This window comes from Mytilus galloprovincialis, chromosome 5, assembly GCF_965363235.1.
Source record: "Mytilus galloprovincialis chromosome 5, xbMytGall1.hap1.1, whole genome shotgun sequence".
Lineage (NCBI taxonomy): Eukaryota > Metazoa > Mollusca > Bivalvia > Mytilida > Mytilidae > Mytilus > Mytilus galloprovincialis.
The window spans coordinates 48,890,844-49,035,022 of NC_134842.1; the positions used below are offsets into that span (position 1 = coordinate 48,890,844).

The following is a 144,179-nucleotide window of genomic DNA, read 5'->3' on the forward strand; positions in this document are numbered from 1 at the left end:
AAAATACTTTTGCCAGAGGAATCTAATGGATTATTCAGTGCACATTCTGAATGAGAATGAGTGTCAAAAAAATAGTATGTATGATTATAATAATAAACTGCTGAACATATGGCTCCAATCATAATAAGAAATTTGTTCGACTGCTTTATACAATTTTGAATTGCTTCTTGTAATGTGAGAAATCCAGTCAACTCTTGGTACTGTAAAGCTATTCCAAACAGAATATTTTGTTTGTTAATTATAAAAATCCCTTCAGGAATTTCTATTTTGACAGGAATTTCATCAAAATTTAAGAGCATATTTTTAAATAATCCCTGTGTTGTTAATTCTTGAACATGCTTCCTGTAAATTTCATCACCTTTATTCAAAATGTAATCTAGGTTCAGTGTGTTTGAATCAAAATTTAGAGAAGAAAGTGATAAGAAAACTAAACAATTACAAGTACATTGGTTTCCCCTGCTTTGATCAGCAAATTTTGTGGCATACTGGTCAAAAGTTCCAAATTTAATAAAGTTTGCATTAAAAGAATTGTAATATTTTGATACTCCTTGTTCTGAATCAGTTTTAAATTGTTCATTTTGGTCTTGCAACAGATTAGTTTGGATAATATAATGAGAATCTTTTTTGGCATAACTATTGTTTGATTCATTTGACAGAATATCTGTTTGTATGTGACAAGTTTCTTTTAGACAGTTATTGTCACTGTTTTGATTTGCACAGTTGTTGTTACTGTTTTGATTTGCACAGTTATTGTTACTGTTTTGATATGCACAGTTATTGTTACTGTTTTGATTTGCACAGTTATTGTTACTGTTTTGATTCAATTCAGATTGTTCGTGTTTATTCAATTCAGATTTTTCAAGTTTATTTAATTCAGATATTTCAAGTATATTCAGTTCAGATATTTCAAGTTTATTCAATTCAGATTTTTCAAGTAGTTTCAAGTTACTATTGTTTGCATTTGAGTGGAGGTTAGTATCCCCCGTGTTATTTGAGTTACTGTTGTTTATATATGTGTGGAGGTCAGTATCCCCCATGTTATTTGAGTTACTGTTGTTTATATTTGTGTGGAGGTCAGTATCCCCCATGTTATTTGAGTTACTGTTGTTTATATTTGTGTGGAGGTCAGTATCCCCCATGTTATTTGAGTTACTGTTGTTGAAGGTGTCAGTATCACCTATGTCAAGGTCAAATTTTGTACTGTTAATGGGTCCAGTATCCCAAGTCAAGTCCGTCAGTCTCTGTTTCTTTGGGTTTTTCACACCACGTTTAGCCTCAGCTGCCCTCCAATTTTTTCTTCTTGGCATCTTCAAAAATCTATAAATACATATGCAAATAATGTACAATAATGAGGACAAAATGTTATAAATTGCATAATGTGAAAAAAGAAAGACTAGATTAATAATTACATAATGAGAGCTAATATGATTGGGGTAGACATAGTACCTTTATATATATCATGATCATCATATGTGTTTTCTGTCATAGAGTTGTCACTTGTTTTTTTTTTTATAGATATACCTATATATATATCTAGAATACTGATATGCTTCATTTACAGTGTAGTGGGATAAAATAATATATCAAAGTGCAATTATAGCTAATTGCTAAACATGTTGCCTTTGGTTAAATAAGGGAAAGTTAAGTTATGCACTTTTTTTTTAATCATGATCAATATTAATATGTTGTGTTTTTATTTGCATATACAAAAAACGTTTGAGAAATTGATACTACTGGTGCATTCCTGTATATTTAATATAGCAGTATTGTTGAAAATTCCATCTGCATGTTATTTATTATAACTATCTTTCTAAATTAAGTAAACAAAGTTTCAATTAAATAAGATAACCTAATGCACTTACGCTCATTCATATGTATGTGTACATAAGTTTGAAGTTGACATCTTAAATAAGAAATACAAATTGGTGTTCAAAACAGTTTTGTTCTTGTAAATTTGTTTAATCTAATTAAGTTACACAGAAAATTTTACTAATTCAAAGTCACTTGTCAATATTGTGTCAAAATAGTCAGCAAACTGACATGTATCCATAAATCCATAAGTCTTGCGAAATCACTTCAAAATTGTCATAATAGCATTGTGTAATGATAGATTTGCAACCTCATACAAAATATCATTGAATTTGATCTATCACATGTAGTTCTTATCAAACTAACTTAATATAAATTGCTACTTCATTCAAAGTCACTGGACCATGACCAAGGGACAGGGCCTAAAAATAGTCACCAAACTTGTATTAACTGATAGCAGATGTGTCAAAGCAACATGAATGGCCTCGTCCCAAAAAGTTGAAAAATCTGCAATTTCAATATAAACACACATGTGGACACAAACATGATGGTAGCCTCGCATACCAAAATTCAGCTCAAAATCTGGAGGGTAATAGAGAAAAAATCTGTATAACTGTGATTTTCAATAATCTATCAAAGTCAAAAGCCCGTAATTTCAGCAAAAATCAGCAGAGCGGAACAAAACTTAAGCTTGACCTATAACTCATCATGGTTAACTCAGATACCAAAAATCAGCCCCATATCTGAAGGAGTTTAGAAAAAAAGTCTGTATAACTGTGATTTTCAACAATTTCTCAAAGCCCAAAGCCCGTAATTTGGCAAAATTTAGTGGAGCGGACCGAAACTTATACTTGATCTGTTACTTATCATAGTTAACTAACATACCAAACAGCAGCCCCATATCTGAAGGTGTTTAGAAAAAAGTCTGTATAACAGTGATTTTCAACAATTTCTCAAAGTCCAAAGCCCGTAGTTTCGGCAAATATTAGTGGAGCGGAACAAAACGTAAACTTGATCTGTAACTCATTATGGTTAACTCACATACCAAAAATCAGCCCCATATCTGAAGGCGTTTAGAAAAAAATGTCCGTATAACTGTGATTTTCAACAATTTCTCAAAGTCCAAAGCCTGTAATTTCGGCAAAAAAAAGTGGAGCGGAGCGAAACTTAAACTTGATCTGTAGCCCATCATAGTTAACTAACATACCAAAAATTAGCCCCATATCTGAAGGCGTTTAGAAAAACAGTCGGTATAACTGTGATTTTCAACAATTTCTCAAAGTCCAAAGCCTGTAATTTCGGCAAAAATTAGTGGAGCGGAACAAAACGTATAATGGTATGTTGCGGAATGACGGAATTACAGAAAGACAAAATTACAGACTTCGTTGCGGGGCCATAAAAATGGTGGGTAAAAACCACAATTGTTGAATTTGCCATTCATTTGTCATGCTTACAAAAAATGTCAATCCTGTGTCATGCTTACACCAGAGTGAGACCCACTTTTAATGGTTTGAGAAATTGGCAATGCCATCGGCACAATTTTTTTATTTCCCCATTTGCATTCTGATGACATGAATGCTATTATGACAAATTTGAAGTGACAAACTACAATGAGATACACTTGCATCATTTATTACATAAGTTGAATGACATTTTATTGATATTTTTAGAAATAATTCAGATAATAGAGAGAACATATTTTACACGCCTGTTTCTGTTTCTTGTCATGATTTATTAACTGTGAAAGGACATAGAATCTGCTATAATTAGGTAGTTTCGAGTCCTGTCAATACAAATGTTCCTGATTTAATCAATAACAAATGTTTCAATTTTTATTCTATAGAACTACAAATAAAGTATATCAGTACTCATTCCAACAAACAAAACACATATGGTTTAAATATTTTTAATGAATTTAATATTTCCATTGAAAACTTGTTTTTAGCTTCATCCTTCTCTTTTACAAGAATGTTTTTTGACATCATCATTGATCATTGTTGAGAACATGCATGCAAAACATTGAGAGTAAAAGTGTTTGCAAATTAGATAAATTTAGTTGTATGATAACACAGTTAAATAAATATTAACAGCAAAATAATGTTTTCTTCCCTTTCATGGTCATTTTTATTTTGGGCTTATTTACATTCTAAATTTAGAATGCTAGCTGGCTAATCAGATTTTTCTTTAAACTATATTGATCCTATTCATCTATATTTTATCTGAAAATAAAAAGCAGTTTGTGTGTCCCAATTATAGTTTTAAACTTGAGCAAACTCTTCCATTTAATACTGTACCTTCAAGATTCCCACCAAAAAAGGAAGTATTCTGACTTTTCATTGAAGACTTCCTGTTTGCTATATCTTATTACCACAAAAAACTTTTCAACAACAAAGTCCAACAAATATGATGACTGAAACTCATGACACTGAAAACATGGTCTTTATTCTTGTATCAAGTAATATTTTTACTTTTAGTATAATAAATTTCTTAAATATTAATTCAAAACCAATACTTTAAAGTAGGTTTATTCTAGTAAATGAGAACAAGGGACACGATCAAATTAAAAAAAAATCCTAAACTTCTAATATATATATTAAATGAAGAACTATATTTTTTTAATGAGAAAAACATCTTTTAATAGTTAATTTATATTTTGAACACTCTTATATTTAATGCGTTTCCCTCGGTTTTAGTTTGTTACCCCGATTTCGTTTTTTGTCCATGGATTTATGAGTTTTGAACAGCGGTATACTACTGTTGCCTTTATTTATCAATCAATTCTAAGATCTGGTGTTGTTGATTAATTTAGCTCTCAAAGTGTCTGTTATTCTATTAAAGTTTTAAAACAATAATATGAGGCACACATTACCTGTAAAAGGGGATGAAGTCTGTATAAATTATTAGAATTCAAACTTGACATTCAAACTTTGGAATCTGTTGAAAAGAAACCAAAATACTGAAACATTTTTGATGTTAGGGATTATAGTTGTCACATCATTTTCAATGTAAACAAAGGAACGCTATCATTAGGAATAAATGTTTGTTTTTCTTCAATTATATGTTCATTAGTGAGGGGGCAGGACCTTTTTTGGGACTACTGCAGTTTCAGAGGAGAAGCATTTGGTAAAAGTTTACAAACAAATACAAATCAATTGTTAAAATTGACTATGAAGGGCAGTAACTCCCTTAAAGGGTCAATTGAAAATTTTGGCTATATCCACTTATTTGTAGCTTGTACTTTGCTAAACATTATTGCTGTTTACACTTTATCTCTATCTATAACAATATTCAAGATAATAACCAAAACTCTAAAATTTTCTGAAAATTACCAATTCCGGGGCAGCAACCAAGCAACGGGTTGCCTGATTGGTCTGAAAATTTCAGGGCAGATAGACTTTGACCTATCAAACAAATTTATCCTGTCAGATTTGCTTTATATGCTTTGGTTTCTGAGATTTTAGCCAAAAACTGCATTTTACCCTATGTACTATTATTAGTCATGTCGGCCATCTTGGTTGGCAGACAGGGTCATCGAACACTTTTTTAAAACTAGATACCCTAATGATAATTGTGGACAAGTTTGGTTAAATTTGTCTCAGTAGTTTCAGAGGAGAAGATTTTTGTACAAGATAACAAAACTTCAAGAAAAATTGACAAAAAATGACTATAAAGGGCAATAACTCCTTAAGGGATCAACTGACCATTTTGGTCATGTTGACTTTTTTGTAGATCTTACTTTGCTGAACATTATTGCTATTTACAGTTTATCTCTATCTATAATTATATTCAAGATAATAACCAAAAACGGTGAAATTTCCTTAAAATGACCAATTTTGGGGCAGCAACCCAACAACAGGTTGTCCGATTCATCTGAAAATTTCAGGGCAGATAGATTCTGACCTGATAAACAATTTTATCCCTGTCAGATTTGCTCTAAATGCTTTGGTTTCAGAGATATGAGCCAAAATCTACATTTTACCCCTATGTTCTATTTTTAGCCGTGTTGGCCATCTTGGTTGGTTGGCCGGGTCACGCCACACATTTTTTAAACTAGATACCCCAATGATGATTTTGGTCAAGTTTGGTTAAATTTGGCCCAGTAGTTTCAGAGGAGAAGATTTTTGTAAAAGTTAACGACGACGGACGACGGACGACGGACGACGACGACGACGGACGCCGGACGCAAAGTGATGGGAAAAGCTCACTTGGCCCTTCGGGCCAGGTGAGCTAAAAAGGATAAAGTCTGTGTCAACATTGACCGAGTAGTATTTAACACTGAATATGAAAAGTTATGTTTTTCAAAAAATTTAAATAATCTATTACGTATGCATCTTTTTCAGATGGTCGAAAATAATTGGTTTTTCTTTGAATACACCAAATAACAAATTTTCTCCAAGAATATTGGTATTGCTTGATTGTAGAAGATCTCCAAGATGCAATGATGACATCTGCAGATGATTCCGAAAAATCCTCTATCAAGTAGCGATTTCCGGATACAATGCACACGGTTAAATTTAGTCTCTTCCTTAATGGATGGCATTCTCCTGTATGCGGCATCATAACTAAATCTTTGTGTTGAGGCAACTGGCAAAGAAATTAACATTAGTATTAGCAAAGAAAACCAACTTTGTGCAGGCCAAAATGGAATAATCAAAATAGCTTTCTCAATTTTGTCACTAATAATTTTCATTAAAATTTTCCCCAACAAAGTAAAAGGTAGGAAAAAATATGGTCTAAAATTAGACCATGAAATAGTAAAAGCATCAACGTAAGTAGCTTGTGGGTCAAATGACCACGATGCAAATCTAGGGATCTGAAAATTCAAACGTGAAGCAAACAAATCAACGTTTGGAACAAAGAAATGTTTACAAATTCTATCAAATATTTCTACTTTCAATTGCCACTCTGTGGAGTCTGTAAAATTTCTAGACATATGATCAGCATAAAAATTTTCTATTCCAGGAATATACTGAGCTGTGATAAAAATATCCCTTTCTGAACACCAAGCCCAAATCTCTGCAGCAAGCCTGTCAAGTGATAATGAGGTCATGCCTCCCATTTCATTAAATAAGCTACTGCAGTAGTATTGTCTGATCGTATACCAATATGGCAGGACTTTTTGTGACTAAAAAAGGCTCTTAAAGAGAAAAAATTAGCCAATAATTCTAAGAAGTTTTTATGAAAAGAGCGTTCTGACAAGCTCCATCTACCACCAGCAAATTGTCCTTTAAATTTAGCTCCCCAACCTTCTAATGAGGCATCTGTTTCAATCCAAAAGTTTATTTGTATGGGTCTTATCAGTTTTCCATTTTCAGATTTTAAATTGTTAACCCACCAAAAAATTTCAGTTCTTTACTCTTGTGTGATAAAAATTTCAGAGTCAAAATCACCATTACAACTATTTAGTGCTTCCACTTTATTTCTCTCCATGTTTCTGTAATGAAGTGGTCCCACAGATACTGCATTAAAAGCATGTACCACAAGACCAATAAATGATGCAAAGCATCTTACAGTAACACACTTCTGTTGAAGAATAATTTTCCCAAGGGAGATAATTTTATCTATTTTCTCATCTGTTAGAAAAATCTGAAATAACTCAGTATCAATAATGAGACCAAAGAAAACAATGCGTTTTGAAGGAATAAGGACCGACTTCTTATAATTAATTCTGAAACCAAGTTCATCAAGCTTCTGCACCATATTTTCTGTATTGACAATACAACTTTCTAAATTCTGATCCATAACAAGAGAATCATCAATGTAATAAATACATCTAATGCCATTTTTTCGAAAAAATACATAAACAGGTTTCAAAACCTTAGTAAAAACTCTTGGTGCAGAAGCCAATCCAAAACAAAGAACCTGAAATTCATATAAACGTCCTTTCCACATGAAACGCAAATATCTCTTAAAATCATTATTAATACTTATACTAAAATAAGCATCTGTGAGATCTATGGATGTTAGATAATCATGCCTTTGAATTACATCTAAAACAAAAGATAAATGTTCTTGCTTAAAATGATGATAAGCCACAAAATTGTTTAAATTTTTTAAATTGATAGCCGGCCTTGAAGACCCATCTTTCTTAGGAACTAAGAAAATATTGGAAATAAACTGGTTCTCCAATGATTCAACTTCTTTAATAGCTCCCTTAGCCAATAATTGTTGGACTTCTTCTGAAATTATTTCAATCTTAGGAACAGGGAAATGTATTTCATTCATAAAAGATGAACCTTGTGGCACAACATCAAATTCAATTTTATAACCATTTCTAACTGTATCTAATATCCATAGATCGCTTGTAATATTTTCCCATTCGGGATAATTAAGTTCCCTCACCTTAACTATTGTCGGTAATGGTTGTTCTGGTAGAACCCTCTCTGAGAGTTGTGACCTCTTTGAGACTCTCTGTTCCCTGTCGGGAAACCTCTGCCTCGTAGGGAGGGGAATTGCCGTCCGCCCTGTCGACCGACAGGGCCTCTGGAGTTTAAAGACTGATAATGGTCTCTACTGTAGTTGCTTGGAGTGCTATTAGTGTTAGACCTGTATCCTATACCAAGGAATCTAGGATTAGCTATTGGAATCTTAGTGTAATCACCAAGTTCCTTCATCTGCTTCGTGCAATCAGCACCAAAAAGTGATGAATCCACCGGAACATCAGAATTGCAAATAGGCTTGAACTTATCATTAAAATAAGGTCTAAGAGCTGAGCGTCTCCTCTGTGTCAGAGAAAGAAAACCATGGCCTAACAAACAAATAGAATCTGACAAAAGCTTTCTAGTATTGTCAACATCTAATGGCTCATTCTTACAGCACTGATTTGCCAACTAAACAATAGGGGTCAACCCCTTAACAAAATATCTTTGAGTTTCCTGCATTTTAGAATCCACAGTGTGGGCCTGTCTAGGCAATGCAGTCCAAATCTCCTTATTCACTCTAGGAACACAAAGGTTCTCACAATTTTCTGGTCGTAAGTATCTCTCCTCAATCAACTTAATACTATCATGATTTGATTTAACAGACATTGCAGCATTAACAGCCTTAAAAAGACCAGAAGATATTTTAGGCCCAGTCTTCTCTTCTGTATTTAATTGTGGTATTTCCCAAGCAAAATCATAATCATATTGTTCAACCTGTTCAACAACAGGTTGAGATTGTGGTACATTAACCTCACTAAGAGGAGCCCTAAAGGCATTAGAAAACCCTAATGCTGGGTCAAAAGATGTGTCAAAATAAACTGGGGCTGAACTATCACCAGCCCTAGCAGAGACTTCAGAAGGAGCTATATATACAGGATCCTCTAAGTAATCCAGATCAAAATCCTGAACAGATTCTTCATTTAAATTAGCCTCTAGAGGCAAAATCTGAGTGTTAGAGGATACAGCAGCAGGGTTCACAACCTCTGCTTGAATAGAAGCCTGAGAAACTGTCTCACACCTAGGGGTCCTTACAGGCTCTTTCCCACTTTTATTTATAAATCCTCTAAAAAGATGAGTCAAAGTGTCAATAGACTTGCCCATTGTAGATATACCCATCTTATCCCTTAACACTGATAACTCCTCTGGAGATAAATCCTCAACTCTAGATTTAGTACCTTTACTTGCAGCACTTGTAGCCTTAGCCTTCCTTTTAACTGATTTAGGTGCTTTGTCACTAGTAATGGCAGTGCCTTTTATAATTCTATTAGCTTTGTTCAAACTACCTCTAGTTTTCCTATTTAAATCATCATTATTAATTTCAGTAGCAACATACAGATGCTGAAAATCATAGCCATCGGCTTCATTATTTTCTATACCATTTTCTTCATCTTGCAAAAGCAAAACATCTTCATTATCTGACTCAGCTATTTTAATAAAATAAAGTGTACCTGTGCAGGTAAAACATGTGCTAATTGAGTAATTCTGAAGAGTACAAACGACAAAATACTTAAACATGCTTCAACAGTTAGGAAAATATTTAAAGTCAATGAACCATTACTGAGATACATATATAGCTAAATAACCTCCATGAAAATGAGATGTGCCAATGCTCATACAACTGCCTACCAAATTCGATTGACCTACCACTTGTCATTGCTTGTGGTTCACCATAAGCTAGACCTAATCACAAATTAATACATTGTTGATGACGACGCCGGAAACAGCATACCTATGTATCGCTTTTTGACTCCGTCAAGAGACAACAAATCATTGAAGGGCATTCAGACAATGTGAGATGTGAAAAGGGCAAAAATGGTAAACTATAATACTAATAATAGACAATAGGTGTACATGAATAATGTTTGGTCTTGCACTTTGTGAATAAAAAAAAAACATGGTCATCTGTGTCTATAAAAAACAATTACAAAAATACTGAAGGTGGAGAAAAATTCAAAAATGGAAAGTCCCTAATCAAATAATAAAACACATCAAACGAATGGACAACAACTGTCATATTCCTGACTTGGTACAGGCACTTTCAATATCAATAATGTATGTTCATAAATATTTTATTATAAGTAACATATGAAATAGCAAACAATAAACTTAATACATAAAAAAGTAAGGGTATTAATTGCAGGATGTACATTTAAATTATATACTGGATTTCATTATATCTATAACGTGTGTGTATAATGACAAATAAATATAGTGTCACTTTAATATTCTTGTAAAATTCTATAGGATAAGTATAGCATTAATAAGAACTCTCTTACAACAATCCTATAAAGAAATCCACATGCACGTTACTTAATAGTATGTAACTATCTATAATATTGTTCAAATATTTTCAGGAAATGATAATTTTGATTGTCATGTATATATCAAATCATCTGCAATATACCATATATACTGCAAACTAACGTAATTTGTGTGGATACTTTATTAATACATTGTACCCATCTTTCTAATTTCTATGATTTTTAGTTTCACATGTTTCACATTTTTTATCATGTCTTAAAATACCGTTTTCTAATTTCTATGATTTTTAGTTTCACATGTTTCACATTTTTTATCATGTCTTAAAATACTGTGGATTCAATTATTTTCGTGGGTATCAAATTTTCTTGAATTAAGGAAAACATTTCAGGGATATTTGATTTCGTGGGTATCAAATTTTCTTGAATTAAGGAAAACATTTCAGGGATATTTGATTTCCTGGTTTTGCCAATTTCTGTGTACAGAACCTATGGAAAATGTGAAATTCGTTGATCATTTGAACTTGTGGTTCACCGGTACGCACGAAATCCAACAAATAATAATGAATCCACAGTATTTAGAGTTACAAGTTTAACATGTATAGGTCTACTTGTGAAAGTTGTTCGATGAATAGTTCACAAACAAAATCTAGTTTGTTAAAAGCGTGTAAGCTTGCCATTCCTATCTACTTATTATATGATAACATATTATATCTAATAATATATTTAATGTTCATAAATTAAAATCATACACCAATTCTATAGGGAAAAACACTTTTGTAATGATAACAAGTTCTTTCACAAATTAAAAAAAAAAACTATACAGGAAAAATTTCATGTTTGTCTAATTTAGCAATTTTCCAGGTGGACATTTAACTGCGAAATTAACCATACACACACATTTTGCTAATAATTTAAATAAATTTTAAAAGGCCATTAAAGGCAAGTTAAAAACAAAGCTAAGATTTAACTGTCTAATCAAAGGCCCTATCTAAAAACAAAACATGACACTAAAATAACCAGTTATAAGGTATAACCCTGACTTATCACTATAAGACTAATTAACAGCGAAATTGGTAATTCTAGGAAGTGTCTTGTCCACTCAATCTCTTGAGGGTAACCTGTTTATGTACTAGTGAATATCATATTACATACATATAAAAGAGAATTCTTCATTTCTGTTAACAGTTTACAATTTAATGAACAAACAAACAAACAAACAAACAAACAAACAAATAAATAAAAGAATGAATGAACAAATAAACAAATGAATGAATGAATGAGTAAATGAAATACACACAACCACCATACATCTCTAAACTCCCACCATCAATCAGATAGCTTGTTACAGAAGTATTTAACCATTCATTGGTAGAATTTTCTTTCATTAAAATGGAAGTTTATATGACAAGAAAAATATGTATCATAAATAATGGACAAATAAATCCTGATAAAAATCGATTATCAACTGTGAAACCAAAAAAAAGCTGCTTTAGATATAAATATTGTTTCCATTGCACATTTTGTGTAATTTAGTATCTGAATGTAATACATGACAAAAATGTATATCACAGCATGCCTTTATACTTAATTCCGGCTTCTCTGGTTTCTGATACATAGAACTATGGGTTTGGGAATGTTTTACAAGACTCCTTTTTTCAAAGTAATGGACAATAGGATTAACTGTAAATTCATAAACGATCATGACTATGGCACACATTTATAACTGGGATTTTTGAAGAATTGACTAATATCATGTAATATGCAAAATTAGTTATTGCGATTTCAATAAAATCTTCATACAGACATATGCATCAAGTTCAGAATGTAAGTTTTTATATTATTGTGATACTCTATACAGGGGAAGATCCAGGCATTTTCAAAAGTGAGGGTTCCCAATCAAAGATAAAGAGAAAAGGTGGGGTCCAACCATATGTCCCTATTCAAATGCAATGACCTGCAAAAAAAGGGCGGTTCAAACTCCCTGGAACACTCCTCTGCTCTCAATCACATTATATGCATAAATAAAAACTCCCAATAAATTCAGAATTTACAGGAGGTGTTTGACTGATTAAAAATAGGCACATATATATTAAATAATTGATGAAGTACTGACCTAAAATTAAGTCATTCTAATCAACAGTATTTGAGAAAGGTGTGACAATTTTTTTTAAAGTTTAATTAATTTCAAAGTATTGGCAAACAAGGGATAGACAGATTAAAAAGTGCCTTATGTAACAGTGACTGTTAAACTGCAACAAATTATTTTAAGAAGTTTCTGGAAAAAAGTGCAAGCATCATAAATATTTGTTTTATGAAAGGACAGACAAACTTGTCAAACAGTCAAGGTAATTACAATATAGCCCTCAGGTAAATGATACTATATAATATATGTACAATTTTGTTCAAAACAGTTTCGCAGTATGAGAAATACACAATGAACTTTCATGTCGCAACTTTATATAAAAAGAAGCATTAATCCAAATAAACTGCTGAACTTTGTACAATGAAGTGAATACCCTAAACAAACATGAAACATCATACAAATGATCTGTATGTGCATTAAATCTCTGTTTTAAAGGTTATAATAATACTTATGTCAACAAATGGTGATAAGCATACCCTGTTTTTTAATATATTCAAGTTTCAGATTTATCAACTAATTCAAAATTGTAAAATAACAAAAAATAAAAAAGTTAATATAAAATAAACAAAAATTGATATAAATAACCATAGCTTCAATGTATTTAGCTTTATTCCTCTGGCAAAAAATGCCGTTGCTGCTGAATGTTTCGGTAATAAACTGTTAACACAGAGATATGTCTCACCTTTTTTTTAATAGAAAACAGGAAATGTGGAAAATTAAAATATCAATACATGTTCTTTAACATTCAATTTCAAGTTATGCAAAATATTTAAAATCAATGAACCATAACTGAAGGTAAAGGGCCAATCAATCTCCATTGAAATGAGATGTGTCAATGCTAATACAACTGCATACCAAATATCATTGACCTAAATTTATTACAAACTAATACATTGTTAATGCTTCTGCCTGATAAAGTATACCTGTGTCTCACATTTTGAATCTGTATAGGCGATACAAAAACTGCAAAATCATCAAATATATGCATAGTGTAAAAAGTAAAACATACAATTAACTACTTCACACATGAACCTTTTTACAACTTGTCAGATCTGAGCGTATTTTTATAGTATATTGGACACATCTATTGTTTTATTGTTCCAGAAAATACTTCATACCCTGAAAAGGCAAGTTTTTGTTATTTTATGTGATAGGTGGTTGTATAAATTTGTAATACAAAAATCCAAAGGGAGTGTTGTTCTAAATTATTTTTATTTCTTTGGTTGGTGGTGATAAAAAAGTGCTGGCTCTGGGGGACGGTTGGGTAGGGGGATAGTATTTTCTGGAACAGTCCTTATTAAAAAATTATACACTCATATTACAAATACTACAAAGCAGATTAAAGATTTCCCATAGATTACAGAGGTAGTGACTATATTCATATCTAATTAATTACCATGGTGATACATGTTTTTCAGAAACATTATTTGAGTAACTATATATAAATTCAGACATTACTGCATGCATTTATTATTGCGATTTTGTCATCTAAGACTAAAATACAATTTTAAGTTTTGCGATATTGAGAAAAATCCTGTTTAATTTATTTAAAAAAAAATCAAAATGCATGTTTAAATTATTGAGATTATAACCCTGACGCATTTTTCGCAATATAAAAACAATGCAATAATTTCTGAATTTACAGTTCATGAACATCATGAATGAGTGAGATTTCATACATGTATCAGTCTGATTATACCAGAAATAACCGTCTAGTAAATACTGCACTGTTCGTTCCAACTAAATATTATAGATATTCCGTATATTTTGGTTTATCAAGTTTGCCAATCTTTTGATTCCATTCGTTGAGAATAAACTACACAGACTTTGACTGGTATCAGCTAAACACAGATATGTTGTGGAATGAATAACCATTTCTACCCGTAGCTGCCATATATATGTACGCCACATGGTACACTGAAATACACAAAAAACAACATTATATACTATGGGTTCCTTATTATTACATGGATACCAATTTTTGTGGATTTAATGGGTATAGGTGAACCAAGAAATTAAATGTTCAACAAATGAAAATTTTTCTATAGACTTGTATGGAGACTTCAGAAAAACAACAAATATAGTTATCCATGTAAGCTTTCTTTAATCCACAAAAAATGGTACCCACTTGAAACTAAAATAGCCAAGACAACATTGTAAATAGTCAACCTTTAGTTGTTAACTTCCATGGTCTCTTGTTGAGTGTTTGTCTCATTGGAAATTATACTACAACTTCTTATTTTTTATATCAATAGATATACTTCAGATATCAACCTGTAATATTCCAATACCAAATCCCCTATGCATATGCTAAATAGTCTATTTTTCAGTTTGAGAAACATCTGACATATCTCCAAGTTTTGTTGTATTACTACCAAAGAAAGGTTGTCATATTTTTTAAAATCCAACCATTTTACAGTTTTTAAATGCATGATATAGTTAATACAGCAACAATCATTGAAAGATTTCTGCAGTTAACCCTTCTACTGATGCAACAGAATTTGATCTCTACAGCTCATACAAATGTGTTTATTCTAGAAAAGAATGTGACAGGAAAGGTTATAAAAAACTTGCATTTAAAGTTTGAATGCACTTTTTCTGTGCTGATTTATTGAAATCTCAATAATTAATCTGACAATTTTATTCATTGTTTAAAAATTCCAATAATAAATGCACAAATGAGGGGGTCTCATTGGGGGTTCCGATCCCGCTTACTGTTTTGTTAGATTCCTGTATCCCGCTTACAATATGTACGTAAGCAATTCTCATATTTTTGTCATTTTCGGGTCCCACAAGACCTCATTTCCCGTTTTCCCGCCACAATAATTTGATTTTCACGTGTCAAGCTTACAAAAAATCAGAAATCCCGCGTCACGCTTAGACCCCAATGAGACCCACAAATGAATTTTTGACTTAACAGTACATTTACTTACAGCCTGGTATGAGAAACAGTGATCCTCCAATAAAGAACACTAAACTATGCCATCCTGAAGTAATAATCCCATATATAAAAAATATTTAAGGTTGTACATAACACTACAGGGAGATAACTCACTAAAAATCAGCTCAACAATTTTATCCATTTTTTATACATTGTATATTCATCAAAGGTGTCCGTGGCTATTCTGTAGTTTACATGTTGTAATCAATAATGTACTATTGTAATTTTTATTCATGTATTTCTCTGTCCTGAGTTTTCATTTATTTGTACTGTATTCCTGTCACATAATGTTTCATTTAGTGTTTTTTTTTAACATTGCCATATAAGGAGGTTTGGCTAGCCATAAAACCAGGTTTAACCCATCTTTTTTTCTATATATGTCCCGTACAAAGTCAGACATATGGCAGTTGTTATCAAATAGTAGGTTTCTATCTATATTTGTGTTTTTTTATACAGTTCAGTGTTTCTGTTGTTCCGTTGTTTTACTCTTAGACTATAGTTGTTGTGTTTCCCTTGATAACTTTGGGACCCACATTTATTTTTATTTAATCGATGTATGACTTTTGAACAGCAGTATACTAACTACTGTTGCTTTTATTTATAGAACAATTATAACTACTAAATATTAATATCTTACCTCTAAATGGTGAGATCATTATTGCAACACCGGTAATTACTAATACTGAAAAAAAAATCATTTTAAACTTTAATCATATTACTAAAATAACCCTGTCTTATTTTTTGCAAAAATAAAAATATCTCAATAATTTCTGAATTTTAAAAAGTAACTCAATCCATGAGAAAATCAATGCACTGATAGCATCATATTACTACGATGCTAAAATTAAAGGGGGTGGGGAGAACACTGAATGATTCTTAGATCATCAGAAATACCAATCTTATAATACTTACACATGTTACAGTAAGCGTGGTAAGACAATATTAAATGTACTGTAAATTCAGAAATTATTGCGTGCATTTATTCTTGTGATTTTGTTTTTTTAGACTTAAATGCGATTTACACATTTTTGTAATATTGAGAAAAATTGTGTTTAATTAATTCATATAATAAATTTCAAAATGCAAGTGCAAATTATTGCGATTATGATCCTGTCGAATTTATTGCAATAATAAAAACATCACAATAATTTCTGAATTAATAGTAGTCCTTATGCAATGTTTTATGTAAGTGTTCCATATATCAATGTCAGTATATTTGGACTTGTATGCAATTACGAATAATTTCAAATAAAATTCCAACTGAATCATCTTGCTTAGTCCTGCAATTAAAATATTAACAACATTACCAACACACAATCTTTTTAGGTCTAACATTTAACACCAATTGGTATAAAACTAACTTTAAGCCTCATAAAAAAATGGCTTTGGGTGTATTTTGGTTCTTGTTCAATAATATATGTTAACAGAATACACAAATCTTGAGTTGTTCTTTAGGAATGGGTTAATTCGTTACACAGGTCATAAACAATGTCCGCTAACCATCAGTTCTTTTTAATTTTTAGCCATGGCGTTGTCAGTTTATTTTCGATTTATGAGTTTGACTGTCTCTCTGGTATCTTTTGTCCCTCTTTAACTGTGATGTAATATCATAAGCATTGTGACATAGGAAATTTACAGTAAAGTGCATAAATTCAAAAGTATGACTATGAGGATTAATTATTATTGGATGGATACTAATTTTCCTAGTTTTCGTGAGTAAAGGTAAACATAAATTTAAATGTTCAACGCAATACAAATTTCTATCAGGTTGTGTTACTGTAACAGACTTTGGCAGAACCATGAAATTGTATATTCATGCATGAAAAGGAAGTGTTTCTGCAATCAACTTAAAAATTGGTACCCACAAAAAATAAATGAAGCAATAATAGTCTTTACTTACATAAGCCTATCAAAGTTAAAACAAAAGCCCCGATCACAACTCGACAGTTTTCACGAACCTTTGGATGCTGCCACCACCTAAAATACAATAAAATCAAAAAATTAAAAAAAAGAAGTTCATAACAGATATGTACTTACAGTTCTTCTATTAAAGCATGCAAAACAAACAGTTGAATTACTTGCTTGCTTTATTTGTTTGGATGTTTGTAAACAACAGGTATGTAGTCTATTTCAATCTGTTTACTATTTACAGGAATATGATTGGACAATAAACATTAATTCATTTCATGTCAATTCTTATTGTCCAATCAAATCCCAGTATATATAAAAACAGACTGAAACTCTGCCTACCTATTGTTTGCAAACAACCAGGTAAACATAGCAAGCAAGTTGATCAATGTTTTGTTTTGCATGCTTTTATAGAAGACCTGTAAAAACAAAATCTATTTCAATACATTTCAGTTATATATAGCTATTTGATCTTCACTAACATGATTAAAATATCACTGATTTGGATTGTTTTCTTTTCAAGATAGTTTTGACATTTCTAATTTTAAAAGCATTGTTATCCACCAACAATAATCATACAATAATTCTCATCATAGATATTGAATAATTAATTACTTTTCTGTTATATTTGGAAAGAATTTAATGTGATTCGTCAAAAAAAGTTTAAGAAAAAAATATCTGAGTAATGAAAATGTACACTTTATTGTCATGCACCAAAAATGACTGTTAAAGTCAGAGTCGGCAAAATTGTTTATTCTTAATAGTCAGAAAATACCCAAATTACTACCCTATGATACTGATCAACCAGACATTCACAGAATAATTTAACATATAAATGAGAATCTGGAGGGGGGTCCTTCTTTTCCTTCATTCTTTGAATCATTTTCCTCTATTTTTTCTTTGATCATTTCTATCCTTTATATTCTAAATCTTTCTATCAGAACCACATATCCTTCTTCTCATTTTAATTTTTTTAATTTAATTTTTTTTTGTGTTTTTTTTTTATCCTTCATACATGTTTGTCATATGCATTTATTCTGCATATTTTGCCGATTAATTTATATTCTGTAAAAAGTATCCAGACCCTCATAATTTATATATATACATGTCGTAGTATAAAAAATTTCATATTTGCAACTGTCACCAAATCAATTTAAATGACTAAACTGAATATAGAATTTAAAACATGAACAAATTTAAATGTGTTAATGATTCAGAAATAATACAAAAAAATCAATTTTATCATGTTTATGTTAAAAATCTATTTTGTGTTAGTTTTTTTTTTCTTTCTATTTCACATTTTTCATAAGATGTCTAGTTTTAAAGTTAAAGAAACAGCAAAATTTGCCCAGCAAACCAATCTCTTCCCCAAAATTGGTGTTAAAAAGATTGAAGAATCAAGGAATTCATTGAGGTTCTGTCCTTCTACACTTTAATGATATTTAACACTGCTTCTTATTATTACTTTGAATCTGGCATATGATTGCATTGTGACTTTAGGTTAAGGATAAATTGATAAAATTTTAATCAAAAGATAATTTTAAATCAAATTCTGTGGTAAAAAAATGAGACGATCTGTAGCATCAATATTCATCAAAATGAATAAGTAATAATTACAAAAGAGGGATAACTCATAATATAAAAGATATAAAGAGTTAAATTTTCGTTTTACGAAATGAATTTTTGAAAAACAGTAATAGTAACATGTACTTATCATGCTAATAACAACTAACCAAATAATAAAATATAAACTGCTGTAAAGGAAGAAGCTGAATTCTAATAAATTCTGTGGTAAAACTACTGGAAATTTCATATGAGAAAATATTGAGTGTATTTATAATTCCTGCAAATATTGGTCAAAATTATAAATTTGAGATTATAAACTAAATTTACTAGATTACAAAATAAAATGTCTTCAAAAATAATTCATTACCATTTAAATAACTGAAATTAAGTTTTTTTTTTAATCTTCAAACTGAAATTAGCATACAATCAATACACTCTAATTATCATTTACAAAATGTACCTGAATATAAACCAGTAATTTTACACTACATGCAGTATGTAAGAACAAAGCAAAAGTAATATATGGGCTTGATATAATGTACAAAGCTGGGAACGACCTTACCTATAGTTCCATGACCTTGAGGATATGACACTAACATTCTCGTCAGTTCTGCTTACAGACAGGTTAGAAACTGCAGATTTCCTACTGCAAAATCACCAGTGTTGAAACAAAATTAGGGAGAATAGAAGAAAGTTAAGGTGTGAAAAGGTGGAAGGCCAAAGCAAGATTGTCTGAAATGTGGTCACCAAATCTTTAAAAGCTTGCTTGAATACAGGTAAATATGCATGACTGACCAGAATGAGAAATGGAAAATAAGCTTTATGCTTAATTTTCAAATATCATTATTCTGTGCCAAAAATTCCATCAGACAATTCATTGATGACTAATTTGCCAAAGTAGAAATCAGAAGACTCTTGTTAACCAGATGTTAGCACATTTTAAAGAGCCAGACAAGCTTAAGCTTGACCCAAATTTAACTTGCCAATTAGCCCAGCCTTTTTTTCTCATTATATTAAGGGCATGTAAATTTCATTGTGAGCATGTAAAATTAAAAAGAAGCTTACAAGTCTGCTTGCCCTCTTTTAAAAACATTGGTCTTACAATTTCTACCTCACTCAAACTTTTCCTTTTCTAACATATCTGACAGTCATACAAATTTGGAAGGGCTGCATGGTAAGGGTTGCAGATTAGGGCTGCTTAGAATTATAAAACTTCAGTTGTATAAATAAACCCGTCAGAAAATTAACAAATTTCTTACCAAATACTTTTTACAACTTTCCTTCAAAAATAATTAAAAAGGGTAATCATGTCATTAAAACGCGAAATAAAATAATTGCAAAACAAGAATGTGTCCTAAGTACACAGATGTCCCACTCGCAGTATCATTTTCTTTGTTCAATGGACCGTGAAATTTGGGTGAAAACTCTATTTTGGCATTAAAATTAGAAAGATCATATCATAGGGAACATATGTACTAAGTTTCAAGTTGATTAGACTTCAACTTCATCAAAAACTACCTTGACCAAAAACTTAAACTTGAAGCGGGACAAACGAACGAACAGACAGACGAAACGAACGGACCTAGGTGAGGTTAGGTAAAAATTCATAAATTAAGAAATTAAAATTGAAACTATAAGCTGGTAGAGCATCAATTAAGGATAAAGATAAGCTAAAAATATTGATAGGTCATGGACCTCCTTTTCGAGATATTCGAGATTTAAAATATGGCGGGAAAAGGCTGACTCGGACTTTTACCTTACATGTATATTTGCATTGGTATTATTTGGGTCTCAAAACAGAAGAAAGAAAATCAAGAATCCTATAAAATTTTGGTAAATGACCTTTCATGAGCTATTAAGTCTTATATCAAAAAATAAATGAGTGTTATGGGGCAAAATATTTTACATTGTATTGAATGGAAAAACACCAAGGAGTCCGAACATTTGACACAAATTCCAAAATCTCACCTAAGTACATCCTTAAGTCATAGTTATAGACATGATAGAGGTGCACTTGAAAAAGTACAATAAAAGAGTGATTTTTGATAGAAAAAAGAAACCTTTTATCTTTTATAAGTATCAAGAAAATAATAATATTGAAATATAAAAGGTATACATTTAAACTTTCTACACAACCATGACTACTTACTACAAATGTACATGATTTGACAAACAATCTTTACTATAAGCTTGATTTATGACATTGTAAGGAATGTAAGGTATTAATACATTGTAGAATATATGTAAATTATATTGAAAAGCAACGTGTGTCAAGAAATTTTTGTAAAAAGTAGCCATAGAGTTAATTTTGAAAAATACTAACTTAAAATAAGAAAAGTTTCAGCTCAATGATAGTTACATGTATATATACCACTTACAGTTAGAGTTACCAAAACAAATGGTATGTTAATTTTGTCTTGTAGCTTACATTTTGTACTTTTCCATACATCATGTACATTAATGTGAACATGGTGAATGAAAAATGTTTTTTTATAGAGATGAAAATATATATCTTTACACATGTATAATTTGGCTTTAATACCTTGATTTAGATCCAGAACTTGATATGAGAGATTGTGTTTGTGCATCATCATCATACTGAAAAAGAAAGTGTAATTGTCATTACAACACAAACATGACAAAAAGCCCATTAACAATGAAAATCAATACCTGGTATTAAAACAATTGAATCGATTAAAATACGGAATCTCACTGTGTCCACCTTACTTAGGATCTGATAATGCTAATTATATAAGTTTCTATTTTTTGTTTTAAAATCGTTTTAGGATTCTCTAGATCTTGTGTCATATAAATGATAGACACCTTAAAAAATATGTACATTTAGGCAGGAATTTCATTTACTAAATCCTGTAATCATTACCAGTTGTACATTTATGTATTATTGTCATTTTTTCATTTTCTTTTGTTTCATATTTTGATGTCGGACTCAGATTTCTCTTTAACTGAGTTTTACTGTGCGTTTTGTTGTGCATTTGTTTTTTCCAACATTGGCTAGAGATATAGGGGGAGGGTTGAGATCTCAAAAAACATGTTTAACCAGCCGCAATTTTGCACCTTTACCAAGTCAGGAGCTTCTGGCCTTTGGTAGTCTTGTATGATTTTTAATTTTTAGTTTCTTGTATATAAATAGGAGAATAGCATGACGTCCATTATCACTGAACTAGAATACATATTTGTTTAGGGGCCAGCTGAAGGATGCCTCTGGGTGCGGGAGTTCCTCCTGCATTGAAGACCCATTAGTGGCCTTCCGCTGTTGTCTGCTCTATGGTCGGGTTGTTCTCTTTAGACACATTCCCCATTTCCATTCTCAATTTTATGCAGTATAATTTTATGTTTTGAGTTAGATATTATATCAGAGTTGTCATAGTTGTTCTATTGTATTTTTTTAACATATTATTTTGTGGTTAAACCAAAGTCTGAACAATTGATGTCTTGAAGGGTTATTCTATTTTAGTTGACATGCTTGACGTCCTAGTATAAGTATGCCTAGAAAAATTAACAGAAAAAAATTGATAAACGTTTCATGTCATAACTATTTCATTTTGTATTTGGACTATGCATACATGTATATATACTCATAAAATCATGCTCCTGCTGCACCTAAGGATGATTAGTCAGCCAGGACAGGGATGGAAAAAATAGATATTTTTTTGCTATTAGGATGGTCAGCAAATTGTAAAAAGAAAAAAAAGACATCATGATGCATGACTGCATCTAAATTCATGATTGCAAAAGAGACATTGAAAGTTGCCATAATATAACAGGTCACGAAGATCACTGCAATTCACAAATTTTAACACTTTCTGGCAACAAATCAATGAATTAACTACATGTTCCATGAGGGTTACTAAGGAATGTCCTTAGCCATCAAACAGTCATTTTCAGCTATCATTTAAAGCGACAAATAGATAAAAATTTTACCATCATTCGTCAAAATATCCTTATAGTGATTTGTCAGGAGTCCAATAATAATGGTTAAAGTTGTTGGAAACAAGAATGTGTCCTCAGTACACGAATGCCCCACTCGCACTATCATTTTCTATGTTCATTGGACTGTGAAATTGGAGTAATATCTCTAATTTGGCATTAAAATTAGAAAGTTCATATCATAGGGAACATGTGTACCAAATTTGAAGTCAATTGGACTTCAACTTCATCAAAAACTACCTTGACCAAAAACTTTAACCTGAAGCGGGACAGACGGACAAACGGACGGACGGACAGACGGATGGACATACAGACCAGATAACATAATGCCCCTCTACTATCGTAGGTAGGGCATAAAAATGAACTTGAATTCGAAGTAAAAGTAAGAGCAACAAAAGTTACTGTAAATCTGTTAATGTCATTTCACTTTTGGCGAGAACTTTTACTGCTATTTGTCATGAAAGTACCCCCATTACGACACTTTTCATGTGAACATACTGACCAGGATGTCAGTGCTAGATTGAGAGTCTTCAACATTGACAACATTGCTGCCAGATTTCCTTTTGAATTTAAACGGATTCTCTGATGATGTAGAACCATATACTCTTATCTTATCGTCATCATCTGATAGATTTATATCGGTAACGTCTACTTCAGATGTTGTCATTCTTATTTCATTGGTCTCCTAGTTTAGCCCATTTTTTGAAACGCAATTTTCTACCAGTTCAAGAAGTTTACACCCAAAAATATTCCCGCTTACAACATTAGAAATTGTCAACAAACAGACACAGAAAAAAAATAATTACTGAAAACAATCACTCGGACATGAATTGAATATAATATAAATCAAATTTACAGAAAATAAAAATAAAGAAGGGAAAACCTACTTTGACTTTGTTTTTCTTTGAATTTGGGAATGTGCGTAAAAATTGTTAGCGATTTAAGCGGTATCTAGATCTTCACAAGCAAAAATTATGCCGACTTTTGCCATTTACACCAATCTTCCTAAAGACAAAATTCCTGGAAACTTTTTGCTAGATGCTTCAAGTTTTATTGCTAAGAGACTTGGAAAACCAGAAAGTGTATGAGTTGTCATTCCTTTAATAATGTATAATCAGCAAAATAAACAACAAATAAGGGGAGACAATTTACATTGCGAACACCCACCACTTTTATACTTATAGTATGAACCACAAAGTAGTATCCCCGAGGAACCAGTAATGACGCACCTAACGTTGTGTTTGTCTCTGCATTTAATCTACCATTTAAAAGAAAAAGAAACACGGAACAGAATGAAAGATTGATGACTTGTTAATGTATTTCAATCATTAAACAGTTGATTTTTGAAACAGTAAAAGCAATAAAAATCATGTTTGCTAACATTACAAACGGACTGTCAACTTATGATGGGTACCAGTAATGACGCACTATAAACAAACCAGTAAAAACCACTTGCAGTGTACCTGATGTTCGAAAAATTGCTTCAATCCGGATAATTTAAAGTTAACACTATTCAACAAATTTAATTTTAATAACAAATTTTGACATTTACAGTCACTTTTATGATCATGTTGATAGCAACACAATTTTTTTCTTTAATTTAAATGTAACCTATATTTTATTTCAAATTTTATATAAAATTGTTCAAAATTTATCAAAGTGACATATATATTCCATATACTTGAAAATAAGAAATAATTGCATTCATAAAACAACATTGACATTAAAACATTTATCAATGTATACTTCGTACAATGAATGAAAAAAATCGATAAACAATAGAAAATTATATAAGCGACGATCATTTGTTCTACAGTGATTCCCGCTTAAATGTAAAACCATGTCACATGACAGTCATATGATTTGAAAAACACAAACTGGGGCAGCATGTGCTTACATACTTTTGCCGGCCAAAGTGGATTTAGGACTGATAATCATTCTGGGAAGGGTAGACTGTTTTTGACCTTAATAAAATGGCGGAAATTGCATTATCTTTACTAATTCAAGCAATAATAACATTTCTGGACAGAGTTTGAGGCATCTATGTTGTAGTCATATGACCTTCACCATCATGTTATGAATAGTAATTATCGATGACGTCACAGCTTTTGTTTAGAAATATAAAACCCAAAACTAAATTGGTGCGTCATTTCTGGTCCGCGTCAAAACAGGTACCAAGACGATACAAACAACAATGTTCAACATGTTTAAACCAAATATTAAAACTAGACGATTATAGTTATCTCGTACCATTGCACACTTGTACTTATATAAACCTGTACCTCTAAAAACAAACTCTTATCATCATGATCGTTGCTACTGCTAGTCCAAATAATTATGACGTCTGGCAAGGCTATTTTAAATTTTTTTCTGGGACGCGTAGGAAGGCGTCCCAGAAAAAAAATTAAAAAAGCCTTGCCAGACGTCATAACTATTTGGACTAGATCATTGCAAACTCGTACCATTGCTAACTCTTACCATCTTACCACAGCATATGCATACCATTGTAAACTCGTAACCAACTTATTTAAATGCATTCAAATTGTGTTTAATGATGAATATCATGATATATAATGAAATATTAATTAATTGAATTAGAAAAGAGCCAATAACCTTGATGTCAAATACCACCATGACCACATCAAAAAATATTTTTTGGTGGAAGAAGACATCAAGTCTTCTGAAGACCTATGGGGCTGACATTGAACCTCTGTATGCCGCATTCGTTTCTGTGTATTACAATTTCAGAACAACTTCTGATTCCTGACACCAATTTTTACACATGATTAAGCATCTGAATCATTTAATTTGTAAACTAAGATTGAAAAACAATCACTATCGTACATGTATATGTACCCCTTTTATTTATGTAAATTATTAGATTTCATCTCATCCACATGACGTTATTTGTTTACTTGTAACCGGATGTTTTTACTGTAGATATTTGTAGTACGCATGCGTGAATTTGGTACGGGGACAACTTGCCCTGTTTAAATGTTCGCCCTTGAAGTTACAAATTTGCAATCTTGCAGACAAGAAGATTTTGTTTTTAATAATAAATAAAAAGGATCTATTTCTTATTAAATTGTTGTCTTTATTCATTGTTTTCCTTTGTCATGTGCACTAGGTGCTATTTTACTTCAAATGGTTTGAATCTATTTATAAAATTATTCAAGACTCAGTTGACAAGAGCAGTACGTTGCTGTTAGGAGAATTTTGATTAAACTCTAAATGCTTATAGAATAAGAAATATTATCTAAACTGAATGTACCTCCTTCTGAATAATTTATTGCAATACAAATATAAATCGCTATGACAAGAAAAATCTGACTTTAAAGTTTTGTCAGAAATATTTTTTTCACAGGTATAATCACGATCAATCACGTGTGGCGGCCATATTGGTTTGTTTACAAATTTTTGAACAAGCCTCTAGAACCATGACCTAAACATAAATAGTCTTCCTTAAACGTAAACTTTATGCAATACCATGAATACTATTTTATCAATCATGATTATTTTCATAAATTTAAATTTTATTATTTAAAGAAATAAAATTATAACAATTACGATTTTAGATTAGAGATTCTACACAGACATGACAGACATGCTTTGATCTATTTATAGCCAAATTAGTTTACCTGTGGGAAAATGTAAAATAATGGATATTAATTTGTTTACTAAACAAGTAAAGACAAACTTTGGATGGAAGATAATGATTCACATAAATATTTCAGGACATTTGATTTATTCTTATAAATATAGGATTTAAAAACTGCAAGTGCAAACAAATTTAATCAATACATAATCAGCTGATAATTTTTTACGCAAAAACATCGTTGTGATGTAACTGATAAAAATAACTCCATCAATCCTCCAGCCCTTTCACATATTAAGCAATAGATCTACTTATTATTGTAGAATATTCAATGAATATATATTCATTGTCTAATTGAATATATCAGGTAATCGGATATTTTTAGCTGACATTTTGGGTATCCGATTGGCCGGAGTCTACTGTACTACCATAAAGATAATAAGTATTATTCCATATTGGTATTATTTTAGTAGGTTTCTCTATATGAATTGGATTTTGAATAAAAAAGCATATTCACCTGAGAAAGTGTTATTCACCGTGCTTAACGTCACGCGCTTTTACATGCAACGTTACAGTAAAATGTTTCCTGTAAAATTTGCTTTGGTATAATATGTTTGTCATTAAATACATTTTCTTCTCTCGGAATATGGAATAAAACAATTACTGTCTTTTGTTTCGGTAAATATGGGGTTTAATTGACTTTTGAAAAACTGATATTCACTTCGGCCGTCGTCCTCAGTGAATATCAGTTTTTCAAAAGTCAATAAAACCGCATATTTACCTCACCAAAAGACAGTAATTGTATAGTATTTTAGTATTTTTTTTCCAATAATTTAATGACATAATACTTGTTGTGACATATTTTATTTTTGTATTCAATTAAATCATTTAAAGGACAATATACTGTTCTTTTTTCACAAAGACCAACAAACAGGTTGGGACCCCCCCCCCCCATTATGAGTGGTGTCCCTTAAATGGGGGACTGTCCTTAAAACAAGGGGTCATTTTACTGTTGAAAAAAAAAGAAAGAAAATTTTTAAGATTTTTATTTCAAAAGTGGGAAATTCATTATATTTGGAACAACTTTTCTAAATGAGGGGTCAAATTAATAAAGAAGAAATAAGTTTAGAAACATCACAAAATTCCTTTGACATGTTTTGACCATTTAATACTTAATAGATGCATAGTTCTTGGGGAAAAGTTTCATCAAATAATATGAATATAAAGGTTCTCATATTTTATCAAGAACGTAATGTTCTTCCTATGAGGGTGACCCCTCATTTGGAGTGTTGTTCCCAACCTGTTAAAGGTTCATCTTTGTGCATAATTCAAAATTGGAAATTTCAACACGCATCTAATATTCTTACACAAGAAAATAAACCCTGGTCTGCTAGCTACATGTTCATCTTTTCTACCGATTTGATAACTAGAATCATGCAAACAGACTTAAGAAAAAGGCATGTAAGTTCAGCATACAAATATGACACATTTCTAGACAATCCAGATCGTTCAAAATACTTCTCTAAAAATTGTAACCTTTAAAATTGTTGTTGCGCACTAAAAAAAAACCATGGGAACTTTCAAAAGTTTGCGGGTATGTAACAAGTCTTACTATTTTTATGCCCCATTTATGGGCATTATATTGTCTGGTCTGTCCGTCCGTCCTGCTTCAGGTTAAAGTTTATGGTCGAGGTAGTTTTTGATGAAGTTGAAATCCAATCAACTTGAAACTTAGTACACATGTGTTCCTTATATGATCTTCTTAATTTTACTGTTAAATTAAAGATTTTACTTAATTTTCAAAGTCCACTGAATATAGAAAATGATTGTATGAATGGGAAATCCATGTACTTATGACACATTCTTGTTTGAAGAAAAAAAAATACATCATAATGATAATGGAACAAAGCAGCCTGGGTTAGTGGGGCTGCTTTTATGGTAATTCAAGTTACCTTTATTCAACTTCTTCCACCTCAGAGCTATCAGCTCTTTGATTAAAAAAGTGGTAATAACCTGTGGTATTTGACAGCAATGTTATTTGCTCATTTTTTTTACATCAATATTGTTCAAAATCATTTTGTAATTTCAGTATGTTACAGTCAGGGTACACCCAGACCAAATGACGAGTCATGGGGGATCTACTGATCCCTGTGGTAGTGTGGAACTGTACAGTATTGGAGCATTAGGAGAAAAGAACAAGGAACATTCTAAAGAAATTGCAGATTTTATAGAGAAAAATTTAGGAATTGCACAAGATAGGTAAAATTCATAAATCTAAATTACATGATGGCGTACTTACTTTTGCTGTGGTTGACATTTTATTGTCCCCAGCGCGATGTGTTACTGGTCATGCTGGTGTCATAGAAATACTGGGCATCTGTCCTTCCTACTTTCTGTCTGTCCGGCCCTGTTAGTTCTCTCACATGTTCAAATCTTTTCAGATTATTATAGATTTTTGTCAGTAATGTCTTGGACAAGTAAGAAATCAGTGCAAATGAACTTTTTTTTTTAAAGAATTATGCCCTATGGAAAATTGCATTGTTTAGCACTTTCATTTGTATAATTCTTGCCAGATTTTTATAAAACTTGAACGGTAGGTTTATATAAGCAATGTCTTGGAAGAGTTTGAAAATCAGTGCGGATAATTTATTTTCCTTGACTAAAGCTCCTTGGAAACATTAATTATATATGGAAAAGTGTATCGTTAGCACTCTCATTGTACAAATCTTGCTAGATTTTCATGAAACTTATATTATAATTTCATATCAACAATGTCTCAGACAAGTTCCAAATTTCCAAGTGTATAAGATTTAGCATTTGTGCAACCTTGCTGTTTGAGTTTTTGATCTATTTCTGTGCTGATTAAAAGATAAGTGGTTGTTTTTATTAAAAAGGGAAACAATAAAAAAATATGTCTAAAAAATGATTTTTTGGCTTTATATATACATGTATTTCTTTTCTCAACTGAATCTTGTTAAGTATTAATGAATCAAACTTAGTTTAAATAAGAAAAGATAAATATATAAAAAGAGCCAGACATCTTTTCCTCAAATTTGAAGAAGATCAAGTTTGTTCACTTGTCAAACATGCATTATTTAAAACAAGGCAACACAAATATTAAAAAGATAAGGGTAGGCATGGTAGGTAGAAAAATAAACTTGATTTAAAAAAAAAAAATTAAATTATATTTTTATTTATAAATTACATAGGGGAATTTTGTTCACCTTTTGAAATATATTTATAAATTGTTTAGGACAGGGAGGGAAACCTTTAGCAGAAACATATTTATAAAAAAAACTTCATCAACCATAACAGGCTTATTTTTACCATAAATTGGGTTATTTTGGTAGTAGTTTTATTTTGGTTTAATTTAACACCCAAAATAAAGCTAACACTAAAAATTGAAACACTGAAATTGCGTATCTGTATGATAATATAGTTATGTTAATTATTGGGATATGTATTTCATACATTATATCGTCCGTATATTTCATACAATTCTATGCATAGTAAAATCTGCAAATAAATACTGGGTATAATTTGACAAAAACATTATATTTGTTCTACTTAATTGTCAATTTTCTAAAATTGTTAAGAAAACACAAAATGAGTTTTTATTCACACATGTATGTCATAAATGTGCCAAGCTATCGCTGAAAAGATGCTGTTATTGGTTATTAGAATATCAGTTCTTGTAATCTGATTAACATGTACTGCAATAGAGATATAATGATTAAAATTTGTTAAAAAAATAAATAATCTTTTTTAAAAGTGATTTTAATGTTTTATATTTTATTTTCATATTTTCTTTCAGCTTTGAACCCTGAGATACGGAATTATTTGCAATTGCATCCATATCCAATTCCCTCATTAAGATGACTTTGTTGTGTTTCTAGTTTGTGTAGGTCATTTATATTTTGTCAATAAACAGGTATATTAAGGCAAATATGAATGAGCTTGCTCACTGAAACTGTTCCAAAGTTTACCTGTTGGTGACCTTCTGCTGTTGTTTTTTTTCTATGGTCGGGTTGTTGTCTCTTTGGCACATTCCCCATTTCCATTCTCAATTTTATTTAACACATCAATTGGACAAATCATTAAAATTATACACACCAAAATAAAACACATGCCCTTCAAGAGAAAACTGCCGAAATATCCAAATGCCAAAATTTCCCAAATTTACGATATGCCTGACTTGTGTGTTGTCAGCATCAGACTAATGAGTGCCTAAGGGGCGTTAGCATAAGTACAGTTGAAAAGCAAAATCAAATACTAAGTTGAAGAATCCTTTGCAAAATACAGCTAAAGCAATAGTCCAGTCAAACTAAGTTTTAACCTCAAACTAATTGCAACAGATTTTATTTTAGTTTTATTTAAAGCATTAAGCTCCAAATTATTATAAAATAATTTGAGGAGAACTCAATATCAGCATTTTCAATTCCCTATTAAAGTTAATATAGAAGTTAACATAGGAAAGGGGAGATAACTATGTAAAAATTAGTCTTTTTTTCTGTCAGTTTTTGGTTACTTTTCTTAAAATTCATGTAAAGTATGATACTTAAATTGTGTTATAAGTTCTTATATGACTATATTATGTAATCTTCTGCTCATGAAATGTACAAAACCAAAGTGTTATGGGTATTTTTATATATTTTGGAGGCTTTTTTTTATTAAAAAAATTGCAAATTCTGACCATTTTGAAAAATTAACGTGAAAATTCAGTATTGTTTATATCTGTAAATTATATTTGTTCAGCACCTTCCTTGTTTAAAGAAACTTTAAACCTCAATAAGAAGAATATATGCTTGATTATTTTTATTAAATTTAGGATTCTTCACCATGACATTTTGAAAAATTTAATAAATGGTCAACTAATGAATTGCGAAATATAGGTTGTAGCTTAATAAAAGATATGTAAACACCTATAGAGTTGTTAATTATAAACTCTTAAGATGGTTAAATTATCAAAAAACTATACATTCTGCAGAATAAAAGAGGTGAAGTTATAATTTAGTATCAATTTTTATTTTCACATTTCTGACATTTGTGCAGAGTTATCTCCCATTATCAATGCAAATCTCCATAGGAATTTGAAATCGTAATTTTTTAATCTTTCTCCAGTTTGATTTTGTTGGACATTTTTATATGAATATATGTTTGGGGTATACTGCTAAAGATTAAAACTTTAAAATATTCTGTTGCAATTGCTTTAAGGTTAGGATCAAATTTATGCTAGATTGACTGGACATAGAATTTAAAAAAACATAGATTTTCAAATAACTCAACATTTTATAAACAGTTATACATGAAATGAACAAATTAATGGTATTTTATGTGAACACAAAATTGCATTATATAGTATGGAATTATTGGGGATTGATGAGAATAAACTGAATGACAACTTAAACAAATGTTGTATTTGTGATAATGGAGTTGTATGCATGTTGAAAAAAAGAAATGAAAATTTGTTAGAACATAAAAAGTTTTATTGCAATTTTTATGCCCCACCTACGATAGTAGAGGGGCATTATGTTTTCTGGTCTGTGCGTCCGTTCGTCCGTCCGTCCGTTCGTCCGTCCGTCCGTTCGTCCGTCTGTCCCGCTTCAGGTTAAAGTTTTTGGTCAAGGTAGTTTTTGATGAAGTTGAAGTGCAATCGACTTCAAACTTAGTACACATGTTCCCTATGATATGATCTTTCTAATTTTAATGCCAAATTAGAGTTTTTACCCCAATTGCACGGTCCACTGAACATGGAAAATGATAGTGCGAGTGGGGCATTCGTGTACTGAGGACACATTCTTGTTTTTCTATACTGATAGAATATTTTAGACCATATCATTATGTTTGCATGTAAAACATTATTAAATATTTTCTTTTCAGATTTTATGTGACATTTGTGGATTTGGAAAGAGGAAATGTAGGTCTCAATGGAAAGACTTTTGCCCAATGAATAATATGTGGACATATAATAATAATAGTTACAAAGATTATGTTAACTTTTTTGTGTCATTGTATGTTACTCCTGGCTTTGAAGATAGCTACAAACAGTTTGAATAAACCGTTGAAAGTTCATCATTTGATAAAGAAATGAAGAGCATGACATTTAACTACATTGATTTTTGTAATAATGGTCTATTTATACCTGATTTAGGTTACCATGGTTACCATGCATCACATTGTTGTTCCCAGCCTAACAATATTTTTATATAAGCATTTTTTAACAACATATATTTGAAATGAATATGTATTTTTGCACTTTAATGTAAAACACTTGTGGATTAAAGTATAAAATTCAAGGAGCTTATTTATTTTTATATCTTATGAATTGACTGAAAATATATAAGCAATTTAGCCGGCTTAAATGTAACCTATAAAAACTTCTACACTCAAACTTATGAATAGGTATGAACAAGACATTCTTAATTAAAATAAGGAGATTTGATATGATTGGCAATGCAATAAAACAACTATCCACAATCAAATGGAACAGATATAGCAGTTATGGCCTACAACAATTAGAAAATCCCATACCTTATCATGTTTATAATCGGTTATAAAAGGCCAATGCATGAAAAATATGAAATAATACAATTGGGAAAATCAACAGCCTAATTTATAACCAAAATAATTTTGAAAACTAATTTGTCAAACAAGACACTGAACAAGTGATCTACAGGTTCCTGACATGGGACAGGCATATAAAAAAATGTGGTGAGTTTAAAAATATTTGTGAGCCTTCAACCATCCCCATAACCTGGGACAGTGGTGTAACAGCACACCATAAGAAAAACTATAAAAATCAGTCGGAATAGCTTTAAACCATCAAACTTATACAAAGCAGAAAAACAAAAAGCTCCTGTTAATGATAGATTTAGCTAGTTCAAAGCCAATAACAACAAATTAAAACACAAATAAAAATATTTAACTGAACACTTAGATTTGTTGTTACCTTTACCCATTAAACCAAATAAATCCTACAGTTACCCCAAAAATAAATTGAATCTCTAAAGAGCATGATACTCACCTGTGCCTCCAACAATGGCATCTTTCTTGTGAAAAAATTACCAAGGAGAAAAAGCTTCAAAGGGCCAATTCAGCTTTTCTCATCACTTGGTGTCCGTTGTGGTTTAGTCTTACAAAAATCTTCTACTCTGAAACTACTTGGCCAAATTTAAACAAACTTGGCCACATTCATTATTGGAATATCTAGATTAAAAGATGCGACAGATGAACCGGCCAACCAACAAAGATGGCTAACATGGCTAGAAATAGACCATAGGGGTAAAATTTAAATTTTAGCTTATATCTCTGAAACCAAAGAATTCAGAGAAAATCTGACATGGGTTAAAATTGTTTATCCGGTAGAGATCTATCTGTTGAATTTTCAGACGAATCGGACAACCAGTTGTTGGGCTGCTGCCCCTGAATTGGTAATTTTAAGGAAATTTTGCAGTTTTTAGTTATCTTGAATATTATTATAGATAGAGATAAACTGTAAACAGCAATAATGTTCAGCAAAGTAAGATCTACAAATAAGTCAACATGACCAAAACGGTCAATTGAACCCTTAAGGAGTTATTGTCCTTTGTAGTAATTTTTTACAAATTTTTTGTAAATTTTTGTAATCTTACAAAAATCCTCTCTGAAACTACTAAGACACATTTAACCAAACTTGACAACAAATAAGCATTAGAGTATCTAGTTTAAAAAATGTGACTGATGAACCCACCTGGCAACCAACATGGCAGACTTAGCTAAAAATAGAACATAGGGGGGAATGCAGTTTTTATACTTGTATCTCTAAAACTAGAACAAAAGTATAACGGTTGCGTGAAAAGAAAGTGAAAGTTAATGAATATGTATTTTTGCACTTTAATGTAAAAAGATTGTGGATTAAAGTATAAAATTAAAGGAGCTTATTTATTTTTATATCTTATGAATATATAAGCAATGTAGCCAGCTTAAATGTAACCTATAAAAACTTCTACACTCAAACTTATGAATAGTTATAAACAACATTCTCAATTAAAATAAGGAGATTTGATATGATTGGCAATGCAATAAGACAACTATCCACAATCAAATGGAACAGATATAGCAGTTATGGCCTACAACAATTAGAAAATCCCATACCTTATCATGTTTATAATCGGTTATAAAAGGCCTATGCATGAAAAATATGAAATTCAATTGAAAAAATCAACAGCCTTATTTATAACCAAAATAATTATGAAAAACTAATATGTCAAACAATAAACAAGACACTGAACAAGTGATCTACAGGTTCCTGACAGGGGACAGGCATATAAAGAAAGTGGCGGGTTTAGAAATGTTTGTGAGCCTTCAACCATCAGCATAACCCGGGACTGTGGTGTAAAAGCACAACATAAGAAAATCTATAAAAATCAGTCGGAATAGCTTTAAACCATCAAACATAAGAAAAGCAGAAAAAACAAAAAACTCCTGTCAATGATAGCTAGTTCAAAGCCAATAACAACAAATTAAAACAGAAATAGAACACTTAGATTTGTTGTTACTTTTACCCATTAAACCAAATAAATCCTACAGTTACCCCAAAAATAAATTGAAGTTCTAAAGAGCATGATACTCACCTGTGCCTCCAACAATGGCATCTTTCTTGTAAAAAAATTACCAAGGAGAAAAAGCTTCAAAGGGCCAAGTCAGCTTTTCTCACTTGGCGTCCGCCGTCGTTTACTCTTACAAAAATCTTCTTCTCTGAAACTACTTGGCCATATTTAAACAAACTTGGCCACATTCATCATTGGGATATCTAGATTAAAAAATGTGATAGATGAACCGGCCAACCAACAAAGATGGCTAACATGGCTAAAAATAGACCATAGGGGTAAAATTTAAATTTTAGCTTATATCTCTGAAACCAAAGAATTCAGAGAAAATCTGACATGGGTTAAAATTGTATATCAGGTCGAGATCTATCTGTCTTGAATTTTCAGACGAATCAGACAACCAGTTGTTGGGCTGCTGCCCCTAAATTAGTAATTTTAAGGAAATTTTGCAGTTTTTGGTTATCTTGAATATTATTATAGATAGAGATAAACTGTAAACAGCAATAATGTTCAGCAAAGTAAGATCTACAAATAAGTCAACATGACCAAAACGGCCAATTGAACCCTTAAGGAGTTATTGTCCTTTGTAGTTATTTTTTACAATTTTTTTGTAAATTTTTGTAATCTTACAAAAATCCTATCTTAAACTACTAAGACACATTTAACAAAACTATCTAGTTTAAAAAATGTGTCCGATGAACCCACCTGGCAACCAACATGGCAGACATAGCTAAAAATAGAACGTAGGGGGAAATGCAGTTTTTAACTTGTATATCTAAAACTAGAACAAAAGTATAACGGTTGCATCATTTCACACATTAATTGTAAATAAAAATATAATTTGAGCGACTAAGGCTCCTTTGAGGCTCTAGTTTTAACTTTAGTCATGTTTTCATATTTGTGGATCTTGTCCTGGCCATTTTTGCTTTTAGTGTAAGTTTCTCAAGAATCGAAATTTTCTGTACATCATGTACATCATTTTTAAAAACCATTATAATGTTGATTTCTATGCTGAATTGCTCAACTTTGAAAATATACAACATTACAACCATTAGTCATAGTGGTAGTCATCTTTACATCCTAAGTAAGGTTGTAAGTCGGTTTGATTTAGATTCACTTGGAGAACATTTGTAAACATGGTTAAGTCAATAAATACAATTTTACAAAATACAAAAATATTGATGTTGTCAATGAGTACTCTCAGTCTAACCAAAATTCCTTTTTGATTCCCTCCAATTTAACTTTTACCTAATAAATATTATTACTGGGTTTGAACATGAACCACACGACAGGTGTCAAATGTGGAGCCTGATCTGCTTACTCTTTCTCTTTCGTACCACATAAGATCACCTCCAGTTTTTGCTGGGGTATGTGTAGCTCAGTCTTTAGTTGTCTATGTTGTGTACTTTATTTTGTCTTTTTCGTTTTTTCACCATGGCATAGTCAGTTTTGTTTCGAATTATGAGTTTAATGTCCCTTTGATATCTTATGTCTCTTTTTCAAGACATAACTAAAGTGATAAACCAGATCTAAAATGTCAGTCAAGTATACATATTAAACATTGTCAAGAATCAGTCCGGTCTGTAATGCGCATGCGTCACGGGAGAGAGGTTTTATCGATGAAATCGGTCTGTTGAATTAAACGTGGAAATTTTTTAAATTGACGATTTAAACCTTTTCTTTTCATAAGACCCTTTTGACTTTGTTATATTTGTGTTCATCAATATTTCAGCAACTAGATGATATTTTTATTATATTTTTCGGATTTGTCTTTCTTGATACCAATTCTAGTTTCGTAACAGTCATAAAGACTTCTTTGTTGTTAATTCTCATATGTGAAATGTAAATTATTACCAATAAGGTCACATCTTTAAAAAATAATTTAAAATACTTAATCAATAAACATTAAATTGACTTTGTTATCATATAAAAGAAGAAAGATTGCTCTATCTTTCGATATAAGTTTCAAAGTTTAAAAAAATGTTCTTCATGCTACCAACTTGAATAGAAATATGAACATTTTAACTAATTTAAAGAAGAACGTCACGATATGTGTAAACTGATACACACAAGAATTAAGATGTTATACGGCGCTGATTACATGATCACAGATTATAAGATAGCGAGAGCTGTCGTATTTATACTCTCCTATAACGTTTTTATTAATTATTTTATTTCAATACACACATTATAGTTGTTACATAATTTGAATTATATATTTCAATGTAAATATATTGACAAATACGACGTCACCTCAAAAGTATTGATAAACTGAAATGATTCAACAAGCATGGCATAAAATCTTGATTGTATGTCTTTAGCGAGGAAAAGACTCGTTGCAATACACAATTAATGCATATACCTGTTACATTCGAATAAAATAAAACGCAAGATAGGCAATATGTTTAAATTTAAACGAATATTTTCAAATGTTTTAAACTGTCGTTTTAATAAAAAAAAAAAATCATGCAATATTGTTTCCTCCATGATTAGATAACACACACACACACACACACACACGCATCAATAAAGTTTAGATTTGTTAATTAAAACATGTCAAAGAGAGTTTCAGGTACACGTAGACATAATAAACAAGAGAAGGTGGTCGACTTAGCCGAAAGAGTGTCAGAAATTATGTGTACAGAACAGGAAAAGGATAATAAAAATGACAATTATCTCAAATATCGGCAAAAGATTAATCGTATTATAAGTTATGTTACATTTTATAACTGAAAATCAACGATGACGCTTCATATGCAATTACGTACTAAAAAGGAAATCAATTGGAGAGAGTTGTGCTTTGGACAGAAAATATTTATAAAAGAAGAGAGAATTGTTCCACAAAGAGAAATCTTACCAAATGAATACAGAGTTGAACGACTTATTTCCAGACAATTAGAGAAAAGAAAGGTAGGCATTTAACCTTAGTTTGGATGAAGTTGAAGTGTGTCCTCTCTTTGAAATTCAAAACCACTTAAAATTATGTTAGTTAGTTTAAAACGAACTGACTATTCCCTTCCTTTACTGGTTATATAAAGACGTACAATTTCCATTTATTTATTAAACATTCAAACTTAAGCTCGGAACTTGTTTGAAATAGTGGACAAGCAGTTTTATCAATAAGAGATTCTCTGTTACCGTTTATACCATGTATATAGCATCTGCTTCAAATATGAAAGCTCTTCTAAAAGATATTTGCTTAAAAGGGTCTAGGGTAATATTTTAAGAATCCACATATTATAACAAAATAGTAGCCTTTTTTTTTAACCTGGACGCTTTGACACTTTTACATGTATGCCTTGATTTTTATTCTTCAAATTAAAAAAAAATCTGTGAAGTAAATATTTTTTTCTTACAAATTTGTTGATAGAAGAATAGTTTTTCAAATGGAGAGAATGAAATACATGTACATAATCTATCTCCACAAAAGAAGAAAAAATGGTGTCTCATCCTTATTTAAAATTTCACCCAGAACGAATACGCCTGTTTATTTCGTTGTGGCATTCATATGTTTATTGATAACTACATTTAACCCATATACGCTCTTTCGTATTTATAAACATGACTTGATTTTTGCATTTGATTTTCATCAATATTTCAATTAACAATCTTATAGGAACACTTTTTCGTAATGTTAAATTATTTGCAAACAATTTTGAGGTTCTTTTCAAAGTAACACATCTTTGATTTGTATATGTATTTATACATGATGCCGTGTTTGTTTGCATTGTCCACTTGTCGCGTTATCATAAAGTACGATCTTTGATAAACTCCCGCATAGTACATATATATAAGGAGATAACCACATATCATTGATTACATTTTGTAAGCACCCCATCTCTAATATTTGCGTCTATGAGAGTTTTGTTTTTAATAAAATGCATTATATCAGATGTCTCGTTTATTCCAATGATGACGGATTTTTTTTATGAAGACAAATTGTGAATTGTGAATTTTGTTTCCAGACAATTTTTTCATATTGGCGCTTAATGGCATAGACCCCCTTTTCTTTCCTTTGGTGTGAATATTTCGTTAATTAATTTTCTTTTAAATGTGCATATCTATATATTATCTTTTTTTGCAATGACGTTGTCAGTTTCTCTAGAGCTTGTGATGTCCGCCTCTTTTTTTTTTTTAAATAGAAAGAGCTAGCGGACTACTCATGACATTCAAATGTAAAACTATAAAGAATATAAAAGATTATATATAATTTTGAATTGATTAACTATAGATCTTGCCTTAGCTGTGAAGAATGTAGGACAGAAAGTCACAGGACAAAAAGTCACAATTCATTGTTTTTCATATTGTTGTCTTTGAATAAGAAAACGCTTATTTTGAAAAAAATATTTTGGTATTTTTATTGAACTATAATATATAAAACAACTTTGAACAAAATCATAAAAAAAAAAACCGAAGATGATCAAATAATTGTTAAGAATTTACAAAATGTCAAAGTGGCTTGGCAATTAAATGGCTTTATGGTACCAAGAAATTTATCCTTTGCATGATTAAATAAATTTTAAATGTTCAAGTATAATGTTACATTTCCTTAACTCTATAAATATATGTAACAAAAAATAAATATTTCAAGATATATCTCTTATATATTCAAACAATTGTCAACAAATGATTTGTGACTTTTTGTCCTGTGACTTTTTGTCTTATTAAATTTGTGACTTTATGTCTTGTGACTTTCTAACCGTTTACCGCTGTATTTGAAAATGCGAAAAAGTAATTTTGGTTCCTCCGAACAGTGGTTGTCGTTTGTTTATGTGTTACATATTTGTTTTTCGTTCATTTCTTACATAAATAAGGCCGTTCCTGGATAGGTTTTACTCAGTATTTTGAGTTCATTTCCAGTACTATACAGATACAGATACAGATACAGTTAGTTTTCTCGTTTGAATTGTTTTACATTGTCTTATCGGGGCCTTTTATAGCTGACCATGTATGCGGTATGGGCTTTGCTCATTGTTGAAGGCCGTACGGTGACCTATAGTTGTTAATGTGTGTCATTTTGGTCTTTTGAGGATAGTTGTCTCATTGGCAATCATACCACATCTTCTTTTTTATAAGTTCTTAATAAGATACATATGTCCCGACTTCTCTTGTTTTTCACAATTCTTCTAAGAAACATACATTATGTGTTATACTTTATTACTGTGTATGATACATGTGCCGATTCTTATATTCATATCAATTTTTATATTTGACACACATTCCTTTTTTTACAGGAGCTTATGTACATGGTGAAATGGGAAGGTTACTCTGTTTACGAATGCTCGTGGGAACCAGAGGCTCATCTTAACCAAGTTTTGTTAAATACCTTCTATACACCAGAAATCGACGATTCACGTCTGGAGTTATCAGCTCGTAACTTTGAATTGGCTATACAACAGAGGCTTAGAGGGAAGCACAATACTATGATAATTAGATTTGACCTTGATGTTTTCAGACATTGTTTTGGTATAGAAAACAGTTACATTTTACAAAGTGTGGATGATTTTGAAAAATTACCACTACAGAAAAACTGGCATTACAACCTGAACGCCAGTGGACGTGGATTGAAAATTGCATTTCCATTAACAGTCAAACCCAAATTACATATGAAAAAAGTTTATATTTCTGAAAAAGGTACTTTGGAGATGAAAACTGTGCCTGTCGAGACGTTGAGAACCAAGAGCTTATTCATGTACAATTTAAAAAATATGTAACACAGCAGCAAACGACTACCACTAATATACCGGATCCTGACATAGGACAGGCACATACATACACAATGTGGCGTTGTTTAACATGTTAACGGGCGCCAAACCCTTCCCTAACCTGGGACAGTGGTGAAACAGTACAACATAAGAAAAAACTATATAAATCATTTGGAAAACTAGCTCAGTCCATTTTATTACAATAGACTGCTTGATATAGCTAACCTTGTTTATTGCAATATAATAGTCTTGAAATAAATTGTCGTACTATAGTAATCACACTTATTTTCTTTTAAATGTTTAAAGTCACGAACATCGGCTGGTCAGTGTTTTCGTTATAACTTCAGTTTTTGGCAGAAATTTATGACAGATCTTTGCTTGCTTTAGTTAAATTTATTAGAAACTTTGATATTAGTAGATTAAGTGCCCGTTACATTATATAGACTATTGTTCCGGACTGCCACGGTATTTTTCCCTTTTTAAATGTCTACTTTTTATTTTTGTAGTTGGGTTGTGGACTTATTGACGTACACATCACCAATTATTCATAACAAAAACACATGCTGCTATAAAATGCTTATTTATTACATATTGTTCTGTTTAAGGGAGTAAACATTATTTATTTTATAAACATGTAACAGACAGCCAGAACAAAAAAAAAAGAATGTTTCCAAACTCTTAAGCAAATATTCAAGTTATGAAAAAGACAAAAGAAACAAAAACAGGCCTTCAAATATTACCATTAAAATAAGTGATATTAGAACAAACAAAAGCATATATACAAAAAAAAGCATAACACTATTCCTCCTATAGAAATATGAATAAATCGGGGTATTAGAGTAAAAAAAACACCATTAAAATCTAAAGTAGAATAAGATGACACGTAAATTGTTACATTTTACTAGTAAACTTGTCAAAACCGAAAAGCAAATTTATTTTGCATGTTTATAACATAAATTTGAGATAAGAGACAAAAACTACAAGGTGTTAATTGCCAGACCTCGTTATGTAACCATGCACGCTGGGATGTTGAGATAGCAATGTATACTCCGAGTTATCTGTCCTTGGAAGGAGTTTTATCAATAACATTGGATTACCTCCCTTAAACCGGACTAATTCTTGGCAATGATGTTTAGTTTAAAGACAGCATAAAAAGGCTTAAGAAAAGTGTTACAGTAACTGTACTATGTGTTGGTAGAAATAAAAACACTATTCAAATTTTAATGCAATGCTTATAATTGGTTACCTTTCAACTGACCAATAGTATAATATTAATCTTTCTTGATTTACGGAATTTATAATCAGGATCAACAATTAGGATTTGAAACTTTATTTGTGATAAGATTACAACATGTTAAACCAAAGGTCGGAACAATATATCTATGAAAAACGAATTACGTACAACGTAAAATCACCAAAATAATGAACTCCAAGGAAAATTCAAAAAGGAAAGTCCCTAAACAAATGGCAAAATCAAAAGCTTAAACACAACAAACGAATGGATATTCTTGACATGGTACAGGCATTTTCTTATGTAGAAAATGGTGGATTGAACCTCGTTTTATAGATACCTAAACCTCTCATTTGTATGACAGTCGCATCAAATTCCATTATATTGACAACGACATGGTCTTGGAAAATTATTTAGGAAATATTCTCACTGTAAGAAAGGCCAACAAAATATCACTGTTGGACAATAACATAGTGAACAAACATTAAATGTCCCGATCATAAACATTGTCTCCGTCTGTCATATCAGATTTACTATATATAAATTCCTACAGTTACCCTATAAATATTTAAAGCCTTTAAAGAGCCGGCATCGCTAATTTGCATTTTCAATTGTAACGGAGGGGGTCGGTGACGACACCTCCTGGGACGTGTAGTGGCCAGTACTTTGTCCCTATTCGACCTTCGGGATACCTGATATCAGATTATGGCTGAACAACAGACAATGAATCAAACGAAACTATATTTTATTCACAAATGTACAATAATTGCATTAAACAAAGTCGGATAAAACAGGAGTCAGAAAACTTTCTTAAATGGAGTTCAAATATAAAGTAATTTCAAATGTAAAATGAAAAATAGAGTGTTCCAAGAGTTAGTCTTTAAAGGGAAGTAAATTTGCTTCGCGTTGTGTTTTGAAGTAGTTAAATTGCACCAAAAAGGGGTGACTAAAACTCTGGCGAACTGCACCGAAGTGGTGGCTAACTCTAGATTCGAGTAGTACTAATTTTAGTTCCGGCGAGTATTTGGAGGTCTGTGCAAGGCCGACTCCGACTGAATAACAAATAAAATCCTAATCTTGTCATTAAACAGGGTAACTTTAACTGATAAGGTATCAAGGAAAACTTGAATAAATGAATATTCTTAAAACATTATAAAAACATCAAAAGTTAAATACTAAAACAGTTAAATTAACAATCCTTACTTTTATCTTACTATATTTAAATCAAATTTAACTTAAAATAAACATTTAAATACTAAATAATTAATCTGTCCAAATTAAGGGGAATTAACCTAGGCACACCAAGGCACATCTATTACACAATAATGGCCTCTTTTTGGCAAGTCATCATTAAAGGGCAATAATTCCACAAAGAATTTACTGACAATTTCAGTCATGTTTCGTATTTGTAGATCTTGTCCTACTCGCAATTTTTGCCTTTTAAAGTGTGTACTATCTCTTCTATATATAGCAAGTTTGTATGCAAAACTTGGTAAAACGGTTCATGTAAGGGCAATAACGCTGAGTTTTAAACCTTGTTAATTGACCTAATTCTAGATCTAGACAATCTGATAATTTATTTTGTTCAGTCTTCTCTCTATCTTTTATAGTACTATGTAAGATGAATGGTACAAATGCAAAAACAAAATCGTGAAAATCGTCATGTAAGAGCAATTACTGATTAATACCAAGAGTCGACAAATCATTTTATGGTGAGGTAATCTATAAATGAATCGATACTACTTAGTTTTAAAAATTACATCATTTACCAGCCACATTAGGATGACCTTTACTTCATACGCTAGAGGTTTAATCTTCATCTTCGCTAGCCAAGGGTTACTATCCACTCCCGCTCTCTTCACCCTTGGCTGATTGAGCTAACATTTGTGATATCAATGTTGCGCCATCTATCGGAAGATTAAAGTCACGCCCATTCCGAATACATTATTCTTGACCAATGGTAGCACTTGAACTCTTCAATTTGAAGGTAAAAACACTGTAGCGTCTAGATTCTACACACTTGGTAAAGCCGGAAACGAAAATATACGTCAACATTCATGCATTTGTGCATGAAACATACACAGGAACTTCTATTAGTTGATTAAAACATTTCAGTTGTCACTAAATATAGTCGTATGTTAAGTGATGTAAAGACTTGTTGCGCAATAAACACGTGGCAATTGTTTACAAACACTTTCTACATCTACACGTGATCATTTTTGATTGGATGAAGCGAGTTTCTACTGCAACCAATAAAAATCATTACCTTGTGTCTCCGAAATTTTATCTCAATCCGCCAAGGGTGAAGAGAGCGGGAGTGGATCGTAACCCTTGGCTAGCGAAGATGTTTAATCTTAAGCTCAATTGAAATTTGAGGTTAGATATAATTGCGAATGGAAATGGGGAATGTGGCAAAGATACAACAACCAGACCAAATAGCAAAAAAAAAAAACAGCAGAAGGCAACCGAAAGGTCTTGGATACAGTGAGAACATCCCGCAACCGGAGGCATGCTTCAGTTGGCACCTAAGCAAAAACAGATGACCCTACTGACCAACCAAGAAAACATGTAATACAAAAACTAACAACAGTATTGATTATCCCTTATCATGTTAAGTTTGCAAATATCACAGACAAGTAATAAACACCATATTACCTCGTATACATTTCTAGGAATATAATTGTTTAAAAACAAGCGCGTGGAGACCGTGTATATCCATATTAGGTTAGTAGGCAGGGCTAATTTCAATACAAGGTTAGCAGTGGTGTTATGTATTTTTATAAAAACAACACAGTGTTGAGGAAAAAACTGAAACATTTCAACAGACGACGAAATTGATGAAGAACGATTGAAACAAATCCATAAAACACATTCAACGTAACAGGTTGTTATTGTTGGCTTTTGTTTTTGTATAGACCAATGGAAGTAGGTTCTTTGTACCAACGATATTGACGTCTTGATCACTTTGATAGGCTACTAGTGTTATTATAAATCCAGACGGTAAGTCAAATCATTACATAGTGTGCTAATTAATGACCTAACACGATTAATATCGGGTCCGTATATATCGTATTAGATCACTATGCACTGTCATCCGCACACATCTTATCCATATGAAATAACATAACTTAAGCAATAACATTTTCCCTATCACACCGCGAAAGTGCTAAGAAAAGAATAGAATTCAATTCATTTAAATTAAATATTTTATTTTACTTTATGTATAACATTACACAATACATTTTTAAAACATTTGTGTATACATAAGCCAATCTGTACAGATTTTTATGAGAGACGATATATATATATAATCAACTAAAACAATATGTATGTAAATAATAAATATAAGATATGAACGGTAAAATTATACAACATTAATATTCAATTATTATTTACAATATAAAACTTCTCGGCGTCTTTTCAGAATTAAGTTACAGGTTTTGGCACATAATCTTATATTATCTTGATCCGAAAATAAAAATACCATTTTCTGACAAATTTATAAAACTTTAAAATGTTCACCAATTTCAATAGACTCAGTAAAAAGAACTTGTCTAAGATCATTATAAACAGGACAAAGTAAAATAACATGATATTCATCTTCAACAGTATTCAAACAATTCAAACAAACATTAAACAAATGCACAACGAGGACTTTTTAAGATCAAGTAAACTATGTTGGTTCTATGGTTTGCATTTATTCAACAGTTTCCTGAATATTATAATCCATTGAAACTCGTTTCATTTGGTTAGACAATGAACTAAAGACTATCATAAAAGAACATTATTCTAAGTAACTTGATCCATAAGTGTTATCTAACATGCCTGTAAAACTATTAAAATGTTGATCCATTTCAATAGACTCAGTAAAAAGAACTTGCCCAAGATCATTATTAACAGGACAATGAAAAATAACATTATATTCATCTTCAACAGTTTCAAACAATTCAATCAAACATTAAACAAATGCGGAGGAAAGATAGTAATGATAGTATTCATGATTTAAAAATGAAAAAGAAATACACCAAAACATACGAATTTAGCTAGGTCGAATTATTCAATTGCAAGTAATTAATTCATTGCCAATGTGTTGTTGCTGACAAAACTGAACCAAAATAGCTGCTGAAAGGAAATTTTTACTTCACATAAATTCTTTTTCGAACGAACGAACGAACGGACGGACGAACGAACGGACGAACGAATGAACGAACGAACGGATGCACAGACCATAAAACATAATGCTCATAAATGGGGCATAAAAATGCACAACGGGACTATTTAAGATCAAGTAAAATACGTTTGTTCTATGGTTTGCATTTGTTCAATATATTCCTTAATATTATAATCCATTGAAACTCGTTTCATTTGGTTTTAAAATGAACTAAAGACAATCTTAAAAGAAAATTATTTTAAGTAACTTTATCCATAAGTGTTATCTAACAGGTCTAAGGTCAATGCCATTATGCTTTAACCTATATAGTTCAAAGAGAATGAAATATTTCACCTGTGTCTTTTTTGTCAGCTTCTTGTATTGGACAACATGCAAAGCAGGTAATATATTTAAAGTTAATTTATAATCCTTTTTTGAAATGATTTGAATTTGTGTCATAAGCAATAAATATATAGCTATAAAAGTGGGTCGAAAGATACCAGAGGGACAGTCAAACTCATATAAGATATAGATCATTGTAGATATTACATGTCTATTTTTGCATGTTTTACTTCCGGAGCACCTGAGATCACCCCTAGTTTTTTTGTGGGGTTCGTGTTGTTTATTCTTTAGTTTTCTATGTTGTTTCGTGTGTGCTGTTGTTTGTTTGTCTTTTTCATTTTTAGCCATGGCGTTGTCAGTTGTTTTAGATTTATGAGTTTGACTGTCCCTTTGGTATCTTTCGTCCCTCTTTTACTAGTACACATTGACCTTTCCTATGGCACATGTTTCTTATAGCCTGCACATGATGAAATATGCATACAAAACACAACGTGGACTAATCCGAGCACATGAACCCCAATTGGCTGCTCCTGTCCTCCTTTCAGAATACCCCAGTCTAATTAAATGTTTCTACAAAAACAAGTTTCTTGCTCAATTTAAAACATTCAGTGATGCTTATAAATTATCGATGTTAGACGAGTATGTGTTTTGAACCACAATCTCATAGACGGGCGATACCTCTAACTGTGATCAGATGTAGCGTAGAAACATCATCAAGTTTAAAACACCGATTAACGCTGTCTTCCTAGACAACGTAAATGATGTTATACATTTACGTTAATATAAAAAAAAAATATTATTAGCTGTCTACTTTTTTCATTCTATGGGATTTGTTTCCAACATTCACTCCTACATGCAATGTAATATAAATCAAATTTCGGGTTTCTTCAATCTGTTTGACCGATGCCTTTTATAAATTACTTTACAATATTGTTCAATGCCGTTTTTCCCTACAGCTGTCCACATAATTAATTATACCACACCTTACTGTTTTCGTAAATAGCTAATGTGAAAATGGGAACTCTTTACATTGTACCCAAATATTATATAGCAATTATGAATATAATGTTTATTTACATTAGTAAAATGCTATTTTATAATAATATATCGTGCATGATAACGTTGTTATTTCTTTGTGTTGTGCAGCCAACATAAGATCTGCTGGTATTGGTTCGGCAGCATCTGGTACAAATTCAGTGGTAATATTTCCCGCCGTTAACCAATCTGCTACTACGACAAGACCTGCTACAGTAGGGACTCATCACAATCATAACGAAAACAAATTGAATATAGGATCAAGTGCTCTAGGGAAAAACCCTATAAACTTTATTGGTAAAAATATAATATTTAGGATTCCATTGAGCAATAATTCGAAACCTACAAAATCAAACTTCATACTGCAAAATTTTCTTTTCTATAGTTTTTAGTGTTTGATACTGGCCCCTATTCTTCTGACCCTTTTTGTAACATTTTAGCATATTACTGTAAACCAACTTATTTTCGCGGATACTTTATTTCGCAACTAGCCCTAACTAGTCTACTTCGCGGCGACTTAATTTCGCAATTATCTAATTGACTTGATCTAGTTAAATAAGAAAAGATCCGAGTTATACATATTCGCGACTATTTAAATTCGCGTTATTTTTCTACTCGAGAAAGGCGCGAAAATAAATCGCTTGCGAAAATAAGTTGGTTTACAGTTTATAAACTTTTTGTTATACATGAGAGTCTTACATTATTTTATATCAAGTTATGAGAGATCTGTACTGTTTTTCCATTTATCAAATTAATGGAAGGTCCAATACATTTCGGTTGATAAAAAATACGTAAAACACAAAATCCTCATATTCCCCCAAAAAATATGTCTTGTGAAAAGAGGCGGACGTAACAAATATATCAAAATTGAAAAGCTCGAACAGACTGTGACAAAACTATGACAAATGCGCGAAAAAAGGAAAATTGACAAAACCATGACAAGTGTTCAACAAACAAAAAGACGTTTAGGAAATGCACTATCTAACATTTAGATAAATACACATGTATGTACAACTTGACTCCTGTGTTATATTTTGACTTTATCAATCAGTAAAACCTTTGAGGAAAATCTTTATTGTGAAAGTAGACATATTATAGATTTTTCGAAGAAACAAAACGACTTTTGTCGTTATCATAATAATTCATTACGTGTATTCCAGATTTTGGTAATGGTAATAATAGACCTGACTCCAAAGGTATGTTTTAAATGTTTAGTTTGACTTATTTAGGAAATTGAAGACTTGATTGTATCCTCTATCATGTCTATATGTTTCAAGCAACTAATCATTTCTCATTTCACCAACAGACTGAACAACCAAAAAACATCATTCAATATTGTTTATTTTGAAATTGTAACACAGTGATGACTGCTGTACCCATGTTTTGACTATTTTATTAATTATGTCTGTTTTGTTCATGCATCGTTGTAAATATAACGGAATTTGATGCGACTGGCATGCAAGTGGGAGGTTTAACGCTATAAAACCAGGTTCAATCCACCATTTTCTACATTTGAAAATGCATGTACCAAGTCAGGAATACGACAGTTGTTGTCAATTCGTTTGATGTAATTTGACGTTTGATTTTGCCTTTTGACTAGGGACTTTCCGTTTGAATATTTCTCGCAGTTCAGTATTTCTGTGATTTTACTTTTTCCAAACACCTTCAAACATACTTATGCATCCAAAGACTCGTCCGATTTTCATATCTTTTGTTTCACAATAACGCAATAAAATCTATTACCAACAACAGTTGTTAATACACATGTACAGACACTCGACTATTCCAGAAAGCAGCTAACATAGTTATGTTGTATTCTCCACTCTCATTTTCATAGATTGATATCATGTACATAGTTTTAATCACTATGTCTGTTCTCTGCACTGTTTTGTTTTGTATATAACTTTATATTAACTTGTTTTACATAAATAGGCCACTTATGCACCAGTTAAAAATCATCTTTATTCAGATGGGAGACTGGACAAGTAAAAGAAGAAGAAAAATTAATTCTTTGGTTCAGGTCTAACTTTTCTTAGAAGCACAGGTGTAAAATCATCCCCAAGATGCATGAAAGTCCATTTTTGGACTAGCTGGCGGGGTTGTCGTTCCACAGCCCTAGTCAGTACTCATAAATCCTATCTTACGTCAAAACAATCCAAAATAAAACCATGCAAAACCACAATAACTGTAGACATTATATTTTACTGGTATAAAGGACAGAGTATGATGTCCAAAACGTCCATGACACAATGTAACATTCGTCAGAAACATAAATATTGGCCTTTTCAACATGTTTTATTCCAGCGTCATTGATGAGTCTTTAGAAGACGAAACGCGCAACTGGCGCAAATATAAAATTTTCAATCCTGGTACATTTGTATCTATGATATATATTATATACATAAGTTTGAATGTCTTTATGAATTGGCTAAGACTATGTACTACTCTTGAAATAAATAACAAAATGTTGGTATGGAATCAGATACTTCTGACGGTTTCTTATATTCCATTTATTATAAACTCCTCTATGACAAAAATTCCATCAAATAACACTTTTGAAATACAGACACATTGTTTATTCATATAAGATATTGAAATATTCTATTCAGTTGAATGATATATCTCGTATCGGAACTACATTTAAGGTAAAGATGATAAATACGTGTGTAGTGCTGAGCAAGTTAACTAAATCTCTGTGTTTTTCTATCATATACAGATGGTGATTGCAGAAACATAGATAATGAGAATATAACTGCAACAAATTTCGTCACATTTAATACAGCACTCGCAACATCAGTGCACTTTTATGAACAACGGAGAAACCTAATCGTCGATGCTTTACTAAAGTCTGAAGGAGATGTCTTGTGTTTAAATGAAGTATGTCGAATCGTTGTGCTAAAATCCAAATTATCTTCAGTCTCATTTAAAGGCATACATTGATGTATGTCTGAATATGTAGTAAAAATTAAAAACAAAAACAAACAGCTTTTCATTTAAAAAGTGTTAACTCTTTGGTTGCCATGTATATCACAAATCAAAGTAAGACTTAAAATTAAACATTATTTAAATTATAACACATTATCAGAGTAACAGCTCGTTGAGTGCTTATCTTCAATCTAAATCTTTGGAATAAAAGGGTATAAAAATTCGTCATCAGAGTGGTTTATAAACTATATTAACTGTTAGCTTTAAAATATTCTTCTGTTTAAGAATAAAAAAATCAATAAGACATTTTTAACTTCAGGTATGGTATGTTGATGATTTAGTTATGATACAACAAGCCTTACAGAGTAAGTTTCCGCACTCTTTCAGCGCAGTTCACAATGACACTTCCATCATAATGGAACAACAGACATTAACCAAACCTCCGTGTTTTTCTATTACTTTCCAAACAGTTTTTAAATGTTTTCTTACTCAATGTAATACATCTAGTAGTAGGGGAGACCAAGCTGGGTGTTTTTTGCAAAACTGCAATGGAGCTCGTTTACTTTCTGAGGAATGTTTAACATGTGTTCTGTTAAGCGGCACCAACACTACTGATGTTTTGGCAAAGTGTGTTAATCCACCTCCATCTAGAAAATTCAATGCAATGAATCTACCTGGACTTGCATTATTCAGCAAACTACCGTTGACTCAAAGGAAAACTCAGAACCTGTTACCTGGTGTTAAACGACTTGTTCCTAGATGGGTGCTTTCGGCTGAGGTAATATTTGTTATACGTATGATAGCGTATTGCGATGTATGGATTAAGTTTTTGTTTCAGAATTTCGTTAATATAAAAAATAGCCGTTATCCTTCAACTTTACTTTAAAAAAAAAATCAAACGATATTTAGTCTGCGTTAATAAAAAATGCGTCAATGAGACAGAAGCCAAACGACATAAACTACTTTGGACTCTCAATGGCCTTTCTTCTAAATATAATAGAAAACAAACCAAATAAACTCATAATGGATACCAGGATTGGTATTTTTTATTTGCGCCATACTCATCGGTGACGCTCGAATCAAAACAAATTACAAAGGCCAAATAAAGTAAAAAGTTGAAGAGCATTGAGGACCAAATAAAAGTGTTGCCAAAAAAAGCTAAGGAAATTTATTCCTGAGGACGAAAAGCCGTAGTATTTAAAAAAATCAAAGTTTTGTAAACAGTTAATTTTCAATTGTACGCCATTAAAAAGTATATCTTGTCTATGTTCATTACAAACAACAGGTATTAGTTTCTGGGTTGTTAAGTCGTAATTTCATCTATCTTGTCATAAAAACGAAATGTACTAAGCAGAGTGATACCAATCCTTAAATAAAAAAAACCAAAAAATTATATGTTTTAATTTTGTTGATATTGATCTTGCAAATATAAAATATGTACTTCCAGGTTGAAAAAATGGGCAAAATTGCGTGTACTCATCTTACAGCAGGGCTTTCGATTACCTACGTTGACCGTAAGTTTACATGAACGATGTATATGTGTTATCTAATTGAAAATTATTATTGAAAATAATAAGCTCGTCGAATAATCAGGAGCAACTAGTGTGTCACGAAAAGGTTAGGATCTTCATATCCAATACTGGCAAAAGTTGAGTTTCAATAAAATATATATAATGAGCGAATCGATCTCACGTCATCCTAATTGCACGTCAAGACTCATATTATAATCTAATATACCACTTTCGAGTTATGTCCTTCACCGGAAAGTTTGTCAATATACCACATACGAGTTTGTCCTTCAACGGAAAAAACCCTCGTCAATTATGCGCGCCTTTATGTCGTCATTTATCAGATAGAGGGGATCGCATGTATCCCTACGCCATTAACGTTCAACAAGTGTGTTAGTGATCGCCATTATGCAGGATAAACTAGAAACACTGTTTGTTCAGTAGGTACTTTATCACATTTATCTAATGGAAGTACACCACTAATTCATAGTCCCCTTGCTTTTATGTTAAATTCCTCCGTTTCAAGCAGGCACACCTCTTTTGTTTTAAGTTCAAATAAAGATGCAATCATTGCATTTCAAAGCAACACTTTATGGTGTTTTGTACTGAAAAAATCAAAATACCTTTAATGGCATATAAGAAAGAAATATCAAAATACCTTTAATGACATAAAAGAAAGAACTGGTTCCCGGAACTTCGGATGTACCAAAACAGGTACTTCAGATCTGACAAACAGACAAAATGTACCCTCTTTTTTTTCAATTTTGTGCAGTTTTTTTTAACATTCAAAATTAAAAGTCCAAAAGTGTTCTACAATGATCACCAGTCCTTCAGCTTTCATTTGGTACCAAAAATACCTTATACATGTATATTCAACATATATATTAAGAAAGTTACACTCATGCGTAGGAACTATTTTGTGTTAAATATGTACTACTTTCTGGTATGTGCTTTCTGGTCGCGCCCGAATTAGTGGTGTTACACCTAATGTCAGCAGTGCTGATTGTCAATTATGTCAATTAAAGTCGTCGAATAATTCGTGCAATATAGCATCATAGTTTTCCGTACACTCGCTCAAAGTTTTTGACAGAAATGCAACGAACTCGAAAGTATTCTATTTGAACAATTACACACATAGACATTGTAGACCTTAACAACAATGAAATGGTGCTTTATTTACAAAAACAAGTCGTCTAAAAGAGTTCAGTATCAATTTTGTTTACACCCGGCTTTTACGAATGATAACAAAATCCCAACTCTTCGTGTTTGTCAATTGCTCGCACTTACTATTTACCAAACACCAATCAAACGGAATGTTCAGCAAACTAGCTGTTGTATTATAATCTATCAATTATCAAATGAAAAGTGGTCTTTTCAAAGAGCCTTTATATACTAGTACTTCAAATATTTTTGATAATATGACATACAATAATGTTAAATCACCCAAAATGTCCTGTACCAAGTCAAGACAATGGCAGTTGTTATTTTATAGTTCGTTTCTGTGTATGTAACATTGTTGTTTGTTTTTTTGTTGCACTTCATTGTTTCTGTTGTTTCGTTGATTTCCCCTTATAGTTGATGTGTTTCCCATCAGTTACAGTTTGTAACCCGTATTTGTTTTCTCCCAATTGATTATGACTTTCGAACAGCGGTATACTACATGTACTGTTGTCTCTATTGAGTATATCTTTTTTATAAAATTTAAAATCAGTATCTTAATAAGAACAATACCACATCACATTCTAGGAGTTGGTGTATTATTGCATTTGCGTTTTACGTTCTCCAAGCAATTATTTATATGAATCTTTTCAGACTAGTGACCAAATTATTTTCATATTCGGTCATCTGCTTAGTGGTAATAGGTTGCAACGTGGTCTGTCAAACTCCCACATTCTGTTTGTCTATGCTTTGAACTGTTTAAATATAGAATACACTTATACTTATTCAGCAGCTTTGCAGTAATGTGTTGTAACAACTTGGTACTTTGTTAGATATCTCTTACACATCCACAATTTTTCTCTCGATTCTTTGAATAACGGGCAGGGTTATGTATATCACGACACTACGCGTATTCCTGTTTTGTGAAGCTTTGCGAAACAGTAGTCTTGGTTGAAAACTTATGTATAAAAAATACAAAATTATTATATAAATACTATCTCCTTTTTTTAATAGCTATTGTTCCACCTTTGTTTTCAAGCTTCGAAGAGGAAAATTTGAACAATACTTTTCAAATTTTGGAATATTTTAAAACGGAAAAGCAATTGATACTGATGGGCGATTTCAATCAGTCCCCACTTCGGGCACATATCGCATCTTCTCATGCAGGTAACATTATGAGTTATCAACAACATTATATTCAAAATATTACTAATTTGCGACAAATATGAAACAGCATTTTGACAAGTTTATGATCTCATTAAAACATGGAGTCGGCTACGAATTTTAGGTAAAAACACTAGCAATTTCATTTATATAAGTTAACAGCTTGTTTCCGGATCTAGTTAATTATTCAGTATTCAGATATATTCATATGTCACTTCGGTGTTGACATGAATATCAATTATGTGATAATTTTTATAAATTTCCTGATACAAAACTTTGAATTTTTCGAAAAAACTAAGGATTTTCTTGTCCCAGGAATAGATTACCTTAGCCGTATTTGTCACAACTTTTTGGAATTTTGGATCCTCTATGCTCTTCAACTTTGTATTGTTTGGCTTTATAACTATTTTGATATGAGCGTCACTGATAAGTCTTATGTAGACGAAACGCGCGTCTGGCGTACTAAATTATAATCCTGGTACTTTTGATAACTATTAATGCCAAATTATTAACATTATTTTACATGAATTTAATAACAAAAGTTTTCTTAAACATTTTTTTCACAAGTAACTGCATTTTTGAAGATGTCCATTCTGTTTGCTTAAAAACATCCTGTGATAGGAACAGCATCGAGATCAGGAATGCGTTTCAGCGTCCATTGATTAACATGAAAAGGTGAACGAAAATGAAATGAACGTTAAGCAGAAACCGTTTGCTAATAAAATAGTGACTCACTGAAGAATCAAAATATATAGTATTGTACGAACGTATGGAAGATTTGCCATTGTTAACAGAAGTCAGACCTGTTTTCTTTTCACCAAACACGAGAAACAAAAACAAAGCAAATACAGATTATTAAACAGAAACAATGATAAAAACAAAAAAGAAACTACAGATTCAAATCATGAAAGAAAACCAAAAACAAAGCAAAATAAGGTGATCAAAACTAAAAACAAAAGAAATACCAAATTTAGGAGTTATTTAAATTCGTAAAGACGTTCATTATGGTTTCAATCTTGCAACATATCTGTTTTAATTTATTTTAATCTTTTTAAATTTCTTTTTTGTAGACAATTATAAAGAATTCATGGCAAATGGATTTTCTGACCCTTACGTTGATCATATCGGCCTACCAACTTTGGTACCTGGTAATATTTTCGCCAATAATCTTAACAGAAATAGGATACTAGATCACATCTTCTCCAAAGGTTTTAATTTCCAGTCATCAGAGGTAATTAATATTGTTTTTGTTTTTTTGTTTATTAAAATTGATAGATTTGGCATCATATAGAAAATGAGATATAGTATTACTGACAAAGAGACAACTATCCAGCAGAGACCAAAAAGACAAGCGCGTATAGACTCATCAGCATCAGGCTTACTTATGGAAAGACAGACGCGCGTTTCGTCCATATAAAACTCATAAATGACGCTAGAATCAAACTAATGTATTGTTATATAAAGACCAGTAAGGGGAAATTACAAGATCTTAAATGATGTGTATTATACTTATTCATAAAAAAATTAAAAAAACCGACCTAAATAGCAGGATTTTTGTTATCCGGTCTCATTATAAAACAAGGCTTAGATTTTTGTTAATATACCAGTTTGTCTAGTTTAATTTTTTGTGCAATTCATTCTCAATCATATTTATCAACTTTGAAAAAAATGCGAGTTTCATTCTTTATTTGTCACCATGATGTGTATTGATTTATGAGATTTGAACATATGTAAACTACTGTTACCTTCTGATTAACATATATACTGTGGATTCATTTATTTTCGTGGGTACCAATTTTCGTGGATTAAGGAAAATTTGCATTTTCGTGGATAAATGATTTCGTGGTTTTGCCAAAGTCTGCATACAAAACTATAGGAAATTTGTAATTCGTTGAAAATTTAATTTCGTGGATCTCCAGCAATAAAGAATTCCACAAAAATTGGTATCCCACGAATTTAAAAGAATCCACAGTACGTAGGCACATTTAATCAATTTAATTTCAAACACCGACATGTTGTATAACAAGAAAATGCAAAAAGTCTTACCTCAATTTAAAAAGAACGGAACTATGTACATGCTATTTAGTTAATAATTGGATATAATTTCCATTATTTTCAGAGAGTATTTGACAAATTCATTGATGTGAATGGACAGAGTATTCCTTTATCGGATCATTTTGGAGTGTCTGTTACATTGCAACCAAAAAACTGCACTAGCGATTCTACTACATCATCATAATTTAGAAGTATTCCTGGAACGAAAGTTACCAAGTATATAAAACGAAGGACATTTCTCTTATTTTACTATTCATGTATATAAAAATAATAAATTTTATTATTGTCAGGAGAATGTTCAATTATCGGCACACAATTTCTAGTATCAATAAAGAAAATGTGAGGTAGATCTGCCTGGAGGTAATAAAATAAGCAACCTACTAACTGTAACTTTTATATGATGATTATTTTAACTTGAGTACATCATAAACATACAAAAAGTAAAAACCCCAAAATACTTAAATTCAAAACGGAAAGTCCCTTATCACATGCCAAAATCAAAAGTTCAAACACATCAAACGAATGAATAACAAATGTAATATTCCTTACTTAGTACAGGCATTTTCTTAAGTAGAAAATGTTTGATTGAACCTAAAACTCGTGTAGACATAGTTGGAATAGCTGTTTTATTTCTTCTATATGACTATACCTGAACAGGCTTAACGATATTACAAAATCTAGCCTTACTGCCTATAACTTGGAAATTTAAAGGAGAAGATTAAAGGTCATACCAGCAGAACAAATTACTAGTAATTTAAGAGGGTGTACATGGAAAAACCAGGCAGTGGATGGCACATGACATATTTTGTTTTCAATTTAACAAGTTAATCAGCTGTGGATGGTACGACTCTCGCCCATTTAGAATATCTCAAAATAATAATGTCAGATTAAAGCTTAATCGTATCAGGTTTCCATGTTTATTTTACTGTGAAGTTTAACTAGGGCCAAACCCCTAATATATCATATATTCAAAACATGTCATATCATTAATATTGCACACATGTGTACTGAGCTGAAAGTTGATGGGACTACAACTTCATCAATGTCATTGTAATTGCCTACAACCCAAATTTTATCTGTTAAAGTCTATAATAGTTAACCGCGAAATCTCTGTCAAAATCGTAATTTCGCATATATATTCTGATGAATATGTGTACTGACTTGACCATAAGATAACCTAGAAACTGGCACGGAAAGGAAAGCAGACGCACTCAGATACCGGAAGAAACAACAGCCATTCTTTATCGCAGACGAAGCACATACGAATATTTTAAGAGGACATGTAAACTGAGGTCAAATTAATTTTTGGTTCAAAATTAAAACATCTACTGAGATATTTTTGAAATAAATTTGTTTGTAATTTTTTTTTTTTTTTTTTTTTTTATCATTAGTTTTTAAATATTGAACGTCGCTTTTCTCTTTAGACTTCTGTTTATCCTTTTTCTTCTCACACAAACTGAAGTTTGATAAGGAGTAATCAGAAATAGGAATGTGTGTAAAGTTATTTTTTGGATACTAAAAAGTATGAGTATGAGTCAATGGCGATAAGTTATATAAGACATTTATCTAGATATCGATTAAACCACCTTCTGGTTATTTCAAATATAAAAGGGTGACGAAAGATACTAAAGGGACAGTCAAAAAGCTTTGCGTAGCCAGAATGCTGAAAAAGTTGTCTATATGTACTATCTACCATAGCCTTATCATTTTGGTCTGTGTGTCCGATTAACCGACATTAGGCTAAAGTGTTGGTTTACCATAGTTCACATCAACACAAAACTGAGAAACATATGTTATTAAGGAAGTGAACTGTTTAACATGTCTAAAATTTACTCCAAATTGGTCGTTACCTTGATTTTACGAATTTACAAAGTTTGAAAGGTTAAAGTGTTGGTTGTAATCGGTTATAGGTTTTGGTTCAAGATAGTTTGCGATCACATCAATTTGAAACTTTGTTCAATTTTTCATAATTACCTGAACTTGTTAATATATATAGCAAATAATAAATCACCAAAAATCCACAGTTAACTATACATGGAAATGTGGTAGTGCAAGCTGGGCATAGTTTCTTATGGCCACATATCATTTTTTCTTAATTAAAAATATAAGGAATGTAAAAAGAAAGTGTCATGTTAGGTGCTGGAATTGTTAACACTTCTGAGCATCTTAGATAACATTTGTTTGAGTATAGTTATCAAAGGTATCAGGATTATAATTTAGTACGCCAGACGCGCGTTTCGTCTACATAAGACTCATCAGTGACCCTCATATCAAAATATTTATAAAGCCAAACTAGTAGAAAGCTGAAGAGCATTGAGGATCCAAAATTAAAAAAAAGTTGTGAGGTAATCTATGCCTTGGATAAGAAAATCCTTAGTTTTTCGAAAAATTCAAAGTTTTGTAAACAGGAAATTTATAAAAATGACCACATTATTGATATTCATGTCAACACCGAAGTGTTGACTACTGTGCTGGTGATACCCTCGGGGAAGAAACGTCCACCAGCAGTGGCATCGACCCAGTGGTGTAAATAGTTATCAAAGGTATCAGGATTATAATTTAGTACGCCAGACGCGCGTTTCGTCTACATAAGACTCATCAGTGACGCTCATATCAAAATATTTATAAAGCCAAACTAGTACAAAGTTGAAGAGCATAGAGGATACAAAATTCCCAACAGTTGTGCCAAATACGACTAAGGTAATCTATGCCTGGGATAAGAAAATCCTTAGTTTTTCGAAAAAAAATCAAAGTTTTGTAAACAGGAAATTTATAAAAATGACCACATTATTGATATTCATGTCAACATAGAAGTGTTGACTACTGAGCTGGTGATACCCTCGAGGTTTGGTTCACAAGTATTGTTTTAAACATGTTAAAGACAGTTTTTTATCTATTCGTTTTTTTCCGCGTTTTTAACATGGTATTGACGGTTCTTTTTTTTACTTTAATGGGCCTTTGGTACCGAAAGCCTTTTTGTCCTGATCGCAACAAATTGTTTTCAACAGCCATTATTCAACAACTTTATGAAATATCACGTTCGGATCCAGGATTTAAAAAAAAAATATGCTGGAAAGTCAACGTTTGGAATATACTTGTAAAAGGTCTATTCATTTATTATATTTATAGCTCAATACGGATACCAAAATCCTCCTTTAAATATGTCATTATCAATGTTTATACTGCACTCGTTCTATTTGAGCAGTCAAAATGCGTTGACCGTATATTTCTATGTCATATATACAGTCACCGATCTGATAACACTTTTTCTCATGAATATTTAAATAGAAATTGCCGAAATTATAATTAATTATTCATACGACCTGTTCAACCTGTTCTTGTTTCCAATGTATACAACGACTCAAACAATATATTATTATGTTTTATGCTTGTTGTTGCTATTTTAGTTTATTCTCAAACAAACTTGTTCATCATCGCTTGTAGATTTCAACAGGTAGATGTACAATTCATTCTGCTGTACATTTCTCCGCCTGCATGATATGAGGTCTTTTTATAAAAGGGTGAAGTTCCCTATATTTAAATAAAAAAATAACATACACACTAAACAACAATTGAAAATGTACTATTTTAGATTACAGTATAAAGACAATAATAGTGCATTGACTTGACATATCAACGATATAAGGATTCGGCCCGAAACGGGGAAAAGGCTCGGCAGAGCCTCGCATTCCCCGTTTCTAAGCCTCATCCTTATATTGTTGATATGTCAAGGCAATCCACTATTATTGTCTATATAGGTTTACTGCATGACAGGTATATTAACACATTACTTCGCAAATATTTTACTGTAAATAAAGATCAGAATTGATCAAATTTCAATGATGGTTTAAAAATTAGAGTTCTTTTAAAATCAACGTTGCAGGTCTGGAGTAAAAGAAAATGATTGTTAGTTATTTGATCAAAAAGTGTTATCTTGCATGTGCAAGGCCATAGAGATTATGTCTTAAACTGCGCAGTTGGAACACAATGCAGTGTTTAACATGTATCTTGGTGTTCTCCGTGTTACATTGGACAACTTATGAAGCAAGTAAGACATTCAAACATGTATTGTTATTCTTGTATAATAGTAAAACAAATGTTTCGTACGCGTAAGGCAAACTATAAATTTGATAACCAGACGCCTATCTCAGAACAGAAACTATATAATATATATATTATATATATATAACATAATATTATCTTCTTAAATATTTTGCTTAAATAAGATATTAAGATATTGTTCACAATAAAAGTCCATATGTCCAGAGAATAGATTTGACTACTGAATGGCGAACGAATGCATTTTCAGATCTCCTTTTTAGCTTCTCTCTTTGACTTCCAAGAAATGTAAATATTTATCAGATACAAATGCAAGTAAAATAGATATTCATAGATATAAGAGCGACAATATATGAACAATTATAGGTCACTTTACTGCCTTTAACAATGAGTAATGACAAAAACATATGCAATATAAAAAAAAAAATAAACCGCGACTCATAAATTAATCTCCAAACATAAACATAAAAACATAAATGAACGATATTAAAAACATAAAAATCTAACAAAGGCCAGAGGCTCCTGACTAAGGCCAGGCGCAATAGTGCGATGGTTTAAACATGTTTTGTGAGATCTCAACTGTCAAAATGTAAAACTATACTCCAACGAAAAAAATACATTAGCTTCAAGTTTATGTATGTAAAACCAGAAAAGCAAGTAGGATATTTTAATTATCAAACGACAACCACTGGATAACAGATTTCTTGCTTAGGATAAGCATATACAAAAGTGGCGAGGCTATACACATATTTGCGTCAAACCGTCTGCTTAATCTGTGATATAAGCTTAACAGCACGACATAAAAACCGACTTATGAAATGTCTTTGGTTTATCGGATCGATAAAAAAAGCACAAAAAAACCTACAAAATCACTAAAGACCTACAGTAATGATCTTTGATTATACATGTATGAGAAATATATTAGCTCTAAAACGTAATATTAGTGTCCGTTCATCTTTCTGTTGCAGCCTACGTAAGATCTGCTGGTATTGGTTCGGCAGCATCTGGTACAAATTCAGCGGTAATCTTTCCCGTCATTAAGCAAACTGTTACAACTACTAGACCTGCTACAGAAAGGACACATCTCAACTATATGGAAAACAAATTTAGTCTAGGGTCAAGTGCAACTGGGAAAAACCCTGTGAACTTCATCGGTAAAAATATAAAAATTATGGTTATATTGACTTATACTATATTCTTTAATATTATTTTATCGGAAACACAGGAAAATGCTATACTTCAATTTAATACTGATATTTTTTGTGGTGATCATTTTTATCTGACTTTGATTCGGTCCTCCTCACATCTTAAATTATATCTTATTTTAGAAATTGCACTCAATTTTCAATTTTTGACATTTTGTTATAATTGAGAGTAAATATTTTTGACCTTTTTTCATTTTAACAAGATATTTGGAGGCAGATGGTTACATGGGTCAATTAGAAATGATTTATTATACAGAAAAGATGACTGTAAATTGTTTACCTGATTTTCAGATTTTGGTAATGGGAATATAAGACCTGATTCTAAAGGTATGTTTGATTGTTATTTTTTTTTATATAACCTTCATCGAATTATCTTTGAAGCAACTGATCAACAAATGCTGAGGGTACATATCTAGATAATTCTCACTAAGGTTATTTGATTTTGGATAGGCACATACAGAATGCAGGCTTAAAAGACGCGTATTTTCTGCAAATTTAAATATCCCGCACCGTTAAACTGTGCCTAACTTTGGCAAATGTTTAATTGCCGTTTGGAAGAGGACTGAGTGATAACCATATCACTATACTCCTGCTGAACCCTGGGATTTGATTGCCAATATAAATATAAAGCAATAAATTCTTGTTATAAATGGAATATTGTAGTTTATTTTATTCAAGTACTCGATACTAATTGCGCGTTGCTGTGTTTTATTTATGAAAAGTCTTCATTCTGTGCCAACATATCCCGTTAATTAATTTTGTGTTCTAGTGCAAACAGTATATTTATTCAAAACAGGAATTGTCATACTCTGTAAGTATTTTATATCCCTTTTTTAATATGAAATTATATTAAGATAAAAACAACAAATAATTGAACTAATCTTGTTGATTAGATTTTGGCTTTTTTTCCCTCTCTTTTATGCTAGATGGAGATTGTAGATACCTTTACAATAAGAATGTTACTTCAACGAATTTCGTCACATTCAACACAGGCCTAGGAACCTCAGTGAGCTTTTATGAACAACGGAAGAACCTTATCATCGAAGCTTTACTTCAGTCTGAAGCAGATGTGTTATGCCTAAATGAGGTATGTTTTGACATCAGTACACAGTACACAAACAACATCGAAACTACCAAAAATCCATTCGTAGTGTTAGAACTTTGGAAAAGCTAGTATTCGAATATTTGAGTTTCCGGATAGTGTCCAATTGCCAATCGAGTCTTAATTAAATGAGTATGGCTTTGCGAGGCTGGCGATGCATGTATAGCAAGAGACGTTTACAAAGTCAACAAATCAAGATTTGTGCCTTTTAAAATAAAAGTGATTCCCTCTATTCTAATTTGTTTTCTTAAAGACCAAACAGCCTATTTATTTCTACCAGTGATTTTTCCTTAAAATTTTGTGTGAAGGTATTTTATGATTTGAAGAACAAAAAATGATGAAAAAAATTGGGGGTCACCGACTTAGTTTTGTCGCTATAGCAACCTCAGTTTCGTGTTTTCCCGAATATTGACATAATATTTGCTTGTTATATAAACTCTCCAAAAAATCCTTTATATCAAACCTACAAGCATAATTCTTGTTTCACATTAAACAGTAGATTTGTATCTATCAAATACATGTTCAAGAGTTTAAGCCTCATATTATTTTGATCTTTAAAAATATGATTTATTTCATTCCCGCCAAAAATAAAACGTAAAAATGAAAAACGTTTCCAGTATCAAAAAATATCTACCAGTGATTTCTTTATAATAATTTCAAGAAGGAAAGTGCCACGTGTACTCTTCAAAATAAAGCCAAAAAAAGTGTGTGTCACCGACCTTTCAAAAAAGTTATGAGCAATTTTCATGTTTTTTTTCTTGTTCGTTTTGAAGAAAAGAGTTATCTTTCTTCAGAACATCGCATCTGACGTCATAGTACAAACTTCCCTTGCTGGCGCATTTTTTGAAAAAACAATCGCAAATTGGACGTTTGAAACCCACATTTAAATTTCCAAGAATAACAACTATAATCACCTTCTTTATTATATGATGATGTTGCCGCACAATATTAACCTTCAGAAAAATTGTTTGAAATAAACTTTCTCGCCGCTTTTGTGAGGAAAGTCTGTTTTTGTCCTCTGTCCCTCATTAGCAAAAGTATTGAAAATAAATGAAAGATGGCACTGGCTAACTACAGAGTATTTGACTATATCAGACTATATGTGTCTGTTTTTTTCGCGTCAATTTCAGAAGTTTGCCGGAACGAACTCATTTGCTACTGTTGACAGACGGACACACAAAAGCATGGACGGACTTCTTTATACCATTATATTTCCCGACTAAGACGAACGTATAGAAATTATTCCATCTAGTTTGTGAAGTCATTATTTCTGAATATTTAAGATATAGGGAAATTAAAATTATAGGTATAATATATGAATTAAAGTTTTTGATTCTAAAACGTTATACATCTATCATGAAATACAATCCCTGTTATTACTACCTCACATGACGATGTTTTGAATAAACGAGAATACAAAAGGTTTTTAATTCAAAAATTAATTTAGAAATCATTTTCTGTTGAAAAATACAAAGTTAGATTTCTCCAACAGGATAAAATATTATAAATCTAAATTGCTAATTTTGTAAATTAAAAAAAAAAAAGACAAGGTTGTTGCCGGAATTGAAAATCGAAATTTGTTTTCAATTTTTCCAGTCATAGTTTTAGCTAAATAAAAGGGAGAGATTTTATGTTGGATATTATTCTTGGAGCAATTGTTTTTGTCATAAGTTAAATTTACAACTATTTTATATGTTTTGCCTTACAGCTAATTTCCTATTGCATGTAGGGTACAACTTTGGTTGACTTCCTTGCTTTGTTTGTATAAATGTTTATTCAAGCTTTGTAAATAAGATTGACATCTTCATATATAGGTATGTAAACCTGTATATATGATAATTCAATTGGACATTAACAAAATATAACAACAAAGCAAGCAACTAACTAAAGTGATGATCTACATACAGTAGGAAATTAGCTGTAAGCTTCAGTGAGATCAGGCGAAATGTTTATCATTTCTTCTTGAGACAAATTGAAATGAAACAAATGACAATACTCAATTTTTTTAAATTTTGAAAAATTGACATTAAAATTTGAAGGATCAAATCATAGAAAACATGTGTATTAAGTTTTAAGTTGATAGGACTTCAACTTCATCAAAAACTACCTTGACCCAAAACTTTAACCTAAAGTAGGACAGACGACACAATCGGCGCAAATAAAAGACAAAATGAAAGAATAAAAAAAAATGAAATGCATATTGGCGGAAATACAAGACAAAATCTACGCATGTGAAAGAATTAAATAAAATGAAATGCAGATCGGCGCAAAAAAGTAAAGATCAAAAGTTATATTTAATTGTTTTTATTAGAACGAAGGTTTAATATAGTGTAGTATCTTTTGTGTCCATTTGTGTTATATTTCCACAAGATATCAGCTCGACGCTTAATTCCTCTTTACTTGGGAGACGTATTTTTAAATAGGACGTTTTTATTTGACGTTTTTTTCATTGCTAGAAACAACGTCATAGAGCTTTTATGTCACTACCAAGTTGCGTTAGTTGATGCGCATAAACAATAGGCTGTTTGGTCTTTAAGATGGGTAGATAAGGATGTATCTAAGTGAAGTTTAGGAATTTGTGTCTGGTGTTCGGAATTCTTGTTTTTCCCCCATCAAAACATGTTAAAATCTATTGGCAATCTTTTTGAATAAGACTTAAATAGCTCATAAAAAGTCATTTTCCAAAATGTAAGCAGGTTCTTGATTTCTTTACATTCGATTTGAGAACTCAATAATATCAATGCAAAATAAGGTTAAAGAACGAGTCAGCCTTTTTCCCGCAATTTAACAGAAAATATCTCGAAAAAGAGCTCCATAGTCAAAATTGATATCTTATTCTGTTCCTTATGCACTTCTGATTTACAGTATATCTTCTAAATTGTTTATTTCTTTAATTTGATCTAAGAACATCCTTAATTGCTGTACGAGTTTGAACTTTACTTAATTGATGTTGCTCCATATACAACAGAAAAGGTTGAGCTATCGAATGAATTTTGTGTGCTTTTAAAACTTCTATCTACTATATTCAAGCATATCAATATTGTTTTATTTTACAATCAAACAATTACACATTTTTAAATTCAGTTATGGTATGTAGAAGATTTGATTCAGATCCAGAAAGCCTTACAGGGCAATTTTCCTCACTCTTTCAGCATAATTCACGATGACGCTGCCATTATTATGGACAAACACACATTAGCTCAACCTCCGTGTGCTTCTGTCACATTTCGAACAACGATGAAGTGTTTTATGACGCACTGTAACACATCGCGAAATTTAATAGAACAAGCTGGGTGCTTCTTGGTTACTTGCAACGCACCTCGTTTGCTTTCTGTGGAATGTTTAACATGTGTTATCATTAGTGGTACACATACTGTTAATGTAATAGAAAAATGTGCCAACACATCTCCATCACGACAATTCAACGCGTTCAATCTGCCTGGACTTGCATTATTCAGCAAATTGCCTTTGGCGCACAGAAACCGACAGAACCTTATCCCTAATGTGAAACGGCTTGTTTCTAGATGGGTGCTTTCGGCTGAGGTATTTTACTTTTTGTACACTGTTAATCATGTTAATATAATTACAAATTGTAGATGAAATGTTTCATTTTCTAACAGTGTGTTAATTTATTTAGTATGTTTGCAATAAATTCGCTACAAACTTCAAGATTTCATTCTACTCATTTTAGAATAACCGGAAAAATATTCTGTGATACAAAAATGGCATGATGTAGTTTTACCCATTTTTAGTTGCTAGTTATTATTCAAACATATTTTTGCAGGTTGAAAAAGTAGGCAGAATTGGTTGTACTCATTTTACAGCACTTATGCCATTTTCATACGTTGACCGTAAGTTATGTTACACGCAAAAGTTGTGACATGTGATATTATATCTAAAATAGAACAAAAACGTCAAGGGTGTTATACACATACGTTAACTTTGTGTTTTTCATTACCTACCAACCAAAACTAAACATTTTGATGGATATATTTCTTTATATGCACAATCAATTGCTAATAAAATAAAAATTGCTTTACAAAAAATATTCACGTTCAAGATATTTTATAACAGAAAACGTTCAATACTTCAAATTTAAAAAAAAGGCAGAATTTTAAAAACATGGCTTTCATTAATATATAGTGTACTTTTTTACTGCACCGAATTAGCAATTCGACCAAAAAAAAATGTTTCTTCAATATTCTTAACTCTATTCTGTAACCATTATACCATGTCTAGTTTTCTTTTCCTTTAAATAGCTATTGTGCCACCTTTGTTTTCAAGCTTTGAAGAAGAAAATTTGAACAATACTTTACAAATATTAGACTATTTCAAATTTGCAAAGCAATATATATTGATGGGCGATTTCAATCAGTCACCACTCAGGGCAAATGTAACACCTACATTTTCAGGTAAGTAAATTAGTTCTTCACAATATCTTTTCTCATGCTACTTGAATTGCATAATATACATGTATATACACAAACAGAAACAAAATTAAAAAAGAAAAAAGAAAAAAGAAAAAAATAATAAAAAGATAGCATAACAAAACAAACGGAAAAGCAAAAACAATAACCTTTTTCTGCCCCGGCCAGAGTTGTCTTTCCTTTATCAAAACTACGTTGCATTGCCATTACTATTTTCTTGTTGATAAAAATTACACATAAATAAGCTATTACATCAACCATGTATGTCATATGTGGGAATCGCAGTGTAATATTAAGTTACCAAATATAGTTATTGACAAGGTTGACAACAAATCCAAATCGTGTTCTTAAAAATTCTAACTGTATGCACAAGCTTTAATAGTTGTCATAAGATTTAATTCACATTTAAAGACTGTTAACGTGTAAATCAATATAGATTATATGATTTCTAAGATGATTTAGATATTGTCCATGCATTGAATTTGTTCAATTGCTTTAATTTGTATTGTAATATAAATTGCATTTTTTCTTTTGGTGTTTTATTGAAATAAATTGCTTAAAATGTGTGTTTAGGGAAAACAATGGTATAATATCTTCAATTTGATGTTGTAACATACTTTGGTATTTAGATATGCAGCTCAACTAAAACATAAAGTAAGAAGAAGGAGCTAAGCTATGGTACAAAATATTCATTTTCATGTTATTCATGACTGAAGCCCACCCCTTTTATAAAAGATACCCGTCTCTGAAATATTTAGAAACTATAAAACATAAAAGGTCATGAACATTTATTTGTATTTATTTTATAACAAAAAAAGCAATTAATCATGTGTACTACATCTCGAGAAACCCTTTTCAAACTGTCTAAATACTTAAGATTGTTACGAGATCCCTTAATTTTGGAAAACAAAATAATTAAAGATTCTTCTTTTAGTTCTGAAAAGAATAAAATTGACAGTTCTTGTCCATACTTAAGATTGTTACGAGATCCCTTAATTTTGGAAAAAAAAATAATTAAAGATTCTTCTTTTAGTTCTGAAAAGAATAAAATTGACACATTTGATATGTGTTTTGTCATTTGATATTGCCATGTGATTATGGACTTTCCGATTGGATTCTCCTCTGAGTTCAGTATTTTTGTGATTTTACTTTTTGATACTAAAATGAAGTAACGTTAGGCGTTTCATTTGCGAAAGTATTTAATTTCTATTCAGGGAGGGGAGGGTAACTCAAGGAAAAGGAATAAATATCGGCTAGCGGAGCAAGACAAAAAATAATTTTTCGAAGATTTATCTATTTTCTATTATTCATATAATTGTGAAAAAAACATGATTTTTCTTTGGCAATCAAATAGACCTGGAGACGTACACTTTCTATACGCTCCATGGATCTGCCACGGTTTAGTGTTTTATAATAAAATATAATTGTGTTTTATAATCATCGTGTTATCAAATTAATAAAGTTATGAAAGAAATGCAGTTTGTACTTAAATTTACATGTATTAGTATGGATTTTTTCAATGAGATGAACAACCTGTAAAATAAAGTTGATTTGTATAATATCTTGAAAATCAACAAAAAAGTCCGACATTTTTGTTTACAATTTCTGATGACATAATGAAATTACCTGCGCATAAGATTATACACGGGGTGCAAAACTGACTTGCAAGAGCTTCCATCTCATTTGATAAAACGGTAAATGTGATCAATTGTTAACATTAGTTCACGCTGTCAATCATTTCATTTATATTACAAATTATATACACATGTTTATTACTCATTATTATATTTAAACAAACTCATCCTTCAGATTCCTTTGTTTAAATATTTAACTCATACGAACCATGGTATATATAGTACTTGTTACTCTATTGTAGACAACTACAATGTGTTAAGAGCAAACGGATTGTCTGACCCTTACGTTGACAATGGTGGCCTACCAACTTTTGGACGTGGTAATCCTCTATCCATTTTCCAAGACCGAAATTTGATTTTGGATCATATATTTCACAAAGGTTTCGATTACATATCATCAAAGGTAACTATACTTGTTCTCTGTGAATATTTCGTTATACTCTAGTTATCGCCGTTAACATGCAAACTTAATTTTACAAATGTTTCCGCAATTTGATAATAAACTTAACACATTAAAACGTTTAATGTGGTTTTGGTTTCTCGTTTTTTTTTTTACATAGATTGGCTTGCTGTTCGATGTCAGCCAAGGCTCCGTGTTGATGACCGTACTTTGACCGATAATGGTTTAGTTTTACTTGGATGGAGAGTTGAATCATTGATACGCATACTTAGATATAGAAGTGATATGAGTGCCAATGAGACAAGTCTCCACCCTAGTGACAGTTTGTAAAAGTAAACCATTACACGTCATAGTATGTACTTCAACACGAATCATTGGCTTACACCGAACAGCAAGCTATAAAGAGTCTCAAAAATTACTATTGTCAAACCATTCAAACGGGAAAACCAACAGTCAGATCTTTATCAAAAAATGAGAAACAAGAAACACTTAATACGAACCACATAAACAAACGACAACTTCTGAACATCAGATTCCTGACTTACACTGCATGAACGCATGCGTTTACTAACATTTAATTTTTCAATAAATTTCTTTCTACTGAAGTTTAGAAATATACTTGAAATTTAAGGCAAATTATACTACAAGTTTGTCAGAAAATACTGAATTGATTCGATTTGAAAATTAATTCACATTAAAGTAAATTTACAATACAATATATTTCAAGTTTATCAGAATTTATAAAACGTTTTTTAGTTGGAATTGAATAACGAATAACTCGAATTTAAAATATTTTCTACTTCTAATTTATGAGAATTTAATTTGTTATGTTTTTTTGCAATTTAAAGTCTAGTTAAATTACATTTGACCCCATCCTTAATGAGAGTTATTGTTATAGTATACATATAGTTAGGAGTGGTTTAAAGCAAATTTGCAAAATATAGCATTAATTTTATATTCAAGTTATTCTATTCTTTTTTCGTCTTTGCATTTGTTCACTGAATTATCGGATAACGAGGAAAGTTACTATACATTACTTTTGTGCAGACATTTGAGACAACAGTAAAAATTTAATCTGAGGTTGGATATATCGCTAATAAATCATTTATTAAAAAAGGCTATGTTTGGGTCAAATTTCAAGAAGTTGATACTAATTCTTTACTCCCCTTTCCATTATCATATAACTTCTTTTACATTGCAAATTCCTATTTTCCTCGTACATAATTTAACAATTTTGGGGTTATTAAGAAATAAGGCTTTTGGTTTTCTAAATTTAATTGTTTCATAGTTTTTATGTCGGGGCTTATTCTAGCCGACTATACGGTATAGGGGTTTTCTCATGGTTGAAGGACGTTCTGTACGGTTGCCTATAACTTAAATCCACTTCATCTGAATTTTGATGGATATATGTATATATATATAGTTTAATCTTAGTTGTCTCATTGGCTAATATGCCACATCTCCTTATTTTCATAAACATCAAATATGGTGTATTATGCTATTAAACTGTTTAATCATTCGTATATAATTCGGCATTATTTATATTCCTTTGCATTATCAGTACTGTCAGGGTTTGAATTTTTGCAATAAATTAGCATATGTTGTAACTGTTTAGCATACATCTAGTTTTGCTTAGTATGATCCAAAATTGTATCCCTATGTTCGTAGAGTTTACCTCCCTTTGATTGCAAAAGATGCATCCAGGGGAACTAACTGCGTTGCATTTACAACAACGTTTTATTTGGTTATTCTTAAATATTAGATACATGCTAATTGGTTAATTTACCGTTTCTATCTTTCTATTTACTACCACAAAAACGCCAGCACATAAACGAATTTGTAATATACAATCAAGGTTAAAAAAATAGAAAAGGTAAAATACTGTAAAATGTTAAGGACATGGCTATTTCCTAAACAGATCATATATCTAGTATTTGTTTATGTAAAGAAAGCAATTGAAAGAGTCTGGCCAATCTTTGAATTAAGAAGCCGAAGAAAAATAAAAATATGAAGCAACTGTAAGATATAATAGTGTCCTGTGAAAATGTGTCCACCTGAACAGTTTTTCATTGAATTTTGGTATTTAATAATGTCCATTGCCATGAAATATTGTCGCTTAAGTGGACATATTTTTACTGCAAAAACCATGAAATAGTGTTAACCACAGGACAACTTTCATAGAATCTGCAATTAAATTGTGTCCTCCAAGGGAAGTAATACAAAGGTCATTAAAAAGTTTTAATATACTTGAATTTTAATAAAATCTGAACAATTGAAAATTCGCAAACTCGCATGACTGATTAATATACAAATGTTAACAACCATATTATGGTTGGAAATGAATATAGAGACATTAATTCCTTGGAAATACCCAGGTAATGCTAATGACAATGAAAGGAGGAAGTTTGTAAAGTATAAAAATCAAATTTGAGGAACTTTACTATACTTATTATGAGAAGAAGACAAAATAAAATATAGAATTTTGATATAAATAATGTCCATTGTAATAAAATGTTGTCCTGTAAGTGGACAGCAGTTAACAATAATAGTTATAATTACAGGTATGAAATATGGTCCAACTACAGGACAATAGTTAGTGTTTAAATATGTCTATGTCCTTGGAAAATAATACTGAAAAGCATTTTGAACTTAAATCATTATACATGTCCATGTACTTATCAAAAAAATATAAATAAGAAGATAAGGATGGTATACATGTGTACTGATGAAACAACTCTTTTTTCAACGTAACAATGTATTCAAGTTCGCAATTATACATGTAGGTTACAATACGTATAGTTTACAAGGCGATGAATATCATTTAATACTTTATCATATAAAAAATTGACTGTGTGGACACATTATCCCTGGACAGAATTATAGAATTAAATAATGTCCACGTTATACCTGAGGACATATTTTACATAGGAAATCGTGTCCATGGACAGTATTTACTATGAAATAATGTCCAGTGGACACTATTTCATGAAGAACACTATAAAAATTCTACACAATTCAACCACTACGAGATGTAGAAAATCGGTCTTTTTTTTCCAAATTCCCTTTTTTTAATTTTCGATATCTTATACTATTTATTTCGTATCTGCTAATTCATTTACTGTAGTTGCATACAGATTCCCTTATACAAGTGTGTGTGACAATTTGTCCATGATATTAAAACAAGTATGACAATGATTATAGGGAAATCATAGTGCAATGGTTATGTTGACATGATGACTATGTTAAAGGGGCACTAGCGGTCAAATTTATGTTCACCGATTTAATTCAAAATCTCACATTTTATTTATAACAATGTAAAACATTTATCCAAACTATTAAACGTTTAAATAAATAATTTACATTAATATATTGTCTTCTATAAATTTTTATTTTCTCACAACTAAAAAAAAACAATTTGTATAAGTATTAGGATTATACATAAATCCACCAGAGACCAACAGATATGGGTTCATCGCATGACCGTCACCAATGAGCTAATCTCATACACTGTATTGAAATTAAGCCATCAATTACAAGTAATTAAATATAAAACAAAAACAATTAAGCGAAATTGAAAAAGCACGGTCAGAATATACGTAAATAATAAACTAAACGAAAATAAGAAAACCCAAGGACTTGATATTGAAGTTGGACAGGAACGTCCAAGAACCGGTTTAAAAATATCAACAATCCGCTTATATAACTTGGACAGTGTTGGAACAATCGCCGATGTCGGATTTAGGACAATGACTGCTCAATACTTATCTGACATAAAACATACGTCAAGTGCTTGTTTCTAATTGTTCTTACTATAAATATTATCTGAATCACAGTAAACAGCTTTCTGTTTGGAATATCTTTGACTTTAATGTGTAGTAAATCATGTTATACATGTATCCTCTACATTAAATTTGAAGTTGTATGTCTATTAAACTTCAATAAATTTGAAAAATACTGGACAGTAAATCAGTTGTCGATTCGTGAACTTACTGCATCCAGTAAACCATTTGTAAACTACTATTAAATATTGCGTTTACTTGACCAATAAACTACCAGGAAAATAATAAACTCGGAACTGACAACTGATTTTCAAGTAGTTTATTGATTCCTTAAACTAATCATTTCATGCAGTGTTAGGACAGGTGCAAACAATTGCAACAAGATTGAACGTTATAGTGGTACCAAACCTTCTCTCTTATCTGAAACTATAGTGTAACATCAGTTTTCTTGTATATTATTTCGACCCGCAGTAAAACCAACACTTAAGAGGAGCGTCCGTTTTGCTGTTCGGGATGTATATATATCAAGTACGCAGCTAAAGTCGGGTCATGATGGGGATGTTAACTATCTCGCGTAGAGAGTAGACACAAGAACCCTTGCAACAGTGCTTTAAATTTTCAACATTTGAACTGTATTAAGGTCTAATTTCTGTCTCTAACCAATATACCCTCATTTCAAGTGGCATCTGAATTTCTCCGACCTTATCCCTGAGGAATTCAAGTACAAGGCCTACCTATTGTATGGATTTATAATGTGTTCTCGTCCTATATATGCACGACATACTTGACACTGGACGTAAAACAGCAATTATTCTCGTCCAATTACAGCAGTGAAGGTTTACTTTATTTCGCATTATTTTAGTATTGTCCGGCAAAGTGTTGTTTAACTGAAAAAAAAAATAGTTGACATGAGTTTTTCATAAAAACAAAATAAATATATAGATTACATGATGTAGTGGTTGTCGATCGCACACAAGAAAAACACAAGAAAGGCCATTCTGAAATTTCAGCTTTTAATATATAATTAATAGTGAAAGCGTATACATGTACTGATTTAAATATATTTATAAAAATACTTATATTTCTGAAATTCAGATCCTGCAACCACAACAACAACAAAATACGAACGGAAAAAAACATCAAACCAAACCAATCCAATAAAGGAACTAAATAAAATCGAACACAGTAAGCATATTGAGGGTCATGTTTTATCATTGATATGCTTTTGATCTTTTCAGAGAGTATTTGACAAATTCATAGGTGTGAAAGGACAGAGTATTCCTTTATCGGATCATTTTGGAGTATCTGTTACACTGCAACTGAAAAACTGTACAGCATTACCATAATATATAATTGAATGTCTTTCAGAAACACATTCATTACCTACGAAAGCCGAGAAGGATCATTAAAAATTCATCAAAATTCATAATTCATAATTCAAAATTCAAAACTCAAAAATAAATATTGCGAAAACATATCACGTGTTTCCGGTATGATCAGAATATGCAAAATGACGTTTACCAGTAGATAAGATGCGATAGATATCTAGACATTGTTTACATCACTTTTTGTAGATAAAAGTATAAATCAGATGTGTGTGTCTCTCAATATTGATATGGCCCCGTCTTATCAGAGGGACATTAAGTATTTCCGTTGCCCGTATGTACGTCCGCCTTTCCATCCGTACGTACGACCCGAAATAAGTTTCCATTCTCTATATTTAGTTTCCTCAACCAAATGTTATGAAACTTATTCACAATTCTTATTACTACAGCACACAATACATAGATCAAGTGTGACTTAGGGTGGCGTCACTTCTATTGTTCAAGATTTATGCTCCTTTAGAAATTTACAGCTTGTTTTCATGTGAAATAATAGCAAAACATTAATTTAAATCGGATTTCAATAAAAGATCTAAAATATATAATGTGATATGAAGGCAAACGTCACTACTCTCCTTGAAGACCAAATGTCCCAGACGTGAAATCTTACAGGTCATTCAGTGGCCTTCGACTTGTATATGTTATATGTCTGATAGCTATAGAGAATTGTACGCACATACATACATTACATTTATTTAGTACAAGGTTGCTTAAGTGTGTCAATTTTTATACAATGATTTATTATAAAATATGGAGTACTTTGAGTGAACAAACGATTTACACAAAACCATGAAAATTGGGAGGTTGAAGAAGTCTATGTGATTACGATCAATTCTTACCTGATGCTTTTGTCAGTTTTTGCTTTGCTTGACATCTGTATGACGCTTTTGGGTCAAATAAAATAGTTATATAATTCCTCAAGCCATCAATTCAAAACTATGTTAAGTGGACAGACAGTCAGTCGTCGACATGATATACATTTTTATTTTTTAAAACAAGTCAGAATGTGAATATATATGTTCAAACTCTTTTAGGTCATTTTTTAGTAGCAATAAACAAAAAAACTATGTCAATTGGACATGCTTTGATACTATATCTGCTCTTGAATTTTTACTAGATAACATTTTTGTTCGCTTTGGAGATTCCGTATATCGTCAGGTTATCGGAATTCCAATGGGGACTAACTGTGCACCACTTATTGCGGACCTGTTTTTGTATTGCTATGAGTTACAATTTATGACAAAAATCAGCAAAGACCCATCGAAACAACATCTGATACACAAATTTAATAATACTTTTAGATATTTGGATGATATTTTAGCTCTCAATAATGACGACTTCAGTATGTATATTAAAGAAATTTATCCTGTTGAACTTACTTTAAATAAAGCTAATACTAACAATGACCACTGCCTTTTCCTCGATCTTGATTTATATATCATAAACGGAAAGCTTAATACTAAAATTTATGATAAAAGAGATGATTTCTCATTTCCTATCATTAATTATCCATTTTTAGATGGTGACGTTCCCTTGTCACCATCTTACGGAGTTTATATATCTCAACTTGTACGATTCACTCGTGTATGTAACAATGTTTTAGATTTTAAAGAGAGAAATTTATGTATTACTGAAAAATTATTACACCAGGGTTTTCGATATCACAAACTAGTCAAAACATTTACTAAATTTTATCATCGGTATAAGGACATCATTCGTAAATATAGCTCAACATGCAGACGTCTTATACGTTCAGGTATTTCACATCCAATATTTTATGGAAATATTCTTTATAAAGCACTGAAATGTCAGTATTCTCCTCAGAAGCTAACAAAACCTTTAAATAGACTTATTAAGAAGGGATATAGTTACGATACTGTTGTCAGGTCATTAAAGATTGCATATTTTGGCGTTAATATTGATTCACTTATAGGGTCTTTGCATCGGAACTAAACACATTTATTCTTAATAAACCAGTTGTTGGCATGACACGGGTTATGTTCTTCTCATATATGCTATTATAAGTTATATGGTTCGCTACTGACCCCATACGGATCCATAGAGGGTTAGTAAAATCCATAGGGGGTGAGGCCGGAGGCCGAGTCCCCTATGAATTTTATTCACCCTCTATGGATCCGTAGGGGTCAGTAGTTAACCGTATAACGAATTTATCGGACGCTGGACTTTTTCTGCGGCGTTTTGTTGAAAAATAAACAATGAAACACAACAACATTAATAGATGACGTCGCCATTAACGCGTCATGAACCCATATGAAACTTACTAACCCCATACGGTCTCATAGGGGGTCACCACGTGACGGCATTTAACCAATCACAACGTGATAATTCATCTGTGGTCCGATAAGATGGTATGATACTAAACCCCTCACGGGGAGGATTGTGCCTGGTATTCATATGATGAAGACATAATTTTTCAATCAGTTTAATTGAGGTCCGGAGCTGGCATGTCAGTTAACTGCTAGTAGTCTGATGTTATTTATGTATTATTGTCATTTTGTTTATTTTCTTTGGTTACATCTTCTGACATCAGACTCGGACTTCTCTTGAACTGAATTTTAATGTGCGTATTGTTATGCGTTTACTTTTCTGCATTGGCTAGAGGTATAGGGGGAGGGTTGAGATCTCACATACATGTTTAACCCCGCCGCATTTTTGCGTCTGTCCCAAGTCAGGAGCCTCTGGCCTTTGTTAGTCTTGTATCATTTTAACTTTTAGTTTCTTGTGTACAATTTGGAGTTTAGTATGGTGTTCATTATCACTGAACCAGTATATATTTGTTTAGGGGTCAGCTGAAGGACGCCTGCGAGAATTTCTCGCTGCATTGAAGACCTGTTGGTGACCTTCTGCTGTTGTCTGCTCTATGGTCGGGTTGTTGTCTCTTTGGCACATTCCCTATTTCCATTCTCAATTTTATTATTTAAGAATGTTCGTATTCCTGTTTCAACATGTTCAACATAACAAGCTTTTCAAAAGACTGTTATAAATTCATCATGTTCATAGTGCATGTATATATATATATAAAAAACGAGTCTAAATTGAAAACTACGTTCAAACCTATGATTGCGTTGGATAAAAGACGCAATTTTTATACGTGTTCATGTAAAACAAATTTCGTTGTAGAAGGGTCTAAAAACAGCACAAACAACATTTTCCAAAAGACCAAAAAAGTGAAAAAGTATATTTAAACAAAACGCATTTAACTAACAGGTCGTCCAACTGATGTTCTTTAACCCTGCTGACTGGCATTGGCGATTGCCAAATAAAATTGATCACAAGATGTAACAAAATGGATCTTAATATAAATTTAATACTAAACAGAAATATATATATATAATATATATATATATATATATATATATATATCAATTATTGGCGTAAAAGTCAGCATTTCGTGCGTAAAAATGACCACCAAAGTAGGCACGGGGTTTAACTATGCATTTCCCTGCATACTTAAACTGTAGCGATATATTTCTCTATGAAAAACTTATTTGTTCATTGAATTACGGTATCATTTTTAAAGGCTTTTACATTATCTTCCACATGCACCAAAAATTAGCTCAATTGCGTTTATTTTCGTGAAATGCCGACACTTCGAAATTTCAAGACGTATATATGATGACCTATGCGCTTGCTTCAAACATATAACTTAAGAGTGCACGGTCTTTAATCATATATTTCTCATTTAAACTGATATATATATTGCTTTTTATTTATGAAATAGATAAAGTGTAAAATACCTTAATTTTTGGTTAAATTATATAAAGCCAACTTTCTTAGTTAAAAAGATATATTTAATAAACCGATATATACGCCTCGTTAAAAGGGTTTTCTTTTCTAGCAATGAATCTCACGTGATTAAATACGTCACATGTTATGTGAAGGACATTTGATATCATGTACAGTCTGTAGAAAATGGAAGTTATATATTTTGAGATTTACACTATATAACGAGTTTATCAAGGTATGAAAATTCCAAATAGGATTTTATTTGTATTATTTGTTTATTGTCAGTATAATAGATATAATAGATAGATATTAAATGCATTTAGTTGTTATTTTTGGCTAGATGAGCTCTTGACCTACTTAACGGAATAAATAACAATAGCTTATTTACATTTAAATTTATCACAGACCCTGGCGGATCTAGAAATTTTCATAAAGTTGGGGCCCTCTCTAGTCAACTTTCAATGATTCCACAGTGGCGGATTCAAAAGCGGTAAGATTTTGTGTTCCCTATATAATCCCCCCTTTTTTGTCCTGGGTTGGGAACCCCTTTTAAAAATGGTTTGATCCGCCTGTGTTCCCTTAATATTTAACCACTTTTCAGAAATAGAACCCTGCGCCCCCTTAAATCTACCTCTGGGCTCTGGGTTATATCTCCAATTGAGGTCATATTAGAGAAATCAGGTGTACAAACACCAAAGTAGGCACGGGGTTTAAGTATGCATTTCCCTCTATACATAAACTGTAACGATATATTTTTATATATGTATTGCTTTTTATTTATGAAATAGATAAAGTGTAAGATACCTTAATTTTTTGTTTAAATTAAGTAAAACCAACTTTCTTAGTTTAAAAAGATATATTTAATAAACCGATATACGCCTCGTTAAAAGGTTGTTTTTATAGCAATGAATCTCACGTGATGAAATACGTTATTACAATGATTTTTATAGTTGTTACAATAATGAAACAATAATGACACAAATCATAAACATGAATTTAACTATTTCTTAGATGTTAATCTACAACCAGATCAGAGCCATATACATAAAAAGGCAAAACAATATATTTATTAGCTAGATGAGCTGTTGACCTACTTAACGTAATAAATAACAATAGCTTATTTAGATTTAAATTTATCACAGACCCTGGCGGATCTAGAAATTTCCATAAAGTAGGGGCCCTCTCTAGTCATTATTCAGTGATTCCACAGTGGCGGATTCAAAAGCGGTAAGATTGTGTGTTCCCTATATAATCCCCCCTTTTTTGTCCTGGGTTAGGAACCCCTTTTTAAAATGGCTTGATCCGCCTGTGTTCCCTTTATATTCAACCAATTTTTCAGAAATAGTTCCCTGCACCCCCTTAAATCTACCTCTGGGCTCTGGGTTATATCTCCAATTGAGGTCATATTAGAGAAATCAGGTGTACAAACACCAAAGTAGGCACGGGGTTTAAGTATGCATTTCCCCTCTATACATAAACTGTAACGATATATAATTATATATATATTGCTTTTTATTTATGAAATAGATAAAGTGTAAGATACCTTAATGTTTTGTTTAAATTAAGTAAAACCAACTTTCTTAGTTTAAAAAGATATAATTAATAAACCGATATACGCCTCGTTAAAAGGTTTTTTTATACGCCCGTCAAAATTTTGACGGGACGTATTATGGTATACAAATGTCTGGTGTCCGTCCGTCTGTTCGTCCGTCTGTCCGTCTGTCCGGCGTAAACATGTCGCACCGTAACTTGAGAACGACTTATCCAAATTTCATGAAACTTAATATAGTTGTTTCTTATGATGGTCAAATGATCTGTATACTTTTTGGTGAAAATAAGATTTAAACTTTTTGAGTTACGGCACTTTGTAACTAAAACAGGGGTGTGCTTTTTTTCACATGTCGCACCGTATCTCAAAAACGTTTCTTGATTATTGCTTAAAACTTTACACACTTCTTAGTTATATTAATCTTAATATCTGTATATTTTTTGGTGATGATTCAAAATTTCCTTTTTGAGTTTTTGAGTATTTTGTTAAAAGGGGGAGGGTTTTTTTACATGTCGCGCCGTATCTCAAAAACGATTTATGATTATTGCTCAAAACTTTACACACTTCTTTGTTATATTAATCTAAAGATCTGTATACTTTTTGGTTTGATTCAAAATTTTATTTAAGTGATATTTGTAAAATAAAACAGGGTGGGAAGGGGGGGTGTTCACATGTCCCGCCGTGTCTCAAAAACAATAAATGGTTATTGCTTAAAACTTCCTCAGAAACTATTTATGATTATTGCATAAAACTTCCACACAAGACGTCGGGCGTAAGCTGTTTTTTTTTTTATAGCAATGAATCTCACGTGCTTAAATACGTTATTACAATGATTTTTATAATTGTTACAATAATGAAACAATAATGACACAAATCATAAACATGAATTTAACTATTTCTTAGATGTTAATCTACAACGAGCCATATACATAAAAAGGCACAACAATATATTTATTAGCTAGATGAGCTGTTGACCTACTTAATGTAATAAATAACAATAGCTTATTTAGATTTAAATTTATCACAGACCCGGTTGGATCTAGAAATTTTCATAAAGTAGGGGCCCTCTCTAATCATTCGTCAGTGATTCCACAGTGGCGGATTCAAAAGCGGTAAGATTTTGTGTTCCCTATATAATCCCCCCTTTTTGTCCCGGGTTAGGAACCCCTTTTTAAAATGGGTTGATCCGTCTGTGTTCCCTTTATATTCCACCAATTGTTCAGAAATAACACCCTGCTCCCCCTTAAATCCACCTCTGGGCTCTGGGTTATATCTCCAATTGAGGTCATATTAATGCAGTTTTCATCACTTATTTTTCAAGATTCATCATAACACAAGTTCTTTATCTAATAATGTATATGGCTGAATCCGCCTCTGTAGAAATTATCTTTCTGAAACACAAAATGCATTTAACTTTTACACATCTAGTGTATGACAGATCTTAAAACTTTTCCAACTGAAGCCAAAAGCCAGAAAACTTTTTATTCTCATAGTGGTGTAAACATGATTGTTGTTCCCATAATACTTGTTCCCCCTGGAACAAGTCTTTGAATGGTAATAAGTTCTTTGGAACAAACATAACATAATTTTATTTCCACCTTCTTAAGATATTTTCCTGGAACTAAAATGTTATATGGTTTCATAATATCTGTTCTTTTAGAGAGAGTGTCATTTGATTTTTTATACTTGATCACACCTTAGTTGATATTCACCTCACATTTCATTTACCTGGACATGAAGTACATACAAAGAACATGAAGAGTGGGCAAGAAAAGGGGAACGTGAACCCTGGAACACATTTTTTTTTTTAAATCTCCGGACTGACTTTAAATTTAGTCCCTGTTTATTTTTTAATAGACTGTGAGAGAAATCAGGTGTACAAACAAGAAACACGAGGACGGGATAAGGTACCGGTACTTCATGTATCTCTAACAAATGTAAAATTCAAAAAAAATATTATAACACTAAAAAAAATTTATAAAAAGAGATCCTGAAATGTTTTATTTAGTGTATAAAGTGTTTTTTCAAAACTAATATATTTTCTCGTTTCAGCTGAAAGTACCTCTCTAATAACTGTTTATGTGCTGCTTAAAAATATATTGCAGCACTTCACAGTTGCTTGAAAGGTTGAAAATGTCATCATGCAGAAATTAGAGCAGATTCCTCAGATTAAAATCATTGAAAATGGATAGATGCACTGGTCCTGGTGGTATACATCGATACAATTAATCTTAATTACATTTGGAATGAAAATTGTCTTCTTTTTTGGTTTTTTGCACGATAAAACCAATATTTAAAGTGAGTCACTCGTTAAAAGTAATGTTTATCCCATTCTTAAACCAATGCATGTATATCATCAACTTAGTCTTCTGTGCATTTCTAATGCAAAATAAGGCAAAATGTTTGGTCCGATTTGATTCTGTTATTACAAACTTTTTAAACAAATTACTTCCCTTTGTTAATCTGAGACTGGTTCCATACTGGACAATTTGGCTTTTGCCAATGCAAAGTATGATGGATTGAAAATGATGTATCGGCGGTTAAACTAATTTTGTATGAAAAATAATTTCTGATGTCGTAAGTATTTATCTAAACAACAAGAGGGACGAAAGATACCAAAGGGACAGTCAAACTCATAAATCTAAAACAAACTGACAACGCCATGGCTAAAAATGAAAAAGACAAACAGAAAAACAATAGTACACATGACACAACATAGAAAACTAAAGAATAAACAACACGAACCCCACCAAAAACTAGGGGTGATCTCAGGTGCTCCGGAAGGGTAAGCAGATCCTGCTCCACATGTGGCACCCGTTGTGTTGCTTATGTGATTACAAATCCGGTAAATAGTCTAATTCGGTAGGTCACATTCATGAAAGGGTTATTCCATAACGGTCAACTAACTCGTGATGGCGTCCGTAAAATTTACGAAGGGATGATTTCAACTTCACCATTTGGAACTCTTGGTTTAATAGCTTCCTTGTGAGCAGTAACCCTCTATCAAGAAAATCATGATAGGAAATGCAAGCACGGGAATATCGTTTCAATTGGGAGATATATACCCCGTATGCAGGTGCTGCTGGAATGTTGCTACTTAGAAATGGAAAGTTCACAATTGGAAAGCTGAAATCATCTCTTTTGTCGTAAAGTTTTGTTTTCAACCGACCCTCATTGTCAATTTCTAGATGTAAGTCAAGATATGAAGCCGACTTAACTGTATCTGTAGTATCCTTTATCTCCAATTTTATGGGATAGATGCGTTCCACATAGTCACCAAATTTTGAATTGTTTAGTGAAAGAACGTCATCTATATAGCGGAAAGTAGAGTTAAAGGATATTGCTAACTTCTTATCTTTCTTCCTAAGAAGTTCCTGCATGAAGTCAGCTTCATAATAATAAAGAAACAAGTCGGCAAGTAGAGGGACACAGTTTGTTCCCATTGGGATGCCGACAGTCTGTTGAAAAACACGTCCTCCAAACGTTACAAATATGTTGTCAATCAAGAAATCAAGCATCTTGATAATATCGGTTTCAGAGAATTTTTTGTCTGAATCAGAGTGATTCTTTACAAAGTATGATTTATCCCTCCCTAAGACAAGATACTTGTATTAACGTTGGCCATTCTTTTTTATGAAGCAAAGTAATACCAACTCTTTCGTCTTTTAGTTTGGAATGTGGAATACTTGTGTAAAGAGTAGAAAAGTCAAATGTTTTAACACTGTTACAAGATGAAAGAGAGTTAGATTGTATGTACTCTAAAAGATCTTTGGAATTTTTAAGTATCCACATCTGATTCACGCCACCTCTAGAATAGGCAGTTTCACAATAACTTTGAAGCCCATTTTTGATTGCTGATAAAGTAGATGTTAATAATTTAGAAAGAGGTTTCGTGGAGCACTTGGAAGTTTTTAACAATAATTTCTGATGTCGTAAGTATGTATCTAAACAACAAATTAATGTAATTAAAAGATTTCAAAATCTAAGATTACGCACAGGTAAATTTGCTGTTCCTGCTAGCTCTCCATTGTAATAAAAAAAAATGAATGTCCCTCATAATGGAGACAACTAAAAAAAAGGTATCTAATTACAGGGTCGGGAATTGGCAAATGGACTATAATAATGCTTTTTTTCTGCTTATCATGTTTGTGGCTTTGATCTTGTTGTACGTGCTTTAACATGATGATGATGGAAGTGTTTAACGACATTGACTGGATATACATCCCGCGGGCAATTGGTGAGCTTAAGATATTTTCTGCAGTTGGTATCACAAGGATTTGTATAGTAAGACTTACTATACAAATCCTTGGTAATCAGCAACAGGTTGAAGGCCGCTATTTTGGTGCGCGGCCATCTTGGTTATGCTGAGCTATTTTTGGTTTGTTTACTCTTTTGATGTTTCTTTTGTACTTCACAACGGCTACTTTCAGGCCCAGGTTGGTTAGCTTGATAGCCCGTTTACAACGATGATGGCGTACTAGTCTACGAGTTTCTGACGTAGTAATAACGATGACAGGTAGCATAATCAGTACCAAAGTCGTGAGACAGTTAAATGAATGTCCATTATTCAACACCTCGGTTACAGCTCTCGAGCGTTTGTCGTCATAACACTCCCCCATCAAAAATGAATTTTGGAGTGTATGCTGACGCGGGTTGGTTTCTGTCATCGAAAGAAGTTAGTCGTTAATACATCTAATAATAAAAATTCCTAATTTTGAAGCAAGAATAAAACTAAAATCTTCATCGCACGAAATTGAAATAAAATATAGTGTACGAAAATCCATACAAATAAAATATTAAATAACGATATGTTTTGTTTCTATTAAGTTAATGAAATTAAATGAATAGACAACTTTCGAGTTCGATGCATTTCCGTCAAAAACTCTAGTTTTAGTGAACGTCATTTGTGCGTTTAGGGGCGTCGTCACTTCCATTCCAATATTGAACGAGTGGTTGGAAAACTATACTTCTATATTGTACGAATTATTCGGCAAATTGAATTCTCAAAATTGACAATCAGCACTACTGTCATTCGGAATTGTCATTAAGTACCTATATAACAAGCATTATTTCTAGTTTATCCTGCATAATGACGATCACTAAGACGCATGATGAACGTTAATAGTGCAGGGATACAGGCGATCCCCTCTATCTGGTAAATGACGTCATAAAGGCGCGTATAATTGACGAGTTTTTTTCCGGTGACGGATGAACTCGAAAGTGGTCTATTGAATTAAAATTTCCAAACTATATATGTAGATTTCTCATATTTCTCGACTGTCTTCAATTATTACAAACAAAAAGAAAATTGTTTATTAAGCGGGTTTTTTCTAAAACAATATATCTTCATTGTTTTTTGATATTTCAAAAGACATCTTATTTTGTTTGTTTGCCAAGCTTACTTGTATGCGGTTAGTACCATCACTAATAACTCCTAACTATTAAAGACCAAATGACCTAATAAACAACAACAAATTGAAGTTTTTAACGACCTTGACTGGCTAGGCAAAATAAACCTGATAATTGGTATTCAATATATATAATCCTAGGTCATGCCTGACATATTTCACAAAAACGGCCGATGAAAACTTCGATAACTCCTTAAATGTTAAAATGTTAAAATGATTTTATCAAAACAAAAATTATTAGATGAAGAGTTATATTATCTATCGAATGCATACCTTCACAACACACTAAAACATATATTTCATGTCCTGAGTGCAGTTTGTATGTCCTGTGTGCACTCAGGACGTCCTGAGCGGTGTTTAGACGTACCGGTGTCTTTTGTTTAAGTGTTTCATTTTTTTACATTGTCATTTTGGTGCCTTTCTTAGCTGACTATGCGTTATGGGCTTTGCTAATTGTTGAAGGCCGTACGGTGACCTAAAGTTGTTAATTTCAGTGTCATTTTGGTTTCTTGTGGAGAGTTGTCTCATTGCATGGCAATCATACCACATTTTCTTTTTTATGTTTGTAAAAGTTAACGCACGACAAATGATGAGAATTATTCACCTAGCCCTGGTGTCAGGTGAGCTAAACCATTTGCATTCAAGTATGACTACATATTTTGGAATCAAACCAGGACACTATTGACTATTGGGCGCGGTTTTTATATAATTATCCTTAAAAGTGTTTTGTGTATGTTCAGTGGAAAATATTACAGAGTAATGAAATGGAGTTTTGAAAACGATCTGTAAAATGTCGAAACATATACAAGAAAAACATACAATCTTCACGCTATACAATAATTTCTACGGAATTGGCTTGTACAATTTCTTTCGACAGGCTTGTAAAATTCTTCTTTACCAGTCAACAGAATTATAATATACAGTGTTAATTTCCATTGTTTAACGCAAGCGTACATTGTAGATAAATAAATTAAATTGTAGTGACCTGGGGTCGTGTCATCGAAGGTGTCTTAGGACTAAGAGATTTTTTTGCTCTTAGCCATGTTATTGAAACGATCTTATTTTAAGAGATGTCCTAATGGTGGTCCCAACTTTAGGAGTACTACTAAGGTCTTAAGGACATTTTCACTTTAAGGATAACTTTATGAAGTCTTAGCATATAAAATTAAAGAACCTTAGTGAGCACGCTCACATACCCCACGTCCCCACATTGTCACTGGAGAAATTGAATAAGTGTAAGAAAAAAAAATTGTATAAGAAAAAATAATGACTAATAATTTCCTGTCAATATGCACATCTACATACAGTGAAACCTGGGTAAACCGAACCCTGATAAAACCGAATTTCAGTTTAAACCGAACAATTTTCAAAGTCCCACACAATTTCCCTATTAATTAACGTTAATCTAACCTGAAAAAACCGAACCCTGTCAACACCGAATTCCGCACGCTTTTTGAAGGCTCGTTAGTAAATTTGTATCTAAAAATTACCTGTCAAAATCGATCAATACCAATCAAAACAATAAAATATAATTAATTATTTGCATGATTTAATTAAACAAACACAGGGTGGCAGAGTATCCCCGAAGGTATTTGAGGTTTAATGAACTTGTGAGTTGTTATTACAAACTAATTAGCATGTCTGTGTGCATGTATAAAGGGATTTTTTCGTAAAGAAACGTTAAACTGGTCAGTTACCCCCATCGCCGATAATGACAAGAAAGGAACTTTCCCTCAGATCAATTAAATGAACCTTACTCAAATAATTTCGGCCACAAAATCGAAACTGCCATTCTGTAGCTAAACTGTTTAATAAATAATAGTTTGAAAGCCTTTCACCGGATTAAGAAGTCGTTCAACACAACAAGGTCAATGGATTTCGATTGCTGGATTCCCATTAGAGGGCCTATATATTTGATTCGAATGCTCCCGAAGACTTCCGTTAGTTATTTAGCAACGATAAAGTCCGAGAATAAACTGGACCCCTGCTGTTGTTTCACTGTTATCGTGTGCCGAAGTATCAATCAGCGGGTGACCAGTTTAGTCCGATAACTCGTGTGTACAATGACATTCCCGATTCAACTACGGAATCGTCATATGACAGTGACTGTGAATCTGAATTGGTCAGTGAATTAACGGATGAGAAAATAATTATAAAAAGCAAAATCGCTCCACGTCGGACATCTCCCAACGACGAGCGTGATTGACGGAGTGGCGTTTGTTTATCAACAAAAATGTAGCAATAGTTATCAAAGGTACCAGGATTATAATTTTGTACGCCAGACGCGCGTTTCGTCTACATAAGACTCATCAGTGACGCTCATATCAAAATATTATATTGCAAAACGTCTATCTTTTATCTTCTTTTATTTTCACATTTACATCTAAATCAACACAAAAATAAACTGTCGGCTGTTGTGTCACAATGTAGTATGTCCTTATTATCTACAAAATTTCATGAAATACTGTTGTGTGGTTTCGGAGGAGTTGAGATGACAAACTGTTGCAGAAGTACATTGAAACAAATAAGTTCAAAGGGGCCTAACTCCTAGAAAAAAAATGAATCGTAATTTCCTGTCAATATGCACATCTACGTAGTATGTCCTTATTATCTACAAAGTTTCATGAAATTTTGTTGTGTGGTTTCAGAGGAGTTGAGATGACAAATTGTTAAAGTAGTACCTTAAAGCAAAAAAAAATCAAAGAGGCCTAACTCCTATAAAAAAAATTGAATCACAATTTCCTGTCGATATGCACATCTACATAGTATGTACTTATTATCTAAAAAGGTTTCATGAAATTCTGTTGTGTAGTTTCAGAGGAATTGCGATGACAAGCTGTTGCAGTAGTACATTTAAGTAAATAAGTTCAAAGGGGCGTAACTCCTAGAAAAAAAATTGAATCGTAATTTCCTGACGATATGCACATCTAATAGTATGTCCTTATTATCTAAAAAGGTTTCATGAAATTCAGTAGTGTAGTTTTAGAGGAGTTGCGATGACAAACTGTTGCAGTAGTACATTGAAGCAAATAAGATCAAAGGGGCGTAACTCCTAGAAAAAAGTTGAATCGTAATTTCCTGACGATATACACAACTACATAATATGCCCTTTTCATCTAAAAAGGTTTCATGACATTCTGTTGTTTGGTTTGAGAGGAGTTGCGATGACAAGAAACAGGACTGACGGACGGACTGATGGACTGACGGACGGACGGACGGGTCAAAAACATTATACCATCCGCAACTTCGTTGCGTGGGGTATAAAAATGAATCCTGCAATTAGCCAACTATTGTATAAATAACAGGTACATACAAATAAATGTTTGCTTTTTTGTACTTGTCCTATAACCCCAATTCCACGTTGAGCAAGCAGTAATATGAACATTTCTGTTTCCAAACCAGTTCATTTTGGGGTCCTCTTCGCGGTCCGTGTTTCAACGATGTCGATTTTGTGAAATTAGAGACAATGATTTTGATTTTATAACTAAAGTTTCAAGTGTTGGGAGTAATTTCAGGATTCCTCTTATATGCGTTGCGGACTATATCGACTGTATACCTTTTGTTCCTCTGTTAAAAAGCTTTCGAATGAGATATAGGGTATATCTATAATTAGAGCTAAAAGGTCGCAGCAGTTCATTCCATTTTTCAAATTATTCATTTCATTATTCAAAATTTCTTATTTTTCTTAATTTTCACGCGTATTTTGGCATTTAGGTCCTCCGTAACCCCTCTAATAGTCAATGCTGCATATATCGTTTATACTCAGTTTATTCCATTACCAATAAGCTGTCATTTGGTGTATTAATTTTGTCTTGATTAGGGGCAAACGGCTTGCAACAATCCATTCCGTTATTCAAAATAAGCTATTTCTTAATGTTCAAACGTATTTCGATGTTTTGTTCCTTCTGTACTCTTCTAATATGCGTTGCAGAACATATCGTTTATCCTCAGTTTATTCCTCTATCAATAAGCTTTAATTTGTATACAGTTTGCCTTGATTAAAGGCCTAGGCCTTGCATCAGTCCATTTCATTATTTAAAAAAAGCTATTTCTTAATGTTCGAGCGTATTTCGATGTTTAGATCCTTCATTACTCCTCTAATATGTGTTGCTGAACATATCGACTATTTATCTTGTTTTCCTCTCTTAATAAGCTTTCAAATGAGGTATAAGGTATATCAATAATTAGGGGCTAAATGGTGGCAGCAGTCCATTCCATAAATCAAGTGTATTTCGATGTTTAGGTCCTTCGTTACTCTTCTAAAATGCGTTGCGGAACTTATCAACTATATATATTTTGTTTCTCTCTTAATAAGCTTTCGAATGAGGTTGAAGGTATATCTATAATTAGGGGCAAAAGTCTCGCAACAGTCCATTCCATTATTCAAAATATTCATTTTATTATTCAAAATTGGCTATTTCTAAATTTTCACGCGTATTTTGGCATTTAGGTACTCCGTAACCCCTTATGGTCAATACGGCACATATCGTTTCAACTAAAATTATTCATCTATCAATAAGCTTTAATTTAGTGTTTTAGTTTTGCCTACATTAGGGACTAACGGCTTGCAGCAGTTCATTCCGTTATTCAAAATAAGCTATTTCTTAATGTTCAAGCGTATTTCGATGTTTAATTCCTTCGTTACTCCTCTAATATGCGTTACTGAACATATCTACTATATATTTTTTTTTCATCTCTTCATAAGCTTTTGAATGAAGTATAATGTATATCTATAATAAGGGACTAAAGGGTTGCACCAGTCCATTCCATTATTCAAAATATCCATTTCGTTAATCAAGATTGGCTATTTCTTAATTTTCACGCGTATTTTTGAAATTAGGTCCTCCGTAACCTCTCTAATGGTCATTACAGCACATATTGTTTAAACTAAATTTATTCCTCTATCAATAAGCTTTAATTTGGTGTATTAACTTTGCCTTGATAAGGGGCTAACGGCTTGCAGCAGTCCATTCCATTATTCAAAATAAGCTATTTCTTAATGTTCAAACGTATTTTGCCGTTTTAAGGTTCTTCGTTATTCCTCTTATATACGTTGCAGAACATATCCACTATATATTTTTTTTCCTCTCTTAATAAGCTTTCGAATGAGAAATAAGGTATATCTATCATCAGGTACTAAATGGTCGCAGCAGTGTATTTCATTATTTAAAATATCCATTCATTATACAAAATTCGCTAATTCTTAGTTTTCAAGCATATTTTGGCATTTAGGTCCTCCATAACCCCTGTAATGGTCATTGCTGCACATATCGTTTATCCTCAGTTTATTCAATTATCAATTATCTTTAATTTGGGGTATTTTTTTTTTTTGCCTTGAATAGGCTCTGACTGCTTATAGCAATCTATTCCGTTATTCTAAATAAGCTATTTCTCAATGTTCAAGCGTATTTCGAGGTAAAGTTCCTTCTTTATTCCTCGAATATGCGATACGGAATATATCGACTGTATACCTTTTGTTCCTCTGCTAAAAAGCTTCCGAATGAGACATAATGTATATCTATAATTAGAGCTAAAAGATCGCACCAGTCCGTTCCATTATTGCAATCATTCATTTTGTTATTTAAAATTTCTTATTTGTCTTAATTTTCAGGCGTATTTTAGCATTTAGGTCCCCCACAACCCCTTTAATAGTCAATGCTGCACATATAGTTTATACTCAGTTTATTCCATTACCAATAAGTTCTAATTTGGTGTATTTATTTTGCCTTGATTATAGGCTAACGGCTTGCAACAGTCCATTCCGTTATTCAAAAAAAGCTATTTTTTTTTATGTTCAAGCGTATTTCGATGTTTAGGTCCTTCGTTACTCTTCTAATATACGTTGCGGAACTCATCAACTGTATATATTTTGTTTCTCTCTTTATAAGCTTTCGAATGTGGTTGAAGGTATTTCTATAATTAGGGACTAAAGTCTTGCAACAGTCCATTCCATAATTCAAGATATCCATTTCATTATTCAAATTGGCGATTTCTACATTTTCTAGCGTATTTTGTCATTTAGGTACTCCGTAACCACTCTAATTGTCAGTACGGCACATACAGTTTAAACTAAATTAATTCCTCTATCAATAAGCTTTAATTCCGTGTATCAATTTTGCCGAAATTAGGGGTAAACGGCTTTCAGCAGTCCATTCCGTTATTCAAAATAAGCTATTTTTTAATGTTCAAGCGTATTTCGCTGTTTAATTCCTTCGTTACTCCTCTAATATGCGTTGCTGAAAATATCGACTATATACCTTTTGTTCATCTCTTAATAGGTTTTCGAATGGAGTATAATGTATATCTAGGATTAGGGACCAAAGTCTCGCAACAGTCCATTCCATTATTCAAAATATCCATTTCATAATTCAAGATTGGCTATTTCTTAATTTTCACGCGTATTTTGGACATAAGTCCTCCGTAACCCCTCTAATGGTCATTACGGCACATATCATTGATACTCATGTTATTCCTCTATCAAAAGCTTTAATTTGTTGCATTAATTTTTCCTTGATAAGGGGCTAACGGCTTGCAGCAGTCCATTCCGTTATTCAAAATAAGCTATTTCTTCATGTTCAAGCGTATTCCGATGTTTAGTTCCTTCGTTACTCCTCTAATATGCGTTGCAGAACATATCGTTTATAATCAGTTAATTGTTTTATCAATAAGCTTTAATTTGGTGTTTACTTGCTGCATTGATTACAGTCTGAGGGCTTGCAGCAATCCATTTCATTATTCAAAATAATCTATTTCTTAATGTTCAAGCGTATTTCGATGTTGAGATCCTTCGTTACACCTCTAATATGTGTTGCAGAACATATCGACTATATATCTTTCTTTCCTCTCTTAATAAGCTTTCGAATGAGGTATAAGGTATATCTATACTTCAGGCTAATTGGTGGCAGCAGTCCATCCCATAAATCAATATCCATTTCATATTCAAGATTGGCTATTTCTTGATTTTCTTATGGCCATTGTCGCACATATCGTTTATACTCCGCTTATTCCTCTACCAATAAGCTTTAATTTGGTGTATAAATTTTGCCTTGATTAAGGGCTAATGACTTGCAGCAGTCCTTTCCATTATATCAAAATAAACTATTTTTTTATGTTCAAGCGTATTTCGATGTTTAGGTCCTTCGTTACTCTTCTAATATGCGTTGCGGAACTTATCAACTTTATATATTTTGTTTCTCTCTTAATAAGCTTTCGATTGTGGTTGAAGGTATTTCTATAATTAGGGGCTAAAGTCTCGCAACAGTCCATTCCATTATTCAAAATATCCATTTCATTATTCAAAATTGGCGATTTCTACATTTTCACGACTATTTTGGCATTTAGGTACTCCGTAACCACTCTAATGGTCAGTACGGCACATATTATTTAAACTAAATTTATTCCTCTATCAATACGCTTCAATACCGTGTATTAATTTTGCCAAAATAAGGGGCTAACGGATTACAGCAGTCCATTCCGTTATTCAAAATAAGCTATTTCTTAATGTTCAAGCGTATTTTGATGTTTAATTTCTTCGTTACTCCTCTAAAATGCGTTGCTGAACATATCGACTATATACCTTTTGTTCATCTCTAAATAAGCTTTCGAATATATTACTATGGTCGGGTTGTTGTCGCTTTGACACATTCCCCATTTCCTTTCTTAATTTTATCAATTGATTCCTCTATCAATAAGCTTTAATTTCGTGTATTAATTTTGCCTTGATAAGGGGCTAAAGGCTTGCAGCAGTCAATTCCTTTATCTAAAATAAGCTATTTCTTAATGTTCAAACGTATTTCGATGTTTAGTTCCTTCGTTACTCCTCTAATATGCGTTGCAGAACATATCGTGTATACTCAGTTAATTATTCTATCAATAAGCTTTAATTTGGTGTATACTTGTTGCATTGATTACAGACTGAGGGCTTGAAGCAATCCATTTCATTATTCAAAATAAGCTATTTCTTAATGTTCAAGCGTATCTCGATGTTGAGATCCTTCGTTACTCCTCTAATATGTGTTGCAAAACATATCGACTATATATTTTTCTTTCCTCTCTTAATAAGCTTTCGAATGAGGTATAAGGTATATCTATAATTAAGGGCTAAAGGGTGGCAGCAGTCCATTGCATAAATCAATATCCATTTCGTATTCAAAATTGGCTATTTCTTGATTTTTTTATGGCCATTGTCGCACATATCGTTTATACTCGCTTATTCCTCTACCAATAAGCTTTAATTTGGTGTATAAATTTTGACTTGATTAAGGGCTAATGGCTTGCACCAGTCCTTTCCATTTTTCAAAATAGACTATTTTTTCATGTTCAAGCGTATTTCGATGTTTAGGTCCTTCGTTACTCTTCTAATATGCGTTGCGGAACTTATCAACTATATATATTTTGTTTCTCTCTTAATAAGCTTTCGATTGTGGTTGAAGGTATTTCTATAATTAGGGGCTAAAGTCTCGCAACAGTCCATTTCATTATTCAAAAAATCCATTTCATTTTTCAAAATTGGCGATTTCTACATTTTCACGCGTATTTTGGCATTTAGGTACTCAGAAATCACTCTAATTGTCAGTACGGAACATACATTTTCAACTAAATTAATTCCTCTATCAATAAGTTTTAATTCCGTGTATTAATTTTGCCAAGATTAGGGGCTAACGGTTTTCAGCAGTCCATACCGTTATTCAAAATAAGCTATTTCTTCATGTTCAAGCGTATTTCGATGTTTAGTTCCTTCGTTACTCCTCTAATATGCGTTGCTGAAAATATCGACTATATACCTTTTGTTCATCTCTTAATAAGCTTTCGAATGAAGTATAATGTATATCTATAAGAAGGGACTAAATGGTCGCACCAGTCCATTCCATTATTCAAAATATCCATTTCATTATTCAAGATTGGCTATTTCTTAATTTTCATGCGTATTTTGGACATTAGGTCCTCCGTAACCCCTCTAATGGTCATTACGACACATATCATTAATGCCTGATATTTATATGATGAAAACATAATCTTTTTATCAGTTTAATTGAGATGCGGAGCTGGCATGTCAGTTAACTGCTAGTAGTCTGCTGTTATTTATGTATTATTGTCATTTTATTTATTTTCTTTTGTTTCATCTTCTGACATCGGACTCGGACTTCTCTTGAACTGAATTTTAATGTGCGTATTTTTATGCGTTAACTTTTCTACATTGGCTAGAGGTATAGGGGGAGGGTTGAGATCTCATAAACATGTTTAACCCCGCCGCAATTTTGCGCCCGTCTCAAGTCAGGAGCCTCTGGCCTTTGTTAGTCTTGTATGATTTTTTATTTTAGTTTCTTGTGTATAATTCGGAGTTTTGTATGACGTCCATTATCACTGTACTAGTATACATATGTTTAAAGGGGCCAGCTGGAGGACGCCTACGGGTAAGGGAGTTTCTCACTCGAATGAAGACCCATTGGTGGATTTCGGCTGTTGTCTGCTCTATGGTCGGGTTGTTGTCGCTTTGACACATTTCCCATTTCCCTTCTAAATTTTATCAATTGATTCCTCTATCAATAAGCTTTAATTTCGTGTATTAATTTTGTCTTGATTAAGGGCTAATGACTTGCAGCAGTCCTTTCCATTATTCAAAATAAACTATTTTTTTATGTTCAAGCGTATTTCGATGTTTAGGTCCTTCGTTACTCTTCTAATATGCGTTGCGGAACTTATCAACTATATATATTTTGTTTTTCTCTTAATAAGCTTTTAATTGTGGTTGAAGGTATTTCTATAATTAGGGGCTAAAGTCTCGCAACAGTCCATTCCATTATTCAAAATATCCATTTCATTATTCAAAATTGGCGATTTCTACATTTTCACGCGTATTTTGGCATTTAGGTACTCCGTACCACTCTAATGGTCAGTACGGCACATATCGTTTAAACTAAATTTATTCCTCTATCTATAGGCTTCAATTCCGTGTATTAATTTTGCCAAAATAAGGTGCTAACGGCTTACAGCAGTCCATTCCGTTATTCAAAATAAGCTATTTCTTAATGTTCAAGCGTATTTTGATGTTTAATTCCTTCGTTACTCCTCTAAAATGCGTTGCTGAACATATCGACTATATACCTTTTGTTCATCTCTAAATAAGCTTTCGAATATATTATAATGTATATTTATGATTAGGGACTAAAGTCTCGCAAAGTCCATTCCATTATTCAAAATATCCATTTCATAATTCAAGATTGGCAATTTCCTAATTTGCACGCGTATTTTTGACATTAGGTCCTCCGTAACTCCTCTAATGGTCATTACGGCACATATCATTAATACTCATTTTATTCCTCTATTAATAAGCTTTAATTTGTTGTATTAATTATTCCTTGATAAGGGGCTAACGGCTTGCAACATTCCATTCCGTTATTCAAAATAAGCTATTTCTTAATGTTCAAGCGTATTCCGATGTTTAGTTCCTTCGTTACTCCTCTAATATGCGTTGCTGAAAACATCGACTATATACCTTTTGTTCATCTCTTAATAAGCTTTCGAATGAAGTATAATGTATATCTATAAGTAGGGACTAAATGGTCGCACCAGTCCATTCCATTATTCAAAATATCCATTTCCTTATTCAAGATTAGCTATTTCTTAATTTTCACGCGTATTTTGGACATTAGGTCCTCCGTAACCCCTCTAATGGTCATTACGACACATATCATTAATGCCTGATATTCATATGATGAAAACATAATCTTTTTATCAGTTTAATTGAGATCCGGAGCTGGCATGTCAGTTAACTGCTAGTAGTCTGCTGTTATTTATGTATTATTGTCATTTTATTTATTTTCTTTTGTTTCATCTTCTGACATCGGACTCGGACTTCTCTTGAACTGAATTTTAATGTGCGCATTTTTATGCGTTTACTTTTCTACATTGGCTAGAGGTATAGGGGGAGGGTTGAGATCTCATAAACATGTTTAACCCCGCCGCAATTTTGCGTCTGTCTCAAGTCAGGAGCCTCTTGCCTTTGTTAGTCTTGTATGATTTTTTATTTTAGTTTCTTGTGTATAATTCGGAGTTTAGTATGACGCCCATTATCACTGTACCAGTATACATATGTTTTAAGGGGCCAGCTGAAGGACGCCTACGGGTACGGGAGTTTCTCGCTCCAATGAAGACCCATTGGTGGATTTCGGCTGTTGTCTGCTCTATGGTCGGGTTGTTGTCGCTTTGACACATTCCCCATTTCCTTTCTTAATTTTATCAATTGATTCCTCTATCAATAAGCTTTAATTTCGTGTATTAATTTTGCCTTGATAAGGGGCTAAAGGCTTGCAGCAGTCAATTCCTTTATCTAAAATAAGCTATTTCTTAATGTTCAAACGTATTTCGATGTTTAGTTCCTTCGTTACTCCTCTAATATGCGTTGCAGAACATATCGTGTATACTCAGTTAATTATTCTATCAATAAGCTTTAATTTGTTGTATACTTGTTGCATTGATTACAGACTGAGGGCTTGAAGCAATCCATTTCATTATTCAAAATAAGCTATTTCTTAATGTTCAAGCGTATTTCGATGTTGAGATCCTTCGTTACTCCTCTAATATGTGTTGCAAAACATATCGACTATATATTTTTCTTTCCTCTCTTAATAAGCTTTCGAATGAGGTATAAGGTATATCTATAATTAAGGGCTAAAGGGTGGCAGCAGTCCATTGCATAAATCAATATCCATTTCGTATTCAAAATTGGCTATTTCTTGATTTTTTTATGGCCATTGTCGCACATATCGTTTATACTCGCTTATTCCTCTACCAATAAGCTTTAATTTGGTGTATAAATTTTGACTTGATTAAGGGCTAATGGCTTGCACCAGTCCTTTCCATTTTTCAAAATAGACTATTTTTTCATGTTCAAGCGTATTTCGATGTTTAGGTCCTTCGTTACTCTTCTAATATGCGTTGCGGAACTTATCAACTATATATATTTTGTTTCTCTCTTAATAAGCTTTCGATTGTGGTTGAAGGTATTTCTATAATTAGGGGCTAAAGTCTCGCAACAGTCCATTTCATTATTCAAAAAATCCATTTCATTTTTCAAAATTGGCGATTTCTACATTTTCACGCGTATTTTGGCATTTAGGTACTCAGAAATCACTCTAATTGTCAGTACGGAACATACATTTTCAACTAAATTAATTCCTCTATCAATAAGTTTTAATTCCGTGTATTAATTTTGCCAAGATTAGGGGCTAACGGTTTTCAGCAGTCCATACCGTTATTCAAAATAAGCTATTTCTTCATGTTCAAGCGTATTTCGATGTTTAGTTCCTTCGTTACTCCTCTAATATGCGTTGCTGAAAATATCGACTATATACCTTTTGTTCATCTCTTAATAAGCTTTCGAATGAAGTATAATGTATATCTATAAGAAGGGACTAAATGGTCGCACCAGTCCATTCCATTATTCAAAATATCCATTTCATTATTCAAGATTGGCTATTTCTTAATTTTCATGCGTATTTTGGACATTAGGTCCTCCGTAACCCCTCTAATGGTCATTACGACACATATCATTAATGCCTGATATTTATATGATGAAAACATAATCTTTTTATCAGTTTAATTGAGGTGCGGAGCTGGCATGTCAGTTAACTGCTAGTAGTCTGCTGTTATTTATGTATTATTGTCATTTTATTTATTTTCTTTTGTTTCATCTTCTGACATCGGACTCGGACTTCTCTTGAACTGAATTTTAATGTGCGTATTTTTATGCGTTAACTTTTCTACATTGGCTAGAGGTATAGGGGGAGGGTTGAGATCTCATAAACATGTTTAACCCCGCCGCAATTTTGCGCCCGTCTCAAGTCAGGAGCCTCTGGCCTTTGTTAGTCTTGTATGATTTTTTATTTTAGTTTCTTGTGTATAATTCGGAGTTTTGTATGACGTCCATTATCACTGTACTAGTATACATATGTTTAAAGGGGCCAGCTGGAGGACGCCTACGGGTAAGGGAGTTTCTCACTCGAATGAAGACCCATTGGTGGATTTCGGCTGTTGTCTGCTCTATAGTCGGGTTGTTGTCGCTTTGACACATTTCCCATTTCCCTTCTAAATTTTATCAATTGATTCCTCTATCAATAAGCTTTAATTTCGTGTATTAATTTTGTCTTGATTAAGGGCTAATGACTTGCAGCAGTCCTTTCCATTATTCAAAATAAACTATTTTTTTATGTTCAAGCGTATTTCGATGTTTAGGTCCTTCGTTACTCTTCTAATATGCGTTGCGGAACTTATCAACTATATATATTTTGTTTTTCTCTTAATAAGCTTTTAATTGTGGTTGAAGGTATTTCTATGATTAGGGGCTAAAGTCTCGCAACAGTCCATTCCATTATTCAAAATATCCATTTCATTATTCAAAATTGGCGATTTCTACATTTTCACGCGTATTTTGGCATTTAGGTACTCCGTACCACTCTAATGGTCAGTACGGCACATATCGTTTAAACTAAATTTATTCCTCTATCTATAGGCTTCAATTCCGTGTATTAATTTTGCCAAAATAAGGTGCTAACGGCTTACAGCAGTCCATTCCGTTATTCAAAATAAGCTATTTCTTAATGTTCAAGCGTATTTTGATGTTTAATTCCTTCGTTACTCCTCTTATATGCGTTGCTGAACATATCGACTAGATACTTTTTGTTCATCTCTAAATAAGCTTTCGAATGTAGTATAATGTATATTTATGATTAGGGACTAAAGTCTCGTAAAGTCCATTCCATTATTCAAAATATCCATTTCATAATTCAAGATTGGCTATTTCCTAATTTGCACGCGTATTTTGGACATTAGGTCCTCCGTAACTCCTCTAATGGTCATTACGGCATATCTCATTAATACTCATTTTATTCCTCTATCAATAAGCTTTAATTTGTTGTATTAATTTTTCCTTGAAAAGGGGCTAACGGCTTGCAGCAGTCCATTCCGTTATTCAAAATAAGCTATTTCTTAATGTTCAGTCCCTTCGTTACTCCTCTAATATGCGTTGCTGAAAATATCGACTATATACCTTTTGTTCATCTCTTCATAAGCTTTTGAATGAAGTTTAATGTATATCTATAATTAGGGATTAAAGGGTCGCACCAGTCCATTCCATTTTTCAAAATATCCATTTCATTATTCATTCAAGATTGGCTATTTCTTAATTTTCACGCGTATTTTGGACATTAGGTCCTCCGTAACCCCTCTAATGGTCATTACGGCACATATCATTAATGCCTGATATTCATATGATGAAAACATAATCTTTTAATCAGTTTGATTGAGGTCCGGAGCTGGCATGTCAGTTAACTGCTAGTAGTCTGCTGTTATTTATGTATCATAATTGTCATTTTATCTATTTTCTTTTGTTTCATGTTCTGACATTGGACTCGGACTTCTCTTGAACTGAATTTTAATGTGCGTATTGTTATGCGTTAACTTTTTTACATTGGCTAGAGGTAAAGGGGGAGGGTTGAGATCTCACAAACATGTTTAATCCCGCATCAATTTTGCGCCTGTCTCAAGTCAGGAGTATCTGGCCTTTATTAGTCTTGTATATGCTTTTTAATTTTGGTTTCTTGTGTATAATTCGGAGTTTAGTTTGACGTCCATTATCACTGTACTAGTATACATATTTTTAAGGGGCCAGCTGAAGGACGCCTACGGGTACGGGAGTTTCTCGCTACATTGAAGATTCATTGGTGGACTTCGGCTGTTGTCTGCTCTATGGTCGGGTTGTTGTCGCTTTGACACATTCCCCATTTCCTTTATAAATTTTATGAATTTATTCCTCTATCAATAAGCTTTAACGTCGTGTATTAATTTTGCCTTGATTAGGGACTAAAGGCTTGCAGCAGTCCATTCCTTTATTCAAAATAACTATTTCTTAATGTTCAAGCGTATTTCGATGTTTTAAAGTTCCTATGTCATCCCTTAATATGCGTTGCGGATCAAATTGACTTGATAACTTTAGTTCCTCTCTTAATAAGCTTTCGAATGAGGTATAAGGTATATTAATAATTAGAGACTAAAGGGTCACAGCAGTCCATTTTATTATTCAAAATATCCATTTCATTATTCAAAATTGGCTATTTCTTAATTTCCACGGATTTGAAGGGTTTTTCAGGCCCGGGCCCCCACTCTTATCGAGATATATATATATATATAGTGAAGCGCCGTAAACACACACAGAGTTGAGTTTTTCAAATGCAAATAATGAAGTTTAAAGATCTTATATATGTGGTATTTTACTTTATTTCTTTAAAGACTGCCAGGTATATTACTGTAAATTCTTAAATTATTGCGAGGTTTTTAATTATTGCGAAAATTGCGACAGAGTTGTAAACGCAATAATAAGATTCGTAAAAGTTAAAAATCGCATTTAAGTCTAAAATGACAGAATCGCTATAATAAATGCACGCAATGATTTCTGAATCTACAGTAAGTAGTTATATAAAATCCATAGTCCAAGTTTAAACCATTTTCCCTCATCACACCATTTGTTAATAAACAAATAGTTAAATCCAAAAGTTTTGTGTTGTTAGATTGCTGTCTCGTCGATGTATACTCACACCACCTATTATTCAGATCTCTAAGAGATATAAATATGCTAAAAGGTCATGCGTGTTAGAAGTCACCCTAAAACAAATGTCTAAATATTAAAAGAAATAAGAAATGCATGCATCTATTTGTTTTAATTATATTATAATTGTGCAGATCAGAAGATCTTTCTATATAATGATATTTCCCAGTTCAAAGTCTTTTATTAAAACCATATATTTAACACCAAAACGAAATTGTTCTCCAAATTAATACTCAGATACATGTACAAACACTTTGGTTTGTTTTGAGACTAAGAAGGAGCGGGAAATGTAACTGTAAGCTATACATTATAAATCAGCATGTGTTAACCCAACTAACATGTTTATTTAGATAGTGTTCAAAATTGTTAAATGATGATAGGGCGAATGAAGCGGGAAATATAACTGTAAGCTATTATACATAACATGCTGATTACGCATTTCTCACGGATATTTGATACAGGGAAGGTCGTTGTTTTATCATCTCTACCACAAGTACACATTCCATCCTCTAGTTTCCGCTGCAATTTATAATTAATCTGACAGTGCTCGACATCATTCTAAAGTATTTTGCTTCACCGATAAAGGATTAGATATAAAAAAGAATCAAAAAATTATTAATATGATACTTTAAATTGCAACAGTCTTTTTTTAACTATTTTTAAACATCGACCATCTTTTCATTTATAAAAGGAACCATGTATATTGAAAAAAGGGAATATGTTAGTTTGTTCCAGGGCGTTTTATCCTTCGATTTGGAAAACAAATGTTTGTTCCGAGCAAATATAACTATACCCCCTTGAAAAAATGAATGTTGGGGCTAAACAAATATTTGGTTTTCATTTAGAAAAAAAAATAATTATGAAGTTCATTTCATGATTCAAAATAAGCTATTTTATAATTTTTACCCGTATTTCGATTTTTAGGTACTTCATTACTCCTCTAATATGCGTTGCGGAACATATTTATTGATCATCTTTTAATAGGCTTTCGAATGAGGTAAAAGGTATATTTGTATTTGGGGGCTGAAGTGTTGCAGCAATCTAATCCATTATTCAAAATATCCATTCCATTGTTCAAAATTGGCTATTTCTTAATTTTTACGCGTATTTCGGTATTTTGGTCCTATGTAACCGTCTTGAACGTAATTGTGGGTTTTCTATCAATAGCTTTCACATGGTGTATTTAAAGTTTTTTCTTATTTAGGGACTGAGTTACTGCCTCTAAATAAAGTTTTATTACTGACGAGTCACAGCAATTCATTCTTTTCTTCAAAAGAACTATGTCTTAATTTTTATATAAAAAAGAAGATGTGGATGATTTCTAATGAGACAACGGTCCATAAGAGTTTTAAATGACACATAATATGCATTATGTATTTTTCGACATGTTAGATCCTCCGTTTCTCCTCTAATATGCGTTGCGGAACATACTAACTACATACATTTTGTTCTTCTATTGATAGGCTTTCGAATGAGGTATCATGTAAATATGTAAGTATGGGTTGAAGGGTCGCAGCAATCCCTTGCATCATTCAAAATTGGCTATTTCTTAATCTTCACGGTTATTTTGGCATTTATGTCCTCCGTAATCTCGAGCTCTCTTATGGTCATTGCGGCACATATTATTTATAACCTAAACCATTTTGTTTCTCGATCAATGAACTTTCAAATGGTTATAACGTTTTCCTTAATTAGGGGCCGACAGTCTCAGCAGTCCATTTCATTATTTAAAAAAAGCTACATTTGTACTTCTTAATGTTCACATGTATTTCGATTTTTAGGTACTTCGTTACTCATCCGCGTTGCGGAACATATTAGCAATATACATATTATATACCTTTTGTTCCTCTATGATTAAGCTTTCGAATGAGCTTGAAGTTATTTCTGTAATTATAGGGCTGAAGGGTCACAGTAGTTCATGTCATTATTTCAAAACATTCATTCAATTATTCAAAATTGGCAATTTCTTTCTTTTCACGCATTTAAGTCCTCCGTTACCTCTTTTATGGTCATTGAGGGACGTATTATTGATAAATTTTGTTTCTCTATCAATGAGCTTTCACGTGGTGTATAAAGTTATCCTTCATAAGGGGCTGACAGGTCGCATCAGTCCATTCCATTATTCAAAGTAAGCTTTTCCATAATGTCCACCCCCATTTCGATTTTTAAGTCCTTCGTTACTCCTCAGATTTGCATTGCAGAACATATTGACTATATATCTTTTGTTCCTCTATTAATAGGCTTTCGAATGAGATATAAGGTGCATATGTAATTAGGGGCTGAAGGTTCACAGCAGGCCATTGCATTATTCAAAATATCCATTCCAATTTTCAAAATTGTCTATTTCTTAATTTTCACGCGTATTTTGGTATTTAGGTCCTCCGTAACCCTTCTAATTGTCATTGGGGCACATATTATCAATAAAAATTGTGTTCCTCTATATTCATAACCTTGCAAATGGTGTATAAAGTTTTCCTTAATTATAGGGCTTATGGGTTGCAGAAGTTCATTTCATGATTCAAAATAAGCTATTTTATAATGTTCACCCGTATTTCGATTTTTTGGTACTTCATTTCTCCTCCAATATGCGTTGTGGAACATATTAACTATATACCTTTTGTTCCTCTTTTAATAGGCTTTCGAATGAGGTAATTTGTTTATTTGTAATTAGGATCTGAATTATCGAAGCAATCAATTCCATTATCTAAAATTGGCTATTTTTATTTTATTTTCACGCGTATTTTGGCATTTTGGTCCCCTGTAACCCTATTAAACGTCATTGTGGTTTCTCTATCAATAAGCTTTCACTTTGTCTATAAAGTTTTCGCTAATTAGGGCCTGAGTTACTGCCTCTAAATAACGATATTGTTACTGACGAGTCGCAGCAGTCCATTATATTATTAAAAAAGCTATATTTCATAATGTTTATGCATATTTTGACATTAAGATCCTTCGTTACTCCTATAATATGCGTTGCGGAACATATTAACTACATACATTTTGTTCTGCTATTAATAGGCTTTCTAATGAGGTATTATGTATATCTGTAATTAGGGGTTGAAGGGTCACAGCAATCCATTCCATCATTCAAAATTGGCTATTTTTAAATCTTCACTGTTATCTTGGCATTTATGTCCTCAACCTCTTTAATGGTCGTTGCTGCACATTATTTATAATCTAAACCATTTTTGTTTCTCTATCAATGAACTTTCAAATGGTTACAACGTTTTCCTTAATTATGGGCTGATGGGGCGCATTCATCCATTTCATTATTTAAAATAAGCTACAATTGTATTTCTTAATGCTCACATGTATTTAGATTTTTTGTCTTTCGTTACTTCCCGCATTACATTTTAGCTATATACTTTTAGTTCCTCTATAAATAAGCTTTCGAATGAGGTTAAAGGTATTTCTGAAATTAGGGGATGAAGGGTCACAACAGATCATGTCATTATTCAAAATATCCATGCTATCATTCAAAATTCTTTCTTTTCACGCGTATTTTTGTCATTTAGATCCTCCGTAATCCTTCTAATGGTCATTGCGACAGCAATGAACTCTCAAATGGTACATAAAGTTTTCCTGAATTAAGGGATGAAATGTCGCAGCAGTTCATTTCATCATTTAAAATAAGCTATTTCTTAATGTTCACGCGTATTTCGATATGTAGGTATTGTTACTCCTCTAATATGCGTTGTGGAACACATTAACTATGTACCTTTTGTTCCTCAATAAATAAACTTTCGAATAAGGTATAAAGTATATCTGTAATTAGTGACTGAAGGGTCGTTGTAGTCCATTCCATTACTTAAAATATCCATTCCATTACTTGAAATATCCATTCCATTACTTAAAATATCCATTCCATTATAATCAAAATTGGGCATTTCTTCCTTGTCTTGCGTGTTTTTGGTATTTAGGTCCTCCGTAACCAATGTAGTAATCATTGTGGCTCAATCGACATGTTTTATAATCAGGGGATAAATAACAGCAAATACATAAATAAAAATAACCTTAATCATATGGGCACAGGACGTTTGCGCTTTTTCACCTGTAAAACGATACGACATTTGCGCTTCAAATACTATGGACATTTGCGCTTTAAATTTTGATTCACCAGTATTAAATTGACCGGACATTTGCGCTTTTGCACCTATTGTCGTCTATCTGTAATTTTAAAGAGAAGTAATTATTGCGTAAATAAATTTAACTTATATTTGGCATTAGTACGACAAATGGTCCAGAATAATTCCCTGTACATTATAATGAACAGTTCTACTCGACTCATCCTGATATTTTTATCTTTTTAAAGAGCATCATTGAACAACAGTATGTGAATCACATTAGATTCGTTATATTGATGAACAGGCACCCCTGTCAAGAATTGGGAAAGAGAATATTGAATATATATTTGAAATGTGTGCGAAATGCCAGTCTGGACAGATAAACAGAGCTAAATTTGTCCAATCCTTGGTCTTCATATATCAAGCGAAAACTGACCTGTGATGACTGTACGTGTTTTTAGGTCTTTAGAATGTTTACCTTTAGCTCAGTGTATATAGACTTTTAAACACATATCAATGTGCTATGAAATGAATGTGCTATGAAATGTGCTATTAAATGATTTTTTTAAACCTTTAACCATAAAGAAAAAATATTATTCTGCCAGTATTAAAGAGGAAGATATGATAGTCATAAAAATCAAATATTGCAAAAGGGCAAATGTCCTATGTTAACAGCGCAAATGTCCTTTTTTAAAAAGCGCAAATGTCCTATGATTTGAAGCGCAAGTGTCTAAAAAAATAAGCGCAAATGTCCCGCGCCGAATCATATATATGTCTTGGTTTTCAGGTTGTCCATACATTGAACCTTCACTTTTTATCTTGAAAACAGAAATACAAACTATATATCATTATACATCACTTAACATTGAATTTTGACTACTGAAAAATTAATAATGGACATACATCAGTGCAATGCTTTCTGTTCTTAAATTGTCTGATCTAGCCAAGAAATCCTTGCTAAAAATTCTGTGGACCTCCTACGGCACCTATTAGTAGTTAAAGATTTGTTTTTACTAAACAAATTAAATTAATGTATGACCTGCATGTACGTATCGCTTAGAAAACGGCCATATACCATACGGCGCGGGACGTTTGCGCTTTTTCATAGGACATTTGCGCTTTTAATTTTGGACACTTGCGCTTCAAATCATAGGACATTTGCGCTTTTTAAAAATGTACATTTGTGCTTTTTACATAGGACATTTGCGCTTTTTAAAAATGTACATTTGTGCTTTTTACATAGGACATTTGCGCTTTTGCAATATTTGTTTTTATGACTTCCTTCCTCTTTTATATATACTGGCTTGGGACCGACAAGTCATATTTTTTTAAATGTTTAAAAGTTTATATACAGCTAAAAGTTAACATTTTAAAACACATAAAACACGAACAGTCATCACAGTTCATGTTTCGCTTAATATCTGAAGCCTAAAGAGTCAAAATAAGTAGCTCTTGTTATCTATTCTGACTGGTATTTTGTCCACATTTCAAATACAAAAATCAAGTTTTTCTTTCTCAGTTCTTGACTAGAATGCCTGATCATCAATATAATGAATCTAAATGTAATTCACTGAGTGTTGTTCAATAATACTCTTCAACAAGATAAACATAGCAGGATGAGTCAAGTAAATCGTGATTCAATTGTCACATAATTTTTGCAGATAGTCTGCAAATTTGGAACATCCAAGTTCACTTATACAAAGGTAAAAAGCGCAAATGTCCAATCAATTTAATACAGGTGAATCAAAACATAAAGCGCAAATGTCCATAGTATTTGAAGCGCAAATGTCCTATCGTTTTACAGGTAAAAAAGCGCAAACGTCCCGTGCCCATACCATAAGGTCAATATTAATCATCGATGTAATTTGCTCTATTGGATGTTTGAAATTTCAACGGAGGCAATTTCTTGGCATGACAAGCCAGCCTCTTAGCGATAAAAGAATATTTTTGAAAGAACTTAGCATTTTGCTACCTTTTTATTCTTCAGTTCGTTTTTAAAACCTCTTTGTTTCTCCAATTTGAAAAATTCAAATAAAACGAAAACTGAATTTTCTTTCATTAGTGAATTCGAAAAATACTGCTTCATTACTTATTTCAGAGTTTGAACACTTGGTGCTTAGTTTCACTTCATTCGTAGTTGACAAGGATGGACAGATTCCATGTCGAAGGTCAGTGTCTCTCTCCAGGCTTCCCAGTTTTTCTCTACATGCCATGAAATAGCGAATAATGATAAAAGTGGCGTTAAAGACCAACAATGAACACACCAATCATTATATATCCTTCACGTTTCACAAACAGATCATAGTTTTGTTAAACATAAATATTATTATTTGAAATTGAATTTGACAATAGAAATTTCCCCGAATCGTTTAATAGTGAATCCGGATTACACTGTAATATGTGCCGCTGGATATGAAAAAGCTCAAACTCTAATAATTTTGAACAACTAGTGGAATAGATAATTTTAAAGCAAAACTATCTTAATATTGTGTCAGCTACCTTAAGGGAAAACAATAAGTAATGAGAAGATATATAACATTTCCAAGGATAAGGTTACATTCCTTACTTAAAGTCGACACCTAATAATGTAGAATATCTATTTCTAATAGAAAAGAGTAATTCTGAGAATAAAGAGAGCAGTCGCTATTCAAAAGGAGCATGTTTGGAGGGTTGAGATCTCTAAAAACATGTTTAACCCCGCCGCAATTTGCCCCTGTCCCAAGTCAGGGACCTCTGGCCTCTGTTAGTCTTTTATGATTTTTAGTATTAGTTTCTTGTGTATAATTCGGATTTTAGTATGACGTCCATTATCACTGAACTAGTATACATCTTGTTAAGGGACCGGCTAAATGACACCTCCGTGTGTGGAAGTTTCTCGCTACATTGAAGACCCATTGGTGGCCTTCGACTGTTGTCCGCTCTATGGTCGGGTTGTTGTCGCTTTGACACATTCTCCATTTCCATTCTCAATTTTATGTCTTTGACAAGTAATGCTTTAAACCACTGACAGTCTCTTTAACGATCCCATGCACAAAAATGACAAAACTAAATAACAAAGTATATTGTCCCAGCTAGCCTGAATAGTGTAGGTTTCAGCTCAAGAGTTCCCACTAAAGGCATTTCGTTTTTTTTTTTAGATAAAAAGATTTGAGATACCCAGTCTACAAAATTAAACAAAAGTTCAAAATCTGACTCTCGTCTGTACTAATTGTTTCATTGGCAATTTTACTACATTTTCTCATTATTATGTTGCTTCATAAATGTCTTTAAAGATGAAATTTCTGTTGGTGGTTACGGTTCGGAGATGGGCTGTTCTGTCCTTGTCAGATTTCTCATACATGTTTTTCTATATTAATACTCTAGTTAGAAGAAAATAGCTTGCAGTTATCCGCTATCTCAAGAAGTTTAGACATTTGCTTTAAATAACATGCGATGAAATAAACACTTGAAATGAGTGAAATTCTAAAGATGTCGTAGACATATTGATTTATTAATTGATTAGGATAAGATATCTTGGTTTTCAGTTGATTGCATCCGTTTCGTTCTCTCACAAGTACAAATGAAGATCTCGATCATTGATTATACTGTTCTGTTAATTTCTGTGTCATTTTGTCTCTTGTGGAGAGTTGTCTCATCGGTAATCGTACCACATCTTCGTTTTACAAGTACAGAAAATTTCGGAAAGCTCATTTTTAATTTTTTTTTTTTTAATCGAATATTCCAATCGTTACACCATTTTCCAAGGTCATGAATGCTTGGCGCCTTTAACATGATTTAACCCTGTCACATTATGTATATATATATAAATATATATGCCTGTTCCTACTTAGGAGCCTGAAAACCAGAGGTTGTCATTTGTTGCTGTATATCATATTTGTTTTCCGTTCATTGTTTTAGTACATATTTCATTTTTTTCATTTGTCATTTTGAAGCCTTTTGTGGTTGACTATACGGTATGGGTTTTACTCATTCTTGAAGCCCGTGCGCACGTGGCGACCTAATGTATATCTGTAAATTTCTGTGTCATTTGGTCTCTTGTAGAGAGTTGTCTCATTGGCAATCATACTATGTATTCATTTTTATATTGATACCAGTTTATAGGTATTCAATTGCACCAGAAAAAACTTAATATGGGGAACCTTTAACCTATTTTCAATACAATTCAGAAAGGGAGCTTCCCGTTTTGATAAGATCTGTATTAGATAATTTTTTAATTATTTGTTATTGACTTTGAACTAACTGTTAGTAACTGCGAGTAACGTTATGTGTCTGTTGTTGTTGTGGGGTTGAATAAATCCCTGGCACGTCCAGGATGTGTTCTGTTAGTTGTTTTGTGCTTTCGATCAATCTGATGAGTTAAGCCCTTTTCAATGATTTTTTTTATAGTTTGTTCTTATGTTCTATGTACTAGTTCACCATGCACTGTCCCAGGTTATCAGGGAGTTCTTGAGGCCGCAAACTAGTTTAAATCCGCGTCATTCTAAATGTGCATGTAGCAAGTTAGTAGCCTGTATAAATCTGTATGCTTGCATTTATTGCTATATATCATAATATTTTTCCGCTGTTGTTGTACATAAGTCAGGCCGTTAGTTGTTTTATATTTGTCATTTGAGGCCTTTCATAGCTTGCTATATGTGGTTTGGGTTTTGCTCATTTTTGAAGACCGTACGTTAACTAATAGTTGTATAATTCTTGTGCATTTGTTTCTCTGACCATGTGGAGATTTGTCTCATTGGCAATCATACCAAATCTTCCTATATTTATATATATAAATATACTAGTTAAGCATTTTTTGTAAGGGAAACCCCGAAAGATTACACGATTAAATAACTGGTGAAAAACTTCATTGATTGTAGAGTAAAATTATCTCAGTGAATTGAGATATGTCGATGTTAATCCAATTGCTTACCATATATCATTAATATAAGGGACCTATAATCATGATAATCATAAATTAAATCGTGCCAGTACCATAGAAGAAAAGTTCCAGTCGGTGAACAGTCCATTATGCGGACTGTGGCGACTGGGCAGGCGCGGATCCAGAGGGGGGGGTTCCGGGGGTTGGAACCCCCCTTTTTTTGGACGATCAATGCATTTGAATGGGGACATGTAATTGGAACCCCCCCTTTTGTCCTGGGTTAGGACCCCCCCTTTGTCCTGGGTTAGGAACCCCCCCCCCCTTTTTAAAATGGTTGGATCCGCCCCTGCTGGGCCATGTACTATGCGGCAAAGAAATGAGATGTTCTAATATTATTACACCTGCATACCAAATATTAAGACTGAGCAGCTTTATATGGGTCCATCTTTGATTGACAGACATTCCATCACAAACTTCAACATAGAAAGTATATATAATATATAAGCAAAAGTTTCAAAGTCGACCATGCATTCATATAATATTCATAATATAGCTCATGCCAGTGGAGTGCATGCATATAGTGTTTATGCCTGTTTTATTTTGCTTTTATTTTTTGTGTGACTATATGATTTGTGCAATCTTATTATTAACTTGTGCTATGTTTTAAGTGTACTATATGCTTTTAACTTATATATGTCATTTATGGTATCTTACTATGCATTATATGTTTAAAATTGTGTTGTTTTTCATGACTTTTGTATGTGTGTATTGTATTGTGTATGTGTGTATTGTATTTTGTTATTAAGTCTAGAGCTTGTGTTATGTAGTTTATTGAATATCGACTCTAAATAAAACTTTGAATCTTGAATCTTGAATCACGGATATGAGTTTTGCTAATGCTAATACAACTGAGTGTTTTTGTTAATTAGTATCGTCCTGAATATCATGAAATATTGTCCATTGGACGTGAAGCAAACAACTTATATCCATACATTGTTTTTGATGTTTGGTCTATTATATCATAACGCAGGAAAACGAAACCATCCAAATTCATGTTTTCGGTATAAATCTTAACGTCATTCTTGTGCTGGTTACAGTTTGACATTATTACATTAAAAAAAAAACAAAACAACAAAAATTAATTAAGTTAATTAATTAATTAAGTCTCATTATAGGTTATTAGAAAAAAATGAGTATGCAGGGGCGGATGCAGGAATTTTCGAAAGGGGGGGTGCTAACCCAGGGCAAAGGGGGTGCAAAGGGGTGCAAAACATATGTCTCGATACAAATGCATTGATCGGCAAAAATAAAGGGGGGTGCGTACCCCCGGAACCCCCCCCCCTGGATCCGCCACTGAGTATGGTTAGATTATTAAATACATGTAAACCTAATATTATATAATTATGTAAAACTGAAGTTTCTTTTCAATTTCCTTCATTCTTTTTAATGCATTAAATGTATGTGTATAGATAATCTGTCAAAGTTGTCCCATTTCTAGAACATGTACTATATTTTTCTATCTTTGAGTGGTTATTAGAAAATCCCAAAACCTTAGAACTTGTTGTTTTAGCATGTTATTATCTGCATGCCATAACAGATTAATAGCTTTATTTTGCCTTTTTATAACTGAGAAAAAAATCTCCACGGCTTAGATCATGCAGGACTGTATCCTACTGATGTAAAGTTTAAAAAAAATACAAATCATAATACTAAATTACATCTTTTCGCGCCTTTTGATAAAACTGTTGCATATAAATGTTTCACTCAATTGATGTATTTACTTTGGCGTTGCTAATGATATAAGTGCGAGAACTATTAGACGGTGCATCATTGAACTGAATTGACCTGCGTAGGCGTAGGTGCAATAAAGTTGTCATTTCACTTATCAAGCTTTTAACCACATAACGGTAACCAACTCATCATGCATGCTGATTTTGAGCACGCGTCTAATCGTTTCAGTCCCTTTAACAAATACCGCTGTTATGAAAGACCTTTAATAGATACTTTCAGCTTCCTTTTTTTAATCATTAATTAAAATATTAATTCTTCCGACTTGGGTATCTTGTTATTTAAAAAGATGCCTTTGGTCTTTGTTTTAGATTGCATTTCTGTAATAAATATGATTTTACCGAAAAGCACTAAACTTAAATATTTTGATATACGTAATTCCAGAAACATCTCTTATTATCATATATATGGGATGTGATATGACTGTTGTTTCTCTACTATCTGATACTATCTAATATTTGAGACCATTCAGGTAAATGGTATTTTTTTCAATCAGATTATTAATCGGTTTTGTCTAAAACTACTACATATAAATTCAACATATAAAAATACAAATCATAATACTAAATTGCATCTTTTCGCATCGTTTGATAAAACTGTTGCATATAAATGTTTCACTCAATTGATGTATTTACTTTGGCGTTGCTAATGATATAAGTGCGAGAACTATTAGACAGTGCATCATTGAACTGAATTGACCTGCGTAGGCGTAGGTGCAATAAAGTTGTCATTTCACTTATCAAGCTTTTAACCACATAACGGTAACCAACTCATCATGCATGCTGATTTTGAGCACGCGTCTAATCGTTTCAGTCCCTTTAACAAATACCGCTGTTATGAAAGACCTTAAATAGATACTTTCAGCTTCCTTTTTTTAATCATTAATTAAAATATTAATTCTTCCGACTTGGGTATCTTGTTATTTAAAAAGATGCCTTTGGTTTTTGTTTTAGATTGCATTTCTGTAATAATTAAATAGGATTTTACCGAAAAGCACTAAACAACAACCTCTATATCTAAATAATCGAGGTCCCGAATTTAAAGAAATTTAATTCCCGACATCCCGAAATTAGAAAAAATAAATCTTGGATCCCGAAAGGGTCAATCCCGAAATCAGGCCCGAGCTTAAAAACACCCGATCCCGACGTCCCGAAAAAGTCCTGCCCCTCCCTCTGCCATGTAGTTATCAAAATTTTCGTGTTTATGCTGCATACATCAGATTTTTTTTCTTTCTCGATACTCAATCAAACAACTCAGACTAAATGATCTTATTAAACATATTGCGGATAGCCATTTAATAAAAAAAGTATAGAAACTAACTAACTAATTTTATTCAGTATAAAACCCAGCACAAAAGGATCATCGCTGAAAAACATGAGCACATATCATACAAAAAATTATCAGTTTCCCTTTATGAGGGGGGGGGGGGGGGGATAGGAGGGGTCTTGATCCCGAAATCCCGGACTTGAAAAAAATCCCGAGGTCCCGAATTTAAATAAAGCAAATCCCGACATCCCGAAATCCGAAAAAAAGGATTCCCGGATCCCGAAAGGGTCAATCCCGAAATCCCGAGTTTAAAAACACCCGATCCCGGAGTCCCGATAAAGGTCCTATTCCCCCTCCTTTATGATCCTGTATGTATCCATACCAAAATTGTAAAAAAACAAAACACAGATCTTTGATTTGCAAAGAACGACAATAAATTCTATAGGTTATCATTATTTGAACTGAAGAAGGTTATAAAAAAAAAACCCCAAAAAAAAAACACTGTAAGTCAGAAAAATAGTCGTGAAACATTTTCTGATTAGCTGAAGGGTGGTTTGCATTCGACAATCCTCGGTAGAATCCGATACTCTAGCTCCTTCCTAGATGAGGTTACGGAATCGGCCGAGTTGAGACGAAGACAAGTTTTTAAGTTTTAGATCTAAGTAAATAAAAACATGACAATTGGCTTTACATATACAGTGCGTGCCTAGATCGTAAACGTCACACAAAGTGCTAATATATAGATACGATGAAATCTTAAAAACCTTTTTATTAGATGTTATGATGTAAAACGACAAATTCTATGCGTGGATTAAGTATGTAGACACTATGAACGTTTTATTCGATTTTAGTTAATGAAAACAGAGTCTCTGATGAAAAGAAGACAAAGTGTTTTAGCTTTTAGATCCTTAGTCTATATTGTGAAAAGCGAACTATTTTTAGATTTAAATGCTGCAAGCTTGTTATTCTTTTTACCCGTGTGAATGTGAGTGAAGTAATTTATTTTACAACATTTATCTTTTACTATTTTACTACGTAAACATATATAACCCATAGGCGGATCCAGGGGGGCCTGGGGGCCCGCCCGCCTTTTGTGTGGGAAAAATTGGTTGCTTATATAAGGAATCACTGACGCATGACTGGAGCCCCCCTTAGGTCAGTCAACGGGCCCCCTTATGAAAAGTTCTGGATCCGCCACTGTAATCCCCCCTGTATATATGTCCGGTAACTAGCCTAACAATTTTTAACGCAACTAATAGATATAGGAAGATGTGGTGTGAGTGCCAATGAGACAACTCTCCATACAAATAACAATTTAAAAAGTAAACCATTATAGGTTTAAGAATGCATACTACAAGCTATGTGACCTACCGAATTAGACTATTTACTGGATTTGTTATCTCATACGCAACACGACGGGTGCCAAATGTGGAGCAGGATCTGCTTACCCTTCCGGAGCACCTGAGATCACCCCTAGTTTTTGGTGGGGTTCGTGTTGTTTTTTCTTTAGTTTTCTATGTTGTGTCATGTATACTTTTGTTTGTCTGTTAGTATTTTTCATTTTTAGCCATGGCGTTGTCAGTTTGTTTTAGATTTATGAGTTAGACTGTCCCTTTGGTATCTTTCGACCGTCCCTCTTCTATACGTCCTCAATCCTCAATCTTATGGCCTGTTGGCACGAATTGTCCCAATGTGCAGTTTTCCTCTCTGGTGCGTTTTCCTCGACGTATTTTCTCAAGTTCTCTGTGCTTTAAATTTGGTATGCGCTGGTTAAGATTGGGATTGAGGAACAGCAGTATTAAATCTGCCCGTTCTGTGCAACATGAAGTGATCCTGTATATATTAGTGGAGGATATCATTATTCAATATAGTGTACATATTATATTCCTACATTCATGGTGGTGGGTTTTGTTCTACACGCCGTAACGGTGTGGTTGTCCTACTAAGGATGTGAAAATTTGGAAGAAGAAGAAGAAGTTTACCTTATCTCCCATTATAACTATTTATAGATGGCGCTGTATACAACATGGATGCTGTCTGTAACATTATCAATTTATGTTTTATGTTTACATCTTCATGGCACACATTTAGTAGAGTTATTTGATTGCCAGGGGGATGTTACATCACATTTCAAAAGGTTAGGACTGAAATGTGGACAGAGAAGAGATTTTACAGCCGAAATTCTGTCGGAAGGCAATTTATAATGGGTACAACTTCAAGTCAAATCGGCACCTTGTTAAATCGGAACTAGTCAAATCAGCACCTATTTAAAGTCAATTCGGCATCCTATAATATTTGATAAAATAAATATAAATAATTCTAAAAATGTATAAATTCATGATCTATTATGGGGGTTGGATTTCTTCTTCTCTTCTTTTGTTACAGAAAACCATCAACGTACTGATGTTTACTTTCCGGCGCATGCCTGGTAAATGTTTTTTAATAAATTTATGTTGATAATTTTTGTCAAAATATAAATTAACAAAATATTTCTTATTCAAAGTTGTTTTTGGTCATATATTTTCATATTTTCAATTTTTACAATTTTTCTTTGTTTTTAATTTATACAATTTTTTTATTTAGTTTTTTTAAAATATTACATTTTTATACGACCGCAAAATTAAATTTTTCGTCATATATTGCTATCACGTTGGCGTCGTCGTCGTCGTCCGAATACTTTTAGTTTTCGCACTCTAACTTTAGTAAAAGTGAATAGAAATCTATGAAATTTTAACACAAGGTTAATGACCACAAAAGGAAGGTTGGGATTGATTTTGGGAGTTTTAGTCCAACATTTTAGGAATTAGGGGCCAAAAAGGGCCCAAATAAGCATTTTCTTGGTTTTCGCACTATAACTGTAGTTTAAGTAAATAGAAATCTATGAAATTTTGACATAAGGTTTATGACCACAAAAGAAAGGTTGGGATTGATTTTGGGAGTTTTGGTTCCAACAGTTTAGGAATTAGGGGCCAAAAAAGGGCCCAAATAAGCATTATTCTTGGTTTTCGCACAATAACTTTAAGTAAATAGAAATCAATGAAATTTAAACACAATGTTTATGACCACAAACGGAAGGTTGGTATTGATTTTGGGAGTTTTGGTCCCAACAGTTTAGGAATTAGGGGCCAAAAAGGGACCCAAATAAGCATTTTTTTTGGTTTTCGCACCATACATTGTAACTTTAGTATAAGTAAATAGAAATCTATGAAATTTAAACACAAGGTTTATGACCGTAAAAGGAAGGTTGGTATTGATTTTGGGAGTTTTGGTCCCAACAGTTTAGGAATAAAGGGCCCAAAGGGTCCAGATTTAAACTTTGTTTGATTTTATCAAAAATTGAATAATTGGGGTTCTTTGATATGCCGAATCTAACTGTGTATGTAGATTCTTAATTTTTGGTCCCGTTTTCAAATTGGTCTACATTAAGGTCCAAAGGGTCCAAAATTAAACTTACCGTAGCTACTCGCTTATAAGTCGATCCGACTATAAGTCGGATGCCCTTTTCAGCTCCAAATTCTGAGGATTTAGTCTTGACCCTCGTATAAGTCGGACAAAATTTGGACATTTTTGTTTGCAGCTGACAGTTACTGAACGCCGGTAAAACCAATGCAAATCCAGGAATTATATTCATTTTCTGCATGAATGTTTGTTTGGTTTGAATTTAGTTGATGTTGATTATGATAATTTATATAGCTGTTTAATAATAAAGATGTATTTATTCCTGTTGTTTTGTTCACTGTTTGATTACAGATTAGCCATGTGTTGTTTACGTAATGCATCAATGATTTTGTAGGGTATGACTAAGAACCTATTGTTTGAGAAAAGCGAACATAAACCAATATGAACCTGAAAAAATTTAAAGTCAATCAATATTTTCACAGCACACATAACTCAGTGTTAAAGGAGCATGTACACTTCATAATTCTCATTATATTGTGATGATTTATAAAGGATTAAAAAAATTAAGTGAAGCTAATCAACTTTATATTAAAATAACTCCCAACTCATTAGTGTCATCTGTTCACCTATCACTGATGTTTTTCACACCTTTAGTGAATACAACTCTTTGTCTCTTAATTAGGGGTTATCAATGGATTATATTGGCTTGCCAATCAATTTTGTAATCTTTGTGTTTACCTGAGACATTTTAATGAATAATATTTTGAGCTTGGGAATGAATCTTAAAATTATTTTTGATTATTGTATGATTTATAAGTATTGAATTGATATCATGATATCACAATAATGACACAATAACTCCGCTGAATACATCCTTTTACATAGTTGGTACATTGTTATCTCGTTTTCATTTTTGGTTCTTGGCTTTTTCTTTTGGGTTTATGCACAAACCATTTGACCATGAAAATCAATACACAAACCGGAAGCAGTCGGAAATTCAAAACAAATTGACAGAAAAATGTTAACAGAGAACAAATAAAACACAAAGACAGTATTGTAGTCATTTATTTTCAACAAAAACTTTTAATTTAGGGATTTATGTAGGTTTGGCAATCACCGACGTAGTTTTGACCAGGAAATTCACTCCTGACCACTTCTCTCGAGCTTGGATTTTTCCTCTGGTTGCTTGATCTCGCTTATAAGTCGGTACCCCTCTCTGGATTCTGAATTTTACTCCCAAACTTCCGACTTATAAGCGAGTATCTACGGGTAGTTTGATTTTAACAAAAATTGAATCCTTGGGGTTCTTTGATATGCTGAATCTAAAAATGTACTTAGATTTTTTATTATTGGCCCAGTTTTCAAGTTGGTCCAAATCGGGGTCCAAAATTAAACTTTGTTTGATTTCATCAAAAATTGAATAATTGGGGTTCTTTGATATGCCAAATCTAACTGTGTATGTAGATTCTTAATTTTTGGTCCGTTTTCAAATTGGTTTACATTAACGTCCAAAGGGTCCAAAATTAAACTAAGTTTGATTTTAACAAAAATTAAATTCTTGGGCTTATTTGATATGCTTTATCTAAATATGTACTTTGATTTTTGATTATGGGCCCAGTTTTCAAGTTGGTCTAAATCAGGATTCCATATCAAGTATTGTGCAATAGCAAGAAATTTTCAATTGCACAGTATTGCACAATAGCAAGAAATATCTAATTGCACAATATTGTGCAATAGCAATTAATTTTCAATTGGAGTTACAGTACGCCCAAGGAGTTTGTAATCCCAAACTCCATACTCCGCTAATTTTTCCTGGTGTAACACCAGGAAACTCCGACATCCCTCCCAAAATTCTCGGAGAAATTTGGGAGTATTCCCTCCGACTTCCACGTAAATCCGCTACCTTTTGTTTATTGTATTAGCGACATCTCTCCCAGTCTGGTGTGACGCGGTGTGACACCAGGTAATTAATTGCCCTAATCCGTCTGATCTATGCCGGCACGCGACAGTCAAGGTATGTGAGATTTCTAATGTAATTAAACAATTGTATTTCCTGTCTATTGGTTATCAGGTTATATCTGATTGCTTGAAACAAATGAAAGATTAAAATAAAAAGCAAAACGTTGTTGTTAATTCTTTCAATCTTTCAATTACACTGTACATTTTAATCAAGTTTTTAAACAACTATATTTGATTTTGACTTCCGTTTTTTTATCAGTAAATAAATATTTAATTTACTAAAAGAGATATAATTGTGCAACAATAAACGGAGAATAAATGAGGGCAGTTCAAAGAAAAATTACACGTCTCAAAGTTTTTTATACTACAAGTAAAAAAGAAAATATTATTCACTATCTGTTATGCTAATAATTCCATTTTACGATTACAAAATAAAAGTTTTAAAATCCAAAACGTTGTTGTTAATGCTTTCAATTGCATTAAAGTTTTATAAAAAAAATCTATACTTGATTATGACCTCGTTTTTATTTATCGGTAATTTATGTAACTTACGAAAAGAGACATACTTGCGTGAAAATAAACGGAAACAAACGCTGAAGGTATAGAATGTGAGCAGTGAGTTTAAAGAAAATTACGTGTCTTAAAACTTGTATATGCAAGTAAAAAAGAAAATACTATTCACCATTTGTTATGCTTAATAAGTCTACGGCATTTTCTCTTCACGATTAGCATTACTTTAGGATATAATACATTTCGGCTACAACAGGAATACTGCTATAGCTGCATCAACTCGTCGTTGCATAATATTCATTTACGCACAATGAATGTAAACTTTTGTATTGTATTTAGAACAGTGATCTTTAAATATTTTTTGCCGTGGGAAGACGACACGCATCTCAGTGATCAACAGTGCGTGGTTGAACTTGAACTTGACTTCGCTCACAATATTGAATGCTAAAAATAGTGACATCAATTTTGTCCACGAGATTTTTATTTGGCGGGAAATAGTATCATGTAACAGTAAACTCAGGTGACCTTTCTGGATAACCGTGGGAAAATTCATTGAAAGTTTAAACTTGCTTTGTAATGATTGACATTTGTGTGTGTTAAGATTGAGGCTCTAGAAGGTCCTTTTAAAATTGATTAACCAGATTCTAAATTTTATTCCTTTTCTGAATAAACGAACATCAGCCTTTTATTTATACGTTTCTCAGTCAACAGAGGACATAAACCTGGACATTATTTATACTTCCATAGTCAACACTATACATTAATGGTAGATGAAAACAGGATGCATGTCGTTCAGTTCCTGATGGGCGTTGGTAAGATCCTCTGTGAAAATGTGTCGATCGTAAAAATCCGATCCACATTTTTTTTTACATATTTCTTTCTTGTACGATATAATTTCATTTTAATATTCTATAGTATAAATTGTTGAAATACTTCTTTTTATATTTCGCCGAGGACTTTTAACGAGCAGTAAAATACGGATTGCGCCAATCCAATTTTATTTAAAAAAATAAAAGATCAATAACAGATCATAACAGATAAAAAAACACATGATTTTATTTCTTCATATAATTAAATAAGGTTGTGATTATTGTGTTGTGTCTGGGCGGGGAATTATCTCTGTATTTATGAATATAGGGCTGCCACATTGCATACAAAACTATTTGTTTCTTTTTTAAATTCAAATATTTCAAGTCGGTAATCTACCGAGGTAGTGAAACATAATATTTTACATTTCAAAATAAATTGAAAGTAACAGAGTTCACTTGTTGGTCCGATAAATTAACTCTAGGGTTTGATTTAGATTGGACAAATTACCGTAAAAACATCATTTTGTTTTAAGCCAGTTGATATTAATTATATAATATTAAACTATTAATGAACCGGATATTGCTTACTGAGTAGGTCATAAAAGGTTCTAATTGTGGTAAAATCATCTTTGTTGAAACTTTGTTGAAAAAACAAAAATTATGACCTGATCGGACTATAATGAAAATACTAAATAAGTGTTTTATTCGTATTTTTATACGTTTTTACGTTTTATTTCATATGACAATGACATGGGCATATACATACAAGAATAATTATCTTATTTTAAATAAAAATGTCACACTTTTATCTGACAATGAATGGACATTTAAATAACGTATTTTAAAGCACACAGGTGCAATCAAGATCGATTAAATGTACAAAGGTAATAAATCTGGCTAATCCGATTATGTTGTCACGCGTCATTAATTTTCAGTTCATCCGATGGGCAATAAACCAATTAACAGCCACGCGGTGTTGGGAGAGAATCTTTGGAGGAAATTGGGAGTAGAATCCGTGATTCGCGGTGTCACACCGCTACACTCGGAAATCGGTGATAAAAGTTCGCGATTACAAACTCTCTGGGCGTACTGTATCTTTCTTTGTATAGAATAGTAGTTGATAATATATGTTGGAAATTTACCAGACTTGACTATGATGTCATTTTCTATTTTTATTTGCCAATAACTTTATGTAAATAACTTCATTGGAAATTTGCCAATATAAAATGTTGCTGATGAAGTTTTTTTTATTGTTTTATACAATAAACAATGTATATTCACTTTTACTACCAACCAATCTTTACCATTCAGTGATAACAAGCACTTTATTTTACATTTTAATATCTTATGATGTATTTAAAAGAGTAGTTATTGTTGCAAACTCCATTAGAAATTTGAATTGATATCAGTTTTTGAAAAAGGGAAACGGAGATGTGAAAAAAAGGGGGGGGGTTTAAATTTTTCTCATTTCAGATTTCATAAATAAAAAGAAAATTTCTTCAAACATTTTTTTGAGAGGATTAATATTCAACAGCATAGTGAATTGCTCAAAGGCAAAAAAAAACTTTTAAGTTCATTAGACCACATTCATTCTGTGTCAGAAACCTATGCTGTGTCAACTATTTAATTTTAGATTTAAAAAGTTTGAAGAAATCTTTAATTGATTTGTAAAATCTTGACATTTGTTTTGTGTAAAAAAAAAACATATAATGTCAAAAATTTGATCACAATCCAAATTCAGAGCTGTATCACGCTTGAATGTTTTGTCCATACTTGCCCCAACTGTTCAGGGTTCGACCTCTGCGGTCGTATAAAGCTGTGCCCTGCGGAGCACCTGGTTTGACATAAAATGTCGTTTTATGTACAAAACACTTGGGATGGACATCGTTCAGTCATTCAGTGTGAGGAATTTGTACAGCCTCATAAAATTTTTCTAAAGTTTGCCGTTTTGGGTTAAAAAATTACGATTTGGGGTCAAATAGCAGAATTTTGAGAATTTCACCTAGATATAATGCCGAAAATTTGAAAATTTGAATATTTTATGAGGAAAAAATGATCAAAACATGAATAAAACTGTGAACATGGTGTTAGTGAATGAAATAAATACACAAATAACTACAAACAAGTTTTTATTGACATTTATTATGAAGATCTCCCACTTGAGCAATAGTAGCCAGGGAAGCCATCGTCTCAGAGTAGCTTCTGTCTGGGCAGCAATCAGTGAAAGGGTTAAAAGAAATATTAGATTTATTAAGAAGAAATCAATAAGAATTTATAACCCATGATATATATTATGTCCTCATTTTTCAGTATGTTGCAAAAATAGAGAAATATGTATTATGGTGTGCATATTGGTTAGGTCTTGGTGTACTATCATCTGTAGGTCTGGGGACAGGATTACATACATTTCTATTATATCTGGTGAGTATATCTTGGTGTACTATCATCTGTAGGTCTGAGGACAGGATTACATACATTTCTATTATATCTGGTGAGTATATCTTGGTGTACTATCATCTGTAGGTCTGGGGACAGGATTACATACATTTCTATTATATCTGGTGAGTATATCATGTATATCTTGGTGTACTATCATCTGTAGGTCTGGGGACAGGATTACATACATTTCTATTATATCTGGTGAGTATATCTTGGTGTACTATCATCTGTAGGTCTGGGGACAGGATTACATACATTTCTATTATATCTGGTGAGTATATCTTGGTGTACTATCATCTGTAGGTCTGGGGACAGGATTACATACATTTCTATTATATCTGGTGAGTATATCATGTATATCTTGGTGTACTATCATCTGTAGGTCTGGGGACAGGATTACATACATTTCTATTATATCTGGTGAGTATATCTTGGTGTACTATCATCTGTAGGTCTGGGGACAGGATTACATACATTTCTATTATATCTGGTGAGTATATCTTGGTGTACTATCATCTGTAGGTCTGGGGACAGGATTACATACATTTCTATTATATCTGGTGAGCACTTTATCTAGGTGTATTAACATTAGTCTGTCATGAAACACATGATTACAAACATTTTTTGAGTATCTTGTGATTGACCAGGATTACATGCAGTTCTGTTGTGTTTTGTAAACTTGTATATTTTGTCTTATCTCTAAGTCTGTTAAAAAGATTACTTTGTGTTTTTCAGAAATTCTAGATTCAGAGTTTATTTTTACAGGAATTTAGATGCCATCCTCTACAACTCCATATACACAATATCCCATGTTAAATGTTATTATACCCCACGCAACGAAGTTGCGGAGGGTATAATGTTTTTGACCCGTCAGTCCGTCCGTCCGTCAGTCCGTCCGTCAGTCCTGTTTCTTGTCATCGCAACTCCTCTCAAACCACACAACAGAATTTCACGAAACCTTTTCAGATAATAAGGACATACTATGTAGTTGTGCATATCGACGGGAAATTGCGATTCAATTTTTTTCTAGGAGTTACGCCCCTTTGAACTTATTTACTTTAATGTACTACTGCAACAGTTTGTCATCGCAACTCCTCTGAAACTACACAACAGAATTTCATGAAACCTTTTCAGATAATAAGGACATACTATGTAGTTGTGCATATCGACGGGAAATTACGATTCAATTTTATTTCTAGGAGTTACGCCCCTTTGAACTTATTTGCTTCAATGTACTTCTGCAACAGTTTGTCATATCAACTCCTCTGAAAACACACAACAGAATTTCATGGAATTTTGTAGATAATAAGGACATACTATGTAGATGTGTATATTGACAGGAAATTATTATTCAATATTTTTTCTTATACCATTTTTTTTTCTTGTACTTATTTAATTTCTCCAATGACAATGTGGGGACTTGGGGTATGTGAGTGTGCTCACTAAGGTTCTTTAATTTGTATTATTTCAGGGACCACATATTGCAGCAGTAACGTTAGCAGCTTATGAATGTAAATCTACAAACTTTCCAGAACCACCATATCCAACAGAGTATGTATAAAGTTTATCATACCCCACGCAACGAAGTTGCGGAGGGTATAATGTTTTTGACCCGTCTGTCCGTCCGTCCGTCAGTCAGTCCTGTTTCTTGTCATCGCAACTCCTCTCAAACCACACAACAGAATTTCACGAAACCTTTTCAGATAATAAGGACATACTATGTAGTTGTCCATATTGACGGGAAATTGCGATTCAATTTTTTTTCTAGGAGTTACGCCCCTTTGAACTTATTTACTTTAATGTACTACTGCAACAGTTTGTCATCGCAACTCCTCTCAAACCACACAACAGAATTTCACGTAACCTTTTTAGATAATAAGGACATACTATGTAGTTGTGCATATCGACAGGAAATTACGATTAATTTTTTTTCCCAGGAGTTACGCCCCTTTGAACTTATTTACTTTAATGTACTACTGCAACAGTTTGTCATCTCAACTCCTCTGAAACCGCACAACAAAATTTCATGAAACTTTGTAGATAATAAGACATACTACGTAGATGTGCATATCGACAGTAAATTACGATTCAATTTTTAGTGGAAGAAGACGTCAAGTCTTCTGAAGACTTAAGGGGCCGACCATTGGCTTTGAGTCTCCGTATGCCGCATTCATTTCGTGTATTACAATTTCAAAACAACTTAGATTCCTGACACCGATTTTTACACATGATTGGGCATCTGAATCATTTAATTTGTAAATTATGATTGTAAAACAATCACTATCGTAAATATGACCCTTTTATTTATGTAAATTATTAGATTTTATCTCATCCACATGAACTTAATTTGTTTACTTGTAACAGGATGTTTTAACTGTAGATATTTGTATTACGCATGCGTGAATTTGGTATCGGTACAACTCGCCCTGTTTACAAGTTCGCCCTTGAAGTTACGAATTTGCAATCCTGCAGACAAGAAGATTTTATTTTTATATAAATAAAAAGGATATATAAAGTGTTATCTTTATTCATGGGTTTCCTTTGTCATGTGAATTAGATACCCTTCGTAACATACATGTGAACCTCCCGTTTAGGAGAAAAAACTCCCGTGCATGAAATTTTTCAGACACCATATTTGATCATTTCTTACTACTGTACGGGTGTAATTGACACCTGTGTTAAATTTTACCTGAACATCAAAGAAGATGTATAATTATATGGCTTCACTTGACAGCTTGGGTGTCAAACATACTGGTAATCAACGATGTTTACCTCCGGCTAACTGCCGTTGTGTTATCAAAACGATGTGTATTGGGAATATTGAAATACTTTTTTGTTACTTCCCTTTGTTTTATCCTGTTTTCAGTTATTTTGCTTTTAAAAATGTAAATGGTAAAAAGACTATAAATGATTAATATTTTAATCAAATAATCATAAAAGGATGTTGATTAAATGAATTATAATGATTTTGGACAAATAAAAAAATTAAAATTTATAAATTATTTTATTAATTTAGACCTCCTTTCAAGGATTAAATTGAAGTTTATATATTAAATTTGTTTATAACTGGTTAGAAGTCAACATACAATATGTGCAACTAGGCTAATAGTCTAGCTTCTGCTAGCTTCATGTATATATTTTCTACCGATTTAATATATAACTAGAATTATGCAAACAGACTTAAGGAAAAGGCATGTAAGTCATGTAAGTTCATACAAATATGACACTTTTTCTAGACAATCCAGATCTTGCAAAATACATCGCTAAAAATTGTAACCTTTAATTTTGTTGTTGTGCAGTAAAAACCCATATGGGAACTTTCAAAAGTTGGCAGGTATGTAACAAGTCTTACTATTTTTATGCTCCATTTATGGGCAATATGTTTTCTAGTCTGTCCGTCCATCCTGCTTCTGGTTATAAAGTTTATGGTCGAGGTAGTTTTTGATGAAGTTGAAATCCAATCAACTTGAAACTTAGTACACATGTGTTCCTCTTGATGATATGATCTTCTTAATTACTGCCAAATTAAAGATTTTACCTAATTTTCATAGTCAACTGAACATAGAAAATGATTGTACGGATGGGAAATCCATGTACTTATGACCTTTTCTTGTTTGAAGAAAAAAAATACATTTTAACGATAATGGAACAAAGCAGCCTGGGTAAGTGGGGCTGCTTTTATGGTAATTCAAGTTACCTTTTATTCACCTTCTTCCACTTCAGAGCTATCAGCTCTTTGATTTTTCTAGGAGTTACGCCCCTTTGAAATTATTTGATCAATATACTACTGCAAGCTTTTGTCATCCCAACTCCTCTCAAACCACACAACAGAATTTCATGAAACCTTTTCAGATAATAAGGACATACTATGTAGTTGTGCATATCGACGGGAAATTGCGATTCAATTTTTTTTCTAGGAGTTATGCCCCTTTGAACTTATTTACTTTAATGTACCACTGCAACAGTTTGTCATCGCAACTCCTCTCAAACCACACAACAGAATTTCACGAAACCTTTTTTAGATAATAAGGACATACTATGTAGTTGTGCATATCGACAGGAAATTACGATTCATTTTTTTTCCAGGAGTTATGCCCCTTTGAACTTATTTACTTTAATGTACTACTGCAACAGTTTGTCATCTCAACTCCTCTGAAACCACACAACAAAATTTCATGAAACTTTGTAGATAATAAGGACATACTACGTAGATGTGCATATCGACAGGAAATTACGATTCAATTTTTTTTCCAGGAGTTACGCCCCTTTGAAATTATTTGATCAATATACTACTGCAAGCTTTTGTCATCGCAACTCCTCTCAAACCACACAACAGAATTTCATGAAACCTTTTCAGATAATAAGGACATACTACGTAGATGTGCATATCGGCAGGAAATTACGATTCATTTTTTTTCCCAGGAGTTACGCCCCTTTGAACTTATTTACTTTAATGTACTACTGCAACAGTTTGTCATCTCAACTCCTCTGAAACCGCACAACAGAATTTCATGAAACCTTTTCAGATAATAAGGACATACTACTTAGATGTGCATATCAACAGGAAATTATGATTCAATTTTTTTCCCAGAAGTTACGCCCCTTTGAACTTATTTGCCCAATATACTACTGCAACCTTTTGTCATCGCAACTCCTCTCAAACCACACAACAGAATTTCATGAAACCTTTTCAGATAATAAGGACATACTATGTAGATGTGTATATCGACAGGAAATTATGATTCAATTTTTTTTTTTATACAATTTTTTTTTCTCATACTTATTTTATTTCTCCAATGACAATGTGGGGACGTGGGGTATGTGAGCGCGCTCACTAAGGTTCTTTAATTTAAAAATGTTTTGTTTAAAATTTTTATACCCCACCTAGGGGCAGTAGCTTTTTAGGTCTGTGCGTCGTTTATTTGTCTGTCTATCCTGCTTCAGGTTAAAGTTTATGGTCAAGGTAGTTTTTGATGAAGTTGAAGTCCAATCAACTTGAAACTTATAGCATGTTCCCTATGATATGATCTTTTTTTATGTTAATGCCAAATTAGAGTTCTGTCCCCAATTTCACAGTCCACTGAACATAGAAAATGATAGTGTTAATAGGGTATCCGTGTACTATTGACACATTCTTGTTTGCTAATACTTCCCATATTTCTTAATTTAGTAAGATACATGTATCAATGGATTCAGTGAATGCTTTATAAAATTTTGATTTAAAGTTTCTGAAAGACTTGCTTACTCTTAAATTTCACAGAATAGTATGATTGTGTTAATCTTCCTAAATTTTTAACCTTCCAATATAAACAGTATCTTTAAGTAGTTGGAAAGTTATTTTTCATTTGATACTTTTCTACTTCATCAAAAACAAAGTTTTGTGTTCAGTAATATTTTGAAGATTAATTTTCCTGTTTGAATTGTTTTATTTTGTGAATGATAGGAATCAATTCTGAATTTTATAATTTTCTGGATTTTTTTTAATAAATTTCTTATGTTGAAATAGCATTTTTCTTTAATTTGCTTGTGTTTCTTTCCCTATTAGTTGTATGACATATAGTTTCTTAAATATTTATTATAAAAAAGAAGATGTGGTATGATTGACAATAAGACTACTCTTTTCAAGAAACCAAAATGATACAGAAATTAACAACTATAGGTCACCGTATGGCCTTCAACAATGAGCTAAGCCCATACCGCAAAGGCCCGAAATGACAATGTAAAACAATTCAAACGAGGAAAACTAACGGCCTATTTTATGTAATTTATAAAATATATTGATGAACAGATTTAATTTTTAAACTGTGTTAACAAATAATGTCATATATGAATAAATGTATATAGATCCCTTATTTTATACACTAGATTAAATTTAAGTAATCTTGTATTTTTAGAATTGTTTGTCCGGAAGGTGTTACAGATGGCAGTACAGTATCATTATGGACTATAATGAATAAAGTCAGACTTGAAGCTATTATGTGGGTATGTCATATATTCAACCTTTATGAAAATGATATTGTCTCCTAAACTATCATAGCAAATAAATAAACTCATCATATATATTAAGATAAAATTGAGAATGGATATAGGGAATGTGTTAAAGAGACAACAACCCAACCTGAGAGCAATATTCACCAAAGACCACCAATGGGTCATCAACACAAAGAGAAAAATCACGCACCCATGGCATGCTTTAGCTGGCCTCTAAACAAAAATGTGTACTAGCTCAGTGATAATGGATGTTAAACCCGAAATATATAACAGGGCTCACGCTACCAGGCGACTTGGGCGAAGAAGTCGCCCTCCCGACCGTCACTTCGCTTTCCCTGACCCCCAAAAGCGAAAACAAGTCGCCCTGTTCTTGACGAAAGTCGCTTTTAGTCGCTTCCGTCATCGGACATTTTCAATTTTTACCAAGTTGATGAAACATCAATCTTTTACTGATAATTAAAGAAATTCAGACATAAACTATTCATTATCTTAAGAAAAGAGGTTGAAGCATTGTCTTCGCCGTGTGTATCAGGTTATTTGATAAAAATACAACTTTTTATCACTTCGTGCATTTTCGCAAGTTCCGGTGCTTGTTACTATAAAACGTACATCAACCTAAATTTCGGCAGCAAAATAAGTTTGTTACTTCATTTAAACGTGATGAAAGTTGCCTCCAGTAAATGTTTAATCCATTTATTGCATTAAAACCGTCATGTTCCTTTCCAAATAACTTGTCAAACATCGTTTATTTTTGTAAATTTTCTTGCATTCGTCCGCCATTGACCGATTTCTAAACTACAGATCTGAACTGGACCAGCTATGACCGAAATCCGTACTTTTACAATAATTACTACGGACGCACGGATGGAACAGCTGACAGAAGAATATTGATCCCAAAGGGAAAAATTACGCATCCCACACGCATTAAGAGACTTTTGGTTACATCTAATTGATTGGTGTATATAATTCCCTATATTTTTTATGAATGTTTCAAACTATTGATTAAAGTTGCTTAACTCTGAGACTGTTATACTAATATCAATATATTATGGCCCAGCTTAATAACTTTTATATTTTTTTTATGAGAAACACTGAATTTCATACACAAGATAATTTTTAATTAAATTGTAATTGATATAATTTCTTTACATTTTTTAAAATAATTTTTTTTTTTTAGTGCTAGATATTTAGTTGGTAGTTTCTCACAAGAACCTTAGTAAAACTTAAACAACTTTTAATTTCAAATGTTACTTTAATTTTAATTTTTTACTCATATGAATTGATCAACATAAAAAGAACATTATTTACATATGGCCCTTTATACTATTGTAAAATCCAAACAGATTGTAGCGCACCCGCGCGAATGAGCACTTCTCTTTCAAATCTCACCACTTCTCCCTATCAGTTTCAAAAAGAGAAGTCACTTCTCCCTATAATTCTGAAGTAGTGTGAGCCCTGATATAAATGAACTAAAATTAAAAATCATACAAGACTAACACAGGCCAGAGGCTCCTGACTTGGGACAGGCACAAAAATGCAAGAATATTTTTTATACCACACCATACAAGAAGTACTAATTATTGGATAATTTATATTATAGAGTGAGAGATTAAAAAAATATATCTTTATGTTTCAGGGTGCTGGGACAGCACTTGGAGAATTGCCGCCCTATTTTATGGCAAGGGCAGCCAGGCTGTCAGGGGCAGATCTTGATGACGATGAGTTTGAAGAAATAGAAGAACTCATTCATGAGAAAAAAGAGCATCCTGAAGAATTAGTAAGTCTCACAGGTTATGGTCCGAGTGAGAGTGTGTACTGTTATTTTTGGCCTTTCATGTTTTTGTGGGTGCCTTCTAGTAATCACTCTGTTTTTTATGCCCCACCTACGATAGTAGAGGGGCATTATGTTTTCTGGTCTGTGGCTCCGTTCGTCTGTCCATTCGTCTGTGCATCCATTCAGGTTAAATTTTTGGTCAAGGTAGTTTTTGATGAAGCTGAAGTCCAATCAACTTGAAACTTAGTACACTTGTTGCTTATGATATAATCTTTCTAATTTTAATGCCAAATTAGATTATTACCCAATTTCACAGTCCATCGAACATGGAAAAGGATAGTGCGAGTGGGGCATCTGTGTACTTTGGACACATTCTTGTTTTGTCTATTTTATAATTTTTACTTTTGTCCTTTGTGCATTTTGTGTCAACTTTTGTGAAACCATTGACACGATTTAAAATGTAAGTGGCATTCTATCTTTTTTAAACTCCCCTTCCAACAACCTAAGCTTTTGAGGTTTAAATCTAGGAATCAGACTACCTATCTGTCTGTTGGTCACTTTACACAGTTGTAGAACTCTACCTGACAATGTACATGAAGGAATATAATCTTGGTCGTATTATGATAGGGGAGATAATTGAACCTACTTCAATATTACAATATGTGGCACCGTACTCGGGCTTGCAAAATCAATAGTCTTACTGCAAATCTCAAATTGCTGGGCAGCAGTGCAAATTTTGAAGTACTTAAGGCAAGAATTTTGTGATGTTTGCTTACTTTGCGAAATGTTCTGAAAGAGTAGAGGGCACCTTTATTTCTTTTCAAATTCTTTAATGATTATCTGTTCCATACTAATATTCAATTAAAAATATTTACTAATAAATATCAAAATGTAATATAATTCATTAGACATTTCTTATTTCTATTCATAGCATTGCATAATGATGTATAAACTACATTTTTACGTAAGAAGTTATTTATTGGATTTGGTGTTTCAGACAGCTGCTGGCGGATAATTTGGCTACGGTCATCACACGTTCAAGCCATGAATAAATTTAACAGTAATTTACTAAAAGCTAACACCTAATATCAAGTTGTATTTTTTCCCCAATATTTATTATGGATCAAATTTCTACATGTTTTACATACTTACAATGAAATTGTTTATTTTTTTATTTTGTGTTTATTTAGCATCTGTACAGTCATAACAGTGTTCTAGAATCCTTTTCAACATTTTGAACTATAAACATTTTAAACGACCATGATCTTGAAAGTTGAAGAATTTCACTGAGTGACAAAAAGGTTTTTCTGAATTCCTGTTGCAAAAAGGGAATGGGGACTTATCATACTGAGCTTTTTATGGTAATTGTCTCTTGTAAGTGTAACTCCTCTTTAACATCTATGCACAGACATTGATGATACTTTCTCTAATTTTTGTGCTTTTTTCACATTTCCTGACCGGTGTGAGAAAAAATATTTCTCCTCACTAGTGAAAAATCTGTTCTCGGCAAATGATTAGTCGAAATTTGATTATGACATCTAAATGTTTTTTTTTTCTTCTGAATTGTCCTATTGTGACGCCATGAAAAAAGGCGGCAATGCCTGATGACGTCGCATATAAAGAACACAAGTTTCTGAAAATCTTTGAAAAAGAAGGATAAAAATCATTAGAGAAACAGATTCCGACACTATAACTCATGTATTACGATATTTCTCCACCTGAGACAGTTAAATTTTAAGCCTCGTGCTTTAAATAATAAAATTTAACTGTCTCGAGTGGAGAAATATCGTAATACACTTGATGCAGTGTAGGAATCTATATAGATACAGTTGTTGAACACTACTTGACGGTGTAAACAAAGAAACGTTATCTTGTTCTTACTGTCCGAGTGAAGATAATATTATTTATGGTTTTGGGGATATCCATTTTAAAATTCACTAACAGTGTAGGTATTATACCTTCCTTTTTAAGGGAGCTGTATATAGTAATTGTATGTTTAACTTGTTGGTCTGTTTGTCTGTTCATTCTCATGTCTCATATTTGGACTACTATATCTTCAGAAGTTTTTAGGCATCTTGTTTCTGAACCAGCATTGAAATGGATTTCATTTAAAAAAATTAAAGAATTTTTCTTGCATAATGATATTGAGCACATAAATAACCATATGCTACGTCTTAACAAAACTCACGACTTTGCTTCTTTGTTATGTTGGCTTGATTTGTCACACTTTTTACAGTGCTTAGAGGGTATGACTTTGTTAGCTTTGTTCACTGTGTTTGTTAGTTATTACTGTAATTAATAACATTAAAGGTACCAATTTTTCTGCACCAGATGTGCATTTTGACAAGAAATGACTCTTCAGCAATGCTTTAGGTGGAAATATTTGAAAATCCAAAACTTATAAAAAAAAAATAAGAGCATATGACCTAAAACGAGGAAAATATAGCTAGAAGCAAATTAGCAACAAAAAATTTATCCATTATTTTAAATCAGTTCATATTTCAAGTAGATCTAGAGTTAACAATGGTTAAAAAGTAGAATTAAATGTGTCCAAATGCATTTAAATAGTAAACAAACAAGAAGGATTTGAAATTTCTGTTATCTCAAGCATGATAATTGGAAAAGAATTTTTAATATATTCTTGTCTATTGTTTTATTTTTTATTTTCAGGGATTTATGGGAAAATCTAAATTAACTGTACATAACCTTGTACAGAAAGTTGGATTCTTTGGTATCTTAGCCTGTGCATCGGTAAGTACTGACCCCCAAGGGTGACTGGGGAATAGAAATATTGGTCACTTGGTCTTCTCTCGACTGGCAGTAAAACGCTTGCTGAAGTGGGGTGTCCGGTTGGCTGTGCGGGATGTATCAAGTTCGCAGTCACGTCCGGTCAGAATGGGGACGTTAAATCCGATGTCTCGTGTAGAGAGAGTGCCACGCTCTTTGCACGTAAAGAACCCTTGCAACAACTCTTTGAGGGGTCCGTAGGTGGCCTGTTGCAAGGCAAAATTTCTTTCCCTATCCAATAAACCCTCATTTTCCAGTGGCAGTCCAAATTTCCCCGACCATCATCCCAGATGGCCTCTATTGTGACAAGACCTACCTATTGTACTTATTGTGAACTTGTTCTCGTCCTGAATATGCATGAAATATTTGCCACTGGACGTTAAGCAACCAACAATCAATCAATCAATCGGTAAGTACTAAGCTAGATAAACATTACTGGGGTTTCTATGTAAGGTTTAATCTTAATAAATGGTACTTTTAATTTGTGTCTGAAATTCTGAATACTGTAAACCAACTTAATTTCGCGACCGATTAATTTTCGCGACTCTTGGGGGAAGAAAAATAACGCGAAATTAAATCGTCGCGAATATGTATAACTTGGATCTTTCCTTATTAAACTATATCAAGTTAACTAAAAAATCGCGAAATTAAATCGCCGTGAAGTAGACTAGCTGGAGATAAATGCGAAATAAAGTATCCGCGAAAATAAGTTGGTTTACAGTATAAAATTGAGAAAGGAAATGGTGAACATGGTGAATATGTCAAAGCGACAACCACCCGACCATAGAGCAAACAACAGCCGAAGGCAACCAATGGGTCTTCAATGTAGCGAGAATTCCCGCACCCGTAGGTGTCCTTCAGCTGGCCCCTATGCAGGTATTAATCTTAAAAACATCACTTCTGGAAAAACTTTTCCAAACGACAAAACATTTTTTCTATAAACATGGTCAATTTGTCCATTATCAGACAAAAAAACATGCTTTATTTTAATCTGTGCCTCTTTGTTCTTTAATTCTATTTTTAAATCTGTATAAGAAGTCTGTCAGTTAAATATATGAGTTGCAGATGCTCAGATGTTGGTACATATCTATTGATAAAATATTAAATATAGGCTAATTTTAGAAATTGGTATTGTTTTCTTTTAAACATTGAAAAAGCATAGATTTTATTTAAGCTTACTTCATTGTGAAACTGGATTGCCTCTGAATTTGTATAAATTCAATTTTGATTGTTTTGATTATAAATTTTACTTTTTTTTACAGATACCAAACCCTCTGTTTGATTTGGCAGGAATAACATGTGGTCATTTTCTCATTCCATTTTGGACATTTTTTGGTGCAACATTAATAGGAAAAGCTGTTATTAAAATGCATATACAGGTAAGTTCTATGTTATGTTGTTGGGTAGCTATATCATAATGAATACTCATTTATTGTAATTCATACACATTTGCAGTGTACTATAGAACTAGAGGCTCTAAGGAGCCTGTGTCGCTCACCTTGGTCTATGTGAATATTAAACAATGGACACAGATGGATTCATGACAAAATTGTGTTTTGGTGATGGTGATGTGTTTTTAGATCTTACTTTACTAAACATTCTTGCTGCTTACAATTATCTCTATCTATAACAGTACTTTCTGTGGAAAATGTTATTGAAAATCTTCAAATTTTAAGAAAATTGTTAAAAATTGACTATGAAGGGCAATAACTCCTTAGGGGATCGTCGTCGTCGTCCGAATACTTTTAGTTTTCGCACTCTAACTTTAGTAAAAGTGAATGGAAATCTATGAAATTTTAACACAAGGTTTATGACCACAAAAGGAAGGTTGGTATTGATTTTGGGAGTTTTGGTCCCAACATTTTAGGAATTAGGGGCCAAAAAGGGCCCAAATAAGCATTTTCTTGGTTTTCGCACTATAACTTTAGTTTAAGTTAATAGAAATCTATGAAATTTTGACACAAGGTTTATGACCACAAAAGAACAGTTGGGATTGATTTTGGGAGTTTTGGTTTCAACATTTTAGGAATTAGGGGCCAAAAAGGGCCCAAATAAGCATTTTCTTGGTTTTCGCACTATTACTTTAGTTTAAGTTAATAGAAATCTATGAAATTTTGACACAAGGTTTATGACCACAAAAGAACGGTTGGGATTGATTTTGGGAGTTTTGGTTTCAACAGTTTAGGAGTTAGGGGCCAAAAAAGGGCCCAAATAAGCATTATTCTTGGTTTTCGCACAATAACTTTAGTTTAAATAAATAGAAATCAATGAAATTTAAACACAATGTTAATGACTACAAAAGGAAGGTTGGTATTGATTTTGGGAGTTTAGGTCCCAACAGTTTAGGAATTAGGGGCCAAAAAGGGACCCAAATAAGCATTTTTCTTGGTTTTCGCACCATAACGTTAGTATAAGTAAATAGAAATCTATGAAATTTAAACGCAAGGTTTATGACCATAAAAGGAAGGTTGGTATTGATTTTGGGAGTTTTGGTCCCAACAGAATAAGGGGCCCAAAGGGTCCAAAATTAAACTTTGTTTGATTTCATCCAAATTGAATAATTGGGGTTCTTTGATATGCCGAATCTAACTGTCATGACTGTGTATGTAGATTCTTAACTTTTGGTCCCGTTTTCAAATTGGTCTACATTAAGGTCCAAAGGGTCCAAAATTAAACTTAGTTTGATTTTGACAAAAAATAAATCAGTTAGGTTCTTTGATATGCTGAATCTAAAAATGTACTTAGATTCTTGATTATTGGCCCAGTTTTCAAGTTGGTCCAAATCGGGGTCAAAAATTAAACTTTGTTTGATTTCATCAAAAATTGAATAAATGGGGTTCTTTGATATACCAAATCTAACTGTGTATGTAGATTCTTCATTTTTGGTCCTGTTTTCAAATTGGTCTACACTAAAGTCCAAAGGGTCCAATATTAAACTTAGTCTGATTTTAACAAAAATTGAAATCTTGGGGTTCTTTGATATGCTGAATCCAAAAATGTACTTTGATTTTTTATTATGGGCCCAGTTTTCAAGTTGGTCCAAATCAGGATCTAAAATTATTATATTAAGTATTGTGCAATAGCAAGTCTTTTCAATTGCACAGTATTGCGCAATGGCAAGAAATATCTAATTGCACAATATTGTGAAATAGCAAATTTTTTTTTAATTAGAGTTATCTTTCTTTGTCCAGAATAGTAAGCAAGAAATATCTAATTGCAAAATATTGTGCAATAGCAAGATTTTTTTTTAATTGGAGTTATCTTTCTTTGTCCAGAATCAACTTAAATCTTTGTTATATACAATATACAATGTATATTCACTTTTTACTACCAACTGATAAATTAAAATAATCTTTACCATTCAGTGATAACAAGCAGTTTTTTAACATCTTAATATTTTATGATGTATTTAAATGAGTAGTTATTGTTGCAAACTCCATTAGAAATTTTAATTGAGATTAGTTTTGGAATAAGGGAAAGGGGGATGTGATTAAAAAAATTGGGTTCAATTTTTCTCATTTGAAATTTCATAAATAAAAAAGAAAATTTCTTCAAACATTTTTTTGAGAGGTTTAATATTCAACAGCATAGTGAATTGCTCTAAGAGAAAACAAAAATTTTAAGTTCATTAGAACACATTCATTCTGTGTCAGAAACCTATGATGTGTCAACTATTTAATCACAATCCAAATTTAGAGCTGAATCCAGCTTGAATGTTGTGTCCATACTTGCCCCAACCGTTCAGGGTTCAACCTCTGCGGTCGTATAAAGCCACGCCCTGTGGAGCATCTGGTTTTCTGATGAACACATGAAGAAGGAGCTCACTTCTTTCAATGCATACATACACATTCTCAGTCAAATTCAGTGTTTACAGTCAAATATGCCAGATTACATGTACATGTATATAATTTATTTGTTAAGCATGAAGGATTATGATACAAAATGTGAATTGTATGCAATTATTTATATTTGCTAGACAAATAAATAGCTTGTACTGCAAAAGTATCTGTTTTCACCACATAAATGTCATTATGGTGTCATTTGTTTACATCACAACACCATTTTTATTTATATACTATACATGTAGATAGTGTAAAAAAAATAAAACTCTGGAACGATGAACAGAAAATGGAACATTAACAATGATTAAAAAAAAAATGGTATTTTTACCTAATAGTGATATGATAGTGGGATTTTGTATTGACAGTTTTTATGGACATTTACTTTTAGATATACCTTGGAGTATGGAACATATACCTTTGTTATACATGTATCTTTCTTTTTTGTTACAGTATCGAGAAAAACAGAGTGATTGGTTTGGTCAGCATGGTAAGAACTGACATGTGACAGTTTGCATCATGGGGGATCCTAATGGAAAATTGTGTGTAAGTAAAATAAAATCTCTTATGTCTGAGATTTTTATTTCATGTACATTAATTATAACCCATGGATCAAAGTTCTGTAGGGTATAATGTTTTTGACTTTGTCCATCAGTCCTGTTCTAGTCATTCCAACTCCTCTGAAACCACTCAACAGAATTTTATAAAACTCTGTAGATAACAAGAACAAAATATGTAGATGTGTTTATCGACAGCGATACACTGTTTTTTCTTTCATTACAATACATTGCAATATTAAAAAAAAAAAATGTCAGATTTTTATAAATAAGCAAGTTATAATATAACTTCTGAATGAATTAAAATAAATCTTACACAATCGTCTTTGGATGCGTTATATGTGGGCACACTGTGACCATGTGATTGTTTCAAATCATCAATCATTTGATTCAAATGTCATGAATGTGGGAGATTAATAAATGATGTAAAAAAATCTGTAAACACATAAACATGATAAAGACAAGAAGAAGAATTTAAAATTTGCAAATCCAAAAACAAACAAAATTTGCAGAGTTTTCTCCAGCTGGGATGCGTTGGTTTTTATTGAGTCCTAAGTTAAATTATGACCATAATTGTTGACCATTGTAACAACTAGATATGGCTTTTTATTCCCTCTATGTCATGTGTGCGTTTTTGAAATTTGCATGTGAATATTAACAGAACTTCTCATTATTACCATGTAAATATTTTTTGTAAAAAATGCAAAATAACTTCAAAATGTATGTACACATTATACTTATGATACTTTTTTATCTTGTAGCACAGAACCTTTACTCGTTTGTTTAAATCCGAGAAATAAGATTGGTTTACTGTGGCATCAATTCTAGAAAACACCTTTTCCACTGTTAAGCTACAAGTTCCAAATATAAGAGATACTTTTGTCATCCTACTTACACCTGAAATATACTTTTATTAATTGTTGCAATGCCAATGGCGTCTTTGCAGGGTTACTCACACTAACAAAGAAATTCACTTATGTTAAATCAGGGTACTCACCATTTGACCATGACCTTAGGATGAAAGACAACAGCCAAAGCACCCTTCCTTTGCTTTTAATTTTTTTCCCCAATAATACATGTACATGTATGATTTTGTATACATTATTGTTCTTCTAAAACTTCATGCAATGAAAATAGCATGAAATATATGCTTTCAAAATGTTGCTAAACATTTCTTTGTTCATATCTCGCAAAAGTGTAATTATCTTCTTTTCATACTGGAACCATTCACATGTGCTTCGATACAATGACCATATTTCTGGCGACTACATGATGTTTGGCTAATTAAAATGATTAAAATCTTTTTGTAAGTGCTGTTATACATAACAAAAAAAGTAGAATAACAGAAATACTGAAATCCAAGAAAAATCCTACAACAACCATGACAACTGACAAAATCTAATCACCAAATTCATCAAGCAACATAATCCAACGTTAACAGTTCTGAATATAAGTTACACAATACTTTACAATTGTTAAGCACTGGTTATGTTTCATGCTATTTAAAATCCTAATAATTATAAACAACCTTGGCTTATGTAGTTAGGATTAATTTCTGCAAGCACTTAGTATAATAAACATACTGCCCTCAATTGATGCAATTCTGGGCTGGCAAACAACTGCATTCAGAAATATTAATTCAACACTTGCAACTTCGTCTTAATGTTAGATTTATTTTTCTTTATTGGATATTGTACCTCAACACTTAAGACAGTATATATATTTACTACATATTTATTTTTGTATTTTTTTTCTTTTCTAGATCAGATAACACAGGATGTTACCACTGTGGTATGGCTATCAATTCATGGCATTAATGAGCCGAAAGGTTTGTAAATATTGTAGCTTTGCCTTTTATTTTTCAACCTTTTATTTTTAATTTTGTGTTAAATGAGGTCTTAATTTCCATTTAAGTTAAATATTTCTTTACAATTATGGAAACAATGCTGAATTTTCTGTTTCCATTCTCTAACTGAAGTTTGCATCAACCAAATAATATAAAAAATGTATACACAATGCTTATTCACACAAATTTTTAATGAAGCATGAATTTGGGTACATTCACTTTTAACGTTATGGGTTTATATGTCCGTTTGATACAACCGCAAAAATAATTAAAAAAAATTTAGTTGATATTTGTTATACGTTGTTGTCATCTGCCTTGTTGAGCGTCATCCAAGACCAATGATTTCGGGATAATAACTTTAGTATGAATAAGTAAATAGAAATCTATGACCACAAAAGGAAGATTGGGATTGATTTTTAGTGTTTTGGTTCCAACAGTTTAGGAATGAGGGGCCAAAAGGGTCCAAAATTAAACTTTGTTTGATTTCATCAAAAATTGAATTATTGGGGTTCTTTGATATGCCGATTCTAATCGTTTATTTAGATTTGTGATGTCTGGGCCCCTTTATCAAATTGGTCCACATTGAGTTCTAGAGGTTCCAAAATTGAACTTTCTTTGATTTCATCAAAAATTGAATTGTTGGGGTTCTTTTTAAAATATGCTGAATCAAATCATGTATTTAGATTTTGTATATTGGACCATAGCAGGTAAATGTCCAATTTAATTTTTTTAAGTTCTAACACAACATTCATTGTGTGTCAACTAGCTATGTAGGCCAAAAATTAATTATTGTTTGTTTCCCTTTCCACAACTAACCCTGTAAAATCACTGCAACACGAACATTTTTATTGGCCATTCTTGTCCAAATTTTTTTTTTCTATGTTGGTTTTTAGTGATATCTTTCCGATGCGTTGGTTTTTTTTTTATACCTTTCTGATGCTGCAGTCATCAAACGTTTTAAATCAAAGCTTTTTTGCTTTGAAGCTTCTATATGATTTGGAATCAAGGAAAACAAACATAATGCCTTGCCACATGATTTGTGTTGTGTGCAAGGGTGATCTTAAATCTGAAGCATCTTTCAACCCACTGAGTGCACCTTGATTGGATTTGTCTTTAACCTCTGTTCCTGTTTAAAGGATAAAATCTTTTGAGTAAAAATAGTCTGAGACGTCTGAACAGGTTGAGCACAAGTCAGGAAATATATTTCCTGCTTTCAGAGAACGTCCCTGATTTCTGGTGTAAAAAAAAGTTTAAATGTGATTTCATTTTTATGCCCCACCTACGATTGCCCCACCTACGATAGTAGAGAGGCATTATGTTTTCTGGTCTGTGCCTCCGTTCGTTCGTTCGTTAGTTCGTCCATCTGTGTGTCCGTTCGCTTCAGGTTTAAGTTTTTGGTCAAGGTAGTTTTTGAAGAATTTGAAGTCCATTCAGCTTAGTACACATGTTCCCCATGATATGATCTTTCTAATTTTAATGCCAAATTATAGTTTTGACCCAAGTTTCATGGTCCACTGAACATAGAAAATGATAGAGCAAAGTTCAGGTTAAAGTTTTTGATCAAGGTAGTTTTTTAACTTTCTTAAACTATCCTGGGTTTGTACCAAACTTGGACAGAAGCTTGTTTATGATCATAAGATAGTATCCAGAACTTAATTTTGTAAAAAATTAAATTCATTTTTTCGGTATTTTTTCGGGCGTCAATCAAATGTTGTCCGTGCATTAACTCATGAACCGTTCAACCAAAGCTTTTAAAATTTAATATGTTTTGCAGTTTTTGGTTATTATCTTGAATATTATTATAGATACAGATAAACTGTTAATAGCAAAAATGTTAAGCAAAGTAAGATCTACAAATAAGTCAATTTGACCAAAATTGTCAATTGACCCCTTAAGGAGTTATTGCCCTTTAAAGACTTTTTTCACAATTTGTTCATCATGTTGACTTGCTTTAAAAAATCTTCTCCTTTGAAACTGCTGTATCAATTTCAGCCAAACTTAGGCTAAATGAGTTTCAGAGTATCTAGTATAAATTTTATATTTCATTTCCTTGTATGTCAGAAACATAGCTCCTATGGCTAAAATAGAACATAGGAGAAAATGATTTTTTTTTTGCTTTTGAAGAAAATAGGACGATTCAAAGAACATTTAAATAAATTGAAAAGCCAAAATAATCATTGATGAGAGATTTAACCAAAAAAATTAAGGTGAGCGATTCAGGCTCTTGAGAGCCTCTTGTTTATTATTGTTTTCAAAAAGCTGTACATAAACTAAATACTTGTAAAATTTAAGCGATTTCTGTAATTTAGTTCTTTTTTTATTTCGATATTACCTCTTTTTCTCCTATTAGTTCAACAGTAAATAAGGACATAAACAAAAAATTATGCTTCTTTCAGATGCAGATTGTTAGCGTAAATGAACGGTGACCCATTTTTTTTATTTCATTTTTAGCTCACCTGGCCTAAAAGGCCATGTGAGCTTTTCTCATCACTTGGCGTCCGTCGTCGTCGTCTGTCGTCGTTAACAATTTTTCAAACATCTTCTCCTCTGAAACTACTGAATGGATTTGGATGAAACTTAGCATGATAGTTCCTTAGATTATCCTGCACAAAATGTGTGCTTCGATTTTTGATCCGTCAAAAAACATGGCCGCCCTTACTTTAAATAGAACATAGGGGTCAAATGCAGTTTTTGGCTTATATCTCAAAAACGAAAGCATTTAGAGCAAATCTGACATGGGGTAAAAATGTTCATTAGGTCCAGATCTATCAGCCCTGAAATTTTCAGACGAATCAAACAAACCATTGTTGGGTTGCTGCCACTTAATTGGTAATTTTAAGGAAATTCTGCAGTTTTTGGTCATTATCTTGAATATCATTATAGATAAAGATAAACTGTAAACAGCAAAAATGATCAGCAAAGTAAGATCTACAAATAAGTTAAATATGACCAAAATTGTCAATTGACCCCTTTAGGGGTTATTGTCCTTTAATGACAATTTTTTCACAATTTGTTCATCATATTTGCTAACTTTAAAAAATCTTCTCCTCTAAAACCAAACTTCAACTGAATGATCAGTAGGGTGTATAAAATAAAGTTTGTGTTTTATTTTCTATTTTGTCTAAAAACATGGCCGTCATGGCTAAAAATAGAACACAGGGTAAAATGCAGTTTTTGGCTTATATCTAAAAAAACTCCAGCATTTAGAGCAAATAAGACTAGAAGTTAAAATATTTATTAGGTCAAGGTCTACCTGTCCTGAAATTTTCAATTTGCAATTTGCAAAAAAAATAATTTGTTGTGCTACTTCCAAAAAATAGAAAATATTCTGACCAGAAAAAAAACCATGTCCCCCTACAAGTTAAATGGTCCATGCCTAACTGTTATTAATGAAATCATTTAACTGTTTTGCTGTTATTGGAGCCCCTTGCCCCTTCTCAGCAGTGGAATAAATCCAAATCATGAATGAAGAAATTCGAAAGAATAACAATTTAATAATGTAACAATAACAATTTTATTGTTAAAATTCTTTTATTGTAACTATAATGTAATAAAAATAACGTCCTGCCGCTCTTCTTGTATGCATATTATATTAGAAGGAAACGTGTAAACATGGTAGAACTTGTATTTCTAATATTGAAGAATTGTTAGCTGTACATGTTTGCCTGGCATGGTTCGATATGTTCAATAAGGCATTGTTTACCAGGTGAGCGATTCAGGCTCTTGAGAGCCTCTTGTTCTATTAAGTATATGATAAAGTTCATTTATCATGTTTATAGAAAAATATAAAGAAATCATATATTAGAAAGAAAAAAAAGATTTATACTGGAGAGCCCCCTTAATATAAACATATTTTATTTGTAATCATCAAAGGGAATGAGACACAAGCTAAGACTTATGATGTCTTCTTTGGTATCTTTTCTTGTCTACATGAAATTTTATTTTGCTGTTATCACAGTCCAGGCAATTACTGAAAACTGTAATATTACTTTTTTATATAATATTACAAGTAAAAGTAATATTACAAAAAATAGTAATATAATTCTTATATTACTAAAACCTATAATTTTGTTATATTACTGAAATGTGTAATATAGTCTCCATATTACATAAAACAGTAATATTACTAGAAAATGCCTATATTACATAGAACTGTAACATAAGGCTAAAAATCACTAGGTTTTCATACTTTAATTACTATAATAATTTAGACGTACATGACGTATGATGATAATAAATCAATTATTAAACAATTCCAAATAATAATAATAATCCAATTAAAGTACATAGTATCAATTCAAAATAAAAAATCCAAAGTAAAACTATTTTCTCCTTACAATGTAAAATATAAAATAAATGCCAAATTTACTAAATCATAAAATGAACTTAATCTCAAAATCAAAATATAAAAGTCTTAAAAGTATTTTCTAAAATTAAATTATGATTCAGAGATAAATTTTGTCTCAACACTGCACAGTCAACTAGTAGACTGGTAAAACAATCTTTTAGGTCTAGTATAATGACATGAGCATGACCAGTAGTGTGAGGTTACGCTTCCAGAACACTGACTGCTATCTTAAAATATTCTCAAAAATAAAAGGGGAGTCAAAAAATACATTTTTGTCCAAACACTACAAAGTCAACTGGAAGACTGATCGTCAGTCCTACAGGTCTAGTATAATAGACTTTAGCAGTGCAAGTTTGGGTTTCCGAAGGGTGACTGCTCTTCCAAAATTTTGCAACGATATTTATACTAAAACACAAAATAACTCAATTTATCCCGACATGTTAATATTACTCTCATTAGCAAAAATAGACTTTAATTAACAACGCCTAATCATATAATGTTTTGATAAAATCTGTGGATGCTAATTGTCGAGCCTGCAACTGTTGTTGCAGAAAGCTGAACATAGGGATAGTGATCCGGCGGCGGCGGTGGCGGCGGCGGTGGCGGCTACGGCGGCGGCGGCGGTGTTAGCTAACTTCTTAAAAGCTTTATATTTTAGAAGGTGGAAGACCTGGATGCTTCATACTTTGTATATAGATGCCTCATGTTACGAAGTTTCTGTCAGTCACATGTCCAATGTCCTTGACCTCATTTTCATGGTTCAGTGACCACTTGAAAAAAAAGTTCAGATTTTTTGTAATGTTGAATTCTCTCTTATTATAAGTAATAGGATAACTATATTTGATATGTGTGTACCTTGAAAGGTCCTCATGTCTGTCAGACAGTTTTCACTTGACCTCGACCTCATTTCATGGATCAGTGAACAAGGTTAAGTTTTGGTGGTCAAGTCCATATCTCAGATACTACAAGCAATATGGCTAGTATGTTCGGTGTATGGAAGGACTGTAAGGTGTACATGTCCAACTGGCAGGTGTCATCTGAACTTGACCTCATTTTCATGGTTCAGTGGTAAGTTATATTAAACTGAAGATCTGTTTACTTTTTTGTGATGATTCTTTATCTTATTTTAGAGTGATCATGTTTATTAAAAATACATGTTGTGCCGTATCTCAGAAACTATTTATGATTATTCCATAAA

General features: G+C 32.2%; 5 protein-coding genes across 11 annotated transcripts; 4 read left to right on the plus strand and 1 right to left on the minus strand.

Moving 5' to 3' along the window:
• Positions 1 to 10,282: 10,282 nt before the first annotated feature.
• LOC143075956 (transmembrane protein 134-like) lies at positions 10,283 to 23,749 on the minus strand. 3 transcript variants are annotated; one of them, XM_076251556.1, is made up of 7 exons: positions 23,501 to 23,749; positions 21,593 to 21,648; positions 19,613 to 19,696; positions 17,477 to 17,553; positions 16,214 to 16,258; positions 15,569 to 15,622; positions 10,283 to 14,552 (listed from the first exon to the last, which is right to left on the minus strand). In XM_076251556.1, exons 1-7 carry the CDS (start codon positions 23,663 to 23,665, stop codon positions 14,473 to 14,475), a joined length of 561 nt encoding a protein of 186 aa, XP_076107671.1. In that variant the 5' UTR covers positions 23,666 to 23,749; the 3' UTR covers positions 10,283 to 14,472. The 3 variants fall into 3 exon arrangements, with proteins under 3 accessions (XP_076107671.1, XP_076107672.1, XP_076107673.1); XM_076251557.1 differs by lacking the exon at positions 19,613 to 19,696 and adding an exon at positions 20,310 to 20,330; XM_076251558.1 differs by lacking the exon at positions 19,613 to 19,696.
• A 172-nt stretch (positions 23,750 to 23,921) lies between these two features.
• LOC143075958 (macrophage migration inhibitory factor-like) lies at positions 23,922 to 32,889 on the plus strand. Its single transcript, XM_076251559.1, has 3 exons — positions 23,922 to 24,080; positions 28,683 to 28,852; positions 32,474 to 32,889. Exons 1-3 carry the CDS (start codon positions 23,973 to 23,975, stop codon positions 32,541 to 32,543), a joined length of 348 nt encoding a protein of 115 aa, XP_076107674.1. The 5' UTR covers positions 23,922 to 23,972; the 3' UTR covers positions 32,544 to 32,889.
• Positions 32,890 to 46,572: 13,683 nt separating this feature from the next.
• Positions 46,573 to 74,652, plus strand: LOC143075959 (uncharacterized). Of its 5 annotated transcripts, none has more exons than XM_076251563.1 (9): positions 46,573 to 46,668; positions 47,756 to 47,941; positions 48,805 to 48,840; positions 50,361 to 50,521; positions 50,889 to 51,347; positions 66,605 to 66,671; positions 67,080 to 67,232; positions 69,124 to 69,284; positions 74,299 to 74,652. In XM_076251563.1, exons 1-9 carry the CDS (start codon positions 46,608 to 46,610, stop codon positions 74,404 to 74,406), a joined length of 1,392 nt encoding a protein of 463 aa, XP_076107678.1. In that variant the 5' UTR covers positions 46,573 to 46,607; the 3' UTR covers positions 74,407 to 74,652. The 5 variants fall into 5 exon arrangements, with proteins under 5 accessions (XP_076107678.1, XP_076107676.1, XP_076107679.1 ...); XM_076251561.1 differs by lacking the exons at positions 66,605 to 66,671; positions 67,080 to 67,232; positions 69,124 to 69,284; positions 74,299 to 74,652 and adding exons at positions 52,017 to 52,083; positions 54,250 to 54,402; positions 55,470 to 55,630; positions 56,519 to 56,801; XM_076251564.1 differs by lacking the exons at positions 46,573 to 46,668; positions 47,756 to 47,941; positions 48,805 to 48,840; ... (1 more) ...; positions 50,889 to 51,347; positions 74,299 to 74,652 and adding exons at positions 60,325 to 60,502; positions 61,482 to 61,667; positions 62,010 to 62,045; ... (1 more) ...; positions 65,905 to 66,363; positions 74,156 to 74,290.
• Positions 74,653 to 113,525: 38,873 nt separating this feature from the next.
• On the plus strand, positions 113,526 to 130,758 carry LOC143074056 (vacuole membrane protein 1-like). Its single transcript, XM_076249606.1, has 6 exons — positions 113,526 to 113,538; positions 114,835 to 114,860; positions 121,711 to 121,821; positions 123,311 to 123,390; positions 127,734 to 127,821; positions 129,467 to 130,758. The coding sequence occupies exons 1-6, from the start codon at positions 113,526 to 113,528 to the stop codon at positions 129,842 to 129,844; spliced, it is 696 nt and encodes a 231-aa protein (XP_076105721.1). The 3' UTR covers positions 129,845 to 130,758.
• Positions 130,192 to 139,461, plus strand: LOC143074058 (vacuole membrane protein 1-like). Its single transcript, XM_076249607.1, has 5 exons — positions 130,192 to 130,266; positions 132,275 to 132,355; positions 133,654 to 133,770; positions 136,684 to 136,776; positions 138,550 to 139,461. The coding sequence occupies exons 1-4, from the start codon at positions 130,192 to 130,194 to the stop codon at positions 136,729 to 136,731; spliced, it is 321 nt and encodes a 106-aa protein (XP_076105722.1). The 3' UTR covers positions 136,732 to 136,776; positions 138,550 to 139,461.
• Positions 139,462 to 144,179: the final 4,718 nt, after the last annotated feature.

Bases quoted from the DNA above. Each gene is read 5' to 3' on its own strand.
- LOC143075956 (XM_076251556.1), bottom strand. From the start codon at position 23,665: ATGACAACATCTGAAGTAGACGTTACCGATATAAATCTATCAGATGAT. The intron at 21,649-23,500 runs GTCAGTATGTTC...TTTCTTTTTCAG, and splicing joins AATCTAGCACTGACATCCTG to TATGATGATGATGCACAAAC. The intron at 14,553-15,568 runs GTAAGTAAATGT...TGTGTATTTCAG, and splicing joins ACTGTTTCTCATACCAGGCT to TGTACCATGTGGCGTACATA.
- LOC143075958 (XM_076251559.1), top strand. From the start codon at position 23,973: ATGCCGACTTTTGCCATTTACACCAATCTTCCTAAAGACAAAATTCCT. The intron at 24,081-28,682 runs GTATGAGTTGTC...TTGTAATTTCAG, and splicing joins GACTTGGAAAACCAGAAAGT to TATGTTACAGTCAGGGTACA. The intron at 28,853-32,473 runs GTAAAATTCATA...TTTTCTTTTCAG, and splicing joins TTAGGAATTGCACAAGATAG to ATTTTATGTGACATTTGTGG.
- LOC143075959 (XM_076251561.1), top strand. From the start codon at position 46,608: ATGAAATATTTCACCTGTGTCTTTTTTGTCAGCTTCTTGTATTGGACA. The intron at 51,348-52,016 runs GTAATATTTGTT...ATGTACTTCCAG, and splicing joins GATGGGTGCTTTCGGCTGAG to GTTGAAAAAATGGGCAAAAT. The intron at 55,631-56,518 runs GTAATTAATATT...CATTATTTTCAG, and splicing joins TTAATTTCCAGTCATCAGAG to AGAGTATTTGACAAATTCAT.
- LOC143074056 (XM_076249606.1), top strand. The intron at 121,822-123,310 runs GTGAGTATATCT...GTATTATTTCAG, and splicing joins ATACATTTCTATTATATCTG to GGACCACATATTGCAGCAGT. The intron at 123,391-127,733 runs GTATGTATAAAG...TTGTATTTTTAG, and splicing joins GAACCACCATATCCAACAGA to AATTGTTTGTCCGGAAGGTG.
- LOC143074058 (XM_076249607.1), top strand. From the start codon at position 130,192: ATGTACATGAAGGAATATAATCTTGGTCGTATTATGATAGGGGAGATA. The intron at 130,267-132,274 runs GTGGCACCGTAC...TTTTATTTTCAG, and splicing joins CTACTTCAATATTACAATAT to GGATTTATGGGAAAATCTAA. The intron at 132,356-133,653 runs GTAAGTACTGAC...TTTTTTTTACAG, and splicing joins GTATCTTAGCCTGTGCATCG to ATACCAAACCCTCTGTTTGA.